Below are 136,252 nucleotides of genomic sequence, written 5' to 3' on the forward strand. Positions count from 1 at the left end.
ACTTCTTCATTCTTTAATAAACAATCACTCATAACTTGTGGGAAATTTTGACATAGACAGGACTATGTCTTGTTTGAACTATGACAACAGAAAGACTTTCTTTGTTATAGCATTCATTTACTCAACAACTGTTTAATTAATAACTATGCTATGCTAAGTATTGTCCATGTCTGTGGATAGACATGTGTGAGCAAAATAGATATCAAACAATCACATTGCAACATTTCCAATGATAAATATCAGCAAGGCTCCTAAACATAGGATGGGGTTAGAGGATAAGAGGATGGGACATAATTGGGGAGCTAGGAAAGGTCTCCCTAAAATTTAATCTGATAATTGAAGATTAGTCAAAGTTAGTGCAAGAAAGAGAGTGGATGTGGTGGTAGCTGGTGAAGAGATGTGTATGGAGGGGGAGATAGGGTCTGTAGCATACAGAATTAGGGGAGAGCAGTGAGAGATGAGATCAAAGTAATGGGCAGGGTTCAGAACCAGAGGGCCCTGTGGGCTCCAGTAAGAGTTTTAAATTTTATTCTAAGAGTAATGTGGCAGGGTTGGGGAATCACAAGGGTGATATAATGTGATATATTTTCAAAAATCATTCTGGCCCTAGCTGGTTTGGCTCAGTAGAGCATCAGCTTGTGGACCAGAGAGTCCCAGGTTTGATTCCGGTCAAGGGTACATGCCCGGGTTGCAGGATCCATTCCCAGTAGGGAATGTGCAGGAGGCATTTTTTAAAAAGATGTTAGCTTTATCTTCATGTTTTGTCACTATTGGGAGATTAATCATCTAAAAAGCAAAACATTACATGTAAAGTCATAGACTATATTGCAAGTCTACATTGGCATGTTCACTTATAACAACATCCTTCATGAGTTCTATGGCCTCATTTGAAATAACTTTTTGTTTCTCTCTGTTTGTATTTGTTATCTTTCTGGTTGCTTGTATCTGGTTCCATAAAGTTTGTAGCATTTAGGACAGTGACCCATACTTTATATCCTTTAGTAGAATTCTTCTTCATTCTTTAATAAACAATCACTCATAACTTGTGGGAAATTTTGACATAGACAGGACTATGTCTTGTTTGAACTATGACAACAGAAAGACTTTCTTTGGTATAGCATTCATTTACTCAACAACTGTTTAATTAATAACTATGCTATGCTAAGTATTGTCCATGTCTGTGGATAGACATGTGTGAGCAAAATAGATATCAAACAATCACATTGCAACATTTCCAATGATAAATATTAGCAAGGGTCCTAAACATAGGATGGGGTTAGAGGATAAGAGGATGGGACATAATTGGGGAGCTAGGAAAGGTCTCCCTAAAATTTAATCTGATAATTGAAGATTAGTCAAAGTTAGTGCAAGAAAGAGAGTGGATGTGGTGGTAGCTGGTGAAGAGATAGATGTGTATGGAGGGGGAGATAGGGTCTGTAGCATACAGAATTAGGGGAGAGCAGTGAGAGATGAGATCAAAGTAATGGGCAGGGTTCAGAACCAGAGGGCCCTGTGGGCTCCAGTAAGAGTTTTAAATTTTATTCTAAGAGTAATGTGGCAGGGTTGGGGAATCACAAGGGTGATATAATGTGATATATTTTCAAAAATCATTCTGGCCCTAGCTGGTTTGGCTCAGTAGAGCATCAGCTGGTGGACCAGAGAGTCCCAGGTTTGATTCCGGTCAAGGGTACATGCCCGGGTTGCAGGATCCATTCCCAGTAGGGAATGTGCAGGAGGCATTTTTTAAAAAGATGTTAGCTTTATCTTCATGTTTTGTCACTATTGGGAGATTAATCATCTAAAAAGCAAAACATTACATGTAAAGTCATAGACTATATTGCAAGTCTACATTGGCATGTTCACTTATAACAACATCCTTCATGAGTTCTATGGCCTCATTTGAAATAACTTTTTGTTTCTCTCTGTTTGTATTTGTCATCTTTCTGGTGGCTTGTATCTGGTTCCATAAAGTTTGTAGCATTTAGGACAGTGACCCATACTTTATATCCTTTAGTAGAATTCTTCTTCATTCTTTAATAAACAATCACTCATAACTTGTGGGAAATTTTGACATAGACAGGACTATGTCTTGTTTGAACTATGACAACAGAAAGACTTTCTTTGGTATAGCATTCATTTACTCAACAACTGTTTAATTAATAACTATGCTATGCTAAGTATTGTCCATGTCTGTGGATAGACATGTGTGAGCAAAATAGATATCAAACAATCACATTGCAACATTTCCAATGATAAATATCAGCAAGGGTCCTAAACATAGGATGGGGTTAGAGGATAAGAGGATGGGACATAATTGGGGAGCTAGGAAAGGTCTCCCTAAAATTTAATCTGATAATTGAAGATTAGTCAAAGTTACTGCAAGAAAGAGAGTGGATGTGGTGGTAGCTGGTGAAGAGATAGATGTGTATGGAGGGGGAGATAGGGTCTGTAGCATACAGAATTAGGGGAGAGCAGTGGGAGATGAGATCAAAGTAATGGGCAGGGTTCAGAACCAGAGGGCCCTGTGGGCTCCAGTAAGAGTTTTAAATTTTATTCTAAGAGTAATGTGGCAGGGTTGGGGAATCACAAGGGTGATATAATGTGATATATTTTCAAAAATCATTCTGGCCCTAGCTGGTTTGGCTCAGTAGAGCATCAGCTTGTGGACCAGAGAGTCCCAGGTTTGATTCCGGTCAAGGGTACATGCCCGGGTTGCAGGATCCATTCCCAGTAGGGAATGTGCAGGAGGCATTTTTTAAAAAGATGTTAGCTTTATCTTCATGTTTTGTCACTATTGGGAGATTAATCATCTAAAAAGCAAAACATTACATGTAAAGTCATAGACTATATTGCAAGTCTACATTGGCATGTTCACTTATAACAACATCCTTCATGAGTTCTATGGCCTCATTTGAAATAACTTTTTGTTTCTCTCTGTTTGTATTTGTCATCTTTCTGGTGGCTTGTATCTGGTTCCATAAAGTTTGTAGCATTTAGGACAGTGACCCATACTTTATATCCTTTAGTAGAATTCTTCTTCATTCTTTAATAAACAATCACTCATAACTTGTGGGAAATTTTGACATAGACAGGACTATGTCTTGTTTGAACTATGACAACAGAAAGACTTTCTTTGGTATAGCATTCATTTACTCAACAACTGTTTAATTAATAACTATGCTATGCTAAGTATTGTCCATGTCTGTGGATAGACATGTGTGAGCAAAATAGATATCAAACAATCACATTGCAACATTTCCAATGATAAATATCAGCAAGGGTCCTAAACATAGGATGGGGTTAGAGGATAAGAGGATGGGACATAATTGGGGAGCTAGGAAAGGTCTCCCTAAAATTTAATCTGATAATTGAAGATTAGTCAAAGTTACTGCAAGAAAGAGAGTGGATGTGGTGGTAGCTGGTGAAGAGATAGATGTGTATGGAGGGGGAGATAGGGTCTGTAGCATACAGAATTAGGGGAGAGCAGTGGGAGATGAGATCAAAGTAATGGGCAGGGTTCAGAACCAGAGGGCCCTGTGGGCTCCAGTAAGAGTTTTAAATTTTATTCTAAGAGTAATGTGGCAGGGTTGGGGAATCACAAGGGTGATATAATGTGATATATTTTCAAAAATCATTCTGGCCCTAGCTGGTTTGGCTCAGTAGAGCATCAGCTGGTGGACCAGAGAGTCCCAGGTTTGATTCCGGTCAAGGGTACATGCCCGGGTTGCAGGATCCATTCCCAGTAGGGAATGTGCAGGAGGCATTTTTTAAAAAGATGTTAGCTTTATCTTCATGTTTTGTCACTATTGGGAGATTAATCATCTAAAAAGCAAAACATTACATGTAAAGTCATAGACTATATTGCAAGTCTACATTGGCATGTTCACTTATAACAACATCCTTCATGAGTTCTATGGCCTCATTTGAAATAACTTTTTGTTTCTCTCTGTTTGTATTTGTTATCTTTCTGGTTGCTTGTATCTGGTTCCATAAAGTTTGTAGCATTTAGGACAGTGACCCATACTTTATATCCTTTAGTAGAATTCTTCTTCATTCTTTAATAAACAATCACTCATAACTTGTGGGAAATTTTGACATAGGCAGGACTATGTCTTGTTTGAACTATGACAACAGAAAGACTTTCTTTGGTATAGCATTCATTTACTCAACAACTGTTTAATTAATAACTATGCTATGCTAAGTATTGTCCATGTCTGTGGATAGACATGTGTGAGCAAAATAGATATCAAACAATCACATTGCAACATTTCCAATGATAAATATCAGCAAGGCTCCTAAACATAGGATGGGGTTAGAGGATAAGAGGATGGGACATAATTGGGGAGCTAGGAAAGGTCTCCCTAAAATTTAATCTGGTAATTGAAGATTAGTCAAAGTTAGTGCAAGAAAGAGAGTGGATGTGGTGGTAGCTGGTGAAGAGATGTGTATGGAGGGGGAGATAGGGTCTGTAGCATACAGAATTAGGGGAGAGCAGTGAGAGATGAGATCAAAGTAATGGGCAGGGTTCAGAACCAGAGGGCCCTGTGGGCTCCAGTAAGAGTTTTAAATTTTATTCTAAGAGTAATGTGGCAGGGTTGGGGAATCACAAGGGTGATATAATGTGATATATTTTCAAAAATCATTCTGGCCCTAGCTGGTTTGGCTCAGTAGAGCATCAGCTGGTGGACCAGAGAGTCCCAGGTTTGATTCCGGTCAAGGGTACATGCCCGGGTTGCAGGATCCATTCCCAGTAGGGAATGTGCAGGAGGCATTTTTTAAAAAGATGTTAGCTTTATCTTCATGTTTTGTCACTATTGGGAGATTAATCATCTAAAAAGCAAAACATTACATGTAAAGTCATAGACTATATTGCAAGTCTACATTGGCATGTTCACTTATAACAACATCCTTCATGAGTTCTATGGCCTCATTTGAAATAACTTTTTGTTTCTCTCTGTTTGTATTTGTTATCTTTCTGGTTGCTTGTATCTGGTTCCATAAAGTTTGTAGCATTTAGGACAGTGACCCATACTTTATATCCTTTAGTAGAATTCTTCTTCATTCTTTAATAAACAATCACTCATAACTTGTGGGAAATTTTGACATAGACAGGACTATGTCTTGTTTGAACTATGACAACAGAAAGACTTTCTTTGGTATAGCATTCATTTACTCAACAACTGTTTAATTAATAACTATGCTATGCTAAGTATTGTCCATGTCTGTGGATAGACATGTGTGAGCAAAATAGATATCAAACAATCACATTGCAACATTTCCAATGATAAATATCAGCAAGGCTCCTAAACATAGGATGGGGTTAGAGGATAAGAGGATGGGACATAATTGGGGAGCTAGGAAAGGTCTCCCTAAAATTTAATCTGGTAATTGAAGATTAGTCAAAGTTAGTGCAAGAAAGAGAGTGGATGTGGTGGTAGCTGGTGAAGAGATGTGTATGGAGGGGGAGATAGGGTCTGTAGCATACAGAATTAGGGGAGAGCAGTGAGAGATGAGATCAAAGTAATGGGCAGGGTTCAGAACCAGAGGGCCCTGTGGGCTCCAGTAAGAGTTTTAAATTTTATTCTAAGAGTAATGTGGCAGGGTTGGGGAATCACAAGGGTGATATAATGTGATATATTTTCAAAAATCATTCTGGCCCTAGCTGGTTTGGCTCAGTAGAGCATCAGCTGGTGGACCAGAGAGTCCCAGGTTTGATTCCGGTCAAGGGTACATGCCCGGGTTGCAGGATCCATTCCCAGTAGGGAATGTGCAGGAGGCATTTTTTAAAAAGATGTTAGCTTTATCTTCATGTTTTGTCACTATTGGGAGATTAATCATCTAAAAAGCAAAACATTACATGTAAAGTCATAGACTATATTGCAAGTCTACATTGGCATGTTCACTTATAACAACATCCTTCATGAGTTCTATGGCCTCATTTGAAATAACTTTTTGTTTCTCTCTGTTTGTATTTGTCATCTTTCTGGTGGCTTGTATCTGGTTCCATAAAGTTTGTAGCATTTAGGACAGTGACCCATACTTTATATCCTTTAGTAGAATTCTTCTTCATTCTTTAATAAACAATCACTCATAACTTGTGGGAAATTTTGACATAGACAGGACTATGTCTTGTTTGAACTATGACAACAGAAAGACTTTCTTTGGTATAGCATTCATTTACTCAACAACTGTTTAATTAATAACTATGCTATGCTAAGTATTGTCCATGTCTGTGGATAGACATGTGTGAGCAAAATAGATATCAAACAATCACATTGCAACATTTCCAATGATAAATATCAGCAAGGGTCCTAAACATAGGATGGGGTTAGAGGATAAGAGGATGGGACATAATTGGGGAGCTAGGAAAGGTCTCCCTAAAATTTAATCTGCTAATTGAAGATTAGTCAAAGTTAGTGCAAGAAAGAGAGTGGATGTGGTGGTAGCTGGTGAAGAGATGTGTATGGAGGGGGAGATAGGGTCTGTAGCATACAGAATTAGGGGAGAGCAGTGGGAGATGAGATCAAAGTAATGGGCAGGGTTCAGAACCAGAGGGCCCTGTGGGCTCCAGTAAGAGTTTTAAATTTTATTCTAAGAGTAATGTGGCAGGGTTGGGGAATCACAAGGGTGATATAATGTGATATATTTTCAAAAATCATTCTGGCCCTAGCTGGTTTGGCTCAGTAGAGCATCAGCTGGTGGACCAGAGAGTCCCAGGTTTGATTCCAGTCAAGGGTACATGCCCGGGTTGCAGGATCGATTCCCAGTAGGGAATGTGCCGGAGGCAGCCAATGATTCTCTCTCATCATTGATGTTTCTATCTCTCTCTCTCCCTCTCCCTTCCTCTCTGAGATCAATAAAACATTTTTTTAAATTTTTTAATTAAAAAAATATCACTCTGGCTACTCTGAAGAAGAGATTATAAGGGAGCATGAGCAGAGAGAGAGAGAGAAAAAAAAAAAAGACCTGTAAGAAGACTGTAGTCCAAGCCAGATATTACGGTGGACTTAATTGATGGCATGGCAGTGGAAATAGACATAAACATATTTGTGATATATTTTGGAGGTAAATCAACAAGACTTTTTGAGATAAAACGAATCTGGGAAGAAGAAAGATTCAAGATTACTGTTAAGTTTCTTGTGGAGATAGACAGCCTCTATAATGGCCCCCAATTTTCCCTACCTCCTTACCATACCCTTGTGTAACTTCCTTCCACATCGTAATAGGGTGGTCTGTGTCATCAAAAAACAAGGCAGTAGTGATGACATGTGATTTCCAAGGTGAGGTCATAAAAGACATTTTATGGGAGCTTCTGCCTTGCTCCCTCCCTCTTGGATCACTTGCTCTTGAGTAAGCAGCCCTATGAAGAGGCCCATGTGGCAGGAAACTGAGGCTTCCTGCCAATAGCCATTGAGGAACTAAGGCTTCTTGCTAATATCCATGTGAAGGGACAGCTCAGAAGTGAGACTTCTAGGCCTAGTCAAGCATTCAAATGATTGTAGCACAGCCAACATCTTGATTGCAACCTCATGAGAGACCTCAAGTCAGAACCACCCAACTAAGCTGCTCCTGAACTTCTTACCCACAGAAACAGGAAGACAACTAATTGTTCTTTTAAACCACTAAATTTTGTGGTGATTTGTTACACAACAAAAGATAAATAATGCATTTGCTTAAGCAACGGGGGTAATATCTACTAACCTGCTAAAGACTATGTAAGGAATAGATTTGTGAGGAAAGATCAAGAATTAGTTTTAGCCGAAACCGGTTTGGCTCAGTAGATAGAGCGTCGGCCTGCGGACTGAAGGGTCCCAGGTTCGATTCCGGTCAAGGGCATGTACCTTGGTTGTGGGCACATCCCCAGTAGGGGGTGTGCAAGAGGCAGCTTATCGATGTTTCTCTCTCATCGATGTTTCTAACTCCCTATCCCTCTCTCTTCCTCTCTGTAAAAAAAAAAAAAAAAAATCAATAAAAAAAATATATATTAAAAAAAATTTATTTAAAAAAAAAAGAATTAGTTTTACACTAATTCTATGGTCATTGAACAGGTGCAAATTGACAAGGTCTCTTCTGTATTCTTTGAAATATTCTAGAGTTGATGCCATGTAGAAAGCAGAATAAATAAATATGAAATCAGGAATGTGATTTGAGCTAGTGTTATAAAATTGGGAATAAGTTTATAGGTGATTATTTCAACATAAGAATAGATGTGATCACCAAGAAAAGGTTTGATATATTAAGAAAGAAGGGGATCCAGAAACCCAAATATCTATGTGTCTGTATATTTGCACCTCTTTTGCACCCTTTAGTCCATCTGACCCCCTCTTATTTCAGCCACTGTTATGCTGACTGGTGTCATGCACTCTTCTATGGTCATTGAACAGGTGCAAATTGACAAGGTCTCTTCTGAGCCCTACAGCTTCTAATCAACACTGGGATTTCTGTGCTGTGCTTCCCAGGACACTCTCATTTACCACTCTGCACTCATGCAAGTGTAACCTGAAAGTCAAGAACAGTCATTGCCCATGGAAACACTAATAGGAGGTCAAGAGATGATGGATCGGTGCATCTGCTTTTCATCCCCACCAGACAGTTCTGAGAAGCATTTCATTAGGTTCCTCAAAAGATCCTGCAGGATTCAGGACTAATTTCCCAAAGTGATGTCAACACATTTTTGCTTTTTTTTTTTTTTTTTCTTATTGTTTTCTCCTCTCTCAACCTTGCTTTTTAGGATCACTGCCCAAAAAAGTTTCTGTCTGCAAGCTTCTCTCCTTTCTGGGACATTCAGGCTAAGATGGCCTGGTAGAAACTGACCAGGTGAGCTAGGTCAGTAGATGTGAAGGGAAAGCCAAAGTAGTAGGGGGAAAACAGAAAATCAGTGTCACAAACGCCCAGAGAAAAAATGGAGGGTGTCGACTATGCTGAATTATAGAGGACCAGTCAAATGAAGAAAGTTGCAAACACTTCATGTTTTATCCAATTTTCACATCATCTGACATTCACATCAGTCTTCTGAGGTAGGCAAGACAGATGTTATTTTTCTCAAAGTCCAGGTAAGAACACATCCAGAAAAGTAAGTGATGGTCCAGGCTTATGTGTTAAGGAGCCACATGCTCTGACTCTAGTTCATTTGCTTCACAAACCATTGCTTATCCCATGGCTGTCAGAAATCAACTTCCCTGGGTATGATTAAACTCCATTGTTTATAAGAATTTAATTGCAGACACATGTTGGCAATATATAAATAGTTTAAATTCTAGGAATTCTCTGAGAAATTTTACATTGTAGAAAACTGCAGATTTTTTAAAGGGACCTAATTCTGATAAAATAATCGTATAGTGATATAAACTACAACTATTTTACAGCTACTAAAAAGTCACCTAATAAAAATTGTAGGAATGCAAAAGGAAACACCTCCATATTCTTACCAAGGACTGAGGCCACCTCAACCTGGGAATTACTTTCAACAGTTCCTTTTTTTGAGAAAATCTCTAGGCTAAGTAAATCAGTGGAATAAATGGAAAATTTAAATTATAGTTGTTCACATAATTGTGAAGATTTGAGGGTGCCCAGTGAATGACACTCCTTTTCCCTGTCTGAGTTCTCAACAATTGCCTAAATTCTGAATATGTGAATGAGGAGTCAGTCAGTTAGGGATTAAAATGCCAGTTTTGTGCAATAGCTAAATCAGAGGTAGTGACTTAGATATGCAGCCCATGGCTTATTTTTTTTTTAACCATTCATGTCCCACATCCTGAATCCATGCCTTGTGAAAATATAGATCCATAATACCTAGTTTTGCTGCACTAGGCTGTGCAGATAGGAAAGAAACGAGAGGAAATCCCCAATATGTACAGCTTTTTAATAGACTTGCATTCCCGATTCAGAAATGTTGACATAGATGCCACACAGCAATCAAAGGGAGGAAGGGACAAGGAGCAGAGTGGCAGCAGGGAGAAAAGATGGCGTGGAGAACACATAGCCTCTATAGGAAGAATAATTTGAATGCACACAATTGCACACATGGAAACTCGTACCTGGGGCCTAACCAGCAGGCTGAGGGTCCTGAACTTTGCTTCCTTTATGTCAATAAATATTACCTGGACATGCTTACATCCAATACAGAAGCTTGCAAGTCCACAAAACACATCAGCTCAAAAGAACCATGTTTGTAAAACTCTTCTTTTGGACAAACAGTTCTGATATTCCAAAGCATACACTGATTTAATCCCTGCTAAACTTTTATTTATTCGAACAATCACTTTTTAAAATATATTTTTATTGATTTCAGGAAGGAAGGAAGAGGGAGGGAGAGAGATAGAAACATCAATGATGAGAGAGAATCATTGATTGGCTGCCTCCTGCACGCCCCCCACTGGGGAACAAGCCCACAGCCCGGGCATGTGCCCTGAGCGAGGATCTAACTGTGACCTCCTGGTTCATAGGTTAACGCTCAACCACTGAGCCACACCGGTCAGGCAATAACTTCTTTTAAAAATAAGCTGTCTTTTACCTGATTTTAGAAACTACCCAGCCCTGGCCAGTGTGGCTCAGTGGAATGAGCATCGTCCCATGCATCAAAAGGTCACGACTTCCATTCCTGGTCAGGGCACTTGCCTGGGTTGCAGGCTCAAGCCCCAGTAGGGGTGTGTAGGAGGCAGCTGATTTGATGTTTCTCTCTCGTGGATGTTTCTCTTTCTCCCTCTCCCTTCGCCTCTCTAAAATCAATAAAAACATATTTTAAAATAGAAAGAAACGGCCCAGTTTTCCTTGCAACGATTACCATTAAAAGAGACAGGGGTGGATGAAAATACCTGGGAAATATCAGAATAAATAACTGAAAGAAAGAAAACGATGGGGAAAAGTCCACTTTTCCCCTTTCATAATCAATTGTAAAGCCATTGGTGCTTGGAGAGGCTCTGTTGCTTTATCCATGCAATGAAACAAGCCAAGCAAAATATTTTTTTCTATAGAATTTACAGTGTGTCCCTTCAATTTCATGAGAAATTCCAACTCCAAAGAATACATGCTAGTGATTATCATCTTTGAGAGTAATTACATATTCAAGCTCCCCAGATTACTAATAACAACACTTGCCATATGCTTGATAGTTTTACCTTTCCTTTCTCTGGCTACATTCTAAGGCAACCTACGTAGACGGAGAAGATTATTTTAGTTAAAAGTCGAGAAGACCCGTGCTTGGATGTCTAAATACAATTGAGAAAAAATGTCAGGGTTAAATCTCCAAAAGAGTAAAAAATGTGATTATTGTTGAGAATCTGCTCCTGGGGCATTTTCCTGTCTTTTGAATTTCATCACTCAGAAATATAATCCAGGTATTTCTAGTTTGCCATAGTTTATTGATAAAAAAAAAAAAGGACTTCATATATCTGTGTTTATTAACCACATTGTGTTTAAACAAAAAACTTTCCACATACATATGCAACCGAAGAGTTGTTTTATGCTGATGATGGTTGATGTGTGTTGCTTTTACTATCCTGAGAGCTGTTTTCCAGTGAGTTTCTGACAGAGGGAAGCTATGCCTGTTGGGGTTTTACAACTGCTAGATCGTCTAATTGATAATTAGGAGTCAAAGGTGATGAGCAAGAGTGTTTTACTTAAACCATTTTGAAGAAAACTTAGTGTATAAACTTAGCAATCCTTCCTGAGTGTCTAGCCTAACAGCTCGATTTTAATGCAGGTTCGGTGCAGAGTGGTTGGTAACTGAGGGCCAACGGAAGGCCTGGTTCTGTCCTTTGTGGTGGGTGTGCCCTGGGATCATGACATGATGTAGGTAACGGGGCTCTGTATTGATGGGGCTCACAATTCCTGCTTTCTGAAGACTGACTTACTCTGCATTTTCTCAGTATGCATGCACAAAGGTTCAATCTGAGCTCTGCTGATAGGATATTATTTTCTAATTTGCTCTGGCTTCAAATCAAAAATTCTATTCACTTCCACCAGGTCCCCTACATTTGGCTCAGTTCTGAAGGAGATCTGAAAACCCTTTCAAACATAGTCCATGATTTAAAAATATATATAAAATCCAGTTTGGGGGGGGGGGGGGACTCCTATTCTACATCAATGGAGCAGAGATGTATATATTTTATTGATGTTAATATTAATTGCTTAAAATTACTGAGCAGTTTTTATGGATTCTGTGCTAAGTGCTTTACATACTGTATCTCATTTAATCTTCATAGCAACCCTTGGAGATAGGTTTAATTATTATTATGCCCTTAGGAACAATCTGCCCAAGGTCATTCTACTAATAAACATAAGCAAAGACCTGAACCTAAGCTTCCCTGACTCCTCTGCCCACACCCTCAGCTACTGGGGGATAGAGACTGGCAGGGGTAAGACAGAGGTGCTAGGGTCCTGGGGGAGCAAAACCAAAGGAGATTTCATGTCCAAGATTTAAAGTCAAAGCCCATCATTCAGCTGGGGAGGCAAGGTCAGGGCCAGACCAATGTGAATCGAGGCACAGTTCTGAACTATTTTGGTTAAAAAGCCTTACCTTCTGCGGAGGCAATCCTAAGACTGTCAGAGGAGTGAGTTGGCCCTTGAATGTATGAAGAGGAGGGAGAGAGAAGCCAGGAGCAGTCAGGGTCTGACACACTGAGCCTCTCTCCTCGGGATCCCAGGTTATGGAAGCAAGGGACCTGTGCTATCCTGAGTTTATCTCCACGAGAACCTAATAGGCTGAGTGTTCACTCAGTGAGTGAAATAGAGGGTTGTCATAATCCTGGGTGGCAAGCATTTAAGATCATACTATTTCTCAAATGTGAGGTGGCAAAAAATATATTCTACAAAAAATAAAATAAAATAAAATAAAATAAAATAAAATAAAATAAAATAAAAGCTTTTCATATATGGTGTGAGCATCTAATCTAATCTAATAATAGACAAATATGCAAATTGACCGCACCTTCGCTACACCTAAGCCACGCCCACCAGCCAAGCCACGCCCACCAACCAATCAGGACGAATATGCAAATTACCCCAACAAAGATGGCGGCTAAGTTGCATATCAAGACAGCGTCGAAAGGAGGGGAGGGGAGGAGAAGGGAGGAGCAAAGTCAGGGCCGGGGGCGAACGGAAACGCAGGTGGGCTGGAGGAGAAGGCGGGGCGGGCAACAAGGGCGGGGCGGAGGCGGGGCCGGGGGCGAACGGAAACTCGGAAACGCGGGCGGGCTGGAGGAGAAGGCGGGGCGGGCGACAATGGCGGAGCAAAGGGAAACGCGGGCGGGCTGGAGGAGAAGGTGAGGTGGGGGACAAGGGAGGAACGGAGGCGGGGTAGAGTGCAGCAGGAAATCCTATTGCAGGATTTTTCCTGCAACGGGAAAGCTAGTTTTACCATAATTGAGGGTGTTTCGGGAGAGGAGATAGCTTTACAAGGCCCAGTACCGTGAACCACCTTCTTAAACGGCTCTGGATGGAACTGCACGGGGAGGTCACAGGTCTGGGAGCCCAGTGCCTCTTTCTTTATCCTCACTGACCTGAGCACATCACAACCTTGCCGTCCTATCTCTTATACTGCATCAGAGGCATTGCAATGGCCAGAGGATTAAATGCTGTTTATGTCACAATCTCCTCTCTTCTCTCTAAACTTTCCTTTAGAAAGCTATAGCTGGTTCTTCAAAGTAACATTCCCATTGCTCTGAGGTTTGCATGTATTATATAATGCAGAATTAGTAAGGTCATTTAAGCTAATGTATTTAATCCACTAATCCAAGTGATGCTCCTCTGAGCATGCTCAGGGTTTGAGAAGCTATTTGTTCACTGCAAAGGATTATTCCTCACGTCCTGTGCTTGCTTATAGACTGTGCTTCAGAGACGCCGAGGCAGGTGGAGCTCGTGGGGTAAGCCTACCTGAATGCCAGAAAGACCGGGAGCTCCGGAGTGAAAGGTGCTTCTCTGTGGGTGGCACCAGCAGCGGGAGCCCTTTCATTAGACACAGCCAGACCTACTGCTGCATTCTAGAAAGCAGTGGAGGAGAAAGAGAGAGGCGCAGCCTGAGACGCAAGGGGCACGCAGGCCATTCCTAGCCTACTGACTCAATATTTGACTGGGGACCAGTGGCTTAACTGTGCTCAGATTCCTCAAACCTAAAGTCAGATGAAAATAGCAATTACCATGTTGTAGTGCCTTAGGCATTCTGTCTAATAAATTAGTCTATTTCTGACCTAGAGGGGTGAAGTGACTTGTCCAAGGTCAAAGGTTCCTTCGTGCCCAGGCAGGACGGGTTCTCAGGAGTCCTGTCTGACACCCGGGGTCTTGTTCACTGTGCTGTCACCACTGCACTGCTACCAGCCCTGGTTCTTCGAAAAAGGTTTAAAGCAGTTTAAGTTTGCTTTTGCTGAGTATTTAGCTCAGCGTTTCACGAAGATGCAGACCGATGTTTCTTTTTAAGGCAAATGTCAAAAATATATAAATATGCTGCTTCAGGCTTGCAAGTTAGCTTCATAAACTTGAGCTTCATCCTTGTTTAGAAGCTGACTCAGCCTGGATTTTATTCAAACTCCTGTTCTAGCTCAAAAGAAAAATGGCTCCCCAACATTAGCCTCTTAATGCTGTGTTTCATGCTGGCCAAAAGGTCCTGGGATTTCAAAGAGCCATTCAGCCCCGAAGCAGAGAAAAGTGCCCTGAATATACAAAAGCTCACAGTCAAGTTCCCAAAGGCCATTCGTCCACTTGTTTGCAAATCTCTTTCTAAGTCCCAGTTGCCTAAAATAGGTTAAAGCGTGTAGCCATTGTTGTATTTCCACCAAATAGGATTGTGAATCTTTAGTATCTTTAAAAGATAGAGGATCTAGTGCTGATATAGGATCTAGTGAGCACCATTTTTCAAGAGTCTAGTGTTGACTTTACTGGTGGTCTGTGGAAGCTTACTCCTTCTCCTGGTAATCTTCACAAGTTGGCGGAGGGATGGCCACTTTGCTATCTACACTGGCTGCCTTGCCCCTTACCTTGATGTTGTGTCGAATTCAATCAGCAGCACTCTCAACATGCTTAGTCTTTCAGTCCTTGAACCCAATGGCTGGCCATTCTTGAATTAATATTAGGCTCATAGGCACTTGCCATTGATATTGGCCCTTTGGTTACAAGCTTCAAGTTTTCCATTTTTTCTCTGTCATGAATACAATTAGTTGCATCTACGCCCCACTTCTTCCTGCTAACTCCTTGGCATACACTTCCTCCACAACAGAACCCTAATAATCCCCAGGTATTCACAGCTGTCCTGCAGCCAAGTGTCTTCCAGGAAGCCAACACTCATCAAATATGGGACTGATGACTATATTCAAATTCTCCAGTTGCTGTGACTGATTCAGAACAGGTGATTCCAGCCCACAGCCTGGGAGCACCCCCAGCTGAGAACCAGGCATGGTAGAGCAGAGCCAGCATACCTGTGCCTGGCCTGAATTCTGGACACACCAAATTCTACAAAATAATGAAAGCTTGTTTAAGCTGCTAACTTTAAGCTAATTTATTATGTAGCAATAGTAAATGGAACAGAGGAAATGGCTTCCCTGTCTTTGAGTAATTCCTCGTGGAGGATAAACCTCACAGGTCCACCTTAGAATCGGGGAGCAAAGAAGACTTATGTCCATCTCCAGGGTGGAGCCCAGGAAGATAAAAGTCCCCAGTGAAGAAACACTGTACTGTGTCCAGGCACAAAGGGTCAGGCATAGTCTCATAGAACCACCCTGTTCTCAATGGCACACATTCCCTAGAGTGACCCCTACATCCCCTAAGTGCATGGCAGGAAGAGAGAGAACTGCAGACCTTTTCAGAGCCTATGGATGTGCCCAACAGAGGCTTGGAGACTTCCATACTCGGTCAGCCCTGCAAAGCCTGTCTATAACTCTGAAGTAAAGAGGTAGCCCTAAAATAACTGATCAATTTTTGTTACCCCTGTAGAATGGAGGTGTAAGACAGAAAATATGTTGAATTATATTAGAATTAAGTATAATGATTAATAAAATAAGTATAGTAAAATTATAAGTAAAATAAAGAAAACAGCCGGCCAGGAGTGGGTCAGTGGTTGAACATCGACCTATGAACCAGGAGGTCACAGTTTGATTCCTGGTCAGGGTGCATGCCCAGGTTGGGGGCTCAATTCCCAGTGTGGGGCAATGCAGGAGGCAGCTGATCAATGATTCTCTCTCATCATTGATGTTTCTCTCTCTCTCTCTCTCTCTCTTTCTTTCCCTTCCTCTCTGAAATCAATAAAAATATAAAGAAAACAATCTTTCTTGCACTCGCAAGCGTGTGCACTGAAATTCATTCTTCCTCCTGTGCCAGCGGGTATCACCTTCACCTTATTGTTCCACCAAAAGTCTACTAGTAATTCCAGTTAGTCTTCCAGTGTCACCAATTGTGGTTTAATTACCAGTAGTATGAATTCCCTGATGAAGTACATTCAATGTTCCAACATGTTCAATGTAAATTCTAACTCCTTGGCATGCACTTTCAGCACCACCTAGCCCTGCTTACATGTGCAGCCCATCTCCTTATACTTTCTACACAATCCCCAGTAAACTTTTCTCTGCTCCCACACGGGCCTTGCTCATCCTGACTTTCATGCTTTCTCCTGGGCTGTTATTTCCCTTTTCTGGACCATCCTTCCTCCTTTCCCACAACCACACCATGTGCTCCTGGTGCTCCTAACAAAATTCCACTCCTTTAGAAAGAGACATTTTTGCCATTATGCCCAGGGCAAGCAGAGTTAACTATTCCCTTTTAGTGTCCCTATAGCGTTGTTTCTAACACTTCTCAGTGTTGTGATTATTTATTTATATGCCTCTGTCTTAGAATGCTGAGTTCCTTAAGAGCAATTCATTCATCAAGTGTGGTGTGGGGATTGTTAAAATACTAGCTCCCAATGAGTCATGCCTCTCGCTACCCGTGACCTCACATAGTTCTCCCACACTGACTCTAAGCCGGGCTATACGACTTGTTTGGGGCAGTAGAATACTAGTAAATGCCTTTGAAGCAGAGCCTTTCCTCTGGAAGTCCAGGTTAGCATGCTAGAAATACAGCTCAGCAAACAGCCAGCACCAACTGCCAGACGTGTGTGAGAGACCATTTGATACCAGCCAGCTTCCACCTGACTTACAAACTGACCATGACCCCATGAGTGAGCCTAGTCAGAGCCTTGAGAAGAGATGAGCCATCCCAGCTGAGCCATGTCCCAGTTACCGACACAGGGTGGTTTTTGTCTTAAGCCACTAAGTTTGGGTGTTCTTTATTTTTTTTTTAATATATATTTTTTATTGATTTTTACAGAGAGGAAGGGAGAGGGATAGAGAGTTAGAAACATCGATGAGAGAGAAACATCGATCAGCTGCCTCTTGCACACCCCCTACTGGGGATGTGCCCGCAACCAAGGTACATGCCTTTGACCGGAATCGAACCCGGGACCCTTGAGTCCACAGGCCGACACTCTATCCACTGAGCCAAACCGGTTTGGGTGTTCTTTATTATACAGCGAAACTGATACCGTGACTAACTGCTTTAACAAACAGAGCATCTTGTCCAGCTGGCATGGCTCAGTGGTTGAGCATCGACCTATGAACCAAGAGGTCATGGTTCGATTCCCAGTCAGGGCACATACCCGGGTTGCAGGCTCAGTCCCCAGTGTGGGGCATGCATGAGGCAGCCAATCAATGATTCTCTCTCATCATTGATGTTTCTAACTCTCTCTCTCTCTCTCTCCCTTCCTCTCTGAAATCAATAAAAATATATTTTTTAAAAAACAGAGCATCTTAGTAACTTCACGCAATGACATTTATTTCTTGTTTGAGTCACAGTTCAACATAGGTTGATGGTGCTGGAAGGACTCTCAGTTCTACACAGCCATTCAGGAACCCAGGCCCCTGTCTTCTTGAGTTTCCTCTCTCTTCTAGGTTCCTTGAGTCCCCTTTATTTATGTCACAGCTGGGAAAGAGAGGAAAGAGACATACATGAGAGGGATTGATGGGGCAGGTCTAAAAGAGGTACATAACACTGCCACTGTTATTCTGTTGGCCAGAACATGGGAAAGAAGACTGGGAAATGCAGTCTAGTTGTGTGCCCCACAAAGAGAAGAGAACACAAAGATTGGGAAAGATTCATGGGCACTGCCACAGGCAGAAGTGTGTGTTTCCCAGTGTCTAGCACCATACCTGGCTTATTATAGATACTTCATAAGTACTTGTGGAGCGAATGAGTGAGTGAAATATTCCTTGATGCTGCAGTGCCTCATGTAGGATAAGATCTGAGAATTCTGCATGAAGGAACATTTGTGTCCTCCACGTGCATCTTCTCCCAAGTCTTCGAAGCACTAATTTTATCATAGAGACGCACCAATGTAGGAACCAAGGCAAGAAATGGATGTTGATGCTTTACTCTGGCTGGTTCCTAATACTGAGATAATGGCATATAGCTTTTTTCTTATTCTGAAATTTGTTAAGACTATAAAATTTAAAAGAACAAATTGAAAGTATACTTAAAGTGGTGCCTGAGTCTCCAAGTCTTTACACGTGTGTGGGCATAAACACATATGTATTGTATCATTAGTATAAGTACTATTCAACCAAGTTACCAGTTACCAAATTTAAGCACTTCCACATGAAATATGTTAAAAGTAAGTAATATACTAGTAGTAGAAAATTTATACAACATAATTTTCACTGCAATGTATGATACCAAGTAAGCACACTGAATTGAAAAGCAAAAAAGACTTGTGTTCTAGCTCTAGCCAGTTTGGCTCAGTGATAGAGCATCATCCTGTGGACCAGAGGGTCCCGGGTTCAATTTCAGTCAAGGGCATGTACTTTGGTTTCAGGCTCCTCCCCGGCCTGGGCCCTGGTCAGGGCTGTGCAGGAGGCAACCAATCAATGTGTTTCTCTCACATCGATGTTTCTCTCTGTCTTTCCCTCTCTCTTCCACTCTCCCTGAAAATCAATGGAAAAATATCCTTGGGTGAGGATTAACAAAAACAAAACAATAAAAAAAAGACTTGGGTTCTAGTCTTCATTCTGTTATTAATCATTTAAATTTCTCTGGATTTAATTCCTTTAATTCCCTACCAGCTATAAAATTTTAGAATTCTCTAATTCTCTATCATAACATATACGTTAGAGCAGTGGTCGGCAAACTCATTAGTCAACAGAGCGGCAAACCTCGGCTCGCGAGCCGCATGTGACTCGCAAGCCGCAGTTTGCCGACCACTGCGTTAGAGGTATCTTTTATTTTTCTCTACCCACTAATCAAATCAAATCAATATAGCTCAAGCTTCTTTAATTAAACTCCAAAAAATTGACCCTATTTAACCTGAGAAATGGGAATGTGAGTCATCATACTGTAAGGTATAATCTCCAAACATCAAGCATTCAGGTAGAGAAGACTACTTTGGCTCTAGGCAGCATTTAACAGATCATTAGGACAGCTACTCAGCTATGGGGTTAGAAATGGGATAACAGGTGGCCTTTCTTTGCTACCTAATATCATCTTCATTGTTTGTCAGTTGCAATTCATTAATGAGTTTCAAGACATGATCTCTCCAAGCATTCTATTTTGAAATCCGTATGAGAGTGTTTGAGTCCCTTGTTTTCACCTGGGCCTGACAAAATATTGTTAGATCGTCCAGTCCACTCCCCGGAGCTTTAGAGACACAAATAGCCAAGTAGGAAGGTTTTAATGAAGAAGAGGGACAGGAATCTGCCTTGCAAGTCAGGTCCCTGAAGGGCCCTCAAGGAGCAGAGGAAGATCCTGGACACCAAAACAATGGTGCCAGGACCCCCGTGCTCCTGGCCATGCCATCCTTCAAGGAAAGTTAAACAGTAAGGACCATTGCAGCAAGCGGGGAGACCACACAGATCCCAGGAAAATCAGCTGGGCAAGTGGAGGGCTGAATGTGGAGACAATGTTAGGAAGAAGGCCATGTGGAATAAACCAAAAAGAAACAAGAAGTGGTACAAAGTATGAGTGGGATTGGTTAGACTCATTCATGGATGCAACTTGTCATTAGTGCATAGCCTAGACATTTTGTCTTCAGCATTGCCCTTAAAATTGCTTTAGGGTGTACTATCTCAGCTTCATTTTAGACCATACCTATGAATTCAGTGAAAGGAAAGCAACCCAGTTAATTCAGATGAAAGAATAATTTACAGCATGGATATGTGATTTGTGTGAAGTCTTGCCTTTGGTTGGTTAGTTTGATGTTAGAGACAGTAAAAATTCCTAGAAGCATTGTGATTAGGAACTGTTTTGTTGATACTGGTTTCCTCGCTACTCAGTTCCTTTTAAAAAGAACTCTACAGAACAGATTGACAGGACATTGTTCCCCTGTAATTCTCTGGTTCTTTAACAGAGTCAGGGTAAATTTGAAGGGAAGAAATGCAAACCAGCTTGAGGCAGCACTGCCCAATTTGATCAAAACGAAATGCAAGCATCGTGGGTTCGAGTTTGGTGGTCCAAAACACTGGAATGTTTCAAAGACATCTAAAATGCAATGCCAGTGTTGTTTTATTTGGTTTGGGGTTTGCTATCCCTTTATGTTAAGCTTGAGTTTGGAAAAATTGCACAAAAGACTCACTGTCTGTTTTCATGGATGCCTACATGCTAAGTAGCCAGTATTACTGATAAAGAAAAACATCAAATATACATGAATGAAGCCTCCACTCGTCTGCCTCATGAACTTAGAGGAAGCTGAGGATGAATCACATCTGACCTTTATTTAGCATCCTACCTCACAGTGGTGATTCTTTTAGAGCAACCAGATGCTGGGCTCCAGAACTGCACACAAAACAGATGTTCACCTGGATCCTCCTCGGTAACCCATGTGACACCTGTGTTGAGTCCTTTGTGCATCTTTGAGGCTGGACCAAGGTTTGAATTGAATTCCATCCAGACCTTAAGAAAGATCCAGGAACCACGAGCTGTCTTTCAGCCCTGGAGAAATGTCACACAATCATCCAGTTTTGGAGAAAGGGGAGTTAAGTTCAGAATCCACAGCTGCGAATTATACCTTTGTGATTCGGCAAAACATATTCTGATATTCTATTTTAAAATGTTTTGTTTGGTTTGTTTAGCCCAGATAGCAAAATACAGTCTTGTCAGTCAAGGCAGACTTCAAGCTGCCTGGGCCCGTTAGAAACGTTTCATTAATAACATGTGTTTACCATTGAGAGAGCTAGACTTCGTGTGCTAAGATTTTGTTTGTCAGTCATTCATTGGAACCCCACTGTTAATAGCATACAATGGTTTGTGGTTATGCCACAATTTAACCCAGGTTTAAAAATACAAACTAGAGCCCTGGTGGTCTAGAAGGAACAGGGAGTGAGTGAAGGTATTGGCTCAACCTGCTTTGTGGGCTGGTGGCTTGGAATGCTTTACAAACTAATCAAATTTATTGACTATGATCCTGAGGGGGGAAACAATCCCATCCTGGGGTGTGCATCCTGGTTTGACTGCAGTTTGGTGAGGTTCTGAATGTCTGAAGGGGGAAACAAGGCAACTATTTGGCATTCCTTTCCCCAAAGACAAATTAGAAACAGATATCACGGAATATGAGATTTCTTTTCAACAGTCCAATAACAGAAAGAGATTTTCCTCTATAGTTTTAATTCTACTGTACGGTAAGGATAAGCAAACAGAATTAATATCGCGCTATGCTAAACAGGCAATACAAATTCTATTAATTCAATAGTGTGGGCAGCAACGGTTCTAAATGCAACACATGAAAAAGAATTGATTCTGAAGGTAAAAAAATGATTCTTTTTACCTTCACAGGGCTGTCTGAAGGTTAGCTGGGATTGAAGACTGCAAGCTACATATGCACTTACAGCAAGTACATAGCCTTATAAAATTTACCTTTTGCTCAGGCCTGTGTGAAATGTTCATTTAAAATACGAAACATTGCTATCTACAGTAATAGATAGAAAATGCCTTTGTGTTCAATAAGCCACCTCAGTTATGCAGAAGGGTACTGAACCATAAATGGTTGCTAGATGCCGTGTTTATGAAATCTCATAGTCATGGAAATAACACCAGGACCCTAAACATTTGTGAAATCTTATATCACATGTGCTTAAAACCAATTTTCCAGTTGCTTACAATGTATGCATTTAAAAATATGCGTATTTCAAAATGAAACAAGATCACATTTAGAGAAAATTTAACCCATAAAGAAATTATGGTAGGCTGGCTTAAGTTATCTCTACACATTCCTAGAAGAGAGATCTGGTACTTTAAGACTTTTTTAATGGTTCCAGTTTGTTTTCCTTTCTTTCTATTCCATTTTTAAAGAAAAAAATCCTATCTAGAGAGAAACATTTACTGAGAAAAGGTTCATTTTCCAAGTTCTAAGTAGTTAGAAAATGAAGAATAAGAGACAACATTTGTTAAACTCACACTTTATATTTTCAAAGGTTCAAGGTGACCTTCAGTTAGTCCACCAGCATAAACTGGGCATGTGCTACATGTGCAGCAATCTGCTAAGCACAGAAGCAGCCATAAAGGTGAATAAACTGCTTCTACCTTTGAGGAGTTGATGATTTAGCAAAATGCCCAGCTGGTGTGGCTCAGCAGTTGAGTGTCAACCCATGAACCAGGAGGTCACAGTTCGATTCCTGGTCAGGGGCACATGCCTGGGTTGTGGGCTGGATCCCCAGAAGTGGGTGTGCAGGAGGCAGACAATCAATGATTTTCTCTCATCATTGATGTTTCTATCTCTATCTCCCTCTCCCTTCCTCTCTAAAATCTTTTTTTTTTAATTTTAATGCACAAACATTTAAGGGTTCATAAACAAATTGTATAACGTCTGAGGAGTAATGTTTCAATCTCTTATTTCTACTCATCTGTACTTCTTGGAGGTGTTTCCGGTGACAGTTTTGCTTGTTTATTCATTTTAACTAGGGCTTTGTGCTCAACAAAGATTTCTGCAATTAACTCTGATGAAAACATAAAAGGGGCACAAAAGTACTTAGGATAACTGGGAACAGGATAGGGAACAGGACAGGCAGCACGCATAGACAATGAGCCTGAGGCCTGCTCAAGGCGAAAAACAGCTGAACAAGCCTTGACATTCAAACTGAAGGAGAATTTCTAGAAATTGTGTCCTCTGCTTAAACCCTGACCAGATCATGATGCAGTCAGCTTTTATCCTAACTCCTAGTTGGTCCACTAAACTGCATTTTTAGGTTGTAAAATGTTTAATAATATGATAAGAATTTATTTTGTTTTATGAGGGAAATACTCATTTCACCAAATCACTTTAAAGCCAAGATTTTTTTTAAAAAAAACTATGCCGTATTTATAAGATTTCACATAGTAAATTCCATTTTCCATGAAATATGTGCATTCATTAATGCTATTGCATAGAGACTGTAATCTGCTTTTTTTGTTGTTGTTGTTTTAACATGAATGTTGGCTATAAACCAATGCTAGGCATTAAAATAATACTATCTCATGTCCTGATTTTCTTTAACTAAAAATATCACTGATTATAGAACCTAACAACTGAGGGCCTGAAAAAAATCTTACAGATACAATTTTGGACTTAACATAGTACCTCTTATTGTGCTATCAAAAACTGAAATTAGTTTTCTGATTTATTATTTTCAGAAGACTAACAGTTTCCTGAAGGAGTCTGTGACTAGTGTCAACTTGACAATGAAAAATGCAGTCTAGTGCTCTTATTGTTCTAACCATCTTTGCTAAGATATTCCCATTGTTTAAATCTTCAGATGGGAATCCTCTGATGGGAATACAGTTTCAAAAATCTGCCCATTTTTCCCAGGACTCCCAGGATGTAGGGGGTGAGGGTGCAACTGCTGCTTTTCCAACATTATGATTGGATACAGCAAGTTGCACAAAGATGTCACGTGACTTCTGGGAGTTAGATACATGGCCCAGTAATGCTAGGAATCCTAACCCCTCTTATATCAATGACATCATACCACCTCTTTTTAAAGCTTAGCGTAATGCTATTGTTGCTTTATAATTTTTTCTAATTAAAATTCAGAACTTCTGTTCATCAAAAAACATTAGAGAAGAAAAGGGCAACCCACAGGGTAGAAATACATATATTCCTACAAAGAATTATTTTCTAGCTAGACTATAAAAAAACTCCTACAAATCAATAGGAAGAATGCAAAAAACTCAGTAGAGAAATAGGTTAAAAGAATTGAACAGGTATTTCATAAAGGAGACTATCCAAATGGCCAATAGACAAATGGAAATATTCTCGTTTATTAGTCATCAAGAAAATGCAAATTAAACCACTATTTAATATCACTAAAAACCCACCAGACTGTCTAAAACAATAAAGACAAAAAAATTCCAAGTATTGGCAAAGATATGAAGCAACTCACATCTTTATACACTGGTGGTAGCACTGTGAACTGGGTACAACCACTTTGTAAAACTGTTTAGTGGTATCACAAATTCTTCTCTAAGTATATATTTTTTTCTCAACAAACATACATACTAAAAAATTTTTTTAAAAGACTTAACTGGAATGTTCATAGCAGTACTATTTGTAATAGCCCCAAACCAAACTGGATACTATCTAGATGTCTATCAGCTGTAGAGTATATAAATAAATCGTGGCATATTTACTCAGTGGAATTTTATACAGCATTGAGAAGGAAGTCTACAAGTACATGCAACAATTGGGTAAATGTTGCCCAAAAAAAATTCAGTGAAAGAAGTGCGACATAATAGTACCTGCTGTAGGATTCCATTTGCATAAATTATAGAAAGAGATAACACTAAACTATGCTGTTAGAAGTCAGGATAGTGTTTTATCTCATGACTGGAAAGGAACATGGAGGGTTTCTGGGGTGCTGGTTATATTTGTTTGTTTTTTATCTGGGTGCTAGTTTCACAGGTCTGTTTTGTTTGTGAAAAATTCATCAGGTGTACACTTAAAATAAATACACAATTGGCGTGGCTCAGTGGTTGAGCATTAACCTATGAACCAGGAGGTCCAGTTCGATTCGTGGGGCAGCATATACCCAGGTTGCAGGCTCAATCCCCACTGTGGGGCATGCAGGAGACAGCCAATCAATGATTCTCTCTCATCATTGATGTTTCTATCTCTCCCTCCTCCCTTCCTCTCTGATATCAATAAAAAATATTTTATTTTTATTTTTTTTAATATATTTTATTGATTTTTTACAGAGAGAAAGGGAGAGGGATAGAGAGTTAGAAACATCGATGAGAGAGATACATCGACCAGCTGCCTCCTGCACATCCCCCACTGGGGACGTGCCCGCAACCAATGTACATGCCCTTGACCGGAATCGAACCTGGGACCTTTCAGTCCGCAGACCGACGCTCTATCCACTGAGCCAAACCGGTTTCAGCCAATAAAAAATATTTTAAATAAATAAATGCCACAATTTAACATCTTAGAGCAATAAGAAGGTTTTTAAAAAAAGCTTTGTCTGTTCAGGTTTATTGCTTAGGAAAACAGTTGTGATATAGCTTTCATACCATCAAAGTAATAATCATGAAAGATGAATTTGATTATAGCCGACAAAATCAAACATATTGATTTCTGGTTCATTTCTTCTTTAACCAGCTTTTTTCTTTGCTTCCTGTTTTCCTTCCTTCCTTCCTTCCTTCCTTCCTTCCTTCCTTCCTTCCTTCCTTCTTTTTTTCCTTCCTTCCTTCTTTCCTTCCTTCCTTCCTTCCTTCCTTCCTTCCTTTTTCCATCCTTCCTTCCTTCCTTCTTTATTTGTTTACTTAGGGAAAGAGAAACATTAAACAAATTTTGTCTAATCCTGGAAAACATTGTACCAACTCTCCTTCATAGAATAATGCAATTAATTAATCATTCATATACTAACTGCTGTTTCAAGCCAGGGGGGAAGTATAGGTTAATGCTTGTGATAAGGGATATGACAAAGAAGCAGAGCTGCAATAGAAATTTTTCTGCGTCTCTACAATTAAGAATACCTTTGTTCCATAAAGAGCCCTTGACATCTTAACACAAGGAATCTACCAAATTAATGCTTTCTTTCTCAATGGGCCTAATTAATCCGCACAAAGATGAGTAATACTTCCTTTCACCGAAAGGCAAGGCATGAGTATCAGAAAATTAATATACTTCTTTTCAAGGTTAATAACAGAAGTAGCAGCAACACAAATTGTGCAGAGCACCTACTACACTGTCATTATAACCTGACAACCAGTTCTGGGGGCCCTGTCGAGGGGGGGCTCCCAAACAGCTGAGTCCAGTGATGTCAATTTCATGGGAAAGCACGCATGTGCCCTTAATTCCTGGAAGCACCAGGCATAATATCATGGAGACTAGAGTCAGTTTGGCCGGATTAGAGATGAAGAGGGGGAGGAGGGACTGACCAGTTGTTCTTAAAGGAGATATGTTTTGTTGTCCACCCATCTATGAACTCTTCCTTTGCAATTCTCGCCATGTCTACACATTTAAGAATTTGATTGGGAGAAGCCAGAAGTTCATGGCTATGAACTACAGTTTGAAGGTTGGACTTCTAAATAGGCCTCCTTCCCATATTGCTCTATCTGTGCTCATTATTCATTCATTATTTTATTTTATTTAATTAAGCTCTGTGGCAGGCTGTTGTACTTTGGAGAATTGTTAGAGAAAGTTGTCATCAGTCGGTTATTCTTTTCTCCTCAGACAAACCTTCATGGTGTGTTCTCCATCTGCCTTTGGCCTTGACCATGGCCAAGGCACTTCTGCATTCGTTGGCACTGAATTGGTTTGATTTAGTACAAACGCGTAGCTAAAAGCCCCACTAGGCTTCCATTGGGACAAAGCTGTCTTAGCACACAAACTAGATTCTAAATAATGTTGTGCGCATTGCTTTACGTGACATTTTGAGAGTACGGTTCCCCCTTCTTGTAGAATGTATTCATCATCACAGTGCATACACATACCCCCAAATTCATCTCTTTGACTTAGTAGTTTGACAGTAATACCCACAAGGCATTTCTCCCTCTCTAGTGAGTCCTCGGCTCCCTAGAGCCGAACTCAGTGCTTTCTCCCTTCAAGGAAGCACCTGGTCACGCTCCGAGTCCAGTTACCACAGATTAGTAAACACTTAACTATTGATTCACACTAGTAGTCACCCACATCCTAGATGCCTGGTTGCAAATTCCTTTTTCACAGTGGCAATAGCTTTATCATATGAGTAGCACTTTAAGAAATGTTTAGGGGGTGAGGGCATGTATGGGAGTGGGGTTGGGGGGCAATGGTAAGATATGTACACATATAATACCTTAATAAAAAAATGAAAAAAAATAAAAGCAATTAAAACACACACAAAAAAAAATATTTATAGAGTTCTTTTGACTAGATTTTATCATCACCCATTCATGTTACTTACTTGGAGTCAAATCAGGTCTTTCCTTTCCCTTGGGCCTACAATTCCTATCTCCAGGTCTCCTGTATCTCAGAAACATTTTAGTAATTTCACTTTTTAAAACACTCACTAATTAAAACACATTGAATTGTAACTTGGGACCTCAGTGAGGCAAACAGAACATTCAAGATTGTTATCATAATGAGTATATTTGGATACTGAAAACTCAAAAGAGCACCAGAACATCTCTCTGCCATCACAGCAGGAACCTGCTCTCTTTATTAAAAAAGGAGGAGGGGGGTAGGAGGCTGTTTTCTAGAGAAGAGCTTATGTTAGCACAGCCTGGGACGCCCTGCCCAGCTGCCTCCCTTCTCCAGGCCCAACAGCACCCCTTGGAGTTCTCCCCCTTGTCTCAGCATCTTGCTTCAAGTCAATCCACGCAAAGATGCTTTCAGGAACATCTGCACTCTCTCATGCGGGAAGACAAGCAGAGCGGATATCCTGCAGAGGAAATGCCAGTAAACATTAAAACACCAGGAAAAGCCTTGGTTGGGGAATCTGCAGACATTCCTCAGGACTAAGGAAGTCCGCACATAGTCCTCAGTCCGTGCAGCAAACTGCCAAAACTCCGTAAAACTTGCTATTGCTTTTTACATCTCCAAATGCCAACCTCTGGTGTGTTGGGGCAGGGCCTAGATTTCATGGCGCAAGTAAAAAATAAACATTTGCATCAACTTTTCATTCCAAAAACACCTTCTGATTCCTCATGGTTCTTGGACTATAGTACAATTGACTAAGAAAGTACTATGCCGTGTACTTAGTATGTATTTAATAAAAAATCAATGGATTTTAGAAGTGTCCTTGGTGATTGTCTAGCCTAGTCACATTGTGCTTTTGATGAAGTAGGCAAACTAAAAAGCAAAAACATCTTAATGGGCATCAATGTAGGAGCCAGCTATTGCATTTGAATTTCTATAAAACACTGACTATGGGAAGTATATTGGAATTACTCAATAAGAAATCAAAGTATAATTTCTTGATCCATAGTTGAAAAGATGTGTCTTTTACGTTGAGGCTGTTTCTATTTAGATTTGTGTAACTATTATATGAAGAGACATTCGAAGAACATATTAAAATAAGATTTAAAGAAAAAGATTCGCAATTTGTTTGGTGGTGTTTTTTTTTTATCTAAGCAGTCGTTTTTCACTCTCAGTTAAAATTAGCACAGAACATTCTTCAGGACAGCCCCTGCATTCCTAACATAATTCCCCAAAGGGCCTTGGTTGGAGGCCCCTGTCCTCATGCTAGAGCATTTTATTCATAATATTACTCAGATTCATAGCTAATTATTTCTTGGGTACAGTGCTCAAATCTTTACACACATTTTCTCATTTAATCCTCACACCAATGCTTCAGGGTATTTATTATTATTTCTAATTTCTAGATAAAGAAATTGAAGCTCATAGTTTGAGCAAGCTGGCCAAAGTCCCAATGTCCAGGGCAATAACAGGCTGGTTTAACTCCAAGGCAAGTTCTCTTCATTTTGATGCTGTTTATTCCCTCCTGGCTCGGTGCCATATCAGATTGACTTATGACCTTCATTCTTCCAATATATCTTTAAAGACTTTGAAAAAACCACTGTACATTAGGGACTTTGATTTATGCAGAAACATCCCCTTAGACTAAGTATTCACTTATTTAACAAATTCCAATTGCTTCCTGCTCACAGGAGAAACCTGTATATATTCTGTACTGTCCTATTTAGTGGCATTTGTCTAATTGTAGATGCCAAAAAAAGTCTTTCAAAATAAACTACATTTTAAAATGATTTTTCATTCCTTTAAGTAATTAGGATCGCATCCCATATTCAGCCATCCACATGGTAGTATTAACACACTCCTGTTTTTCTTCTTTCCTTTCTTTCTCTCGCCCTCTCTAATCCTGCCCTATGCATTTTCTTACCTACTTTTGGAGCCTTTTGATGTTCAGAAGAAGAAAGGTGGTAGTTACTCCAAATAATAAAATTTGTTCTTTGTTAATTATCATATGATTTTTCTTGAGAGGAAATAGATACTCTCCAGTTTGCCTTCAGATTCCATGTCAGTTCTAGGCTCTCTATTTTGTTGCTTCAAGTTTCCCAAAAGAGCTAAGTTGTGTACCAAATACAGGTTAAAAGAATATTAATATTGGCTAATATTTGATTAACACTTCGTAGTGTACAAAACTTTACAAATACTGTCATTTAATCCCACAGCAATTTTCTGTGGAAGAAAACAAATTTGTGCGTCTTTTTAAAGAACCGTTTTTTAAAACACTTTTTAAAAATTGATTTAAGAGAGAGGAAGGGAGAGGGAGAGACAGAAAAAATCAATGATGAGAGAGAATCATAAATAGGCTGCTTCCAACATGCCCCCCACTGGGAATCGAGTCTGGAAACCCGGGCATGTACCCTGACTGGGAATTAAACTGTGACCTCCTGATTCATAGGTCAACACTCAGCCACTGAGCCACACTGGCTAGGCAACAAGCTTGTATTAAACATTTATTTTGAGCTACACATTATGTTAGTGCTTTACATTTAGACTCTCCCTTAATCTTCACAACAGTCCTTCAAAGCACATGTCATTTCCATTTCACAGGTAATTAAGGAAATTAAGGTTTAAAGAGATTGAGCATCCCGTCTAGTATGACACTGCTTTAGGATTCTAGTTGAGACTATTGACTCCCAAAATCCAGTGCCTGCTTCTGCATCTGACATCCAGTCCACTGGGGTGGTTCCCAGCGTCATCCCAAAGAACATGATCAAAGCCGTGGGAGCCTTAGCGACTACATCGATCTCACTCTATGGTAACAATTTTCATCTAGGAGAATAAGAGAAGCTTACACGTTTTTATACACATCACCATTATGTCTCTAAATTCTCTTCTTTAAAGTTTCATCCCTGAACTTCTCAACTATAGACAAGTAAATAAATTCCTTTCTGGCTTTTCCCCAGATGTCCATGGGAAGGTAAAGAGCTGGCGAGGGAATGAGGCCTCTTGTTTCCAGATATATGAAGTTTTTATTCCATTCCAAAATGTTTCTCAAGCCCCTGGGTAACTCAACAGTATCAAGGTCAATGTGCATCACTGTTCAGAATCTGCTAATGACATAGTATAACATAAATTTGATGTATTTTTTTAATAGAAGGACGTTTCACTTTGCAGATTTAGACAAAGGAGGATGGGTAAGTGAAGTGTCACAGAAGAGATAAATGGTACCTGGGTGGGATGAATTTTAAAATCTCTTAAGAAAATAGATTTTTCTTGCTTAATACTCTCTACGACAGATTTTATAAACAACACATAACTGATTCTATTTTTGTGTCAAATTATAATTTCATACACATACACACATGCATATATGTGTGTGGTTGTGTATATGTACTTCATTATTAAATGAAATTACCTTTATGATAATAAGAAAAATAGTCCCATATATCTGAAGCATAATTAGAATGAAATAAAGTTAATGAGTGTTTGATATGTGGGTCTGAATCACTTTATAAATAAATACAAATGCAAACCCAAGTTTCTAGTAGACTTTGGAATACACAGTCTTTAAAATTCCATAAAAGAGCCAACTTTCAGATATAAGATCTCCAATATTAGAATTCCTATATAAATATTTCCTTTAAATTAACAACTATTTGGTGGCAATAGTTTTTAGGTCATTGCCGGAAGCCAATTCCAGCATGTCATAATTACAAGAGTTTCATCAAAGGTTGATGAAACTTGGGGGCTCAACAAGGGCTGAGTCACATATGTAATCACCTATTGGAATGGCTGGAAAGGCACTTCCCCCAGACCTGAATAGGATGATTGTTTGCTGCCAGACAGCTCAGGGCATCTCAATCTACATGTTATTGCCTCCTGTTGGCCAAACACCTGAACAGCTGTAGGCTATTCCCCAATCTGACAATGCTTCTGTAAGAAACACTACCCTTTGAAGTGTATATCTCCACCTTGCCTTAGGACAAATCGTGTTAATAAAGAGCAGGGGTCCTGAGACAAGGGGACAAAAAAATGAAGAACTAAGAACTTGGAATTTTAGCTCCTTTAGCTGAAGCTCCTCTGACCTCCAATGCCTTTCAAAATTATCTTTCATCTTTGGACTCTTATTTAATCTACGCATAACCTTTCTCCAGATTGCTGAACCCTTCTTAATGCTGGGACAAGAACCCCGGCAGGTCATAATTTACAACAACCTGTAGTTTAGCATTTAACTAAACTTTTCACACAACAGCCTGTTTCCCAATGTCTCTCGTATGATACAGAGGGAAATGTGACTTTTATTTACAACTTAATAAATAACTCAATGATGTGAAGTGATTTTAAGTACAGCAATGTGCTACTTTAAACAAAGTAGTGAAAACATATAACTAACTGTATCTAGCTGTTTTCATTTCTTTTAAGGTTTAGATTTCCTTTGCCTACCTATCTGATTTAACTTAAAAAAACACACAACTCTATGGAAAGTGGGAACCTTGAATACTTCAAAGTTAACCAAGGTCAAAGTCAAATACAGTCCACTGAATAAGGAGCAAGTCCAAATGCAAAACGTGTCACATTGATATTGGCTTGAAATTTTAGTTTATGGCTTGTACCCAAGCCTTGACCTTGGATTTGTCAGGTATCTAAGCACCGGGAATTGTTATGGAAAAGGATGATTTGCTTCTTTTCTTCCGAAGACAGATTCAAACACAAACTCAGCTACATGGCCAGGTAACTTACTATCTATTGGTATTTGAAACATTGAAAAAATGAGTCTACTCACCTCTTGTGTCTTTGCCCATTGCATTTGACCTAACAAACGACACCGTCCACACGCTGTATCTTGTTTAATTATAGCAACCTCATCTTATAACATAAATTCACCTCCCTAAAGCGTGAGCATTGAAATTATTATAAATGTCTTTCTCTGCTTGATGAACTCTTTCGAGTGGGATCATTTCTTTGAATATTTGCAGGATTCCAGTCTAGTTTTTTAATCTTCCCTGCCTCTCCATAATTTTAGGGTCCGGGATCTCGGCTTATATTGAATTTTAAAAATGCAGAATTATTATTCACATGCGAAAAGGTAGTGTGGCCTGTTATTCAGAAGATGCAATGGGTGTTCTTGAATGTTCTGCTTCATTGAAGCCCTCATACACCACACATGTTACCAGGAAAGGCACGGCGTTTTTTCCTTGAAATGGTCCATGCTGTTTCATTTGACACGGTGTGTGCTGCTGCTGGGTGTTCTGTGGTTCTGTCTCAACAACATCGCTCAGAACTCACATTCACCGGGTATCGGCCAATAAGGCTCTTTGGTATCAGAGGAGGAAATAAATCACATTCTCCAGGAACACCCATCTGTTTTGAATAGTCCCATAGATAGATGGCTGCCTGTTCCAGGGAATATTTAATGTTAGAAAAAAAACTAGTCCAAACAGTTTACTCCCCTTAAGACTAAGCAGCAAGCAGTCTTCCCGTAACTGCTTTAAAACTGCCTAACAGGAGTGGCCAGAAACATCCCTCTGTAACTCAAAGACCATAGAAAAAATTACTAATAATTTTTATGACTTTGGTGACCTCTAGTGATCAAAACCGAGAACAAACTTACCACATTTTTATTTTGTTTTGTTTTTCTAGAAGAATCTTCCGAAGTCAGAAATTACAGACTTGTTTAGGTAATTTTCTACCCAGCTTCTAAATGACTGTAGTTGAATTATCTTATTAATAAACAGCAATGTAGTATCATAGTAGAATATTTAATAAGCAAAAGAAGGACAAAATATCATTATTGGAGAGTATATTCTTTCTGGACTTGTTTCCATGCACTTACAAACAGGTGCCCAACATGACAAAAAGTATTTCTCTGCAAAAAGATCATCCAGGACATTCATTTTGCAACTTGTATTTTTAATAGTATATTAAACTAATATACTATTTTTGCAACTTGTACTTTTTAACTGTATATTGTGAATATCTTTTCATGTCCTTCTACCATATTATTTTAACTGGCCATTTACTATTACATTATAGTTTATTTTAAACATTTCTCTGTCATTGGCTATTGAGGTTGTTTTTATTTTTTTTTTATTATCCTTGGAGCTACGTCTTTAAGCCCTTCCAGTATCATGGCATTAAGATAAAGTCTTAGAAATAAAATTTCAGGTTCAAAAAAAGATGCACAACAGTTTGGTTTTCAATACATAGTGTCAAATTTCCGAGTAATTCTGGAAGAGAGAGATGTTCACCTAGACACATGTATAGTGTCGTCCAAAGGGAGCATGTGGTAAGCTGGGAGCTCTGTGACACGCTGTGCACACAGCCACCCCACAGTGGCCTGTGGCTGAAGAGGGAACCAAGGATAATAAAAATGCGGTGCGCGAGCTGCATGCTAGCCCTTGTCCATTAATTCCAGCTTATGGCGCTTGGAAAAAATAAATTTGTAGAGAGCTATCAGAGCCCAAGGAGCTCTGTTTTGTAAGCACATGTTGATATATGGTTGCCCCATCAGCAGCTAGTGCTAATCCTTCATAAAGTATCCATTCACTAGCTATCTGCTGAAGGTCGTATATGGAGAGTTTTTGTTGAAGACAATTTTATGTTTATGGCTTTTGCATTCACAAGAAAAATACGCAGTTCTCTTTTTCTTCTTTTTATAAGATAAATAATGCTCAGGTAAAATTTGCAATGTAGGAATAAGCAGGGCCATCTGTTTTCGCAGTTATCAAAGTAAGGGTAGCACATTCTGAAATGCTTTCCGACTGTATACATTCATTTCCTGGCTATGCTGCTTTCTGAGTTCACACTGTCAAACAGATGTCCTGTATTCAGCAACCACTCTGCACACTCAGCCCCCTCCCAGGAAGATGCATGAAATTAATGCTGGCTATCATGAGACTGTGTCATTTTTAAAAATTATGTCCACATATCCTTTGTTTCTTAATACCAAATACAGAAAGTAAAAGCAGTCATCTTTTGGGTTTATTAAAACTGAGGAAGGATGGAAGGGATGAGTGACATGAGCTAAATAGATTGAAAGAGCCTGGCCGTCGTGGTTCAGTGGTTGAGCGCTGACCTATGAACCAGGAGGTCATGGTTCGATTCCAGGTCAGAGCACATACCCTGGTTGCGGGCTCCATCCCCAGTAGGGGGCATGCAGGAGTCAGCCAATTAATGATTCTCTCTCATCATTGATGTTCTCTCTCTCTCTCTCTCTCTCTCTCTCCTCTCTCTCTCTCTGAAATCAATAAAAATATATCTTTAAAAAAAAAAAAGATTGAAAGACACTGCAATGCAAGCCTGCCAGGTCTTTGCAGTTGGGGCATCGTTGGTGATGTTGAAGAATGGGTTACAAGGTTCAGACCCTTGCCCTGGCTCTCAAGTCCCACTCTCAAGGCACTGCCTGCCTCCCAATAGCTCCAAACAGACACTGTGGCATTTCCCCAAAGTGAAGTGCCTAAAGCAGAAGCACGGCCTCCAGAAAGAGAGGGGCTGCCCAGTCTGGCTCCTTCGCCTTCCCCCAGCACAAAGACCCAGATGCCACAAAGATACCCATGCTCGGGTTAAAAGATGCAGGCTGAGGCTGTGCCTCCTGGTCCTCGGGTGTGGCATCAACTCAGACGGTGAATCCCGGGCTACTTCTCTCTGCTGTGTGCCTTCCATTGTGTTAGGTAGGATTATGTGGTTGCAAGCAAAATGAATCAATGCTAGCTAATGGGAGCCAAAAAAAAAAAAATGAATAAATAAATATATAAATCTATAGTATTAAAAGCATGATGTGCTAATTAGACCGGACGTCCTTCCAGACCACCTTCCAGACAAAGCCGGGGCTGCAAGGGAAGGCCGGGTCCCAGGTGCCAGAGGGAAGCCAGTGCCAGCAGCCGGGGGAAGGAAGGCCTTCTCTTGCACGAATGTCATGCATCGGGCCTCTAGTAAATAAATAAAGTAGCTTGAGTAGTCCAGGAAAAGGGTTTTAAAGGACTGTCTCTCCAGGGGCTGGTTAAGAAGAACCAGCTTAAACCATGTTCTGTGTTTGAGTCGCTCCACAAGAAATACCTTGTGGTGTATGCATGGGTATCTCTTCAAACCTGCTCACCCAGAGCAAAGACTGTATAGAGAACCAAAGTCATATTTCTTTACTAAATGAGACATTTATGTTGTACTTCCGTGTTCTCCCCAGATAAATAATGACGTCCACTAGGTGTCTCTTTTTAAGAAATAACTTTTAAGTTATGTCTAGGTTCTCATTTTTTACTAGCTATGGCATTTTACAGTATCATTATAATACAGGGTGTCCCCCAAAAAAATGTATACACACTTTAACAGCTGATAGCTCAATTTTGAAAATGAAATGTATTTTGATAAACACTGCCTTTATAATTATTCAAAGAGTGTGTATACTTTTGGGGGGACACCTTGTATATAAAATTTAAACAAATAAATCCCTCAGTTTTCTAGAAGTATTACATTCCAGAACCCTTGTTTACCTTGTCAGGGCATAGTATTTCTTGCATATTCTTTTAAACTCTATCTCGCATCAGTCACAACTTTGTATTAAAGGCGGTGCATTAGGAACATCACCATAAGGCTCCTTTAGTGAATCACACCAGCTAATAGAATGTGAGTCTAGTAACAGAGAAATTAACTGGGTATTTGAAAATGCCTTCTTCCATCATTTTTTATTCTGAGAGCTTCTGTCCTATAAAGACGGACATCAAAATTTTCCAGTAATGTCTTGCATTCCCCTCTACGCTCAGGATCTGTGTGGAATGCCCAATAAAAAGGATGCCAGCCTTCTGTGCTGTCACATTCTATGGGGGAAAAAACAACCCTGGTGATTTGGCTGAACCACATAAATGAGAAACAGATTTGTGCAATGTAAGTTAGTTCCAAGCCACAGAAGGCCAGCACCATCCTTTAGCATATTTTTTAAGGCTAAAGGGGTAATTGAATCCCTTCTCCACTAGACAGATAGGAAAAAAAAAAAAAAAACCAGCAGGGTCAGTCTGGAAGAGACAGTGAGGCTCACATCTCACTTACGGAGTGTCGTGGCAGGACCAAGGGGCATATTGGATTGTGCTAAGCATCCCCACATGATTAGCCATGCACAAAAGGGCCCTTTAGTCATTTGATGCCAAATGATTTGCAATGACTTGAGGGAGCGCAGTCACCACACACTCCGCTCCTGTCGTGGAGACTTGTAAAGCTGCCTGTCTTGGTCCCCGGCCAGTTGAGCTCAGCCTCGGTCTTCGCTTCATGCTGTTAATGATCCCCTAATTAGACACATCAAGGCCCGTCCTCATTAAGACTCTTTTGGTTACAAGTATCCCAAACCCACTTCAAAATCGCTTCATAGAACAGGAGATTTAATGAAAAGGCACTGGGGTACCTCATGGACTCCGGGCGTCAGAAAGGGTGGGAACCCAGGCAGTTCCATGGAGCTCAGGAAAGTTTTGTTGAGATTCACCCAAGAACTCCATCATTAGTAGAGTTTAACTTCTAGTTCCCCATCATCTGTATTTCTCAATAAAACATTCCCCAGAGGGGAATCAGATGGGCTCAAGTTGTATCAGGTATCTATGTAGGAGCTACTCGGTCATGGTCAAAATTAATGGTCACATAATATATGTCTACTGTGGGCCACCTCTGAAAAGGAGAGAGAGACTCCAAGAAAAGGGGTGAATTGCAGGCAAAAGGTATCTTTTATAAGGCGCCAGATGGATGCTTCAGGAACCTACAACTCAGTTGAGACAATAGACCTGGGTCTCCTCTGCGTCTCCAGTTCCCAGGGTGAGGCTAGACATATTCCGGGGCTTGTCCATCAAGCTTGAAGACACTATTGACTTGCCCTTGTCTCCTGTCCATCACTATCTCCTGTGTACAGGCTCACTATCTCCAGTCCAGATACCTCTTCTAAGTGCCGAGTTCAATCGTGCATCTTCCTACTTTACCTCTCCACTGGAATCTTCCAGAGAAATCTCAAATTTAACAAATCCTAGTGAAACTCGTGATCTTCAACAGCATTAGAAGTTAGAGTAGTGGTTACCTCTATGCAGGATGGGTATTGACTGGGAAGGAGCAAGCAAGAAATTATTGGCAGTGTTAAAAATGTTCTACATATTGATCTGACTGGTGGTAACACACATACACGTGTGTATGTATGTATGTGGTGTGTGCAACTGACTCATCAAGTTGCACACTTAAAATCTGTGTACAGCCCTAACCGGTTTGGCTCAGTGGATAGAGCGTCATCCTGTGGACTCAAGGGTCCCAGATTCGATTCCGGTCAAGGGCATATACCTTGGTTGCGTGCACATCGCCAGTGGGAGGTGTGCAGGAGGCAGCTGATCGATGTTTCTGGCTCTCTGTTCCTCTCCCTTCCTCTCTGTAAAAAATCAATAAAATATATTTTTTAAAAAATAAAAATAAAATAAAATCTGTGTACATTACATCTCAATAAAAAATAAATATAAGAAATTACTATACATTAGTCCCTTATCTTTTACTGATAATCTATCTAAATTGGATTTGCAAACCCAATGCAGAAAGGAGCCAGACAGAAAGTATAAATGAACGTGGCCAATTATATTATTGTTCTCAATTATTCACTGCCCTTCCCATAAGTGCTCTCTCTATTCTCACCATGGCCATATGACTTGCAGGACTTCCCTTTGGAGGAAGTAGACTTCTTTGTCCCATTGATGTCAGCTTGGCCCATGATTTGCTTTGGCCAATAGAACGTGAACAAACACAACATATACCATGTGTGAGCAGAAGCATGAAGCCTTTGCTCCATGTGACCATTTTTCTTTTCCCTCTGCAGCAAGAACAGCAACTTCCAAACGAGGGCTGCTCCTTCATTCAGGACCCCAAAACCTATATCCACCACAGACAATGTCATTTAAGCACGAAACAAACCAAAGTTGCTGTAAGACACTGAGGTTTTTAGGTTTTAGGAGAGTTAACATAATCTCAGCTGGCTGCTGCAGACGTCAGGTGGAGGATTTAGCTTATTCGAGAAAGCCCCAAGGGACAGCCGGTCTTCAGCTCCAGTGATCGTCATTACGTGGGAATCCAAGCTCTCTTCACAGGTCTTCGTATTGTTTAAGAAGGACTAGATTTCAATTAAAGCCCCTCCTGATTTTTAATTACTATATACTTTTTTAAAATATTGGCAAGTAAGTAAACATGTTTTTAAAAACCACTTGGGACAAAATTATGGTGATCCTGAACATGTGTTTCAGTAAGAATATAAAGAAGATGGAGGAAATGCCTGAAGCAGAAACCTGTCATCTGATGTGTATTTTTTTTTTTCTGTTGTATTTTCAGGTCTCACAGTTTTCCTTCCGTTATGCAGATACGCCGCTAGAGGTCACTGTAGAGTTCTGCATCCACACCCTGTGTGTAACGTGTCTGATCTCCAACTTCTACACCGAGAACCCTACAGGTTTTGAATAAATTAAGCCTGAAACATCGCTGGAAGCAGAAATGGCAAAACTAAAGTTGTCTTACTTTGGGAACATCATGAGAAGACAGGGTTCTTTGGAAGAAACAATAATGCCCTGAAAAACAGAAAGCAGCAGGAAGAGGAAGACCAAATATGAGATGGATTGACTCCACAAAAGAAGGCGTAGGTGAGTGAGTCTACAGGAGCTGGGCAGGGCTGTTGAGACAGGACATGGTGAACATCACTTATCATGAAGTTGCCAGGAGTTGGAGCCGACTCAACAGCACGTAACACCAACAATCAGGTCAAAATGTCTGCCTGAGGGAAACTCCAAACCCATATCCGACCCCAGGTCAGTACCCGCTTCCCACATTAGTAGATCTGACTAGTCCTTCTAGGTGACCAAGAGCAAAGAACCCATTCCTTTCCTGTGGTCTCACGTTCATGTAGGTGACTACCAAGTCATCTGGTTGCCAGCACTGATGACAAGTTGCTAACTGCTCCTCAGCCTCTGTAGGGCATTCTGCCTGATGCTGAAATAGACCAAGGAAAAGGACCATGCAGGATAATAAGTGAACTAGTGCACGTGCCTGCTACCGGAGTCCCAGGAATGATTAGTGAAGGATTCTGTAGGAAAGCAGGGGGTCACGTGAAGAATGTGTTCGCAGAGTCCAGTCACTCCAGGCTGAAGAAGGCATTAAAGCTGGATTCTAGGCTGATTTTCCTTTTCTCCTTCCTGCCTTAGCAAGAGACCTCCATACTGGCGTAACCTGGCACTAAGATATGACATAGATCCGCCTCTGCTCCCCTCCCAAGACTGCCTACAAGAAGTAAATTTCCTCTGTATTGAAATATTCATTGGTCATTTATTGACTTGACAAATATTTATTGTTAACTGTGCCCCAAGCACCGGTGGCTAAATGAGATAGTCACAGGCAGGGCATGCCCACTTAGAACTTACAGTCCAGTGGGGGCACAAAGATGATTGCAATGCAGCGCGACAAGTGCTATGATAAGGGAAGAACAGGGTACAATATGAGCACAGAGCAGGGCTCCCTAATGAAGACTTAGGAAGTCAGGGAAGGCCTCCTGAGGAAATGTTATTAAATTGAGACCCTAAGCAGAATGGAAGTAGGCCATATAAGAAGGGAATAAGAGTGTTTCAGGCAGAGATAGCACAACCCAAAAGAAAAAAGAATCAGATAGGTTTTTATTTTTATATAGACAGTTTTGTATTTTGCTGCTTTCCACTTACCTATTTTATCCTGAGTCACCATATCATTAATTATTATTGAAAAGATGATTTTTTAAAAAATATTTTTATTGATTTCAGAGAGGAAGGGATAGAGAGAGAGAGATAGAAACATCAGTGATGAGAGAGAATCATCAATCGGCTGCCTCCTGCACACCTACTGGGGATCGAGCCCGCAACCCAGGCATGTGCCCTTGACCAAGAATCAAACCCAGGACCCTTCACTCCACAGGCCGATGCTCTATCCACTGAGCCAAACCAGCTAGGGCAAAAACGTGATTTTAACCACTGCCTAATAGTCCATTGGGAGGATAGTGACTATTAGGCAGTGGTTAAAATTTTCAAAGGGAAATAACATTTTTAAGGCTCATGCTAATTGCTCTCCCCTTATCAATATAAAATCATGTAAAATGATTATATTCATATCCACAAAATCTCCTTCATTTTGCTGTCTGTTGAGAACAATTTCTGAACCCAACTGATATCCACCCACAATAATACTGAATTTAAGCAAGGTGTTGGTTTACAAAATATTGATTCAATTTAACTATTTGTAGATTTTGCTGCACTGTTTTACATAAATTGTCAGGGTCCTAAGAGGGGCTCAAGGCTTCTGGGGCTTTAAGATCCTCGCACTCTCCCTCAGAGTCCCTGTGTTCCTCAGTCTTAATCTCCCCCAAGTCTGCATCTCAGCTCCCCATCTCCTCCTCAGCCTCAGGCACCCCTCTTAGGATGTTAGTTGATATTTACCTCCATCCTTCCCCCAGTAAATGATATTTTAGTCTGTGACTCAATTTCCGAAGTTGCAAACATCATTTCATAATTTTTTAAAGCCATATTTTGGGGTAAAACTGTAACTATGGCATATTTGACAACTCTCACAAACACTCTTACAGGAAGTAAGACAATTTAGGTGAAGGATCCACTCCCCTTCTTTTGAGCTGTTTCAGATCTAATTCCTGTTGCTTTTGTTCTGTCGGCCTTTAAAATTGATCTTCCTCAGCTGGCCCTACCCCTCATTGTCACCCTCTTTGCAACAAGAGCTTTGGTTTGCCTGTTTGTTCTTGGTGCTGAGCATTTGAATTTATTGTCTGGGCGTTCACCTACCCTTGCCCGGTGGGGCATGTTTCAGAGAGAAAGTCTCACTGGTTGTGCACCTCTTTGGGCAGCTGTTCAGTTCAAACTCTCTTTTGAATCAGAGATTTCCTGTGTCTCCTGTATTCTTCCGTTGCTGTGTGACCTGTCATGAGTTTGAGAGTTTGTTCAAACCTCAGAGCACTCAAATAATCACTGAAGTTCTCAAACGCATTTATTCCGCAGGTGAGTCTCTTTCCTCCTGGCACCCAAGAATCTCCACATTAAAAATGTACAGGTTCCTAACTCCCTAATGGTCCCCACAGCCTGCTGGTGTCCCGGCCTCAGGCCTCCACAGTCCAGTTCTTATCTGTCCAATGGGGCAGCTCCTAACCCCTACTACCTTGCAATGCCCACTTAATTTCTGTAAAGTAAAATTAACATGGAGCAGCCAGTTCCTTGAAGTGGAGATTTTACTTAACACTTTAATAATCCCAGTTAAGCCGATATCCACGCATCTTTATTGACAGGCGTTTAACCACTTTGCATAATTTAAAATGCCACCCCAGCCTATCAGCAAGGCGGGCGGGAAGGTGGGCCTGGCAGATAACAGCGTGCAGGCTGGGGCTGGAGGCTGACACTCCACCGGCCCAGCTGCTCCTCTTGCCCTGACTTCTGTGAGCCAGCTCATGATCTCAGGATGTACGAAAAAATACTAATTGCATTACTATTGTCAGGTAAGTGGAATTTTTTTTTTAGCCGAAGGCAGTTATATTGGGTATAAAGTTATAGGTTAAAATGTAAACTATCCTACTTTAGTTCTATCTTATTCAAATGGATAAATAAATGAGTACCATCTCAGACCTGAGTTTGCTGGAGGGATTTTATTGGGACTTGGTTGTCAAAGTGGAGGAAATAGCACGAGGGAGCCAGCAACCGTAGCCGGGTCACCGTTTTCCAGTGTGAGAGGCATGCTTTCATTCTCAGCCTCCCTAGAGTAAAAGTATTCTATCAACTAGTATGAGAACTATTTCTGTGCAAATAAATTAGTTGCTTTGTTTATGTTTTCATGAGGTGAACTTCTAAATCAAAGAGTCATTAGTGAGGGCAAGGATAGATACATGGTCCTCAATTTTTAACAAGTTTCCCAGAACATTATCATCTCCTCCTCCTCCTCCTGTCAGAAAGGTGCAAGCCACACGCATGAACTCAGAAACCATAGGGGTCATTCTGTGGGTCCATTACTGAGGTGTGAGGCGGGGAAAAGAAATAACAACTGTCTTTGCTTAGGTGTTACTCGGTTTGGGGACACAACTAAATCAATTTATTAAAATAAAGAAATAATGTAAGGGTATTCTTACGTCATATTAAATTATCATTACTTTTGGCCTCTTCCTGAGAATGTTATGGTGATCATCTCGAAAGGCAGTGTTTGTGTGTTAGAAATACCAGCGCCCAGCACGGAGAGAAGGAGAAGCAGTAATTTGAAGTGTATTTAGCCCGACAGACATTTCTCTAACTCAAGTCAGAGCAAGTAGCAGGAGGCTCTGGGGAACCCTGTGGGAGGCAGGGAAGAGAGCCAGCATTTGCTAAGGGACTTCAGGGGGGGAAATAGTGCAACAGTTAAAGTGCTGGCATGAGAGACAGAGAGAACTGGGTTCAAATTTGGTTCCACATCTGAAAGGTTGGGGAACAGCGAAAGTCAAATTGCTTACCTCTCTTTGTTTCAACACCCTCATCTATGAAATGTAGACAGTGTTGGTATCTGCTCCATAGTAATCACGTGAGGACTTTGAGAAAGTAATCAATGTACTTCCTTCAGTGCCTAGCACATAACAAAGCACTAAATAAGTATGTAAGAATGATAATAATTAATGACTAGGAAACAAACCTGGATATGTAATGGTGATTTTGGAGAAGAGGAAAATTACAGGAAAACCAAAGACTAATGAAGCTGCTCCAAATTTTTTTAAGAAGCAAAGTATGAAAACATTCCTCTTGAAAAAAATAAATGGAGGGTACAGGGTGTGATATTTAAATATATTCAAATATTTGTAGAGTTTTACAAGAAGAGAGAAGAGGTCTTTTTTGTGTTGTCCCAGAGGGCCAGGTAGGGCCACTCAATCAAAGCAGACACTACCCTTTCCTTTGAGTGGTGTCCAATATCTGGAAAAACTGTATGCATCTTTGAGCTGCCCCAAATTTGGGGAGGATGCCTGGAAAAGAAATAAAGTCTTCGTGTCTACAACTGCTCCAACAGACAGTGGATTAATGCCTTAAATGATACTTCACGGGAGGTCAGCGAGGCCACATGACTCTGAAGGCTCCCTTGGCCTTCAAGGCTAGTGCTCTTACCATCTTTGCATCTTCCGAAGCCCTCCGCGGAAAGTCTCTTACTGTGACTATTTTACAGAATCATAGACAGGTATGGGAACAGCCCCCCTTGACTCTAGTTGAAGAGGAAACCTGGAAAATGTGAGGAAGGGTATAAACATCATGGGCAAGGGAAAAAGAAATGATGGTTTTGCTTTCTCCAGTAATCTTAAGGCTAAGGCCAGTGTTTCTAACCTCAAATATCAATCATCTGCCTCGTGGAGAGTAAGTTTTTTGCAAATGCTTTTCTTTCCAATCATTCCCTCATTTGTCCATTCAGTAGTTCTATGTCAGGTGCCCAACACTGAGGCCAGAGTAGTAAGACGAATGAGCTCCTCCCAGGAAGGGTACATTCAGTGAGGGGGTCGTGGGAAACAGTGGGAAAGTCCACAGACAATTAACAGAACAAGTAACCTGTTAAAATAACTGACCAAAAAAAAATAAATAAATAAATGAGACAAAGAAAATCAAACCAGGGAAGGTGATAAGCATAACGCAGAGGCTGCTTTGGAAATGGGCAGCAGGAAGTTTTTCTCTAGGAGGTGGCATTTGTGCTGAGAGTTGTACAGTGAGAAAAAGCCAACGTTGCAAAATCTGGGGGAAGGGCAGTGAAAGGTAGAGGGCAGAAGCTCTGAGATGGGAGAGAACTCAGTGTGTTCTAGGAAAGGCAAAGCGTTTGAAAATCAGCTTCCCACGCTAAGAATTTGAGAATACAGTATTATATCACTTCAACTAGGACCGTGGTCGGCAAACTGCGGCTCGCGAGCCACATGCGGCTCTTTGGCCCTTTGAGTGTGGCTCTTCCACAAAATACCATGGCCTGGGCGAGTCTATTTTGAAGAAGTGGCGTTAGAAGAAGTTTAAGTTTAAAAAATTTGGCTCTCAAAAGAAATTTCAATCGTTGTACTGTTGATATTTGGCTCTGTTGACTAATGAGTTTGCCGACCACTGAACTAGGAAATTATATCACAAACCAGCACCCTCTAAAGTTTCCTGATTTTGCTTTAAAAATCATGCAACATTTGAATTCTAGGTCATAATATACTGATTTAATTGGAAAATCCAAAGGGACAGGTATTATCACGCCTGTATTATTCGTTGGCGTAGCCCCAGAAAGCTAGCCCAGCTCATGACCTGTAGTAGAATATTGGTTGAATCAGCAAGGAAGGAAGTAGAGGGAGGGAAGAGAAGGCAAAAAGAGAATATTGTTTTCATTTGTTTACGCAAAAGGAGAACTCGTGTAGGTAGACAGTGCTCACCTGTGCGTCTTATGACATACACCTGCAGGCGCACCAGTGTGAACAGCATGTGCTTGGAATGACATAAAGAAACGAGGCAGCTCTTTTTCTCCAGCGACCCCAGAAAAGAGCCTCTCTGACCACTTAATTCTTAAAGGAGAGAGTTCTAAGTTGGGTCTCAGGGACCACAAGACTTTATACATTTCTTAAAATTAAAACTTGGGTCTTCATTTTTGTATCCCACACATTGCTAGGCACACAGAAGGCACTCAGTAAATAACAGTGGCACAAATGACAAATAACCAGAACTTTGCTGCGGACTACTTTAACTGTGCAAAATCAATGAGCCCCCCTGGGCCTCAGTCTCCTTGTGTCTCTGAAATAAAGTACAGGAGAGATGGCATCTAAAATCCTTTTCATCGCTAAACTTCAATGAGTCCTCAAAGGTCAGCCTGAGATGACTGGAGTGTGGTTCTCAAATCTATACATTGCTTTAACTTGGTGTGAAATTTGGGTTTTGGGAAAGAAATAGGCACTCGACTGTGAATTCTTTGAAGGAGGAATCCTAAGAGAGGGAAAAGAATGGATGGTATCTTGAAATTAACTTATACTGATTTTAAATTGCAAACTTAGCATAGTTGTGATAAATTTCTTTCTAGTTTGGTTTCTAGAGGATTATTGAAAACATCTATGAACCTATATGAGAAGCACATTTTAAGTAATTTTCCCAACTTGTCGTTATAGGTTATATTTTTACATCAACTGCCACCTCTACAACTCCTACGGAGACCATTGTTGAAGATCCAACAGGTGGGTAATAGATTTCCCAAGTTTTAATTTTAAACCTACAAGTGGGTAATAAATTTCCAGCCTTTATCATCATATCCATACATTTAATAAGTACCTATCTGTGTAGTTTCTCATGATAAATGAACTAAACTAAAACTAAAGAAAAAATACTGAAAAGAAACATCCCAGGGTTATCTCTGGGTGTGGGGAATATTTTTTTCTGCTTTTTAATACTTTCTAAATTTTCTGCCAAGAGAATCATAATTTGTAATCAGGAAAAGTTTAAAATATTTTTACAAGTGGACTGAACAAATACAATCTCTGCTTTCTAAGAGGTCTCCTTCTTACAAAGAATGCCAACAAACATTAGTGGATGAAAACCAAGAGACCAGCATTCATTTCATCACAGTTTGCTACTACTCGAACACTTGGTTATGGTGTATGCTGAAACTGATTTCAGGGATTTGGTAGAGAAAAGAGCAACAAGTGATGGTAAACATGTGATAACCCATCATTAATAAATATCCCATCTTGTGTGTTTTTTTTATATGGCTTGTTCCTGATATGATTCCCCAAGTCCCCAAAGACCATGCTTCAGTAGCTAAGAGTATCGGAAAAGTGGCCACATGTAGAACCTTTGGTCACTTCATTCACTGGGAGACTTCCATCACATCGTGGGAGTCAGTCAGTGTTCAAGCCTATCCTTCTCTCAGAAAAGTAAATGAGCTCAAAAGCATTGTAAGCCCCAAAGCATTAAACTTTGTGCTAGTTCTTCTCTCAGAATCCCCAGGGCACAGAGTAGGAGGAGGGGTCTGACCCTCATGGCCTGGAGGACCTGGTCCCCTTGACATTTTAGCTCAGACTCCAACTCAGCAGTTTGCTTTGAAGGTCCAAAGCAAAAGGGTCTGAGTTTCTCTCCACTGAGGCATGCCTAAATCCACAGAGGTGTTCTTAAATGTAATCAATGAATTAGGTAGAACAAGAAAAACAAATGCTCTTGCCTCGGGGAAGAGAAGTCTAGATCCCTGGTAGTAAATGAGAAGGAGTCAAATTAAAGGTGGTCTGCTGAGCTTCTTCCAGTCCAATCTGAAAGGAGACCTCTTGCCCTAGCTGGTTTGACTCAGTGGATAGAACTTCGGCCTGAGGACTGAAGGGTCCCGGGGGTCAAATCTAGTCAAGGGCACCTGCCTGGGTTGCAAGCTCAATCCCCAGTAGGGGGCAGCCGATCAATGATTCTCTCTCATCATTGATGTTTCTATTTCTCTCTCCCTCTCCCTTCCTCTCTGAAATCAATAAAAATATATTTTTTAAAAGTTTAATATGAAGCATGAACAGCCTATGTAATCAAAAGCATGACAGAGGTTAAGTAAACCAGGGTTTATGCATCAAATGTAACATTAATGAAGCCATTAAAATGTTTTACAAGTGTTTTCCCTAATATGGACAAAAATGCTCTTTGAATGAGGAAAAGGCAGGTTTCAGAATATTACACAGAGTAATTTTTAAGTATATATTTATAAACATATCTAGAAAAAGTATCTGAAAGATTTGCGCAAAAATGTCAACAGTGCAGATTTCTGGAGAGCAGAGAGGGGGATGAATTGTTATCCTCTCCTGGGGAAGGAAGTAAAAAATGTTGGTTAAGGATGAGGACTCTACAGTCAAACCTCCTGAATTTGCATCTAGCTTCACTGCCCACTGACTGTATTTTTAAATTTTGTGAATCTCTGTTTTCCTGTCTGTGCAATGGGGATAATACCTACTCCATATTGAAGTTATCAGGATAAAATGAAATAATCTATGTAAAGGGCTTGTCATGGTGCCTGGTACATAGAAAATATTCACTAAAAACTATTAACATCATCAAATTCTCATTTTTCCTTAATGAAGATGTGAAAACAAAATATATGCCATGACCCTCTCTTTACGTTTGGTTTTTTGGAAGTACAGAACTCCTTTTCTCTGTCACTGGATAAATGTTTATATCACTGGATTCACAGTGCCTAAGGACATGGGTGGTACAAAGGTAAAGTGAAAAATCTGTAATTGGAATGAAAAATGCCATAAGTTACGGTAACAGGAGGTTAAGAGTACAAAGGCCAAATGTGACCAATAAAGAGCTCTTCTTTCTTTTTCTTTTTCTTTTTCTTTTTCTTTTAGTATATTTTTATTTATTTCAGAGGGGAAGGGAGAGGGAGAGAGATAGAAACAATGATGAGAGAGAATCATTGGTCAGCTACCTCCTGCATGCCCCCTACTGAGCATCAAGGCTGCAACCCAGCCATGTGCCCTGACAGAGAAACGAACCATGACCTCCTGGTTCATAGGTCAACGCTCAACCACTGAGCCATGCTGGCTGGGTCAGGAACACTTTTTTAAGTTTGTTTCCTTTCTTTAGGAATGTCTGTTAATCCTATTAGCTTCTCTTCATATGAATGTATTTTTATTCTTTAATATGTTGAAATGATGATTCATATAAATGAACATTATAATATTGCACTACTTCCATCCTGGCATAAACCACTAGGCTATTGTAGAATATTCTTTTAATATTGTACTGCATTTAATATTTGTGTTAAGATCTTTATATCTATATTTGTGATACATAAATTTTTCTGCAGTTTATTTGTGTGTATATATAGTACATATGCATTGGCTACCAAAAAGCTAAATAAATTATTGCCCATTTTATTTTTAAAAATTTATAAATCACTACTACATGGGATATTTTAAGCATGGAAGATATTTTGAAGAAGTAGCCATCTATTCCAATTATAGTAGAAGAGATGTTTGAAAAAAAAAAAAAGAATAAGTGAAAAAACCCTAGCCAATTTGGCTCAATGGATAGAATTGATGACTGAAGATTTGATTCTGGTCAAGGGCATGTACCTTGGCTGAAGTTCTTGGGCCCTGGTCAGGGTGCGTGCAGGAGGCAACCAATCAATGTGTCTCTCTCACATTGATGTTTCTCTCTGTCTCTCCCTCTCCCTTCTACTCTCTCTAAAAAAAAATCAATGAAAAAATATCCTTGGGTGAGGATTAATCAAATAATAATAATAACAATAGAATAGGTAAAAATATATTTTCTATGTGTATACATGAATATGATATACTATATTACTGTATTTCTTTCCCCAATATTTTTATTTGGAAATATTTTAAACCCATGGAAAAAAGTCAACAAAGACTAGGTTCAAATGTTATCACACCAAACACTTAATCTCTTAGAAAGTTCAATTGTTCTACATTTTAAGTGGCTATTTTAGCTTAATAAAACCCTTCCAAAAATGCAAACTGAATGACAGCAGACAGATGGACATATGATTCTATTATCACATCTTGACCTAGCCTGACTTTTTCAGCCTTTGGTTCAACAGCAAAACTGAATGTTTCCCTTAAAATATTACTTCACAGCAATAGCCTTCTCCAAACACTTTCTGGAACAGGCAAGATCCCCATTCACACATGCATTTGGTATAACACAGTACGGTTCAGCAGAAAAAAGCATTGATTAAAAATCAGCGGATGCGAGTTTTTGCCCCAGGTTTTACCTGTGGCAAAACCCCAGGTTTTAACTGTGCAGAACTTCAACAAATAAATTTATCTATCAGGTTTCACGGTCATCACAATGCCCAAAACTATAACACTCAAAACATTTAGGTTTCTGACTTGGAAACTATTTAAGGCAAATATTTCATAGGCAGGGTGTATCCTTGTAAGAGTTTGCTTTTGCAAGATAACACTTTTATCAACTGCAAGTCAGGAGGGAACCAAAACCACGCCAGCTGCTGCGTGAGCTGACTTATCACTCTGTGACAGGAGCCCAGCTACTGGAAGTTTTGGCACAGAGCAAAACTGCAGGGTACTCGCCCAACATTGCCTCTTACTGTTGTTCTTTCTAATAACATTCCACGTTAGAAGTGCCCCCTGCTGGGGAAAGCCGGGTGGTTTAATGGGTAGAGCATAGAGCAGAATGTTGGGAGGCTAGCCTTCTAGTCCCAATTGTATTCCTTGTGTTCTGGGCCCACAAGTTGCCCAACCTCCTGGGTGCAAGAGGAGCAGTGACAGGGCCCTCCCCCAACACACAGACCTCGCAGGCTGGTAGAGTGTTGCAGAGCAACTGCGAGGTCAGGGCGGTGAAGATGAGAGGAAAGAGGTGAATGTTTTGAAACAATTTAAATGTTATGCAAATGTAAACTGTAAACCATGCACATTTGGAATATTTCCTATTCTGGGTGGTATAGTCATTCATGCCTCCTTTCGTTCATTCATTCATTCCACCCTTCTCAAACTTAAAATTTTGGCATTCAGTTCGGGTCACAAATATGTACTTTGTACAAAGCACCATAGCAAATGGCATTTTAGTGTCTAGGGAATGAAAAAAGATTTTTAAACTAGGGGTCTTAGGCCTCGCCAAATCTTCCCTTCTATCTTATTTTACACTAATTTTCCATGTGAACATTAAACTCTTGTCAACCTGAGAGGTTTGCCTACCTTTGCCTGCACACTGCCCCCTGGCCTCCGCATGAATGCACACGTCCTCTCCTTTCTCCCTGTTAGCCCATGCCCTTTCTTTACCTCAATTCCCCCTCCTCCGCATTTCCACTTAAAACTCTACCCTCCCTTCAAGGTCCAGCCAGTGCTTCATTGCAAACAGGATAGAGTAAGTTCGCCCGAGCCCAGAGCAGCTGAGGAGATATGCAGTGCTGTCCCACAGCCCACCTGCTGCTGGGTAGCCAGATGCTGCACACATCTCCCAGCATACTGCAAGGTCAACATACCTCTCTTGGAGAGAGAGGTGGCATTTTTCAGGTATAGAATGGATGTGTTCTTGTTAGAAGAGGTGAAGGGAGTAAGAAAACGACCCACATGTCAATAGTGCTAGGGCAGAAAACAGTTTCTCTTAGTAGCAAGAGGACACTGAGGGCTAAGAGATGTGATGTAAATAGCACAATAAATTGGTGTGAAAAATCATCAAAATGAAAACTACCTAATTATTATTAAAATTCTAGAACCTCTCAAGAAATTTACTTGTCTTGTTTTGTGTACAACGCACCCCAGTGTTCACCAATCGGTAAGCTAAAACATCAAAGGAATCTTGCTGACAAGATCTCAATCAGGCAGAGATCTGGGAGGTGGGAATAACATTGGGAGTCGGCAGAATTAGGTCTTGGTTTCTGTCCTTACCAGTTGTGTTAACCTGAGCTAATCATTTAATTTTGATGATATCAAATTTCTTATTTGTATGGTAAGGAAGTTGGATTTAAAGTTCCTAGTGTCCTTGTAATGTAAAACATAAAAGTGCATTGTGAATAAAATAGGACAATATTTAAATTGACCTGTAATCTGAAAACAATGCAAACAGACAGTGAAAGCTGATCTAGCTACAGAAAGCTATGGGCTCGGAGCGAGAGAGAGAGAGAGAGAGAGAGAGAGAGAGAGAGAGAGAGAGAGAGGAAGAGGGAGAGGGAGAGGGAGAGGGAGAGGGAGAGGAGAAGAGGAAGGATTAGGCAAACCACACCTGTTGTTTAATGGTTACAAGTTTACTTGGATCTTTTCTACCAAGTAGACCCAACTAAAGAGTCCATTGTAAAAAAGCCCTGTTTAAAATCCACTTATTCAAGAGAAATTTCACAACTTTGCATAACTATACCCACAGATGTCTATTAGCTGATTAGGGCCTGAGAAACCTGGGAGGCCCAGATAGACGTGAGGGCTCTGGCTATGAAAAGCAGTGTTAGAACACTCTTGGTGGTTGCTGGGGGTACGTATTGTGGAATTTTCATTTCCTTACCTTGACATTTGAAAGCAGCTTAAGTCCCTGAGGATGTAGAAAGAAAGAAAAGAAGTGCGGGTAGGGAACCTTAGAACTGATTTACCTCCTATGAGGCCAGAGAAAATTGAATTTAAAGGCTTTGTTTTAATTTTTACTGAGGAAATAGGACTGTTTCTGGAGAAATGGAGTGAGGGAGGCACGGAACATAGACAATTTCCCCAAGTTATGTAAAATGCTATGCATGTGGGAGAGACGTGGGATAAATTTGTCTTTTGTGATATGCTCTGTGCTCTATGCCATCACCTCATTCTTAATGCCTTTCTCAATTGTCTATTTTATACAGCTAAGCCTCACTTAGAGACCGAATTACCAGTTGACCCTACTCCTGCTCATCCAAGACTAATCATTCCTAGAGATCCTCCCAGCACAACAGGTAGGTTTGTCCATATTTTTAAATAGTCGCCCTGGAGTCATTGTTATGACAAAACACTATTTCACGGGACCTGTCGGTGCGAGGAAACTGTGACAAAGTCTAAGAAACGGAAGCTAATAAATAGACACAATCCCTATACTTCCAAAGGGCCTCACTTCTGGAATATCTCACAGAAACAATATTTGGGTTAAAGGCATGAAGCAATCCAGCAAAAGCACGTGAAGGATGCATGTGACTGTGAAACGGGGCCACATGGAGGTAGCACAGATGCGGTGGAGAGGAGGGATGTGGTGAATCCGGGTGCGGCTCGGCTACCCGGGCTGCTGACCCTGGGAGACTCTTCCCCAAGGGGTCTCTGTCCCCTAAATTTTTAAATGGGGCCCATCATAGTTATCTCGTGGTGTTTCTCTAAAGATGAAGATGTGTGTTAAATTGCTTCGCTTGGAGTCTGACACATTAGAAGTGCCTCATCACTATCACTATAAGCCAAGCTGGGTGCTGAGATAAGGGTGGTCTGGCGGCATCCACTCTCTGGTGATTTCTCTGGGGAGAAGATGATTTGACAAGAGCAGGTTAAATGAAAGAGGGTCCTTGTAGATGGGGTCAAAGCAGGACACTCCAGATTTAAAATAAGGCCCCAAAGAGGACTTAAAGTGGCTACGGGATCATTGGCTAATAGAATCATTGAGAAAATATACCAAGATAAATGGAAGCAACACATTTTAACAAAGACCAAGAGAGGAAAATTATGCTAAGTGCTTGGAACTAATTATTGGGCTTCTGAGTCCAATTAAACAACCCAGTTTTCAAACTGAAGTCAATGTGGTGGTGTCAAATCAGAAAGCATTTAAAGGCCAACCGCAGACACACACACTTCCTGCCGTGAATCCTATAAACAACAGGGAGCGCGGTGGGCATTGTGCTAAGAGTTTTCATGAACTACCTGATTTGATCCTTGTAGGAACCCAAAGAGATAGGTATTACCGTCTTCATTTGCTCAAGAGGAAACTAAAGCACAAAGAGATTACATAACAGATCCAAGGCCGCCCAGCTAGTGAGAGGCTGAAACCCCATCTGTTCTTCTCCATTGCTCATCCACCAGTCACAGCTGTACCTGCCACAGAGGAGAAGACAAGCCCCAGTAAACCTTTATAAATGACTGCTCCAGAATGAGCGGACATGACCGAGACCTGGACGATGTGGAGTGGTACAGTGCAACACACTGAGTGGCCAGATTATTATGATCTGTGAACGCACAATAATCACAGATTATTATGATCTGTGAACGCACAATAATCACAGATTATTATGATCTGTGAACGCACAATAATCTGGCCACTCAGTGTGTAGATATAGATATAGATATAGATATAGATATAGATATAGATATAGATATAGATATAGATATAGATATTAGAGGCCCAGTGCACGAAACTCATGCACAAGGGGGGGGGGGGGAGTGTCCCTCAGCCCAGCCTAACCCTCTCCAATCTGGGACCCCTCGAGGGATGTCCGACTGCCTGTATAGGCCCAATCCCAGTAGGATCGGGCCTAAACGAGCAGTCGGACATCCCTCTCACAATCCAGGACTGCTGGCTCCCAACTGCTCACCTGCCTGCCTTCCTGATTGCCCCTAACCGCTTCTGCCTGCCAGCCTGATCACCCCCTAACCAGTTCCCTGCCAACCTGATTGATGCCTAACTGCTCCCCTGCCAGCCTGATTGACCTTAACTGCCCTCCCCTGCTGGCCTGGTCACCCCTAACTTCCCTTACAGGCCTGGTCCCCCCCAACTGCCCTTCCCTACAGGCCCAGTCGCCCCCAACTTCCCTCCCTTGCTGGCCTGATCACCCCTAACTGCCCCCCTCCCTGCAGGCTTGATCACCCCCAACTGCCCTCCCTTGCAGGCCTGGTCCCTCCCAACTGCCCTCCCCTGTTGACCATCTTGTGGTGGCCATATTGTGTCCACATGCGGGCAGCCATCTTTGACCACATGGGGGCAGCCATCTTGTGTGTTGGAGTGACAGTCAATTTGCATATTACTCTTTTATTATATAGGCTAGAGGCCTGGTGCATGGGTGGGGTCCAGCTAGTTTGCTCTGAAGGTTGTCCCGGATCAGGGTGGGGGTTCTCTTGGGGCATGAGGCAGCCTGGGCGAGGGGCCTGTGGTGGTTTGCAGGCTGGCCACACCCCCGACGACCCAAGTGGAGACCCTGGTATCTGGAATTTATTTATTTTCTATAATTGAAACTTTGTAGCCTTGAGCAGAGGCCAAGGCAGCCCAGGCTGGGTGGGAAGCTTGGCTTCCTCCATCACTGGGGGCAACCCAAGCCTCCTGCTCTCTCCAGCTCCATGGCTGCCACTATTTTTGTTGGGATTTATTTATCTTCTATAATTGAAACTTTTTAGCCTTGAGTGGAGGCCAGGGCAGGCCAGGGCAGGAAGCTTGGCTTCCTCCATTGCCAGGAAAACCCAAGCCTCCTGCTCCCTCCGTGGCTGCAGCCATCTTGGTTGGATTAATTTGCATACTCACTTCTAATTGCCTGGTGGGCCTGGCTGGTGGGCGTAGCAGAGGTATGGTCAATTTGCATGTTTCTCTTTTATTAGTGTAGCTATTAGAGGCCCGGTGAATTAATCATGGGTGGGGTCCGGCCAGCCTGACCAGGGGGAGGGGACATGGGCGGTTGGCCAGCCTGCCTGCTGGTCGAACACCTGGTCGAGGGGACAACTTGCATATTAGCCTTTTATTATATAGGATTATATAGGATATAAACTGAGTGGCCAGATTATTATGATCTCTGAATGCATAATAATCTGGCCACTCAGTGTATGTTATCCTACCTTATAATAGAGAAATATGCAAATTGACCGCACCTCCGCTATGCCCATAATTGGGCCTGCGAGAGGCTGGGGGCGGGACTCCGGGTGGCCTATCCGGCCGTTGAGAAGTCCAAGATGGCGGCGCCCAATCCTCTTAGTTCCGGGGGTCCCGGGAGGCGATCGTCACCCTGGGGGGGCGTGTCCAGGCCAAGCCGGGCGCTCCCTGGGGTCCCGGGCGGCAATCGCCACCCTTGGGGGCGTGTCCGGGCCGAGCCGGGCGCTCCCGGGGGTCCCGGGCGGCGATCGCCACCCAGGGAGGCGTTCCCGGGCCGAGCTGGGAGTCCCCGGCGGCGATCGCCACCCAGGGGGGGTATGTCCAGGCCAAGCCGGGCGCTCCCTGGGGTCCCGGGCGGCAATCGCCACCCGGGGGGGCGTGGCAGGACTCACCCAGCCGCTCCCAGGGTCCCTGGGAACATTGCAGGAATGTGGTTGCTGAGACCCAGACCAGGCCTCTGGCCACAGATTCATAGCTTTGGGGAGACCTAGGGCAGGGATCTGCCTCATCTGCAGAGAGACAGAGGTTCTGCAGTGCCCCCAAGATGTGGGTGGGCCCAGCCAGGGATCAAGGGGCATGGAAGGACTCCTGGCAGAGGGGCAAGGACCCTCACTCCTGAGGCGGGGGTTGAGGGGTGGAGCCACCTCAGTGAAGGGGTGCTGCACTGCAGGGTACTGGACTGACTGACGTGATTCAGAGAAGCTCCCAGTGCTAATGGGCCTCGCTCAGGCGGCCTTCACACTTCAGAGGCAGTGACTACTGCTCCTGCCTTCACCCAAAAGCAAGCTTGCTACACCCTGCCCCACAGCAGAGCATGCCTAGGCAGTGAGTGGGAAGCCTTCCACCTGCTTCGGAGAAGGGGAGACAGTAAAGAATGGGGGGAGAGGAAAGAATGTGGAGCATCCGCAATGAAGAGGTGCTTGAGAAAGAGGCTCGGAAGCCTGACTGGAAGGTTTGTTCTGTTTGCTGGGCCGCTGCCCCTTAGGAAGCGCAAAGAGCATGGCTCTGAGGGCTTCCTGTGTGCTCTGAGGGCTTCCTGAGTCAAGTTCCATAGCCAACTGGAATTGGCCTCAGTTTCCTGGTCTGTAAAATGGATGAAGCGTGTCCCAGTGCCTTCACTGAGCTTTGATGGCCAATTGAGATACTATATAAAGAAAATGAGGGAAGAAGTGAGAAAGAAAAGGAAGGACAAAAAAACACAAAAGAAAGATTGAAAGTAACCTGTAAACCCATTGTCACTTACATAGGGAATATAGTCAGTAGTGTTGTAATGATGGTATGATGCCAGGTGGGTACTAGAAATATCGGGGAACACTTTGTAAAGTATATGATTGTCTAACCACTATTCTGTAACTAATATAAAACCTGAAACCAATACAAAATAATGTTGAATGTAAAGAAATGAAAATTGGAGTGAAATTTTTATAAATTTCAAAGTTTAAATAAAAGCTGTAAAGGAAGGAAGGGGAGAATAAAAAGTGTTTTTCATTTTGCCACTTCATTAAAAAGACAGTTATCTTTATGTGGTGCTTTTATACTTTTCTAAGTCATTATCTCATTTTAATTTCCGGGCAACTTAAAGACAAGATAAGTATTCCCTCCACTATTCAAAGAAAGGAAATCTTGGTGTCTGGTCCTAATGATTCAATCGTCAAGCCCTTATTGTAAAGCAGGGTTAGTAAAATTTTCTGTGCAGGGTCATATCTATACTAATAAAAGCCTTGGGGGTGATCAGGCCAGCAGGGGAGGGTATTTGGGGGCAATCAGGCCCGCAGAGGAGCAGTTAGGGGTCAATCAGGCCAGCAAGGAAGCAGTTAGGGGGCAATCAGGCAGGTAGGTGAGCAGTTAGGAGCCAGCAGTCCCGGATTGTGAGAAGGATGTCCAACTGCAGGATGTCCAATCCTGCAGTTGGACATCTCCCGAGAGGTCCCATATTAGAGAGGGTGCAAGCTGGGCTGAGGGACACCTTCCCCAGTGCACGAATTTCGTGCACCGGGCCTCTAGTTGGTAATAACTAAATGCAGGAAAATCATGTGGTTGTAGTAGAAAGAGGGCTTCGTGACATAAAATGGTACTTGGAGACAGCAGAAAAAGAAATGTAAACTGTGGACTGATAAGGGGGAGGTAACTGGCGAAGCATTGGGGCAACTGTACTGGGAACCTCTGCAGACAAAGCATTTAGGGGGATGTTGACAAAAGCTCAGAGGAGACACAACAGGGGTTTGGATTCAACTAGTGGGTGTGGCATAAATCTGGAAAATTGATAGCAATGTGACCTCTTTTGGGTCCGAGTGAAGTCCATGTGGGGTGATAGCTCAATGCATCTCCTTTCTGTTCACCGTTTTTATATTTAAAATAAATTTTTTTAGTGTTTTATTTTTACATTCTTTTTTTTTTTTTTTACAGAGAGGAAGGGAGAGGGATAGAGAGTTAGAAACATCGATGATGAGAGAGAAACATCGATCAGCTGCCTCCTGCACACTCCCCACTGGGGTTGTGCCCGCAACCAAGGTACATGCCCTTGACCGTAATCGAACCTGGGACCCTTCAGTCCGCAGGCCGACGATCTATCCACTGAGCCAAACCGGTTTTGGCTTTACATTCTTTTTATCCTCACCCGAAGACATGTTTTTATTGATTTGAGAGAGAAAACATGAATCAGTTGCCTCTCGTTCAAGTCCCATATGGGAATGACACCTGTCACCTTTTGGCTTATGGGACGACACTCCAACCAACTGAGCCAGCTGGCCAGGGCTATTTTTACTTTTTATTTTTAATGCACTATTTCTTGTGGAAATCAATAGATAGTTCTTTCAATATTTTGTAATACCCTACACTTCAGTCAATAAGACCGCTTGCTAATTTCTGACCTTGAAAGCTTGTTGGGTAGTTGAAAGTAGATATGGAATTATTAGTAGTAAGACAGTGTCTCATAAGTTTTAGCAGCTGTTAAAATTTGAACAATAGCTTACTAACATAATTTTTAAAAAAGAAACGCACTAAGTAATCTAATTCCAAAATGGTATTTTTTAGACATGGTAACTTATGCTTTCTGATTTATTTTAAAATTTTGTCTTTTTAGGAAGAGAAAAACAAATTGAGCATATGTTCTCAGAACCAGGTATGTTAATATTTACATGTACTAACAATCTTTCCAGTTTAATTATGTATTGCTAGTTCCAAATGCCTAAAAAAAATAAGAAGCATCAAATTTAAAAACAAAAGCATATGTTATTAATTTTAATCACACAATATTGTAAAGTCAAACAAAATATTCTCTTTTTAAAAGTAAAATAGGCATTTCTTATTTTCTTAAACATTTTGGAAATAGCAATACATAACGATAATATTTTTTCTATTTTTATATGTTTTTTTATTTATTTCAGAGAGGAAGGGAGAGGGAGAGAATCATTGATCGGCTGCCTCATGCATGCCCCCTACTGGGGATTGAGCTCACAACCCAGGCATATGCCCTTGACCAGAATCAAACCCGGGACCTTTCAATCCCCAGGCCGACTGACACTCTATCCACTGAGCAAACTGGCTAGGGCAACAATAATTTTTCTTTTAAGTTAGACTTTTTTAGCTTTCTAACCACTGTAGTTACTAGAGAAAAGTCTCTTAAGAGCTTATAAAACAATTGAACTTCTCTTATCCCTACCATGAAGAAAGCAAAGAGTTTTAAGTCATCTCATTAATTGACCCCTTATCAAGAATAAATACAGACCATTCATGTCTCAATCTCTATTCATTTTTGGCCCTATGCTACCACTTTGGGGCTGTCTTCCAAACCCTCTATACCTGGGGACTGTCACTTTCTCCCTTAGGTGCTGCTGTAGATCTGACATTAGTCATTTATGTGCTGATTTACTAGTCTGCATTTCTGAGCTGCCCTTCACGCTTGACCTGTGTCCAAACCACACACACACACACACACACACACACACACACACACACACACACAATTAATTGTGGAACTGAATCACTATTGCATTAAAGCTAAGTGGACAGAAAAGCTGGGCTTTTACTTTGTTTTCTTTTAATCAATAATAAGACTTTCAAGTGTAAATTAGCCAAATAAGCCATTTACCTATATGTTTTGCCTTCTATTTACTTAATTTGGAATCTCTACAAATATGCTATGAATATGTGAGAGTACCACTAACGTAAACTTTGTTTCCTTCCCAGCATGTAAGATTTGAAAAAATCTTTTTAGTGAGTATATTATAGAGTATGCATAGGGATAATGTAGAAGGACCAGAAGCTTAGAATCTAGGTGACCTGAATTATGGTCACGTGCCTTCTCACTAGTTGTCTCACCTAGGATAAGTAACTTAAACTCACTGGGCTTCTTTTCTTCATTTGCAAACGGCTTATACCAGTTCCCTTCCAAAGTTCTGATTCTATGATCTGTCAATACCCCTTTCTATGTCCAGACATTATTTTCTCTCATCACTTTGAGCCTATGAAACACTTCATGGTTTTTCCCATATCGGGGCAGAACATCCACACAGCTGCCATCCATGGTCGCCTGTGAGGCCTGTGAAGAACCCTGGATTTGGAGTAGGAACCTGGGGTCTTGGTTCTGTCAGATGTGTGACCTTCGACAAAAGACTTTACTATCCACAGGTTCAGTTTCTCACATGGTTACTTTGGAAAACCTTGTTTTTTAAAAAATAAAATATATTAACATTCTGTCTTATTTTTTATTTTATTTTATTGCTTAAAGTATTGCTTAAAGAGTAGTACATATGTCTCTTTTTTTTCCCCATTGACCTTCCCCAGGCTGTCTTATTTTTTAAAAGATAAAATATATTAGTGTTTCTTTCATTGATATGTGGTCATTTATGTCACAGTTTTGTAATTTTCTGCTCTCTTTTTCTCCCATAGTGATAATAGTCATTATTTTGGGGGTGATGGCTGGTATCATTGGAACTATACTCCTTTTTGCTTATCTTATTGGCAAACTAACTAAGGTGAGAATTTAGTTTGGTTTTTGTTTTGTTTTCAATCCTTACCTGAGGAGGCTATTGGGGTTTTTTGGTTTATTGGTTTTAGAGAGGAGAGGGAGACAGAGAGGAAGGAGAGAGAAATACCGACGTGAGAAGCAAACATCGGTTGGCCACCTCCCAAAGGCCCGACTGGGGATCGAACACACAACATACCAGTTGATTTGGAGCATTGTCCAGTACAACAAAAGGGGGATTCCCAGTCAGGGCACGTACCAGGTTTCAGGTTCAATCCCCAGTCGGGACACCTGTGGGAGGTGGCTGATCAATGCTCTCTCTCTCTCTCTCTCTCTCTCTGGTCTCTCTATCTCTCTCACTCTTCCTCTCTGTATAATCAATTTTTTAAATAAATAAAAACATTTTAAAAGGCTTGTTTAATGGGGTAACAACACTGCAATGGGGAAGCTATAGCAAGATTGATGGTAAATCTACACTAAATTCCTTTGCCCTTTTCTTTTTCTAACTACTTCTTTTATGTGACTTAATCACCTAAAGTTATGCCTTATTGTCATTACTCCATGTAAATGGACCTTCTCTAAATAACACTTTCTTAACAAAAGTAAATTAATGGAGTGTTTGACTAATATGAGTGAAGACTTGAATACAGGCAGTCTTCTCTTGTCTGCAGAATAAATATTAAAGAGATTTTCTTCTTGTGTTTGAGCATATATGACAAAGTACATTTTTGTCTTCTCTAAGTTGATGATCTAAAGTCTGAAAAAGTCAATGAAATGCCTAATTGACAAAATTCAGAGAAAATCTTCTACAAGAGTATAGTAGAATTGAGTCATGGTCAGTATGTCTAAGAGATTTTTATCTCTATAAAAAATTACATTTTAGCTTTTTATTATAGCAGGGAAACAAGACAGTCAATGTTTGAAGTAATAATTCAGCTATGGAAATGACAAATAGTATTTTACTATTTAGAAGTACAAATACAAGTTTATAAAAGTTCATACGTATCTATGAAATAATGACCTTTCTAAAAAGAAGAAGAAAAAGCACTCTACAAAGTGATTTACAAAGAGAACTTTAGCTAAAAAAAAATTTTCATCTGAGATCTTTTTCTTTATAGTGTCTTAAGTTTAGAAAATTTTGACATTAATATTTTTCTGCCTTTTACTTATAGAAACGTTCACTTAATGTGCAATCCACATTCTCACATGACACAGAGGCTCCTTTAAGTTCTGTAGAAACAGGAAATCCAGGTTGGTGTTACTATTCTTATTGCCTATTGCCTTTTGCCTTTGGGGAAGGAAAATAAATTAATGAATTATGTCTTTCTGATTTGGGAAGGGTGTGCCCAACTGGAATTCATTTATATTCTACTAGAGGCCTGGTGCACGAAATTTGTGCACAGGAGGGGGAAGGTTGTCCCTCAGCCCGGCCTGTGTCCTCTTGCAATCCAGGACCACTCGGATAGGATCCCTAGGCATGGCCGGGGATCAGGGCCTATCCTTCTCCCAGCTGCCAGCAGCTAGCCCCACCCCCACCACTGCCACTGCTTGCCATCTGTGCGGCACTTCCCACCCCCCCCCCCCCAACTGGTCACCTCCCTCTGCGGGCGACAGGCATGGGGTGAGATCGCTTGGCTGGCCTGGGCCACCCTCTGCGGGGCAATCGCTGGCTGCCCCTGCACACCCGCCACAGCATCGCTGGTCGGTGGCATGGGCCTCCCTCTGTGGGGCAATCGATTGTGGGGCCCCCAGATCAATGGCTCCACAGAGAGAGGCCCACCCACCCGGCCGGGGCTCCACGATCCATCACTGTGCAGAGGGTGGCCTGAGCCTCCCTCTTTGGGGTGATCATGGAGCCACCTCTCGCCCCCAGTCGATTGCCCCAGTCGATAGCCAGCCAGTGGCCTGGGCTTCCCTCTGCAGAGTGATCAATCACGGAGCCTCAGCTGGGTGGTCAGGGCCTTCCTCTGCTGGGTGATAGGCTGTGGAGAGAGAAAGAGAGAGAGAGAGAGAGAAGAAAGAGAGAGAAACATTGATGTGTGAGAGAGACATCAATTGGTTGCCTTCCAAACAGGCCCCTACCGGGGCTGGGGAACCTGCAACCGAGCATGCCCTTAACCGGAAATCAAACCCTTGAGCATTCAGTCCAATGCTCTAACTACTGAGCAAGACTGGACAGAGCAATTCATAAGAGCTTAGCACTGGCTGCTGTCTCGAATATTTATTAAAATACCAAGTCGGTTTCATGTATTTCATTCATAGTGGCCTCTTAGATAACCTTACTAATTAAATATCTAGTGCCTATTAAACTTTGCCTGAAGCATAAACCCAAGTGGCATCTATTTTGGGAGATGTCCACCAAGATCAAGTCTCTGTGGAATGGGCTTCAGCGCTCAAAGAAAAGGATCTGATTCTGCATCGATGGAAGGTTTTCCTATGATTATCATACATCATGGCAGAACCAAGGTCCTGTAAGTGTTCAGCTTCTAGTTTTAACCCTGGACCAAGCCCCTACCTTCAAAGGACTAGCTAGGTTTTCTAGACTTTGGGAATCATAAAAATAAAAAATAAAAATGTTTTTTATTGACTTCAGAGAGAAAGAGATAGAAACAGCAATGATGAGAGAGAATTGTTGATTGGCTGCCTCCTGTACACCTTCCATCGGGGATCAAACCCGAAACCTGAGCATGTACCCTGACCAGGAATCGAACTGCAACCTCCTGGTTCATAGGTTGATGCTCTGCCACTGAGCCACACCAGCCAGGCTCACCTTAACTTTCTGAAGTTACACATATGTAATTCAACTCACTTATCACTTACTGCCTTCCCACTATATTCTGCCCCTGCACAAGTTCTATGTTAGTTTCTCATCTCTGTAGAAACTAGGAGCAGAGCAATTGTGTTTGTTTCTTACCTAAAGCATTTCGAATAAATTTTCTAAGAAATTCTGTATCTTTGCACATAACTCTAGTAAATCTAGTCTGAAAGGAAATTTCTTTCATTTCCCAACAATTATATGTAAGAACAACACTGTAAGAATGTAGAATTCTGAAATTTATTTTATGAATTAATTTTCTGCTGTATTTAAATATAACTATGTCGTATACTATTGTTTTTTTCCCCTTTATAATTCTTCTACAGAAATATAATCAATGAGAATCTGCTCACCGAGTCAAATTTTGGAAGAACTAAGAGACATGAGACTTCAGTCAAGTGAAAAGTTAACATGTAAACTGGACACGCTAATAAATTGTATATATTCCTAAATTGTACAATTTCAGGATGAAAATTTCATCATAATGAGCCCTTTGACTCAATGATGGAAAATGCCTGTACTTGTTAATATTTCAAAATGAAGAACAAATAGTTTCTTTCAAGTAGTTGCTTTTGTGTGTTAACATAATTTTTATAGTTAATTGATTTGGAATTCTCTTCTATTGTATTTTAATAATTGTGCTATCAAATGAAAGGCTTGTAATATTATAGGTAAAAGCTAAGTTCTTTTTGCATTCTAAACATCTGAATCTATTTTCATTTTAAATAAAATCCTATAATTTCCTTCATTACTGAATAAGCAAGATATGCTAATACACTAGTGGTGATGATATTTTTAGTCACAATAATAAAGTGTGTACTTGGAAATAAATGCCTTGCATACATACAGACATATAGACATACAGACACGTGTGCATAGGCATAGGCATAGACATAGATATATAAAATCACACTTACATTCATCCTTTAATGCATAAATCAATACAAAAAGTTTTTCCCATTTAAAAAAAGTGAAACGTTACATATATATATAAACGGCTCATTTAAATTTTTCTGATGTTACAGCGTAAACCTCTCCAGGCCACTCTATGATGCATTCATTGTGTTCCGCTGGAAGAGTTACTAGTACTTATGTAAATGGTCAGAGAATCTTGAGAAAGAAAAGAATTAATGACTTCTCCTTGCAAAAGAAACTTAACTCTGTAAATGCAACAAGATGTGTGAACTTGACATGCAGGTGAATATTTTAATAGGTTGCTGTTGCATTCTTTTTTAGTGTTCTCAGTTAAATTCTTTAATCCATCCAGTCCTAGGTTTTTTTATTAAGAAGGTTTTGAAACTTGTTTTAAATAATTTAAAAGAAATTTCTAGATATGAGACTAAGGCTTTGTGCCTATACAGCTGTCACTCATTTATAGTGAAACATAAATAGCAGTATAAAAACAAAGAAGTACTTTCCTGTGATATTCTACTTCCACATTAGTAAAAATCCATGTGGCTTTCCATTGCTGTGCGATAATAAGTGAGGAATATTATGTACATATCTGGCCTGCCGACTTAAATTTATTTTTTAATAAATTAAAAAAATTTAATCTTAACCTGCTTGTATGTTCAGAGAATGTTCTTATACTAAGTTCTTAAAATAAAGAATTAAAAACAGCACAATTCTGTTGGTATATATTTTTTAAGTAGTTTTAACAGTATTATTGGGTATATCTAATCACATGGATGACCCAAGCACCAAGACAATGTACTTTTTAAAATGTACGTTTTTCGCCCTAACTGGTTTGGCTCAGTGGATAGAGCGTTCGCCTGCTGACTAAAGGGTCCCAGGTTCGGTTCTGGTCAAGGGCCCTTGGTTGTAGGCACATCCCCAGAAGGGGTTGTACAGGAGGCAGCTGATCGATGTTTCTAACTCTCTATACCTCTCCCTTCTTCTCTGGAAAAAATCAATAAAATAAATAAATAAATAAATAAATAAATAAATAAATAATAAAATGTACATTTTTCAATAAAAATAAAATGTTGAACCTAAAGAGAATATGAGACTTAACCTTGTCTCTGGAGTAACTTACAAGTCAAAAACAATAGGATTCTAGTGACTGTGCCATCTAAACCAGAGCAAGAGAATTCAGAGAATGATTAAAGCAAAAATTGTTTCAACTTCCTTGAACTTTTTCAGTTAATTTCTGTGTACTTCTATCTACAGACTTCTCACATTTGAATTTAAAGTTTGTGGGAAGAGCCCAGCCGGTTTAGCGCAGTGTAGCCTCGACCCATGAACTAAGAGGTCACTGGTTCAGTTCACCATTAAGGCACATGTCTGGGTTGCAGGCTTGATCCCCAGTGTAGGGCATGTTGGAGGTATAATGGATGTTTCTATATCTCTATTCCTCTCTTTTTTCTATCTCTAAAATCAATAGAAACATAATTTTTTAAAAAGAATATTAAAAATAAAATAAAGTTTGTGGGAAGAAATGACCTTTACTCTCTTAATATTTTATAATTAAACTAAAGGCCCGGTGCACGAAATTCGTGCATGGGTGTGGGGGTGTGTATCCCTCAGCCCAGCCTGAACCCTCTCCAATCTGGGACACCTCGAGGGATGTCCGACTGCCCGTTTAGGCCCAATCCAGATCGGGCCTAAACGGGCAGTCGGACATCCCTTTCACAATCCAGGATTGCTGGCTCCCAACCGCTCGTCTGCCTGCCTGCCTGATTGCCCTTAACCGTTTCTGCCTGCCAGCCTGATCACCCCCTAACCACTCCCCTGCCAGCCTGATCGATGCCTAACTGCTCCCCTTCTGGCCCAATTGCCCCCAACTGCCCTCCTCTGCCAGCCTGGTCACCCCTAACTGCCCTCCCCTGCTGGCCTAGTCACCCCTAACTGTCCTCCCATGCAGGCCTGGTTGCCCCAACTGCCTTCTCCTGCAGGCCTGGTTGCCCCCAATTGCCCTCCTCTGAAGGCCTGGTCCCCCCCAACAGCCCTCCTCTGCCAGCCCAGTCACCCCTAACTGCCCTCCCCCCCCTCCCCCCGCAGGCCTGATCTCCCACAACTGCTCTCCCCTGCTGGCCATCTTTGACCACATGGGGGTGGCCATCTTATGTGTTGGGGTGATGGTCAATTTGCATATTACCCTTTTATTATATAGGATTAGCATTAGATTATAGTAAAGAAATCCGATGGATAAAGCTAACATGATCCCATGACAGGTTCATGCTGAATTTCTTAAAATGTGGGACGGGAGTGGAGGATAGGAGTGAAGCTGATTAGAAAATTTTATCCTTCAGACCTGGGTGTCTGCTTGTGTGTGAGCAAAAGGTCTAAACTAGGGAGAAAATGAAGGGGGGAAAGTGAGAGACACTGTGAAGGGAGGCTATGGGAAGCCAAGGAAGGACCTGGGAAAAGGGGTATTTTAGTGATATTAATATACAGTAACTGAGTAAGAGCCTTCCGGTTTATTCTAGAATCATTTATGCAAACATCAATATAAAATCTCATCCATATCATGCACATACCTGTACCATTGGTGTTACCTAACAGTGACACCTGAGGATATTAATAGGGTCTACCCAGCTTTTGACAGGGAAGCAAGAGAAGAACCAGTTCCATAGAATACATTTTAAAGGACACAGGAGACATAACTAAAGTTACTTTTCATTGTATCCTATGAGTCTTGTTCACTCAACATAAAACCACTAGAGGCCCAGTGCATGAAATTTGTGCACTCAGCCGAAACCGGTTTGGCTCAGTGGATAGAGCGTCAGCCTGCGGACTGAAAGGTCCCAGGTTCAATTCTGGTCAAGGGCATGTACCTTGGTTGCGGGCACATCCCCAGTAGGGGTTGTGCAGGAGGCAGCTGATCATTGTTTCTCTCTCATCGATGTTTCTGACTCTCTATCTCTCTCCCTTCCTCTCTGTAAAAAAATCAATAAAATATATTTTTTTAAAAAGAAAAAGAAATTTGTGCACTCTGTGGGGGTGGGGGGTCCCTCAGCCTGGCCTGTGCCCTCTCACATTCTGGGAGCCCTCGGGGGATGTCCTTAGCACAGTCGAAACATCCTTAGCACTGCCGCAGAGGCGGGAGAGGCTCCAGCCACCGCCACTGCAGGGCTTCTGGCTGAGCAGCGCTCCCCCTATGGGAGTGCACTGACCACCAGGGGACAGCTCTTGTGTTGAGCGTCTGCCCCCTGGTGGTCAGTGCACATCATAGTGACCGATCATTCAGCTATTCCAGTGGTCGGCAAACTCATTAGTCAACAGAGCCAAATATCAACAGTACAACGATTGAAATTTCTTTTGAGAGCCAAAATTTTTAAACTTAAACTTCTTCTAACGCCACTTCTTCAAAATAGACTCGCCCAGGCCATGGTATTTTGTGAAAGAGCCACACTCAGGGGGCCAAAGAGTCGCATGTGGCTCGCGAGCCACAGTTTGCCGACCACAGAGCTATTCAGTCGATTTGCATATTAGCCTTTATTATATAAGATTAGACTGATAGAACTATTAATATAGTAAAAACATCTCTTAATGAAAACAGACAAGAGATTCCCAAAGTGCAGGGAAAGGTCGAGGGAAGCATGAAAGAACAAGCTAAGAATGCTTCCGCCTCCAGACCTACTATCTCTTCCTGCCCTGGGTGAGTCTGAGTGTTTGTTATAATCATCAGACCTCACAGAGCCCACAGGCTCTAGGAGACAAAAACAAAACACAAAAAACCATGTCAAAGAGTCACATGCCATAACTTTGATACAAGGAAGTGTGATGAGATAAAATCAGTTGGAATTCTATTCATTTTTCTACTTTCGAAAGAACCTTTCAAAGTGCAAAGCCTAGTGCACAGAGGACAATGAACACTTCTACATTCTGGGCAGGAGTCTTCACAGTTCTCGTCTATCAGATTCTCTCGTTTCTATGAACCAATGACTGATGTGTGTTTCTGCTGAACTCCCCAAATCTGTAAGTTTCCCAAGTCTGTACTCCAAGTGGTTACTATTAATTCTCAGAACTGTCATGAGAGATGAAATCCAATATTATTTCTGATTTAAAATACAAGCAGCAGGGATGAGGGTGCCGCCGTTGGTCACGTGACCTTCTTTTTCATTTTTGCTAAAAGAAAACTTAAGGCAAGAATAGCACTTTTGGTAGTAGACATTGACAGTCCCTTCAGGATAAGTAACCTATTTATTTTAAAAAAAAATGAAACCTTGAGAGAGAAATGCTGTCATCTATTTCAATGACTTGTATAATATTTCATAATTTTATTAGGAAATTCTAGGAAAACCCTATATTTCAGCATCCAATATATTGGCTGCTTTTGACAAAATCTGGGTAATGTTTCCTTTAGGTCTTTATGAGTTTTTTCATTCTTCTGAAACATTTGCAATCACTAATTTTGCATCTGAAAATAAGAAAGCATGGATGCCAAACTCATGAACACACTTTATCTGATCGGACTTCCCTTACATCAACATGACATCAGACTTACATATTTTCTTTCAGGTTCAATGACCTATGATTGTGTAATAGTGGTTCCAGTTCGAAATTTAGGTGATTCTTCCACTTGCAACATTGAGAAGGTGTTTCTGTGGTAGGCAGTTAGACAGACTTGAGCAGAGCAAAAACCACGGGCCAGTTTATTCAAGGTCCCCAGGACAGAAAGTCCTGGACACAGCGGGCAGAACTGGTAGAGCAAGTGAAGATAAGTATTGTTTTTTGATGTGTGTTTTTTTAATATATAGTTTATTGATTTCAGAGAAGAAGGGAAAGAGAGAGAGAGATAGAAACATCAATGTGAGAGAATTATTGATCGGCTGCCTCCTGCATGCCCCCTATTGGGGATGGAGCTCTCAACCTGGGCATTGTGCCCTTGACTGGAATCTAACCCGGGATCCTTCAGTCCAGTCAGACTCTCTAGCCACTGAGCCAAACCAGCCAGGGCTTTTGGTGTGTTTTTTAATTTATTCATTTGTTGTTGTTGTTGCTAATCCTCACTTGAGGATAATTTTCTATTGATTTTTAGAGAGAATAGAAGGGAGGAGGAGAGACAGAGAGACACATCGATTTGTTGCCTCCCACATGAGTCTGACCAGAGCTGGGGATCTAGCCTGCAACCAAGGCATGTGCCCTTGATAGAAATTGAACCCAGGATCCTTCAGTCCACAGGCTGACTCTCTATCCACTGAGCCAAACCGGCTAGGGTGAGATAAGTATTGTTAATCAGGACCTCACCCCAAGGCACCCTTTCCTCCCCTAGATTGTCTCAGGTTTTGTCGGCCAGATTCTCCCCCTGACCTTTTCTCCCCTGGCATATTCTCCTTCCTCTTAGACCCTCCTTCTCCATGCCTCCCACCTGAATTCCATACAAGGACAGATGACAGGACAGGCCCTGATAGGTCAGCACCAAGAAGAAAGCAGTTAACCCCCTTCCAAGGGTATAAAAGGACCCCTAGCTTACACCCCAGGGCAGCTCTTTGAGCTGCCTGCCCACTGGAGACTTCCTTTCTAGGATTGAGTGTTGTCCCATGCACCAAGAGGTCACTGGTTCAATTCCTAGTCAGGGCACATGCCTGGGTTGGGAGCTCGATTCCTAGTAGGGACATGCAGGAGGCAGCTGATCAATGATTATCATCAGTGATTTCTATCTCCTCTCTCCTTCTCCTTCTTCTCTCTATAAAATCAATAAAAACATATTTTAAAAAGAATTTTATGCTTTAGTCAGGGAGAAACTAATGGAGAAACTGATTACTTTTTAATAATACTAAGGTTTAAAAGCTAATACCAAATATCTCAGGCCATCTTCTAGGATAGAGCATAGCCAAAGGCTCTAGTTAGAACACTTAACAATGTGGATATTGATGCTCCATTAGCCTCAAACCACAAGGAGGCGCTGCCTCCAGTGAACCAGCCAGGACCTGATGGTTTCAGCCAGGCTTCTGCTGCCCTCTTCCAAGTTTATATCCCACAACTTACATTTAAATGTATCATATATATATATAATTTTATTGATTTCAGAGAGGAAGGAAGAGGGAAAGGGAGAGAGAGATAGAAACATCTAGGGATCGAGCCCACAACTGGGCATGTGACCTGACCAGGACTCAAACTATAACCTCCTGGTTCATAGGTCGATGCTCAACCACTGAGCCACTCTGGCTGGGCAGATTTATAAATTTGAGAGTAGGAAAAAGCAAGTCATGATCAAAAATTCTGTAACAGTCCATTTAAAGGAAAATGATAACCAACAGGTATATTGAGGTGTGCTAACAATGGGCACCTCAAACTTCTGTGTGACTGAAGAATTCATTACCTGAAAGCTTAGGACATGAATTGTGGGGTCCCACCCACAGATCCTGATGCAGTAGATTGGAGCATGATGTGAGAATTTGTATTTTTACAAGCTTTTGGTGCTATCTCTGCTGCTGGTCCTCGGGCACACCCTGGAGTAACACTGCTCTAATATAACCGAGGTGTAGTTGAGAGAGCCTAGGGACTTGGGCCTGGGGAATGGAAAATACTGGTGGCCAGGAAGCCAAGTTAAGACCAGGTTGTCAGAAGGAACCACGGCTAAGCTGACCACAAGAATGTCACCCACCCTGCCCTCCTTACTGAAAAACGCAGAGGTAGCTGATTTTATCTCCCTTTCTGTCTGCTTCCTTGCAGATGTTGAAACCACTGGCCCGCATGTGAAGTTGATCAAGGTATGACCGCTACATGACCTTCAGAGGGTGGTGGTCATGAGTAGTTGGCCATCTTCCCTCCACAGTGCAGGCACAAACATAGTTACCAGGCAAGACAGCTGGAAAAGGAAGTCACTGGGCACTGGGATGGAAATTCCACAATTTCTGACTTTTTCAGAAAGCCCACCTCTGTGCTCAAGCCCGCTTTGTCCCCAGTTTATAAAAGCAGCCAAGCAGAGCCAGCCGCCAAGCCAGCACAGCGGACCTTCCTTTCCTCTGTGCTCCCTCCTTTGTGCTGGAGCATAAGCCTAATAAAATCTGTTTGGCAATTTCTCTGGGGCTTCTCCTCCATTTTCATCTTGGGGAACCCAAGAACCCCAAAGCCAGGTAGCATAGTGACTTCAATACTACCAGCAGCAGGTTCCCAAATAACGGTTGCTATAACACTGTGCATGAAAAGGGGCCACATGCTCACCTGATAAGCTCAGGGAAGGCCTGCGTGGTGGCCTTGCCTACTCAGAGACCTAAAGTAATCACAAAGGATGGTCTGAAATTAAAGCTTTTTAACTAAAAGCAGTTTATGGCAGGTAGCCATGTCCTAGGCTAGAATCTTCCATGACGAAAGTCAGTCTTTACCTTGACCGACCTTGTCTATGGTCTTTTGCACCTAAGATAACATACCTTGGAATGTCAGGGAATCTCCTTTTTCCAGACCCCTCAGGGCACCACCAATGCACTACGGCAGACTCCATAAATCCTCCCAGTTATTGTTATCATGTTAATTGTTGACTGTTAACTATCCTGTACCTGTCTATGTAAAAGATGTTTGTGTCTATCATTTTACTTTTCTTAAATATGTTTTTTAAAATTGATTTTTAGAGAGAGAGAGAGAGAGACATTGATAGGTTGCCTCCCGTATGCTCCCCCACCGGGGATTGAGCCCTTAACCCAAGACCTTTCAGTGCAAAGGACGACGCTCATCTAACTGAGACACACCAGCCAGGGTCATTTTACTTTTCTTCCAATTCCGGAGGTTTTCCAATTCCCACCTTCCTAATCTATCACCAGTGGATTTCATGTAAACCACTTGAGTCTTCTCTTTTGATTATAATAGTGAAAATTGAGAGTGGGGAAGGACTTGTAATGAGAATAGAGCCACAGTTATCTAATAAATTATTCACCTTACTAACTATAGATAAGAAGTTTTCTTACAGACCCTGGGAAACTGGAGGATAAAACAGGCCTACAAAAGATAAGACACCTCAGAGCCCAGATGGGTCCATTACTCAGAAAAGAAATACATTTTGAGAACAGATCATGGACAGGAAACACTTTGATTTGGTTGCTGCACCTGGACCCTGACCCCCTCCAGGAGTTTTTCTCAGGAACGATGACCATTCTCCAGTCCCAGGAACGAGCTGAGCTGTTTGTAACATCATAGATTAGCCACCTTGTTATCAGAGTTTGAGCTTCTGCCGGCCGGACTGCAGACTCTACCCTCGCCTTTCCATGTTACATTTGTAGTTTGCAGCTGTGCGTAGCTATCTTCTCCCTCATTCTATATAATAAGAGAGGAATATGCTAATTATCCGTTTCACCTTGAGGCATAATGAACAACCGAATAACGACCAGATCACAGAGCTACAGGAGGGGGAGGTGGGAAGGGTGCGGGGGGGAGCTCCAGGAGGGCGGGGCAGCGAGCTACATCGAGAGCTACCAGCGGCAGTGGGCAGGTGGCCAGCTGAGGCAAGTGGCAACAAGCTACTCACGCACAAATTCGTGTGCAGGGCTATACCATGTATATAACCAGCCAACTGGCAAGGGAGGTCAGAGCAGATTTTTGTGGGTGACCAACTGCTCTCCCATACTTCTGGCAGTATTGGAATAAACGCTCATATATGATTCAATGCTGTCTCTGCTTAATTGGCTCAAGTGGTGACAGGCAGCCCAGACCCTTTGGTTGTCTGGTTACAAAATTGCCGTTCTTTGGAGCATTATCTCAATACATTAAGATTTTGCTTCCCGGCAATAATAGTCGACAGTTTGGCTCAAATAAACTCACAAAAATTCTTTAAAGGTTTGAATGTTTCTTGTGTTGACAATGTTGAAGGGATGCCTTAGGACGTGATGGAAACCTTTTGAGCTTGGTGTGTCAAACTTCACCAAAAAACTGAGCGTAACTCGAGGAGAGTGTCACTTTGAGGAAAAAACATTATTTCGCGATATTTATAGTTTAAATAACATAAATGTATAATTGTTATATATAATTGTATTTAACAAACCAAAAACTAAATATTTAACTTACCTGCTTAGTGACTTCTTTGTTCATCCGTCAGTCGGTTTCTTTTGTTGGTCTTGATATTATTTAGCTTGTGTGGGGTGCCGTGAACTAAGGTAAGTGAGGGGGAGGGAGGATTCTTTAACTAACCTGCCTATTAGTGACTTTTTTGTTGCTGAATTTCATAGGCTAAATCTTCAATTGAAGGTTGGTATTTTGTACACTTCAGGCCCAAGCAAGCGCTACTAACTTCATCTGTCAATCTGTTTCTTTTGTTGGTTTTGATATTATTTAACGCTGAGAATAAGGCCTCACCAAAGTATGTAGAGGGAAAAATTGTGAGTAAAGCCATTTCTGTATTTTTCAGGGTGCTAAAAGTGTCTGGTAGTCGGTTCCAGGCACTCCAAATTTCCTGTTCGTAGTGGCACTCTTCTTGATTCTCCAAGCAGCACCTTTCCAGATTCTCAAGCTTTGACCTCAAGTCAACAAACACCTGAGCCCATATACTGTCTTAAAATTCTGCAAGTTGCATCTCCAAATCATCAATTTGCTAGTTAGGCTAGTTAACCCCTAATTGCCTGCAGGCCTAACAAGGAAACCATTGGAAACCATTTAATTACAAACTACTGTAGACTACTACATCAGAATACTTAATTATTTTCATGGTCTGTTCTAGTCTTCTAAATGGACTAAATCTATCACTAAACTGGTCAAGTAACGAGTCTAAAACATGCTGGTACTTCATAAGCAAGAGTTCCACTTCATTTTGTACAGCTGCACTGGCCTTCTCAAAATACTTTGTTACTCGAGGAAAATACTTATAAGTTTTAGTTTCTACATCTCGCTTGAAAATTTTAACTTTACTTTCAAAAGCTTTTATGTATCCAAACATAATGTCAATACTTTTGCCAAAATCTTGTAACTTTAAGTTCCGTTCATTAATATGAACAGAGAGATCTGTAAAAAACATCAGGGTATTGACCCACTTATCATCATTAAGCTAAGGAAAGTTTCCCAGATCCTTATTGTCAAGAAATACCTTAATTTCTTCAAAGCACTCCACAAAGCGCTCAAGAACTTTGCCTCAGCTCAGCCATCTTACATTACTGTACATCAGCAGTCCACTGTAGGTGGAATCAACCTCCAATAAAAGTGCCAAAAATTCTCACTTGTGAAGGGGGCGAGCAGCTATTAAATTAACTATCTTTGTAACAACTGACATTAAGTTGTTTAAGTAGGTGAATCCTGCCTTGGCACATAAAGCCTCCTGATGGATAATACAATGAAAAGGCACAATCGGATGTCCAATAGCTTCTGTAAACAATTTGACAAATCCGACTTTTTCCCCCACCATATTTGGTGCCCCATCTGTCGTCACTGACACAACTTTAGAGATATCAATGCTTAGGTCACGAAATGTTTGAATAACAACCTTACATATTTTGTTTCCTGATTTACTTGTTGACACTGATACTAACTTTATCAACTCTTCTCTCATTGTGAGACCATCAGAATATCGACCAATAATGGCCAACTGAGCATGTGATGTGACATCAGTAGTTTGATCAAGAGAGATCGAAAAATATTTACACTTCCTTATGTCTCCCTTTAATTGATGTTGTACATTTGTGTTCAGTCTCATTATTCGGTCTTTTATGATATTTCTACTGAGTGGTAACTCAGATATTCTCTTAATAATTGCATCTTTATTCTGCATATCGTGAAATAGAACTGGTGCACATCTTAGGAGAGTTTCTTTAATAAATTCTCCCTCACTGAGCGCTTTTCCATGCTGAGCTATAGAGTGAGCAATGCTCAAACTTGCAGATGTTAAATTTGTAGAGCCTTTCATAAATTTAAGGATGGAATTAGATTGGCTCTTATAAAGGTGTAGCTGCCTGGAAATGTATTCCTTCCTTTCATCCTCACTTTTTTCCAAGAGCTGGGAATGATTAGTTTCAAAATGTCTATTTATATTCCACATTCTGCTTACTACCGTTTCAGTACATAGAACACAAAATGATCTGCCATTTTTTTCTATAAAGCCATACATTTCGGTCCATGTCTCTTGAAAGGGTCAGCCACTGCTACTACCACTTCCTTTACTTAACCTTAGTTTTTTATTTTTTGGGTTCTCCATCAGGGGGCAGTGACAGAAGATAGAATTATAGATAGCTTGTTAGGCCTGCAGGCAATTAGGGGTTAACTAGCCTAACTAATCACAAAATGATGCATATAACTGTCTTTTAGGAAAGGGCAGAGTTAATAAGCAGAAATAGGGGTTAATAAGGATGCACAACAGTAATAGTGGTGAAATGGAGTCTGCACTATGGAGCAAGATGGTGTTCCTTATGTGACTTAAAATGGCTGCCGCTATTTCTAATGGCGGGAAACGGCACCCATAGCACGCCACAAACCCTCGCCTCTCCCAGCCTCCCCCTCACTTATCTCAGTAATGATGGATTAGAAATCCGTGACACCCCAGAACAGTAGATAATGGTTGCTGTGGTTAACTGTTATTTGGTTACTGGTAATGGCAGGGCCCCCAGAGATGCATCCCCCACTGCGTTCCGCTGCTCCCTGCTCTGCCAGCGGAAGTGAGGGCAAAGATCCCAGCTTAACCGGAAGTCCCAGAACTAGACACTCTGTGCTGGACTTCTGTTGTTTTGGCCTACAGACCTCCAGCACAGAGTGTCTAATAGGGGAGGATGAAACATTTGCGACTACTCCAAGACTCTAGTCACAAATGTTTCATCCTCCGGAGCAGCAAATGTTTCATCCTCGGCATGCGGCTGCCTCAGCGGCCGAGTGTCATCAGAAATGGCTATGCGTGTCTAGGTTCACCATCACTGCCTTAGGAACTTAACTCTTGTTTTTATCAATTAGCAGATGGTAAAATTGGTTTTATATAAGTCGAAGAACCTATCCATGAAGTTAAGGGAGGACTTAAAACTCACCATGTTAGGGGCAAAAATAGAACATTGGGGATTAGCTATGGTAATGGGAAATATTAATCATGCCCTCTTAACCATGATTATCTTGTTCTGGTTAAAGAAAGGACTCTCTAACCTGGCTGGGAGTTGTATGCCCCCGGGGACCTGGGAATCAACCTTGGAATGTGGTCCATTCTCATTTAAGAACTGCCTATTATCATGGAAAGATTAACAAGCTGGTTGACCGAACAATGGGGTCCCACCCGAATCTGCATTGCATATTTCCCCATGCCTCTAATCCCTACTTCCCCATGTAATCTTTGTCTTATGCTATATAAACCGCTGGTTTATGAGGTTGCTGAGCAGATTTTTGTGGATGACCTGCTGCTCTCCCATACTGCCGGCAGTATTGGAATAAACGCTCATATATGATTCAACACTGTCTCTGCTGATTTGGCTCAAGTGATGACAGGCAGTCCGTACCCATTGGTTATCCAGTTTCAACCAGAGTAACTCCTGGTAAGCTATCTGCATATCCAATATTCAAGATAAAAACATTTTCTCTGAAATACTATAGAATAATCTTCCTAACCCTACTCTTAAAATAAAATCCATGTTACCGGGAGGTCATCTTAATCTGAAGATATGTTAAAATAGCTGTTAAAGTTTAATTTTACTTTGCTTTGGCAAAATGTTTTAAAACAGTGCTTTTCACATTTTTTGATGCATATGAAGCACCTTTGAGGATCTTATTAAAATGCAGATTCTAATTCAGCAGTTCTGGGAGGAGACCTTAGATTCTGCTTTTCTAACTTGATTCCAGGTGAAGGTTTTGAGCTTATAGCTGAAGGCCTGGAGTTTACTGTGATCTCAATTTTCAAACTTCATCAGGCTTAGGGGAACAGGTTTTTCAAGAAAAACATGCAGGGCTCAGTGACTCGAGACAGCAGAAAGAAAGTGGTCTCAGGCAAGAGTAAGAGACCTGCGTGTCCAAGGTGAGGACATTAGAATGTTTCTGTTGGGAACGGCACAAGGTGTTAGACTGGTGGGGTCAGACCAGACCTGGGTTCAGCAACCTCGGTACTTGAGTTCTGGTTAGGAAAGAATTCAGAGCCAAGACTCAAACGATAAGAGAACATTTATTTAGAAAATCACAGAGATGGAAGAAGTACGTGGTGGAAAAAAATGGGTTTAGGAAACAAGTTACAAAGGCAAAAGAAGGGCCCTTATAGTTTAGAAGTGAGAAAGGTAAAGGTGATGAGCCTGGGGAGATGGGGAAGGGAGGAGGAAGGGAAAAGATGTGGGCTCCCAGGAGGAAGAGTGAGCTATGTCCCCTTTCCTAAGGGTTTTAAGGGTGGAGTTTTTCAGGGAGGTCACTGGCGAAGATCTCAATAGAATAGCCAGAAGCTGAAATACAACTGAGGCCTACCTAGATGTTATCTCTAGGGATGAAAGGTCAGGGGGTCATGATCAGCAATGTGAAAGGTAGGATGGTCCAAAAGGCAAGACCAGCGATGTGCTAGGGGAGGAAAGGTCACCCTGGGGATGACGTCCTATCCTGCAATTGTCCATTGCTAGGCACATAGGGCTTTTCACTCTGGTGATCTTTTGTACCTGGCCAATCGTCCTTGCCTCTGCTCATGTCTAACTGCCTACCACCACACTTATGCTGTTGAGGTTCACCAGTGATGGGTGACTGTCTATCCTTGAGCAGATTCTCAACCTTGGCTGCATAAATCTGAATGTGGGGCCTATGCACTGTTTTGGATAGATACATTGAAATAGGTTACATCATTATTATATTTAAAAGAGCTGCCTGCCCTTTTCTTTAAAATGGCAATAGGAATGTGTTCTATGCCTGGAGCAAGTGCAATATTTTGAACTTGATTCAACTTCCTCATACTTTTTCAACTTGGGATTGTTACTGGAAAGGGGACCTGGTCCTGAACGGGTCTGCCTAGGGCCAGCGGGTAGTGTGTGAGTTCTAGACCTCGTGCAGGAATGATTACACAAGTCCAAGAGAATTTTAGAGGACGTTTATTAAAGCTGGAGGCAGTGAAACAAGGAAGGGCTGGGGAAACGAGCCTAGGCTAGGCTGCTTTGGCTCACTAAGAAGTCAGGAAAAAGGGGGCCTTGCGAACAGGTTCAAGTGGTTTGCCGGGGATGACCTGCCACTGCCCATTGCTGTCCTGGTTGCAAGCCTCCTGGGGTCCCTTAGAATTGAGGAGATGTGTGCCTGTGGGCGGGGGGGGGGGGGGGGAGGGGGGATTGGGGAGAAGGCTCCAGTGTGCTCCTGGCAGGAAGTGAGGGGGGTGCTTTGTTTTGAGGGGTTTTAAAAGGTGGGTGTTTAGGGGGGATTTCAATAGAATATTCACCACCTTTATGCTTATCTACCAAAATGAGGTTTATTCTCTTAACTTCCATCTGTCCTTGGGTAGGGTTGGCAAATGGCACTAACTAGATTTCTGCTGTCTCCCTGAGTAGGGTGATTTAAGCTAATATTTACCCTCACTTACTCTTACATGCCCCTGGTTTAGGGAAGAGAGGATTTACTAGATGGCTGCAAACTGCTTGGCATCTAGATTTTCTAGATGGCTGCAAACTGCTGTTTAACGATCTGTCTCAGTTTCCCTATTCTGCTTATCTTGGCTTACTAGCCTGTCTCAAGATTGTTCACTAAACTAACCTTTTTAAAAAAAGATATGTTTTTATTGATTTTAGAGAGAGGGAGAGGGAGAAACATCAATGATGAGAGAGAATCATTGATCGGCTGCCTTCTGCATGCCTCCTACAGGGAATTGAGCCCGCAACCCACGCATGTATCCTGACTGGGAATTGAACTGTGAACTCCTGGTTCATGGATCGATGCTCAACCACTGAGCCACACTGGCTGGGCTGAATTAACATTTTTAAGATTACATAAACACAATATTATAAAGCATAATTCTATTTGAGAAAAGTATTTAAAACATACCAACAAATTGGTAGGCTAATTAGCAAAAGTGTTAAGTACTAAAATATTGACCAGTTTATTTTTTGCTATGATATATCTACCACATGTAACAAGATATTGTATCTCCTTTAAGGAAGACCAACATTTAGAGGTGCATATAAATGCAATTACCCTAAATTAGGACTGTTTCATTCAGATTTCTGAGGTAAATTAATATAACTTTAAATACGTTGTAATAAGCATAAGTAAGCACTGCTATAAGATTAGGCACACTTTACCTACTATATGTTAAGCACCCTAAATAAATAAATTTGCTATTGGAAATGTTGGCAGCAGTGAGAACGGCGCCAGGTATTAGACAGGGGGATCAGATGGGACCTCAGTTCAGAACCTCAGTACTTGAATTCTGCCTAGGAAAGAATTCAGAGTCAAGACTCAAACAAACTATAAGAGGATGTTTATTTAGAAAATCACAGGCAGAGGGCAGTGGGCAGAGGTGAAAGAGAGTATAGGGGAAAAAAGAGAAAAAAGCTGACTAAAATTTAAAAACAAAAAAAAAGTCACAGAAGTAGAATGGAGAAATAGAAGCAGTCTCAGGAAACAAGTTACTGAGGCAAAAGGGGCCTTTGGAGCATAGGAGAGAGAAAGATAAAGTTAAGGTGCCTGGAAGTAGGGGGAACAATGGGGAAGGGAAAGGTTCGGGAACATCCTAAGGGCTTTTAAGGGCAGGGTATTTTAGGGGAGGTCCTAGAGGAGAATCCTATCTAATAAAAGAGTAATATGCAAATTGACCGTACCGCCACTACACCCACAAGCCACGCCACAAATCACACCCACCAGCCAATCAGGAGCGAGTATGCAAATTAAGCCAACCAAGATGGCTATGGCCACAGAGAGAGCAGGAGGGAGGCTTGGGTTGCCCCTGGCGATGGAGGAAGCCAAGCTTTCCAAACACACTAGCTGGCCCAGGCCTCTGCTTAAGGCTACAAAGTTTCAATTATAGAAGATAAATCCCAACAGAAATGGCTACCACCAGAGCGAGCAGAAGGCTTGGCTCCGCTCCAGGCTACAAAGTTTCAATTGTAGAAGATAAATAAATCCCAGATACCAGGGCCTCTGCTTGGGTTGCCAGGGAGCATGGCTGGCCTGCAAACCACCACAGGCCCCTCGCCCAGGATGCCCCACGCCCCAAGGGAACCCCCACCCTGATCCAGGATACCCTTCACAGCAAACTAGCTGGCCCCCACCCATGCACCAGGCCTCTATCCTATCTAATAAGAGTAATATACAGATTGACCATCACTCCAACACACAAGATAGCTGACCCCATGTGGTCAAAGATCCTGCCTGCATGTGGACACAAGATGGCTGGCAAGGGAGGGCAGTTGGGAGGGACCAGGCCCGCAAGGGAGGGCAGTTTTGGGCGATCAGGCCAGCAAGGGAGGGCAGCTGGGAGGGACCAGGCCTACAAGGGAAAGCAGTTGGGGGCAATCAAGCCTGCAGGGGAGGGCAGTTAGGGGTGACCAGGCTGGCAGAGGAGGGAAGTTGGGGGGTGACCAGGCCTGCAGGTAAGGGCAGTTGGGGGGGACCCAGGCCTGCAGGGGAGGGCAGTTAGGGGTGACCAGGCCTTCAGGGAAGGGCAGTTAGGGGTGACCAGGCCCACAGGGGAGGGCAGTTAGGGGCAATCAGGCTGGCAGGGGAGCAGTTAGGAATCAATCAGGCTGGCAGGGGAGTGCTTAGGGGGTGATCAGGCTGACAGGCAGAATCGCTTAGGGGCAATCAGGAAGGCAGGCAGGTGAGCAGTTGGGAGCCTGCAGTCCTGGATTGTGAGTCGGCCATCCCTCGAGGGGTCCCAGATTGGAGAGAGTGCAGGCTGGGCTGAAGGACACCCCCTCCCCCCACAAATTTCATGCACCGGGCCTCTAGTCCTATATAATAAAAGGCTAATATGCAAATTAACCAAACAGCAGACTGACTGATCACTATGATGCACACTGACCATCAGGGGGCAGACGCTGAATGCAAGAGCTGTCCCCTGGTGGTCAGTGCGCTCCCACAGGGGGGAGCGCTGCTCAGCCAGAAGCTGGGCTCATGGCTGGCGAGTGCAGTGGCAGTGGCAGGAACCTCTCCCACCTCTGTGGCAGTGCTAAGGATGTCTAACTGCAGGCTTAGGCCTGCTCCTGGACTGCAACTGCAAAAGGGCACAGGCCAGGCTGAGAGGGGCCACCCCCGCATACCTCAGTGCACCAATTTCATGCACTGGGCCTCTAGTCTCAATATAATATTCATTAGCTTTCCAGATGTGTCCTTTGGGGTGGGGGGGTGGGGGTGATTATTCAATGCAGCTGGTCCTGAGGTAGCCTGTGTTGTTGCTTGTCTGGTTTTGCTGCTTTCCTGGGCCTGGAGCTGACACACAACTGAGGCCTAGATGTATTTGATGCAGTCTGAACCTCAATGTCCTGGAGGCTTAATGCTTAAAGGCTATTCCCCAGCTCCCTTGTTTGTTCCCCCTCTAAGGGGATCTAACCCAGGACTAGGAACATGAGAGTTGGAAAAGCAGGGAAGAATTCAAAACACATGACCAGCGCTATGAAATGTCAAGGGATCAAAACTGTATGACAAAAGATGTATTAGGGAAGGGAAGGTTACCCTGGGGGTGAGGTCCTTGATTTCCCAGTTTTGCCCGTTGCTAGGCACCTGCAGCTTTCCATGCTGATAACCTTTTGTACCTTGCCTTTCCTCCTTGCTCTGATCTTGTCTGCCTACCACAGAAAAATCTCCATTATCTTTTTTTCAAGGTTTTAATGTTAATATTTAAAATACTAACGTTGAAAATAATGATTGTTTTATCAGTTTTATCTGGATCTCAATAAAATATAATCTTCCTAACAATATAGACATAGCCTTACTCAATTATTAAATGAAACATTCAGGATAACAAACTACTGTAACCCTGTTCACCTATGTAAACACCAGCTTCTTCTAGGTTGGCCTCAGGCACCATTCTACGTTTAAAGCTTCTTCTTCCTCAATGGAAATTGAAAAAAAAATTGGAAATATACTTTCAACTTTTAGTCTATCTTCCTCTTTAAATCATGGTCTTAGCCATGCTTCCTTCAACAATATAAATAAGAAACATGGCTTTACTTTATTCTAGGTAAATACGCAGTAGCAATAGCCAAATTGATTTGCGAAACACCAGTCTCACAAATTAGCTAAACTGATATACTAAATTTGAGTATTGTTTCTTCCCCACTTTTTTCAAGTGTTTCCCTTTATTTTGTATTTGAGCCCCCATGTTCTTAGGGGCTGGCACTATATACTTGATTCATTTTGCATTTCTGTCTATTCTCCCACCCCCACCCAGCTTTAGACCACTTCTCTTCCTTTAGAAAACATCACTTGTGTATCCCCTGTAACATTTCCTTAGGCTTATATTTTTCCTACTATTTCTTCCAAAATGAGGTCACCACTCTTAGTAGCTCCTTCCATGAAAAAGAGGAAGCTTTCCTCAAATTTTGCATACATTAAATCTGTAATTATTATTTTAAGAATCCAAGGTAGTATAGAAATCACTTTGGGGGGAGCACAAAGTAAATTCAAATTACTCTACATTTGCCATAAACATTGTTTTGTTCAACACACAGAAATTTTAAAGGAAGAAGTAAAGGGAAAAGATAATGTCCTAAGGAAGTAAGTGAATAAAAATCAACTGAGAAAAGAAAGATAAAGGAATGGAAAGAAAAGACCATTAAGGATTATAAAAGTTATATTTATTCACGATGCTACATTTATTGCATTCCCTTAGAAAAATGGAGAACTGTTTATGTACCCAATTTGTACATATAAAACTTTATACAAATTATGTGTAGCACATAAAGGCTTCTGGTACAGCTAAAATCCTGACACTACAATTTGGGTAATCCTGCTGTAGGGTCTCCAGTTTATCAAGTCTGTCCATAGAAAATTAAAAACTGGAATTACAGTCAGTCTTGCTGCTCAAATGTAGAAATTATTTTAAAATATAATAAAATAAAATTTTCAATTCTCTAAAACTCAAAAAAGGTAAACTGGAAGAGGATACATTTTGTTACCAATTTCAGTTTAACAGCTTGACAAATTCACAACCTTATTTTGAATGGGAAAATAATCACCTTAGTTTTGACATTATCTTTCTAAGTTGTGGCTGCTTTAGAAGGTAATTTGTCAAAATTTCACCAAACAATTAAAAAAAATAATATTCCTCTTATAAAATGGTACAATAACACTTTAAGGAACCAGAAGATACTAAATGTCTTTGGCTATACAACTAAAAGGCCATTTCCCAAAAGAATGGGGCATATTCACCTCACAACCAATTATAGAAACAGAAAGCAGAACAGAAATATGCATAGAATATAATGATAATTTTTCTTGCCTTTTTCTCCTATTCTACCCATATAATAAGCAAGGAGAATGTAATTTATACAATCTTTCCAGATGAGACTAAATAGCACTACAAAGATGATACCCAAATTTCTGCAAAGGCAAAGTGGATTAAAATAATTACAGAAGTGAAAACTGAAGGACAAATGTCATTTGCAACTTTTTTTTGTTTGCTTTTTTTAAGCCCTATGAGTATAGAAACTATAGCTGGTAAACAAATAGGCACAATCTTCACATATGGAACTATAATAGAAAAATAAATCAAATGAAACATTTATTAATAAATGAAGCCTATTTTATTATTTCAAGTGTTAATGATAAAAAAAATTTCAGCACAGCTGTTGCATTTAAAAAAGTGAAACTACATACTATATTTCTAGCTCAGTAAACAGATGAACCTGATGTCTTTGAATGACATAACAATTGAGCATTGTACAGTACATCTTATGAAGACCCGTAAATTAAAGAACTACTGGTTTAAAGTTAGTGATTATGAAACAAATGTGTATTCATAGTTTCAGCTTCTTTTTTCTTCCTCGACCATCAGGTGCTCCATCCATTTTACGTTTCTGTGTCTAAAACAAACAGAAGGATTACTTTTCATCACAAGACTAATGTTAATGTGAAGTGTATTGACAGACACATCATAGCACTTTACTAATAACTGCTACATAGTAATAGGTATTAGATGCTCTTATCCAGAATCTTATCTACTAATTTTACAAATAAAAAATTTTTAATGCTAATAATGAAAGAAATACACAAGCAGGTAAATCAATACACCAAATATCTAAAATGCCCTCTTACCAAAAAAATAGCAGTAATAAAAAGTATTCTGTGAGATTACATATATATCAGATATTATCCAGAAACATTTATTTATTCATGATTTTATAAACTATTAAATAACAAGATGGCTTCTTTACCTTAAAAGTTTTGCTTTAACATTGCTAAGATATCAATCATTAGGATAAAAAATCAAGTTAATAGTGAAATTGAAAAGACACTGCTTTCCTAATATTTTTTTTAAAAGTTAATGGAAATGTCTTTATTAACTTTTAATATCAGAAAAATAAAACGCTTATAATTCTCTTTACAGCAAATATATAATATCAGTGCTTTAGCCATCTTAAATTAATCCTAATATTTCTTTAAATACTCTAAATTATAACTTGTATTCCCCAAGGTCAAGGGTACACTCCTGGCATTCATACTTTCCAGATTTCAACAAATCCCCCATATTTATGAACTATCATCATAATGTAATTTCCCCCACAATGCAATCAAGTTTAATTTATACTTTAAGTGACCCAAGGCTATATAATTTACCAAAACCAAAACAAAGGAACCTTAACATCAATGATAGCCAAGTAGTGTGCAAATTCTTAAAAAGAAAAAAGTTAAGTGCTCAAATCTATATATATAAAAGGCTAATACGCAGCTTCCCCATTGGAGTTCAACCTGGAGTTCTATCGTTCACTATGACGTGTGCTGACCACCAGGGGGCGGCATGGAATGAAGGGATGCCCCAGCCAGCAGCTGGCAGCCAGAAGGCCCCAATTGGCCCTCATCATCTGCCAGGCCTAGGGACCCTACCCATGCATCAATTTTATGCATTGGGCCTCTAGTATTTACATATTTGTGACTACTTACTGAAGGCTTTGGTCCTCTTTTCTTTTTCTCTGCCTTCTCCTTTTCTTCTAGTTCCATGTTTTCTCTTTCAATCAAGGTTATTAAGGTGTTACACCTCCTTTGGAGCTCCTGAGTTGCAAACATAAATTTACATGGTATTTGTATTTTTCATTTATACGTTTCATGATTATAGTTAAAGTATGTTTTAATAGAGTAATATAAAATCACTTACACACTCACAATAAATATAAGGATAAAAATGTGTTTGTAAATATTTTTATTTCATTATTTAAAGCCATACTACTATGATTCTTCATAAACCCTTCATTCACTTAAGAATTAACAGTGAAAATGAATTATCTCATAATATATGCAACACCGCTACTAAGAGTCTATGTCTGAGAACTGTCATTTATATCCAAACTTAGGTAACAGTGTGCATTTTTTTTTTAATTTTTAAAATATATACTTTGATTTCAGAAAGGAAGGGAGAGAGAGAGAGAAACATCAATGGTGAGAATCATTGATCAGCCACCTCTTGCACATCCCCTACCAGGGATTGAGCCAGCAACCCAGGCATGTGCTCTTGACTGGAATCGAACCCAGAACCCTTCAGTCAACAGGCCAGTGTTCTATCCACTGAGCCAAACCAGCGAGGGTGATGGTGTGCATATTTGAGGATCAAAAAATCAACTAGAGCCCTAGCCGGTTTGGCTCAGTGGATAGTGTCGGCCTGTGGACTGAAGGGTCCCGGGCACTGAGACACCTATGCCAGGATGTGTTACAGATGTGCTACAGTATGAATTCTCTTGGCTCTTAGGAAAGGATTACACCTCAACTGTTTATCATAAAGGGCTATACATATTATTAATTTTTATGTGTGCCTTAACATAAAACATGATAGAAAGTTAATACACAGTTTCAGACCATGGCATTGTAATGGTAAATCAATGTGGCCCTATGTCTTGTTTTACTCAGCCAAAACCGTGCTTCCTTATGAACTATATAAATGGTTCCTTCTTGAAAGGTTATAAGGTAGAGCCGTTAGCAACTGAATCTATATCCTGTAAGTACATTTATAATGCATTTGTACCTCAGGATTTCCCAAATTAGGGTTTCACAAAACAGCAGCCCCTCTGTATGTTTACTGGGGGGGAAAAATTCTTCGGTTGACAAACATGAAAAGATTGCACACTATCCCACATCTTAAAGAGTGATAGTACATTTTAAATATACTGAAGGAAATCGTATTATAAATAAGATGTTTAAACTTCGTTTATCCCAATCTTTCCCAAACTTAAAACTATACAACCTCTGGGCATTATCATCAAAGTACAGAACACAATAAAGTTAAAAGTCTAAAATATGTAAGAAAAAGACCAATTCATCAAAGCTAAACTTTTCTGAATTCTAATTTTAAGTGATTAGAAACAGAACTTCCAACAGAAACAGCCAGATACTGGGAATAAAAACAAAACCTAGCATTAAATCAGTACAAAAGAGTATTTCACTACATTAAGCTATTTTTTTTTAATATATATTTTATTGATTTTTTACAGAGAGAAAGGGAGAGGGATAGAGACTTAGAAATATCGATGAGAGAAACATCGATCAGCTGCCTCCTGCACACCTCCTACCGGGGATGTACCCGCAACCAAGGTACATGCCCTTGACCGGAATCGAACCTGGGACCTTCCAGTCCGCAGGCCGATGCTCTATCCACTGAGCCAAACCGGTTAGGGCACATAAAGCTATTTTAAAATAACGCATATTCGGTTTTCTAGGAGCAGATGTCATCTACAAAACCAAAGTCAGAACAGTGCAAATTTTTTTTTAATATATTTTATTTATTTTTTATAGAGAGGAAGGGAGAGGGACAGAGAGTTAGAAACAGCGATGAGAGAGAAACATCGATCAGCTGCCTCCTGCACACCCCCTACTGGGGATGTGCCCGCAACCAAGGTACATACATGCCCTTGACCAGAATCGAACCTGGGACCCTTGAGTCCGCAGGCCAACGCTCTATCCACTGAGCCAAACCAGTTAGGGCAGAACAGTGCAAATTTTAAACTGTAATAATCACATTCAGAAGTTGAAACTGACAGTGACATTTCTTCCTACTTAGAACATGATTACAATAAATATCAAAAGTTAGTCCTGCCCTAGCCGGTTTGGATTAGTGGATAGAGCTCGGCCTGTGGACTGAAAGGTCCTAGGTTGGATTCTGGTCAAGGGCACTTGGTTTCGGGCTTGATCCCTATCCCCTTTCAATCTGAGCCATAATCATTGACAGGAGGCAGCCAATCAATGATTCTCTCATCAATGATGTTTCTTCTCTCTTTCCCTCTCCGAAATCAATAAAAATACATTTTAAAAAATAATTTTTTTAAAAAGTTAGTCCTATCAATATATAATGATGTTAAAAGATATATAATAGTAAAGGATAGGACCAATAAACGTAAGTTACTGATGATACTGGGTTTTTAACTGATTTAACCTAGGATACCAACAATATTTTAACAAAATTTACCTCAAAGATGCAGAACCACAATTTTCTCTTACTAAGACAAGAACTTATCTTAGTTAGAGAATAGTAACCGTTGGCACATTACACAAGACCCAAGCACTCACCATTGCAGTTCTGGATTTAAGAAACCAGTCAAATCTGAACTGAGGAGAGTTGCGAATACACTGTCGCAGTTCATCATAAACATTTTCTTTGTCGAATCCAAGCTTATGAAGCATGCAGATCAGAAAACGATCCTCTTCTTCAGTATAGTTTTTTCCTTTGTTAGTACCATATGATATTCTCAACTGATGAAAAGGTGCTTTGTACCGTCCAATCTAGCAAAGTCAGATTTTACATTATATGAAATCTAAATCCTATGTAATCTGTATTTCAAACTCAGCTTTAGTAGCTATACTGTATTTCAAATCAGAATTTTCTACCCATAACACCTCAATTGCATTATATCCTTTGTCCTAAAACAATTTTAGTCTTTACTGTTTTAAAGAGAAACAGACTGATACTACATAGGAAAGAGCTGATTGCCTCTGACCAGATACACCAACTGAAATCTGAGGTAAATTCAGTTTTAACATTTGAATGTTTTTCTCTGAAGAAAACTTTTATTTTAAATCATCACTCTTTTCTTTAAAAGTTACTTTAATTTTCATACAGATAGAGGAGTTACTACCACATTTATTAATGTGCAAAGTACCTTTGTATCTAGTGCTTTTTTGATACTAATTCTTCTTTGAATTCTTGCCTCTCCCCTTTCAATCTGAGCCATAATTTTTTCTATGTCCTGGAGCTCATTGCATCTTTCCCAAAATACAGCTGTAAAAGAATAAAAGTTGGACGGATGAGATGGGTGGGAGGGAGAGAAATATAACTTGTTAGTATAAATGCTTTTATTTTATTTGCTAAGAAATGTTTCCAGTTCACACATATAATACTGGAAAGTAAATAGGTATTTATAATTTCTCAGTTTCCTTAACTGTAAAAATAAAGAGATAAATTGGATAATTTAAATATCTCCCAACTCTTCAATTTCTGCTACTCTGAAATTCTAAGCAGACTCATCACAGCCCAACTACACATACTCACTTGACAATCCAACTGACTTTAGGAAACAGGTGTTTACCACTTGCGAAGTTATGGAGAGAGATAAAGTATAAATGACAGCATACTTTTCAGCAACCTATTCTTACTTTCTTGGCTATAGCTATTTAGCTAGGGTAAAAAAAATAAACAATTGTGTCATTTTAAAAAAGGGAACATTTTCTAACTCAGTTTTTAAGTTGAGGCAAAATTTAGCTTATCAAAACACAGTAATACAGAGTAAGAAAACCTGAACTTTCCAGCAGCTCTCCAAAAGCCTGAGAACATTCTTATACATATTAAAGTAAGAGTTACCTGAATACTCAATAACTTCTTCTGGAGTTTTTCCTTCTACTTCTCTTGCTATATTTTCAATATCATCACGACCCCATTTCTCATTAGCTTTGATAAACTGGTTAAAATCTCTCTTATTCCAATTGGTAAATCCCTTCAAAGCAACAGAAACAATATTTAATCACAGCACAATGAACTTAGAAAAGATGCTATTATATTTTATCAATGCTTGTAAGTATTACAGAAAATATTAATTTTGCTTGTTCATCTTTTTGTTATTAATCCTCACCAGAGGGTATTTTTCCCATTGCTTTTTAGAGAGAATGGGAGGGAGGGGAAGAGAGAAACATCCATGTGAGAGAGACACATTGATTGGTTGCCTCCTGCATGCATACACTGACCAGGCTGGGGATCTAACCTGCAACCCAGGTATGTGCCCTTGACCAGGAATCTAGCCTGTGACACCTTGGTGCCAAGAGTGGATGCTCTAGCCACTCAGCCCCACCCCCGCCTCCACCGCCCCGAACTCGTTTGTGTTTTTTTTTAATTAAATTAAATGTTTTAAATTGGTAACTTTTCATATACACATATATTGCACAAATACCCAATCTAACTGGAAGAGAGGAAGAAATGCTGCATGTAAAGGTGACATTTTCGCTGAGCTCTGACAGATTAGGAGTTTGCCAGGAAGAATGAACATAGCTTAAAGAGCAGACATAAGAAAAGGGAAAATGAAGCTTTAATGTTAGATTAAGGCCAGATTCTGAAAGACTTCTACTGAACTCTAAAGTAAAGGACGATAAGCAAAAAGGTACCAAGCAATCCTATCTAATAAAGACAGGATATGCAAATTGACCGTAACTCCATGACAAAGATGGAGGTGCCCACACACAATAAGGAGGGAATATGTAAATTGATGTGACAAGGCAAGAGGCGGAAGGCGGCTCTGGCCGAAGCAAAGGCAGTCCCAGCAGCCAGGGGAAGGAAGGCCTATTCTTGTACGAATCTTAGTGCATTGGGCCTCTAGTCTATATATATATAAAACCCTAATATTCAAATAGACTGAACAGTGTAACAACCAAACAACTGAATAACCAATCGCTATGACATGCACTGACCACCAGGGGGCACGCATGGAACATGGTGGGCATTGGCAGCAGGTGGCTGAGTGCAGAACATGGCGGGCATCGGCCAAAGCGCAATGGTGGAGCAGGTGAATGGGGGCGCCAGACCAAGGCAGGGCACCAGTCGCTGTCACTGGGGTGAGCCTCTGGTGGTTACTGAAAATTCTTTGCTCCCACGCACTGCAGCAGTTCCACCCAGAGCTTGTATCCGCTGCCAGCGCCAAAGCCGCTGCTTGCACCAAATGCGGGCATCAGGCCTGCTGTCACCTGCAGCCAGCGCCAGAGCTGCCACTTGCACCCAGCGCCAGTCCCGATTGCTTGGCACCATCAGCCAGTGTGAGGGGTGACTGCCAGCCCCAATCGCCCCTGAGGGCTTCTCCACCTCCCCCTGCTCCTGAAGGGTGATTGGGGCAGCAACTGCTGCCTGTACCTACTGACGGTGCCAGTCCTGCTTGCACACAATGCTGGCGCCAGCCCCAACCACTCTGTGCCATCAGTGGGTGCTAGAGGGCACCCATCAGTGCAGGTGCAAGTGGGGCTGGCGCCATCAGTGCGTGGGAGCAGTCGTGGCTGGAGCAGGGCTGCTGGCAGGCAGGGGACTGGGGGCTGCGGCGGGAGGGGCCACAGAGGATGGGCTGAGACCTATCCCTGTGCCCCACCATAGCCTCGCAGCCCACAATTCCTTTCATGGTGCACAAATTTGTGCACTGGGCCCCTAGTGATGTATATCTGACAATTATGACTTAGTAGCAATGTGGAAGATTCACAAGAAAGGAAAGATGAGAACACTAGAAGAAAAGTAATCAAAAGGACACACACTTAACCAAGGGTGGTGCAAATCTATATTCTTCTCAACTACCTTAACTAGTGACAATCAAAATATAGCCTTAATGCATTTGCCCATGTTTTATCATCTCCAATTGCTCCACTTTGAAACAAAACTTATACTCTTTTGTTCAGGAAGTTTTTCTGTATTTTAGTTGCAATTACAGTTTAGTCCTAGGAGCATGTCCATGCAGCGTCCACTTACTCCACTGCCATTTTTAATCCCCAAATCTTGTACTCCTTTGTATACCCCAACACAGTACCTTAGAAAATAGTTATTAAATTTTGTATTGACTGAAGACTGTACCTGTGTTAGAAGCTTCTCTTTTTCTTCTAACTCTTCATCATTAAGGGGTTCAGCTTCATCAATTTTAAGCTGTTCTTCTTTTTGTGCCTGTGCTGCATTTGGTAGGTCAGGATTTCGAGGTACCTAAAAAAAATGTATTTATCTATGTCACCAAATTTTACAAAAAATGTGATGGACTAACTTATATTTATTTACTAGAGATCCGGTGCACACACAAAATTTGTGCACTGGGTGGCAGGGGAGGGTGTCCCTCAGTCCAGCCTGCACCCACTCCAATCTGGGACATCCCTCTCACAATCCTGGACTGCTGGTTCCTAACTGCTCGCCTGCCTGCCTGCCTGATTACCCCTAACCATTTCAGCCTGCCAGCCCGATCACCTCCAACTCCCCTCCCCTGCCAGCCTGATGGCCCCCAACTGTCCTCCCCTGCAAGCCTGATATCACCCCCAAATGCCCTACCCTGCAGGCCTGGTCCCCCACAACGGCCCTCCCTTGCTGGCCTGATCACCCCCAACTACCCTCCTCTTCCGGCCTGATCTAACCCCCAACTGCCCTCCCCTGCAGGCTTGATCTTGCCCCCAACTGCCCTCCTCTGCCGGCCAATTTGGTTCTGACTGGTTGGTTTCTATGCCAGTGAGTGTCAAAAGCTTCACCTCCTTTGGCAGTCATTGGCTCCTCACAGTTGACCCAGATTTGGTTCTGATTGGTCAGTTTCTATGCCAGTCAGGGTCTCTGGGCCTATCAACAGGGCCTGATCAGAAAGGCAGGGCTGATCAGCAGCCCCAGTGGAGGCCTGGAAAGAAATGGAGGCTTGGCTGCTGACCAGGCCCAGAGCTAAAAAGAGGCAAGTGCTGATCAACAGCTGCCACAGAGGCTATGGATCAGACCCTGTTTCTCTTTTTAGGCCTCTCTCTGGGCATGATTCGCAGCTCCCTCAGCAGTCAGTGCTGGGTCACCGTGCCTGCAGCCATAGCAGTCAGTGCAGGGTCTCCACGGCAACCCAGCGCTGAGTGCAGGACTGACTTCTGATTGGTTGAGCCTCCTGGTCATTGTGGATGTGATGGACCCAGCGTTTTTATATATTAGGATTAAGTTAAAAACAAACCCGATTAGTTATGAACAAAGTGTTATTTGTTATTACCTTGTACCCAATTGTTTTTCTGTAATACAGAATTTCTTTTTCCAATAATTCAAATAAACGTGGAGGAAAGAACTGGAAATCCTGAACATTGGGTTGTTTTGGAGGTCGAGGAGCCTTAAAGAAAAAGAAAATTGTATTGTCCATAAAGAATAAACTATTTTGCTTTAAATCTATCTCTAATCATCTTTATTCCATAAACCATGGCAACCAATCTTTTAAGCAAGAGAATTCGTATTTCAATACAACTGAAATAACAATCAAATTTAAATGCAGATTCAAAATCAATTTTCAGAAAACTTTTTAATAATTAAAAACTGACTGAGGCACACCTATAAGAAATCACACAAAATGTAAATTCCCAATTCGGTTTTTTTTGGTAAGAATAAAAGAAGAGCCCAGCCAGTGTGGCTCAGTGGTTGAGCCTTGACCCATGAACCAAGAAGTGAGGGTTCGATTCCCAGTCAGAGCACATGCCTGGGTTGCAGGCTCAGTTCCCAGCAGGCAGCTGATCCATGATTCTCTCCCATCATTGATGCTTCTCTCTCTCTCTCCCTTTCCCTTTCTCTCCGAAAGCAGTAAAAACATATTAAAAAAAGAAGAGGAGAAAAAAATGATTCACATTTCGAATATCTTTCAAAGTTTTTTTGCTCTGTCAACTCACCTTGGGTGCTTTAGGTTCACTCACACGAAGAGCTTCCCTGAAATAGGCATCAACGGCGTAGTTGGCTTTTCTTTCTCGTTTAGGTGGCTCAATCCACTCTGTGAATGCAATCTAGCAGATGAGAAACAATTCAAATCACAAACTTTTATTATATCTAGTTGCATATCTTACAGAAATGCTAGCCACATTGTGTACATCATTTAGACCAGTGGTCATCAACCTTTTGGACCTCATAAACCACCAGTAGACCGCGGACCACCAGTTGGCGACTGGTGATTTAGACTACTGCTTGCAAATGGAAAGACATTCATAAAATTCTGGACTACAAGCTCTATAAGAACAGGGACTGTGATACTTTGTCCAACACTGTAATTAACACATAGGATAATGTCTAGTGAAGAGCACAGGCTATTCAATAAGTATTTTTTTTTTTTTTACCAGATTAATAATTCTGTTCAGTGGGGGGAAAAAGCCACAAAACGTATGCTACAACTCAAATTAGGAGAAAAATGTAGATATATATTTAGCCTAGACAATATTCAGAGGATATTATGTCTAAATGTTAATAAATTTACAACTAACACTGAAAATTCCAAGTTTCAAGTAAAATAAAGCCTTAAAGTCAGCAAAGCCTCTTTCTAAATTACCTTTTGTTTTTCTCTATAATCTTCCCCTTCGAAGTTATAAACACTCGACTCTGTATCCATTGTAAAGTTTCTAAGTGAGCTTTCACCCATCTTGGAGAGTTTTTCATTCATCTCTGCAGTCTAGGGAACAAAAGAAACACCTTTTTAGATTAGGAATTTAAAAAGCAGAACTATGGTCAAAGTGGATTATGCTTTATAGTACATAAAAGCTTTTATGGAAATAACATTATCTAAAATTCACATAATAATTATTTCCTCAGTTTGGGTTTAAAATATTTCACGTATGAAAAACATTATCATTTAATCTATATCTCACCTTCTTTGCACCTCTTTCCAAAATACCATCAATATCCTCATCAGTAATCTCACTTTCCTTTGAAGCAAAAACATGTGTTGCCCCATGTCTAATCATTTGAAGCATTTCATCTTTCCCAATTTTGTTCAGATTCTGATCCACAAGTCTTCCTGGAAAAAAAAATTATGTTGTATGTTAACTGAACTTTATTTTACTGGAAACCTGAAATTTTAAATGTCAGATCTAATACTGTGTGTCATTTGCTTCAAATATCAATCATTTCATATGTCACATATACTTTTCATTTTTATATAAAATTTAAAGCCAAATTTTCAGTTGTAAAGCTTTGAAATGTTTCTAAACCTATTTATGTATTATGTTATGAAGTCTGTTTTATATTCAATAAAATATATTCTTTTATTGGGTGAATAATAGTAATTAGGGATATGTAAAATTGAAATTATTAGCAAGATTTTTTTAAAAAAGTATCAACAGATGAAAACAAGAAGTTTCTGAAAGCAGAAAGATGTTAATACTAAAACTCCCAAATCAGCTTTTTCTATTCAGAATGGTGGAATACAAAAAACCTTCAAATCTCCAAATTTTATATAAGGATCAAAATATACAACATCAATTTCTGAAAACTCCCTAATCTTAAGAACTGAAACTGTTGAAAGTTTATCTTGATCACAGAAAAAAATAAACATCAGAAGAGTAATTAAGCCCTGCCTGAAATCACAGATAGTACCGAATCCTCCATATACTATATTTTTTCCTATACATACAAACCTATGATAAAGTTTAATTTATAAATAAGGCACAGTAAGAAATTAACAATAGCTATTAATAAAGGACTAGAATATAATTATAATAAAAGTTACATGAATGTGGTCTCTCTCTGATAACCAAAACAGCTACCAAGTGACTAACGGGAAGGTAGCCTATACAGCAAGCATGTCAAACGCAAAGGCTAACACAGACCAAATAAATGAGGTATGTGGCCCACGAAGAGTTTGACATGCTTGCTATACAGCATAAATACAGTGGACAAAGAGATCATTCATATCCCAAGTGGGACGGAAGCGGGAGATTTCATTATGCTACATTATGAACAGCACACAATTTAAAAGTTATGAACTTTTTTTCTGGAAATAGCCCTTAAGCATTTTCAGACTGTGGTTGACTGTGGATAACAAAACCACACAAAGCAAAACTGTGGATAAGAGGGAAACTATTTTATCCACAGAGCATTTCTCTTTGGATTAAAACCTATCACACTGCTGTCAAAAATGTCCTTAGGCTTATGGAAACTACTTCGTTGTAAGGGAGCTTTTCAGACATAAAGGTCTTCCGGGGGTTCTCCTATTTTTGATTATGTGCCTAAGTCCACAAGACAGTAGCAGAGGTATGCACCCAATTAACAAAGTTACTGGCACAAAATCTGCCCCAGTAAATAACTTTAAAAAATAAGCCGAAAAACTCAAACAGATTTTCTAAGTCGACTGTAAAGGAATTCATATTAATATAAAACAAACACATTTCATAGGTGAGAATAATTGAGAACAAGAGCCACATGACAGGTGTTTTATAAACACATGGATAACTGTGAAGGGAAAAAAAAAAACCAACTAATCATTACATCACCCATGAGAAACTTCACACTTTATTTAGCAAGTCCCAGAAGTTCCCAGAGATTTTCCTAATTACACACTTCACTCTAATAGTTAATATAGTTCCTGAACCCATGTCTGAGTCACTTCCTAGCTGTATAAAATGGTGGGCAAGTGACTCGCTCCTACCTGATGCCAACCTCAGTCGGGCATAAAGACTAAAGGAGATAACGGATGTAAAGACTGCTTGGCACAAAGCAAGACTCAATGTTAAAACTATTATTAACAAAAACAACTAGAAACAAGCAATCATTTATTGTCTTCAGACGTGTGACCAACATTATGGCTGACATTATGAGACAGCAAAGACATGTGACATTTATATGGAAATTAGAGACTGATTGACAAAACCAAGACACATACATTATCAGTGAACATGTTAACAGTGTACCTCAGTTTTTCAGACAGAAAAAATATGCTCATGATGCATTATGAGAAGGAAAATAACTACTGTCAGTTTAAAGTTATGGAGAATTTTTTTTCCATTTTGGTTCGTAGGTTGACGCTTAACCACTGAGCCACGCCTGTCGGGCTTTTATTTTGGCATTTTACATGTCTCATCATCATCAATAGCTTCGTGAAAACATAAAGCTCTTCCTTAAAAGCTGATCTGCAATAAAAACTTGAAATTTCCTTCAATTCAAAATAAAAACTTCACTTTCCTCTAGTCCTATTTCCATAAATGTTTATTCCACATCTCCCTCTCACTAATTTATAAACTCCTTGAAAGTAAGAACACTGGTCAGTTTCATTCACCAGTGTACTTACTGTCAGCGCTAAGAACAGTGCCTAGCATCTGCTGGGAGCTCAATAAATAGTTGCAGACTAGACAAAGAGTATTAATAATTAGTTTGAGTTTCATTTTTATTTATGTACATTATCCCCCTTAATCCTTAAAAATACTAAATAGTAGTTAACTTTATCCTGATTTATTCGATGAAAAAGCAGGCTCAGATGGTATAAAAGAACTACTAACTGGCAGTCAATATTCAAATATAAACCTTTCAGAGCCCGAATGTATCCCTTAAGCAAAACTAAAGCTTACTATCTCTGGCTGCTAGCTTGAGTCAATAGATGTTTAATAACAAGAATCTCCTTCAAAATCCAGGGGGAAAACATCCATCAATACAACTTGGTAAATTTTTTTAAGGTTCTAAGGCTCACCTTGTTGAATGACTATTGAATCCAGCCTGAGTTTCATCTCAGCACGTTCCACTATTCTTTCTTCTACAGTGTTATCAGTTATAAAGCGGAACACTCTGACGGTCTTGGTTTGTCCAATTCTATGTGCTCGGTCCTAGGCAAATTACCGTATATTTTGAATAAGGTAAAAATTCACATAAATAACATTTGAAAAATGTGTGTATACTAAGAAACAAAATTTAAATATTCAAGCAAAAACTTTTAAAAATTAGTAACAAAAAACTACATTAAAAATAGATTCATAGTATGTTACATTTCTTAAATTCTCAGTTTCTTAGTTTCAATCAAATTAATTGGCTATCTCACAAGGAAAACTTTTAGGAGGTTTGGAACACATCCTAGCTGCTGAATCTGTGAGAACTATCAGATTAATTTTACTAGATTATACTGAAATAAAATACACATAATGTCTCAAGGCAATAAGTAACTATAGTTTCTATGTCTGATAGTTTAAAAATCTTTTTCAAAATGTTTTTCTACCTAAATCAAATATAAATTTTCACTGCTATGAACTCTACAAACAATGTAAAAATCCCAGTCTGGTAAGTTGAACAAACCACATTCCTCTCAAATATCCCCATCTTATTGTTTAATCTTCCCAGCCACCCTTACAAAGAATATAGGATGAAAGTGACTAACACCAGAGATTTAACAACTGGGTCTATGTTCACCAATATCATGGGTCAAGTCTCTAGCAATATCAGTCTTAAGAATTTGTCAAGTTTTCTATTTAATCTACAGATCATAAACTTGTACAAAAAAGAATGATCTTCCTGATCTGGCCAAGGTATTCCCACACATGGGCCTAAATTTTAAGCATCTAATGTGGCAGGAAGTTTGTAGTTCACAAAACCCATTTCCTGTCCTTCTAGAGCACAACTATATGATCGTTTAGCGATCCCCTTGCAGTCAATTATGCTATGTGACTTGTTCTGGCCAAGGAATATTAGGGCACTTTCAGGTCTGACCCATAAAAAATTTCCCTCAGCTCTCTCTCTCTTCCCCCTTCTATCATCAGAATGCAGAGCACAGAGGAGGACTCCAAGGTCCTAAGATATGGCAAAGCTAAAGATGGAAATACAATGGTCCCAGACTTACACTGGTTTGACGATTTTCCAACTTTACAATGGTATGAAAGTAATATTCTCAACAGTAGAAACCAGGTAGGTTAAACTATTATGTTTGGCAGGTTAAATGCATTTTCAACTTACAGTATTTTAAACTTGATGAGATTATGTCCCAAGAACATAATTCCATTGTAAGTCGAAGAGCATGTGTATACTGATATAGATGGAAGAGGAATTGTAAAGTATCACTATAGGAAAATAACATTCTACTTGGTTAAATCACTGGCATTTGTAGATTAGATGGCTCTAACTAAAAAATCTGTAAGTACAAAATAATAAATTTATTTATTTCTTACCATGGCTTGGAGATCTACTTGGGGATTCCAATCTGAATCATACAAAATTACTACATCAGCAGTAGCAAGATTGATGCCAAGACCACCAGCACGTGTGCTTAACATGAAAACAAACTTTGTGCTGTTTGGTTCATTATATGCATTGATGGAATCCTATACACATAAAATAAAAACAAATGTCAGACAATTGTTTTATCTGATACTTATTTTTTATCTCCCCTTCCTGGACTCACTTGTCTCTCATCATGGGGTGTCTGCCCATCCAATCTGCAGTACTCATAATTTCTCCACATGCAGTAATCTTCCAAAATGTCCAATACCCTTGTCATCTGACTGAAGATTAGTACACGTGAACCTATTGAATATAATAGCATATTGTTGTAAAAAAAAACACACACACACAACAAAAAAACCTCTTTTAAAATTTAAAGGTAGCCAATTACTCCTTCATTCTAAGTTACCTACTTGGTTACAAGAAAAACGACACATTATTTATTATCCGAGTCAGTCACTCCTCACATTTTTCCCATTATGACATAAAAAGGGTAACATTTGTACAGCACACCAAGGTAAGTAGAAAAGGGTATATGTGTCTGCCCTGAAAGGTCTTGCCATCCCAAAGGCAGAATCATTACCTTTTAATCAAACATATAGGGTGGGACAAAAGTTGTTGTTAGTGATTGGTTTTTAAATATTCTACATTTCTTTAGGAAATGCCAGAATCATATTTTCGTGTAGTGCTCCTTATTTTAACATTCAAACTTTTAAAAAGTTTTCATTATTTTTTATTTTTTAAACTGATTTTGAGAGAGAGGGGAAGGGAGGAGAGAAACATTGATGTGCGAGTGAAACATCAATTGACTGTTTTTAATAGTCAATATCATATAGTAGTCATCTATTGGTGTAACTGTCATTCTTATCAAAATACAGAGAAAGCCCAGCCAGTGTGGCTCAGCTGTTTGAACATCATGACATGTACCAAGAGGTGGCTGATTTGGTTCCCAGTCAGGGCACATGCCCGGGTTGTGCGTGGAGACAGCTGATGGATGATGTTTCTCTCATAGATGTTTCAATCTCCCCCATCCCTTCCTCTCTCTAAAACCAATAAAAACATATATTAAAAAAAAATAAAAACAAATGGAGAAACCTGACAGGAGACAAGCAGGTACAATATAGACAAAAACAAGTTTTGCCATGAGTTTATAATTGTTAAAGCTGGATCCATACTAAGTTTGCTCTAAATTCATGTAATTTAAATATACCTGTACACATACCATATACTCATTTTGATGTTGTAAGTAAAACTGAATCCATATACACAATATTTAAGTAATTGAAAAACAATACCACAAAAACACCATCACTGTCTACCTGAATATCTAGGAACTGTGAATAGGTAGGGAGATCATTCTTGCATTTTATAACAAAAAGTGGGTATTTCTGGGAAATCATATATAAAATTTGAGAACTCTTCCCCCCAAATCCAGGAAGTATGGTTGCCCTAACTCCTGATACTTTCTAAACAACTCGAACCCTATAATTTGGAAGAAGGTGGAGCTCAGAAAATGAACAGAAGTTTTTAAATATTCTACACTTCAACTTTAGGAAATGCCATCTTTTCATGTAGTTCTCCTTATTTTAACATTTGAATTTTAAAAAAGTTTTCATTACTTCTTTTTTGAAAAACTGATTTTTAGAGAAAGGAAGGGAGGAGAGAAAGAAACATTGATATGAAGTGAAACATTGATCAGCTGCCTCCTGCATGCCACCTACCGGGGATCGAAGTGGCAACCCAAGCATATGTCCTAACCTGGAATCGAACTGAATGACGCCCAACCAACTGAGCCACACCAGCCAGGGCAGGGCTTATTACTTCTTATTATGATACAGGTAACACAGATACCTTGTTCTTTTAGTTTAGGAAGCAGCTTGTCTAGCACTACCATCTTGCCACTGTTGGTGACCAAATGCATATCTGTTGTATAAGGTGGACCAGGCTCCGCTCCATCAAAGAGGTATGGGTGATTACAGCACTTCCTCAACTGCATCAGGATGTTCAGTAACCTCATTTTGTCCATTTTCCCTGCAGAATTCAGAATGTCTATATCCTTCATTAATATCCGAGTATACCTATTGGGAGAAAAATACATTGAGAGGGCTCAAATGTTCCCTGATCAGTTCCTGCCACTTTACACACTAAATCACCTTCCCTACCTCAATAATAATAATAATAATAATAATAATAATAACATCCACAAAAAAAAACCTGTAAAAAACAACCCATTAACTTCTAAAGTGAGGTTAGGAATTTACCATACATAATCTCTTTCTTTTTTCCTGTTTTTCTCTATTGCCCTCAGTGTTCTTATGTCCACACTTGTGCTTTGGGCACTGAGACCCAAAATAGTATAAATTCATCTCCTTGGGATAAATTAAAACAGTATAATATCACATTTTAAAAATAATTAATAAGCGTAACTAACAAACTAAGTTTAAACGTGGTTTCAATTTTCAGTCTTTTCTAAGAGAAGAGTGTAATATCCATTGTAGCTAGTACAACATTTGGGTACGAACACTAATCTGAGGAGGGATGAAGAATCATGAGAGGTAAGACATGATAATGAGCATAGAGGAATACATGATTTAAATATAAATAAAAGTACATGGGAGAGGTCATACAAGCTATAGCCATAGGCCAGATTGTACTAGTAAAAAGCCTTGAATATACACTATTTAGATATTATCCTGCAGGACAGAGCAATCTGTCTAAATAACCTACGCAATCTATGCTTAACAACTCCAATTATGGGGCACAAAATATTATTAAAGGCAGTCCTTGCCATCACAATTCTAATATAGTTTATCAGTATGCTTAGCTAAAAAAGATCTTTCGTCCCTTAGCACTGACTCATGTTTTAGTTCTGTGCTTTAGAGTCATACAAGATAAGCCTAGTACCTTTGCTACCTTATAAAGGCCTTTCAAGTTTTGAGGATATTTAAGGTGGCCTATCTTCTATGATGGTTCTTCACCATTAACACACTCATTTCTTTAAATGACAGCCTTTCATTATGTTTCCCAACTACTCCAGCCCCTTATAAATACTTATCAATATTAAGTACAGAATTGAATATACCTGAGATGTGGTATAACCAGTAAAGAACAGGGTGGCTAATTATTCCCTGCCCTTAAACACTACCACTTATATTACTACTAGAGGCCTGGTGCACAAATTCGTGCACGGATGGGGTCCCTTGGGGTGGCCTGCGGGGATCACCCGAAACCCGCAGTCCAATGCTGCCTGTAGCTCCTACCTGCCGCTCCCGCTCATCCCAGCCCCACTGCACTTGTCGCAGGATTGGGCCCATCAATCCCGATCAGGAGAGGCTCATGCCGCCACAGCAGCGATCGTCAGCCATGAGCCCTGTATCTGGCACCCTCCCGAGGAGCGTGGCCTGTGGGATCAGGCCGAAACCAGCTCCCTGACATCCCCTGAGGGGTCCTGGATTGCGAGAGGCCACAGGCCAGGTCGAGGGATCCCACCAGTGCACAATTGGGGAAGGGGACCATAGGAGGGCTCCAGGGTATGTCCAGCCCATCTCACTCAGTCCCCATTGGCTGGACCCGAGCAGCAAGCTAACCTACCAGTCAGAGCATTGGCCCCCTGGTGGCCAGTGCACGTCATAGCGAGTGGTTGAGCAGCCTTAGCATATCATTAGCATAATACGCTTTGATTAAAAAGTCGACTGGTCACAGGACACTTAGCATATTAGGCTTTTATTTTATTTATAAATATACACACACACACACACACACACGTGTGTGTGTGTGTGTGTGTGTGTGTGTGTGTGTGTGTATATATATATATATATATATATGATGTGCTAAGGTTACAGTATCTTTTTGTGCAGCTAACTCACATTGTTGGTTCAAGCTGAGCTTTCTATCACTCACTCACACACACACAAATTAATACCAAGTTAAAGGTTTCTAGCTTTTTGGATTTCGTACACCCATAAAACTTTGGGGAGGGAGAAGCAGCTTCGAGATTTCATCAGAGACTAGCACCAATCCATGACCCAGAATCTATAACCTACTAAGTTAATTATGTGTCTCATGTCTGTGCAACCAAAGCTTCCTCTTTAAAAAAACTCAAGTAAAGGACTTTATATTGTATCCCTGTTTAATAAACCCCAAGTTTAATTTGAAGATTCATAAACTTCCCATCCTGATTCCATCATCCAATAATTTTAAGAGTTTGCATCATACATTTGATTGGCAAGCCCTGTGTTATATGACCAGAAAACTCTTCATGATGAGTTCAATCCAGCCAACATAAATACCTGGAAGTCATAAATTAGGAAAACAAAATACAAATAAAAATTAGTGAAAAATCAAAAGTGATATCACATACCATTCCCTTTGCATTTTGCTGAGACCCACATAGATTTTTACTTCCTTTTTGGGGGGCAAACTCTTTTCAACATCAGCCTTAATTCGACGAAGGAGGAATGGACGCAAAACCTTTGAAGAATAAAAAACAACAACAGGTGACCTTATCTATAACCAAAGTATTTAATTTCAGGATCTCAAAATTGCCTATTAAGTACATGGAAAAGAAACTTATCTGTTTAAATATCAAGTGAGTTTTAGGACTTCTCCCTTCCATCCAAATATATAATAATTTATTAGTGAGTTCCTGAAGGGTAATATCATTATTTATTCAATATATGTAATGAGTATATCTTGTTATACTGTCATAAATTACTAAAAATAAATGGTGTTTTCAACATTCACTGCATTTCAGGTTAGAACTAGTTACTTGCATACAGATTGTCTAATATTACTTAAGACTTCCCCCAAGGGGTTCCCCGATTGGAGAGGGTGCAGGCTGGGCTGAGGGAACACTTCCCCCCACTCCGCCGCCCCCCCCCCCGCCCCCCTCCCGGTGCATGCACCGGGTCACTAATATGTATATAAAAGAAAGACAAATATCACATGTTGTCTGCCGTTTTGTTTACAATGCATCAGGGAAAACACTTGTAAATTAGTCATTTCAATACCCTGTGTGAAGTCCTACAATGTTAGAATGCCGAGGTTATCAAAGATGGAATACACAGGAGTCTCTTGGCTGGCCTCAGCTCTGGTATTCATAACAGAGGCGACTTAATCAAGGAGTCTTAGGCTAGGTACTAATCAAGAAGGCAGGAAAGGGGATAACAGATGTAACAGGAAAATAAGCAGACAGAAAGACTGGAATTAGCACAATGTTTACAGAAAACTGACACTGGGTTCAGCAATTCTAGCAAATTAAAGCTTGACATAAGAAATGAAATAACTAGAAATGAAATAAGGGGGGATGGCATATATCACCTAGTAAGATACATAAATGCCTAACCATTATGCTGTATACCAATTCAACTGTAATTTAAAAAAATTTTTTAAAGAAGTGAAATAGAAGTTGGAGAAATGTTAGATCATGTAAAGAGGGGTGAGGGGGATTACGTCCCTCTAAGGGAACATATGTAATGCGTACAGACATTTTTGCTTGTCACAAATGGGGGCTTGCTTACTGGTACCTCTGGTAGAAGTGTCAGGATGTCATTACACAGAAAGACAAGCTCCCTCCTCGCCAAAAGAATTATCCCGACTGAAATGTCAATAGAAGCTGATTTTATACTTTGCTTACAAGGTCTGGCTTTATCCTGTTGGCCAGGATTTCTTTATCTGGGGGTCTATTAGATAAATTTTTCTATCTACCAGCTTTCACTTGTAAATCTTCATAGCAAGGAAAATGCTGCTCACAATGCACCATTAGCAATTGCTTATACATAGTCATTGGATTTAAGAACTGAACAGATGGAGCTTTAAGCCTTTCAAGAAGAAACTTGATATAGATTCTTCTACAGAATGTAAACGGCATTAATCTTTGAAAACTTGTCTATGTTAATCTTTATGCAACTCTTCTTTTCCCCCACTGTCCTTTTTTTTTAACCCTAAGGGTTTACTTTTTCCAATTCCTAATCCAGGATTGCATCCCAGGTCCTAACACGAAAACTGCCATATATCTATCACTCCTCCCCCATTGTTAAGATCAAATCATCAAGTAGCAGGATTCAAACAGACCAGATTCTAAAGCCACTATATTTTGTTAACAGAAAAGTAACCCACTAATTTAAATCTCTATCATTATTCCCATTAGAAATGTGCTTTAATCATACTGTAAATACTTACCATGTGAAGCCTCTCAACTAGCTTTTGATCCCCAAGGCAATTGTTTGTATCAAACCAGGAATCAAAGTCCTAGATTAACAAACAAAACATATGCTAAAATCAGAGACAATGTTACAAATATCCTATTATGCTAGCTATAGCCCTGATTTCTGGAACTGTTTAATATTTGAGCCGAAACCGGTTTGGCTCAGTGGATAGAGCGTCGGTCTGCGGACTGAAAGGTCCCAGGTTCGATTCCGGTCAAGGGCATGTACATTGGTTGCGGGCACATCCCCGGTGGGGGTGTGCAGGAGGCAGCTGGTCGATGTATCTCTCTCATCGATGTTTCTAGCTCTCTATCCCTCTCCCTTTCTCTCTGTGAAAAATCAATAAAAAAAATATATTAAAAATAAATAAATAAAATGTTTAAAAAATATATATATATTTGAGTTGTGAACCATAAAAACCATTCAGTTTTAATCCCCTATTTTTCATAGGTGCAATATTGTTAGCAAATAAGGTTATAACTAGTTTGAAAATCATATTTCCAAACATTTAAAAAAAAAACATCAAGATGACAATTTTCAGTGAAAATAGTTGGAAAGCACGTTTTATAAAAATAACTAGAAAATTAACATTCTTGAAATATATCCTGTTTCAGAAAAGCTTAAAAATTAAAATCGCTTTACAGTTTGTTCTCTAAGACCACAAAGACTGTGGTTTGGCAGTTAGAGGATCAGAGCAAGGATGATGGGCCAGGTACAAACGGTCACCAGGGTAAAAGCCCTGAGTGCCTAGCAAAGGGCAATTATAGGGTGGGACCTCATCCCCAGGGTGATCTTTCTTCCCCTAGCATATCCCTGGTCATGGGATTGGCACTCTGACTTTTTCTCCCTAGAGATAATATCTAGGCCTCAGTTGTATTTCAGCTTCAGGCACAGAAAAGCAGCAAAACCAGAGAAGCGACATCATGGCCAAGGATGACCTGAGGAACAGCTGCATTGAATAATGACCCCCTGCCCTGGTGCCTACCCTGAAAGGACAGCCTTGGAAAGCTGCTGAATATTCCTTCTATTGAGCTCTTCCCGTCACCTCCCCTAAAACCCTTAGGAGTGCTGAAAACCCGGCTAATTCTATTACAAGAAAATGCATAACACATTTAAATAAATGCATTATTAGTCCAACCAGAGAACAATTATAAATACTTACATCAGCTGAATTAAAGACATCTGGCAACAAAAAATTAAGAAGTGACCAGAGCTCATGCAAGTTGTTTTGAAGAGGTGTTCCAGTTAGTAATAGTCGATTTGTAGTCTTGAATTCCCTCACTATTTCTGACAACTAAAAGAACCAAGATCATCATTAGTATATTCAGCATGTTGATCACATAATAGCACAAATAATTTTCACATCTAAATATCAAATTACCTTAGATTTTTCATTTTTGATCCTGTGAGCTTCATCTATAACTAAGTACCTCCAATTAAATTTTTTGAAAACAGACTTCTCTTTAATAAGCATTTCATAAGATGTTACACATACATCCCATTCTCCTGGTAATAAAACATCTCTGACAAAAGCAGCCTGTGTAGCAAGACAAAAAAAAAAAAAAAGTCATGCAGAAATAAACTACACATCAAATTTGTTGGTGACTAGTAATCTAAGACACAAAAATGGTGGAAATATTAAAAAGGGCTAGTTATCTATATTATGCAAGCTTCTAGAACCAGCTTTCTTATCACTAAAGTTAACTTCATTAATCAGTTAAGTGTCGAAGCCATTTAGTAAAAAATAACTGACATTACTAATCAGTGCAAAATTCAACAGACTCTTTTTTTTTTTTTTAACTCTTAAAATGTTTTCTTTCTTAGATTCCACTAGGTCCTGAAATTCTTAGGAGACAGGGGGATGGGTCTGACATACAGGGGGATGGGTCTGAAAGACAGTGGACTAAAGGATAGTTTGCAGTAAGCATTTTCATGCTCTCATGTTTATGGAATGTAGTAAGACACTGTTATTACTACCGGTATTCTCATTTTACAAGTAAGGAAAGTAAAGCAAAGAGTAGTTAAACAATTGGGCTCCAAACCATAAAAACCAATTTGGTAACTTAAAATACTCAAAGTATCTATAAAGGGAGAGGAAAAAATCAATAATCATCACTGATAACCAAATAAAGGGAAAACAAAATTAAGTATATAATCTTTCAGTACAGGTTGAGTGAATTTTTAAATCTAAGGTTTGTATTTTTAACAGTATTATTTCCACTTCTTCTTCTAAAAGGATGTGTAAATTGGTAAAACATTTTAACTTTATTCCGATAGCTATCATAACTCACCAAATTACTATAATTAACTTAGTCCATTTTAAAAAATTACTATTTTATGACTATTAACATTATATGCTCCAATCCAAACAACTGACTCCTTACATTTCCAACCACCTCACACACTTATCTTCTTTAAAAAAGAAGAAAATGCTTCTAGAATGAGAATAAAGCCTTTGATTTCATACAATCACCCCCAAAAGCAGGAAAAACTAACTATATTCTCATAGCTCTCTATAATCTATAAATCTTTTCCCCCAATATGATTCTTAACCCCCAAGGCAATACTACATTTGTAAATTACTAATATTTGTAAAGACCAAGTTTATTATGGACCTCTGCTCTTTTATCCCTCCTCTAGCTATTCCCTCTGCACCAAATCTAAATTCAAATTCTTTTAATATCAAAAATACTAGAAACTTACTCTTTGTTCTTTATCTCCTATTAAACAAACAGATCTAAGTGTTGGTACCCATCTCTTGAATTCACTCATCCAGTTGTGTAATGTAGACTTAGGAACCAAAACCATGTGAGGGCCAGGAATGTTTCTATAGTGTTTCATGTATCCAAGAAGAGAAATTGTTTGAAGAGTCTTTCCCAAGCCCTGAAAGATTTCAGAATAACCACAAAGTAATTAAAAACAAGAACAAAAAACAGACTTCCATATTTATACTTTCTGACATATACATTTAAAAGAAGAAAAGCTATGTATTTTTAATAGCTAAAAAATGGCAAAGGCTTGATATGTGTCAAGTTTATGATTGTTATGTCATTTAATCTTTACAAATCTATGAAGGAGGTCACCAAACAGAGCTATGGAAATCCATTTCTTTTGACTCCATACTTTCTCCAAATAATTAAATGTTTTATTACTATAGGTATATGGAAATGTTTTTAAACATTCACTACATAACTAGTAAGTAAACAAGAGATCAAATGTCTTTTTTTTTTTTTTTTTTTTGAGATCAAATGTTTTATGAGACAGAACTGCACCACCTGCCCCCTTGGAAAAAATATTTATTGATGATAAATTAAACATTCAATGACCTCACCTGTTTTCTATAGAAGTGGGGAGAAATGGCAAAATATTACATTACAAAAGTCAACCAAAAGCATGTTTCTCGAAATGTATTTTTTAAATGTACTACTTTCATAGATAATAATAAATAATTCCTCACAACTGAAACATAGATCCCACTTTATGCAACAAAAGCTGCTTGTATCAGTTTGTCGGAGAATTAGTTTGCTAACAGTTCTAGATTGTAATAAAAAGAACTATGTTATACTGTCTTCACTTTTACAAACATAATGGTATAAATTTAAAACTACAAAATAAAACCTTCTAAAAAATTACCAAACACATACCATTTCATCTGCAAGGATACCATTGATTCCATTCTCATACAAAGAAATGAGCCAATTTAATCCCCGGACTTGATAATCTCTCAGTTTACCCCACTTTACATCTAAAAACAAAAGAAAAAACACAATGCACATTTTAAAGACAAGAAATATAGGTAGGCAGTACCCTTCATCTGATACTCAGAGATTTAACTTAAGCCTACAAGTCTTTACTCTTTCTTTACTAGATTTTAGAATGGGAAATTTGAAAGTTCCAATTTTGCAAGTCCCTGGAGGCAGTGGCTGTGCTCTTGAGTGAAGTAGGAATAGATGGATAGGAAAGATAACCAGTTGTAGGAAACATGACTGTAGTAGACACAATACCCACCCCAATCACTCGGTTCCTGCGCTACCCATGTATTTGGTCCTGGAGGCTCTTACTCCTTTTTTAATGTCATCACAAATGTTTCTAACCAAGTGTTTTTACCTTTCATGATGATCCAAATAGAGGTTCTCAGAGGATTTTATTTTCCTAACTAAGGGAAAATAGGAAATAAAGAGACTGCTTTTCCTTTACCTTTTTAAGTTACTTTTTCAATAGTTCCTACAAAGAGATACTATCACCCTGGCTGGGTGGCTCAGCTGTTTGGAATGTCATCTCACACACCAAAATGTTGCAGGTTCAATCCCCGGTCAGGGCACATATGGGAGGCAACTGATCAATGTTTCTCTCTCACATCGATGAAATGTCTTTCTTTCTCCCCCTCCCCCACCTTCCTCTCACTCTAAAATCAATAAACATATCCTCAGGTGAGGATAAAAAAAAAGAAGAGACAATCTCTCTTTCAGGGTTTACTACATATCCCTCCCCTATTACCAAGTACTGTGTGTGTGTGTGTGTGTGTGTGTGTGTGTGTGTATGTGTGTGTGTGTGTATATATACACACACACACACACACATATGTATATATATACATATATATGTGTGTGTGTGTATGTATATATATATATGTATATATACATATATATATATATATATATACACCAATCACCTGATTTTTAAAAAATTAGTACATTCAGTACCCACATCCTCTTTCAAAAAACACTATTTCAGGATGAAAAGCTAACCAATGTTCAATGTAGGAATGTGAGAAAGAAATAACCCAAATAATTCAATTTCCTCCTCCCTTGTACCATACAACTGTCTCTGGCCCCTAGCTTCATGAAAAGAAATGAAAACTGGGTACTCTATAAACCCCTGTTAAAAAGTGAAAGTACACACTACATAAAAAAAAGAAAGAAATTCAGCAATTTATTTTATTGATTTTTTACAGAGAAGAATGGAGAGAGAAACATGGATGAGAGAGAAACATCAATCAGCTGCCTCCTGCACACCCCCTACTGGGGATGTGCCAGCAACCAAGGTACATGCCTTGACCAGAATTGAACCTGGGACCCTTGAGTCTGCAGGGCGATGCTCTATCCACTGAGGCAAACCAGTTAGGGCTGAATTTCTAACCAGATCTTGTCTTGCCTCAAGTTCAATTTCCAAAGAATTCAAGTTAACAGCAATAAAAAAACAAATTCAAACAGCATGTCCTATATTGACCTATATATATATTTATATGAAAACTAGAGGCCCAGTGCACTGATGGGGGTTGTTCCTCAGCGCAGCCTGTACCCTCTCCAATATGGGACCCCTCAAGGGATGTCCGACTGCCCGTTTAGGCCCGATCCCGGCAACGGGCAGTCGGACATCCCTCTCACAATCTAGGACTGCTGGCTCCCAACTGCTTGCCTGCCTGCCTTCCTGATTGCCCCTAACCGCTTCTGCCTGCCAGCCTGATCACCCCCTAACCACTCCCCTGACAGCCTGTATGCCCCCAACTTCCCTCCTCTGCCGGCCTGGTCACCCCTAACTGCCCTCTCCTGCAGGGTTGATCACCTCCAACTGCCCTCCCTTGCAGGCCTGGTCCTTCTCAACTGCCCTCCCTTGCAGGCCGGGTGCCTCCCAACTGCCCTCTCCTGCTGGCCATCTTGTGGTGGCCATCCTGTGTCCACATGGGGGAAGGATCTTTGACCACATGGGGGCAGCTATATTGTGTGTTGCAGTGATGATCAATCTGCATATTACTCTTTTATTAGATAGGATAGAGGCCTGGTGCATGGGTGGGGGCCAGCTGGTTTGCCCTGAAGGGTGTCCCGGATCAGGTGGGGGTTTTCCCTTGGGGCGTGGGGCGGCCTGAGCGAGGGGCCTGTGGTGGTTTGCAGGCCGGCCACGCCCCCTGGCAATCCAAGCGGAGGCCCTGGTGTCTGGAATTTATTTTCCTTCTACAATTGAAACTTTGTAGCCTGGAGCAGAGTCAAGCCTGGGGCTCCCTCCGAGGCCGGCAGCCATTTCTGTTGGGGTTATAATTGAAACTTTGTTGCCTTAAGCGGTTGGGCCCGGCCAGGGTGTGCAGAAAGCTTTGCTTCCCCTGTTGCCGGTGGCAACCCTGGCCTGCTCTCTCAAGCTCCATTCTGCCGCCATTTGTTTGAATTTGTTTACCTTCTATAATTGAAACTTTGTAGCTTGAGTGGAGGCTTAGGCCTGGCCAGGGCAGGTGGAAAGCTTGGCTTCCTCTGTTACCTAGGAAACCTTGCTCTCTGTGGCTGTAGCCATCTTGGTTTGGGTTAATTTGCATGCTCGCTCTGATTGGATGGTGGGTGTGGCTTGTTGGAGGTATGGTCAATTTGCATATTTGTCTATTATTAGGTAGGATACTTATAAAATTATTATTTTTTTGCTACAACTACTGTGATCATTCAAACAAGACAAAGGAAGGCAGGGGGAGGAGGGAATATTAGGCAAATGGAAGTTTCTACGCCACTGAACAAATCAAGATTATAAACCAGTAAAATTTAAAAGCTGGTTAACTGTGTTTTCTTTTGGAAAACCATTAATAACTTATTTCAGAAAAAAATTTAAAACAAATCAATACAAAACCAAAAGACGAATAAGCAAAGGTCTTCAAGTGCCTTCTTTTACATGTTAGTTTTCTTATCTGGGACAATTATAAGGCAAAAACTATTTCTAGTGTTACGTATTCATTCAGGCAACAATTAACACAATGGCATTTTATGCCCCTTTGATATTAGCACCTCTATCACAATATACTGTCATTTCCATTAAAAAAAAAAATCTGAAGTTTATTTCACGAGTAAATTTCAAAAGACTACTAAACATTCCCTTTATTAATTATAGCCAAGAAAAACCAAAACATTAACCAAAGAATGTCTCAAAAGGGGCTTTTTCGCCCTAGCCAGCCTAATCTATGTGTCTCTCACATCGATGTTTCTCTCTTCCCCCTCCTTTCCACTCTCTCTAAAAATCAATGGAAACATATTCTGGGGTGAGAATTAACAAAACAAAAAGGGGGGGAGGGGTCCTAAAAATCAAGTAATTAAGTTCGTGATACATACATGAAGGAGAGTCTTCAAATCGAGTACAAACATTAGTTGCTTTGGAGCTTTCTGTTAATAGTTCTTCATCCTCCTCTTGCTCGGTTCTACGGTGTCGATAGCTGTTAAGTTTAAAATAAAACCAAGTGTTATGAGTTTTGGCTGTAATTTTAACTAGCTGCAACTATTTCAACGTTAACAATTAAGTTGACTGACCAAGACCCCGTAACAGTAATTAAGAATAGTATTTAAGTGAACAATAGAAATATTTAGTAAATTTAAACTGTAAATGTTTTACACGGTTTTCTAAAATATGGAATTGTTAAAACGAAGTAGTACCTTGAGTTAACCAGAACCGATAAACTTAAATGTAATAATTTATTTTCAAGGAAATATGCAGTCAGTTAAACCTCATAATTTGTATTTCAAAGTTACCTTTTCATGTATTTTTGTCAGAAAAAAATAGTTCGAGAAATCACATTTTTAAAACTATAATTTTCACCAAAAGCTGTAGAATATGTAGAATAGACACATAGAAGCTTAAGCAATGACTCTTAACCACAGATTCATCAGAATTCCTCAAAGCTTTTTGAATGCACAACCCCAGATTCAATATCCCAAGAGTCAGATAGATCCCTTTTCAAACTAATCTTAAGTCATAATATTGCCAGATTTCTTAAGCCCTAAGGGCTTAAGAAATTAAGTAAATTTTAGGTTAGCAAAACTAGTTACTCCCCAATTCTGAAGCATACAATTTTATACCTTTATACTTCCAAATGTTTTCACTTAAATTAGAAAATAGCAGATTATGCCCCTATTATGACCTCTAAATCTAATTTATAGCTTAATTTCTACCAAGGGAAGAGAAGAAATCTATTAACTTAAGTGCCCTTTCCCTAATAACCCTAACAAGTAGACCAAGGTAAATAATTTTATATTTACTACAGAATATCTAGATCTCATCTTAATATAAGTGTTTTTCATGACACCATATTGACTACCCTATTACATATCCACTATAGTTCATATTTCTAGAGGATGAGACCGATGCCATTTAACCAGCTGCAAACTTAAGTCTGAAACAATTTAAACACATCTGAAGTATAAAGTTCTCTCTTACGAAGTTTTATAAGTATTAAAACAATAGCATTCTGGTTATATACAATGGATAAGGAACAAAATATATTGGAGGAGTGGAAAATCCAGATAAAATTAGGTCTTATGCTTATGGTTTCTGATGATAATCCCTTCAAAACAGAGATCATACTTCCCATATTTCTGTAAATTGTGTAGTAAGTTTAAGATGGTTGATAACAGTTTGTAATTTCCTCTTTTAGATAATCTTGAGTATTTTCATTCCTTACTTATCACATTTCATTTTTCATACAACCATCTCGAGAGCTGAGACTGCCCTATATCTATTAATTATTACTAAACATCTTAGTTATCCAACTAGCACAAAAATTCTACGGCAGAATTATTAAATTCAACATAAAAGAGTTATTTCACACTTTGAACAATACCTTGACACATCAATTATGTAAAGACAACTAAGCATGTAACAAAAATTTTAAACCAATTGCTGTGGCAAAAATCATAATATTCCACAGACCGGCAGAAACTTAACCTCTGCATTTGTTTCCTCACCAAAAAATGGCATAAAATTTGAATTCCCTACTCAATATAGTTGTTGCAATCCTCAAACTATATAATGCTATAAAAAATAAGGCATTATAAAGGTATTTTTATTTATTTATACATGTATGACTACATCCTTCCCAAACCAATGGGGGCCAAATAAATAACAGAACTACAACAATTTTTTAAATGAAATGATTTTAAGCTTCTAATAAAGATTATAAAAAATAAGTCTGAGTCCAACTATGAAGTATAAACCATTACTCACTCGCCAACTGATAGCAAATTCTGTTTCTCATCCTTTTTCATTCGTGGGCGCCCTGGTTTCATCTTCAAAGGTGAGGTTGGAGTCTTCTGAGCAGCAGGCTGAATGAAATGTGCAAACAGCTCTGTCTGCTTTAATAAATACTCAAATCTATTTGCTCTGTCAGTTTGCTGAAAAAAATGTTAAGACCCATTTTGTCAGAATATTAATATAACTTCAGAAATCAAAGTTTTAACATGTCTCCATACAATGAACACAGCAATAAAAAGGAACAAACTACTGATACATGCAACAACATAGATTCGTTTCAGAAGCTTTATGCTATATAAAAGAAACCAATCACATATGACTATACATACTGTATGACTCTACTTTTATAAAATTCTAACTAATGACAGAACGAAGATCTGAAGTAGCAAGGGGAAGAGAGCAGGAGCAAACTTTTTTGAGATGATGGAACTGTTTTACATCATAATTGTAGTAGTGGTTAAATGACTACAAATGTGTGCCAAAACTTACTGAATTAAGAACTTAAAATTGTTGTGTAAAATTATACTTCAACAGAGCTGACCAAAAATAGCAAATGCAAAATTAAAAGACATAACGTAATGTAAGTGAATTTATTCAGACGTGGAGAAAAAAGCATTCGTCATTCATCAGTTCCAGTGATGGCGAACCTATCACACGCGGAGGATGAAACATTTATGTTAAACTATAAATATCGCGAAATAATGTTTTTTTCCTCAAAGTGACACACTACCCGAGTTATGCTCAGTTTTTTGGTGAAGTGTGACACACCAAGCTCAAAAGGTTGCCCATCAGTGAGTTAGGCTGTGCCAATTTTAACACGTTAAGTGCCCAGTCACCAGTAACTGACACTATACTTTCTGTCAGAAGACAAAACAGGCTGGGCACTTACAGTGTTAAAAAGGTATCAAGCATAGAAAACACCTATTAAGTTAATTAATTATCCATGAACCCAATGCAGTTCTTAATACTATTTCTTCCTTTCATATCTAACATCTGTCACTTTCAACAGTCCCTAGTGTCACACTGAGAATGAAAGAATTTGAACAGAAAAATTTAAGATCCTTGAAATCAAGTTTTTATAAAAATAAACAATGAAATCTGGAGTCAGTAGGCAACAGACCCTTTATAGACACACTAGTATTCTGGTTTTAAAAAGGGGATATAGGCAAATAAGATACAAGAGCCCTAGCAGGTTTGGCTCAGTGGATGTAGCGTCCGCCTGTGGACTGAAGGGTCCCGGGTTCAATTCCTGTCAAGGGCACATGGCCAGGTTGTGGGCTCGATCCCCATTAGGGGGCATGCAGGAGGCAACTGATCAATGATTCTCTCTTATCACTGATCTTTCTATATATCTCCCTCTCCCTTCCTTCTCTGAAATCAATAAAAACACATTTTTTAAAAATAAAAATAAATAAAAAGGGGAAACAAGAGCAACAGAGAAACCAGTTTTTTTTTTTAATATCAGTTTTACAATGAATTACAAAGACATTTTACCTAGCAAGCAAACACCAGAGGCATCCATATACCACTGCGTTGTAAAAGCTATGTAATTTTTAAAAAATCACACCAATATAAAAACTGAAGGCCAATTTCCTATCAGCAAGGCACATGGTGAGAATGTTTCGTTAAGTAAAAAAATGACAGTCTTCTTAATTCATATACAATCGAAGAAAAGCCAAGAACATGCAACTAGAAGATACTGGGTCTGAAAAAAAAGACTATTCAATTATGGTAATTGTTTGGAATCAAGAGAAATATGCTCTGGAAATAAATTTAGATAGGTTAAAACCTAGCCATTTTAAGGTAAAAACTATTCTATATTATTCAAATCACTGAATAAGTATTCTTCACTTCTTTCGCATATCATCTTAAGTAGCTGTTCAATTCAACAAATACTTTTGTGTGTCTATCAGAAAAGGTACTTTGTCTCTTTATTAAGTTTTCATTATAGTCTAATATCAAAACCAAACATAAAAGGTAAATTATGTTAACACTATCAGAAGGTATTAAATGCTCAGAGGTAAAATGGTTGGAGGCATTTGGGCTACAAATAAATACGGCAGATGAAAACCAATGATAAGAATCAAAAATGTCTAGAAAGAAATGTTCAGAAAGTAATGAAGAAAAGTCAAGTAAATAGGATAGCAGCAAAGAAAAAAGGGTCTCTCAAGGCAAGTAAAAATTTCTGAGGCATGGTCAATAATGTCAAAGTCAAGTGAGATCAGGGAGAATGAAACTAAAATTAAGCTACAGAATTTGCAATTAGAATCACTAACACGGCGTTAATAGCAGAATCTAAATTGTGACAGTTAAAGGAATGAATGGAAAAAGTAGAGCTGGCAACTATCTCTTTTTCTTTAAATAAGTTTGACAACAAATAAAGGAGATGGGACAGATACAAGTATACACACATTTAAATTTAAAGCTTTTTGTAAGTTCTGGTTAAGTGACATACAATAAAAGTTTCCTAGAGAATATGAAATGTGAGCTGGGTCTTTCAAGGATTCAATTATATCATGTCCTCTTTTGTAAAGATCCCATGCATACTGAATGCTATGAGCAAGGAGCTTATATTATTCTATTTAATAACAATTTCTCTGGTCTTTAACTCATGTCACTGATGCTAAATTTTAAAATAAAGGGGTTTTAACACAATCCATATAATTACATAGTATTATGTGAATTCATGTAAGACTTCTGTATTTGCTCTATATAGGCAAATAAGATACAAGTTACAGAATCCCACGTTATACATTTCAATTGGCTATCTATGCCTAAATTATAAAAATAGAACAGAAGTTGGGTATAGTTAATCACCTAATAAAAAGTTATTATTATAGACTCCATTCATATAACTTAGAACATACCATTTTTTCTTCATAGGTTGGATCTGGTTCTTGGATTTCTTTTTGCTTTCCAGGAGATGTATCATCAAATACTTCCTGGTAAGAGGAGAAAATCATGGATTGTTTTTCAAGAATAGTCAACACACCATTATTAGACTGATTTTTTCCTGAAACACATTTTAAGTAATATATTCTTGTCCAAACTTCCTAGATAATTAAATGGCTATCACTAACCTTATAGGAAACCTTGATGAGATGAAACACCAAAATGATACAACCTATATATTAACCCACAAATGTAAACAGCATGGCTACTGACAAAAATAAAACAAATATTATTATCGACTACATTCTAGAACAAAATTATCTTCAGCAAATCTGTTTCTTTTTCTAATAAAAAATTATGAAATCAATAATTAAACAGTATAAAAAGTGAAGAAAATGTTTCCTTTTACAATTCTCAAACATCTCCCATCCTGAACAATTCCTTCTCAACTTGCCAACCCTTTCATGCTTATACCTGAATGACCAGTCACACCTCTCTCAGGCAAAAAAAAAAAAAAAAAAAGGAGAGAATTCGCAAGTATGTGTCAGTTTATTGCTGTGAATATTTGTGTGTTTTTGGCTTTTGTTGCTGCTTATTAAATTTTCATTTTAACTGTACATTTCTTTTGTTAAATTTTCAATTACATTTCATGTCCTTTTTGTTTTAAAGTGTTATTTATAGATCAAACAGTACAGTAGACATGTGCTGTATTTAAGAAAGGTTACAAAAGAGAATTATTTGGGGGTCTGGAATGGATTAATTCAATTTACATTATTTCTAACTAGTGGCCCAGTGCACGAAATTCATGCACATTAAAAAGGACTTAATTAGAGAATGCCCTTTCTCTATAATAGAAGTGTCAGAGATGAAAGAAAATTAGTAAAATGTGTATGAAAATCTCCCTCCTGTCAGAGTATGGGGTGCTCCATGGAACCTAGAGTCAAGTCCCTGCCCACTACCTGCACACGCTTCGAAAACACAGGAGACCCAGACCTGGCCAGCCCCCCCAATTGGGTGAGACCCAGACCCGGCCGGCCCCACCCCGTCAAGCCCCTCTGGGTGAGAAGCACAACCTTAGGTCCCCAACCCGGCACTGGGCAGGGGGCGCAGTCTCAGGTCCCCCATCAAGTCCCACCGGGCGGGGGGTGTGGCCTGAGGTCCCCTGGCCTGGCGCCGGGGTGAGGGGCATGGCCTGAGGTCCCCCAACAAGCCCCACCGGGAAAGGGGCATGGCCTGAGGTCCCCTGTCAAGCCCCACAGGGTGGGGAGCACGGCCTGAGATCTCTCGCCCTGGCCAGGCGCCATGCAGCCTCAGGTCCCTGCTGTTTGGTCGTGATGTTACAGCATCCCAGCTAATTTGCATATTCCTCTATTATATAGATAGATGGGGAAAAAATGCTTGTTTTCGAACACCCTTCTGAAACGAATTAAGTTCAAGAAACAAGGTTCCACTGTAATCACAAAATTGCAGTATCAGCAATGCTACTATACAAATGTACACCTAGGAAGTGGTATTATTTAGTCACCCTGATTTCCATCTTTCAAAATATTGCAAAAAAATTTTCATGCTGCCTAAGTTGAATACAGTCTGATTCCTAAATTGGTAATAAATGAGCTCTTCTTGTAAATGTATTCATCCTGATATTAAAAATGCCACAAACCACATAAAAAACAATACAGTAGTAACTTCTACACTGCAAAGTTCCAATCATCTATTTAACCCTTTGCACTCACTTGCTTTTTTCTCGATTCCTTTATTCTAATGCTAACCTTGTCGAGTGACACTCGACATCCAAGTGCAAAAGGTTAAAAAACAACACAAGCCCAAACCGGTTTGGCTCAGTGGGTAGAGCGTCGGCCTGGGGACTGAAGGGTCCCAGGTTCGATTCCGGTCAAGGGCATGTACCTTGGTTGCGGGCACATCCCCAGTAGGGGGTGTGCAGGAGGCTGCTGATGGATGTTTCTCTCTCATCGATGTTTCTCTCTATCCCTCTCCTTTCCTCTCTGTAAAAAATCAATAAAATATATTAAAAAACAACAACAACACAAGGCCCAGCCCGTGTTGCTCAATGGTTGAGCATCCACCTATGAACCACAATTGAATTCCGGGTCAGAGCACAAGCCCCAGTTGTGGGCTCAATCCCCAGCAGGCGCCGTGCAATAGACAGTCGATAGATGTGATGTTTCTCATAGATGTTCTCCCTCCCCTCTCTCTCTAAAACTCAATAAAAGCATATTTAAAAATAAAAATAAAAAAAATATTTCTGGGAAAGTCAGCTTTGTCAGAAAAAAAAACCCAACAACCTGCTTTATATTCTACATTCAAAAATGAAAAGGGCATTAAATATTTTTTCAACTGTGAAACATTATTGTCAGGAATTATAACAAAGTTATGCTCAAACCTGTTTTTTACCAGTAAACCTCAATGATTTCTAAATTCAGTTAAAAAAAAAAATACTGAAGGTACATTTATTTTAAAAGACACACAAAAATCACACTATACTATGAAAAAAACAATTAGTGAAAGACTAATAAAAGATAAAATTAGTAATATTCCTATACTGAGAAGTTAGAAATAACTAAGTCATTCTTCGGTAAATAAAATTAACTATCTTTATTAAAAGAATATGACAGGACACATGTTGGAAAAGGTTTAGTTTCAGAGCCAGACCAAGGTTCTATGACAGGTTCTACTTTCCCATTGGGCAAAGAAAAAAAACACTGACTTTATATGGTAGTTGTTATCGGATCAATATTCATACTAACTTTAACTCAACTTTAAAAACAGCAACTGAACAAAATATTTAGTTTAGGCTCTAAATTACTATTTTCTGATGTTTAAATAAGGTCTCTAGTGAGACATTGGTTATTCCAAAATTTGAATGACAGATCCTCTTGAGAAGCTAATGAAGACTATGAACATCACTTTGTAAAGAATTGCTCATTTAGACAGACACTATTTTCAGGGTCACAGATTTTCAACCCCCCTTAAGCCATGGAGCAGATTAAACAGCCCTGGTAATCCAAAAGAACCATTTAAAAACCTTAAGGGGGGAAAAAGGCATCAGTAAATAAGAATTTGAGGCAAATCTCAAATCACTGAAAACTACAGAATATCAGGTGTCCTATTCCATTAAAACTTACCAAACCACTAAAAGTTCTTTTTAAAGTAACACAGCCCTAGCCAGTCTGACTTAGTGGATAGAGCGTCCGCCTGTGGACCAAAGGGTTCGGGTTTGCTTAGGGCACGCAACCCGGTTGCAGGCTCTGCCCTGGCCTGGGCCCCGGTCAGGGCGCGTGCAGGAGACAACCAATCCATGTGTTTCTCTTCCTCTCTCTCTAAAAATCAAAGGAAAAATATCCTGGGTGAGGATTAACAAAACAAACCAACAAAAACTAGTAACACAATGTTCCTTCACCCCAAACTGGACCGTTGGTGACCAAATGAACTATTGCGCCGAATGCTTCAATGGTAAATCGCGCTACCGGCTCCTTACTGTGTCAACTCTGCATCAAGGTTCATTTTAAGAGCAGCATTACCTTCCTTCTGTCTATCCCAGGATGGAAAAATCCCAGAAATCTTTGGGCTTAAAGCCTAAACACATAGAAGGCCAAGAATAAAATTTGGAAGAAGCACTTTGTTCCCAGACATCGCAAAACCTTGGAGCACACCCAAGAGACCCGCCTGGCGCTCCCTAATCTTTCCATCCCTCTCCCCCTAACCCCCCTCTCCCCCGGAGGACTCTCCCCATCCCCGGGCCAACACCAACCCAGAAGACAGGCTCAGCAAGCTGTACCAATCCCTCGCCCCCCACCCCACCCCCAACCCGCCCAAAAAAGGCTAAGGCCCCAAAGGAGGAACTGAGCTGGATTGAAAGCCAACCAACCGACCCTGACCTACTAATTCATTCCCCCACCCATCCACTCCCCCCTCACATTAGACTGGGGGGGTCCAAGACAGCTGCCACTGCTGGGTCGTTTCCCTCCCTAAGGGAACAGTGCCTGGGAGGGGCCCCCAGTCCCTTCACCAGGGCAGCTGCGCCTCGCTCATCCCCACTGCGCACCCGGCCCTCCAGCTCTCGCCATTGTTTTCTCCCCAGAACAGATCCCGCCCCCGCAAGAACCGGGATTAGGAGAAGGAGGCCCAAATCCGACGATGCGCAGCGTTTAAAGGCACCGCTCCCCCCCCCCACCCCTCCTCTATCCCTCACTTCGAAGGGGACGCTCTCTCGCCCTTCCCCCCAAGTTTAGTGAAACTAAAGCCTCGATTCCGAGATGGGGAGGGAACTGTGGGAGTCTGGGGCCAACAAACGGGAAGGTCCCTCTCCGCCTCAGTAACCAAGAACATCTGTTTCACAAGAGTCTTCGAAGATTTGGCAAGGTTCGCCAAACAAAAAAATGTGAAGTGCCAAAAAAGCCACCGTCAACCCGAAAGGTTAAGCACAGGAGGTGAAAGCATCATTTCAGGTCCAAAGGCCTGAGGCCGAGTTTGGGTGCAGAGGGGTCCGATCACTGAAACGCGCGCAGGGAACCAGCTCCTTCTTTCCCACGGCGCCCCCTCCCCGGGCCACACACACTCACCTCCATCTCCGAGTCCGCGGGGCCGGGGCCGGCGCCGGCCGCGGAGGGAGCCGCCGGGGCCGCGTTGCCCTCGGGGCCGCCTTTGTTGCTGTTACCGCTCCCGCTGCTAGCGGCCGAAGCTGCGGGCTTGGAAGGCGCGCTCTCGGGAGGCGGGGGTGGCGGAGGCTCGGCCGCGGACGACATGATGTTCCGTCTGCGTCACCCGCAGCCGCTGGGGGCCAGGCGCCGCAGGGATGAGGAGGCCTAGGCCTGGGTGGCGACGTCGCAAAGGACTGCCGGGAGGGACAAGCCGGCTACCCGAAGGCCCCGTGCGCCGGGAGCCGCGGGGAACCTGAGCCGAGCACCACTCTCGCCGTCCTCCGCTTCCGCCGGGCTGAGGTTCGGCCGCTGCTTACCTCACGGCGGGAATCACGTCGACGGGTGTGGGCGGGGCCACCGGGTCACTGAGGTCAGGAAAGGCGGGCTGGTTTACGGGAGGGTGGGGAGTTGAGGAAAAGGGAAAAGAAAGCCAAAGAAAGACCGAGGCGAGGAAACAGACTCGCCGCTTCGTCTCCTTTGGTCGATATCATCGATCTCGCCGGGATCCAGAACACTTACCTACGCCACTGACTTTCAACCCTCGCGAGATTGATAGTTGGCGAAGTGACTGGGTTTCGAATGCGCATGCGCGTTCTCCATGCCTCCCTCGTGGCCACGCCCCCTCCGGGGTGAGTGGGCGGGGCCTCGATGCGGAGCGTGGTGGCTTAGGTTTAGGTTTGTGTGCTGGATCCGTGGACTGGACGCGAGCGCAGGCTTACACGTGTTCTTAACCGCCCAGTGTCTTCCGCCGCGGTGTCTTCTTGTCCCCGCGTCGCTCGCTGAGAACTTGCCCAGCTTTTGAGCCGCCTAATGAAACTTGGATGACTGCGCTGGCCTTCACCCTTATACTGCCTCCTCCTACCCGTGTGACGTCACGGCGTGACGACATTATGGTTATCCCAAGTGACGGTTCAGTTTTTTGTTGTGGAGGAAAAAGTACCTATTAGTGTGATTTTTTTATTTTTAGTTTTCACGTTATTTATGTCAGTCATATCTAAATACATTCTATTTCCCCTCGATACACACTTAGATGATATTTCCTCTTAATTGATAAGCTAAAAGTAAGCAAATTAAGTGCAGGCTACCTTAAGTGCATGAATAACCAATAGATAAGGCAGTGAGGCCATGGGTCGTATCTTTTCCTCAACCATCAAATATTAAATAAAAATTTACATTGTTCTCAAGAAGTGTTAACAGATAATCAGCATTAATTATTTGCACAGTCTTAGGCGCCTTCAACACATTCTAAGGACCTTGTGCATCCTAGATTCCAGTGCAGACTTCAGAACTTATTACCTGAGTGAATGCAGATGTTATATAACTTATTTGAAATCAGTTTTCTCATCTTTTTATTATTACAAGCATACCTCAAATATATTGTGGGTTCAGTCCAGAGAGCCACCATAGATTGATTATTGCAATAAAATGAGTCACACAAATTTTTGGGTTTCCCAGTGCATATAAAAGTTATGTTTACAGTGTGCTGTAGTCTATTAAGTCTGCAATAATACTATGTCTAAAAAATAATTTACATGCCTTAATTGTGAAATACTTTTTTGTTAAAAAAAAAATGCTAACCATCATCTGAGCCTTAAGCAAGTCATGATCTTTTTACCAGCAGAGGGTCTAGCCTCAATGGTGATGGCTGTTAACTGGTCAGAGGGGTGGCACTGAAGGTTGGGGTGGCTCTGGCAATTTCTTAAAATAAGCCATCAATGAAGTTTGCCCATCAACTGACTCTTCCTTTCAGGAATGATTGCATGTGGTGCTTTTTTATAACATTTTACCCACAGTAGAACTTTTTTCAAAGAACTTTCCATCTTCTCAAACCTTGCTGCTGTTTTATCAACTAAGTTTATGTAATAGTCATGTAATATTCATTATTATAAATGTAATAATAGTGAAAAGTGAAATACTGTGAGAAATACCAAACTGTGACACAGAGGCCTGAAGTGAGTAAATGTTGGGAAAAATGGCACTGAAAAACTTGCTCCACACAGGCTTGCCACAAACTCTTAATTAAAAATAAAAACCCTGCAGTATCTGTAAAGCACAATAAAGTGAAGTGCAATAAACATATGCCTGTATATTATCCCAACTTTATGTTGGATAATATTATTATAATAATGTCATAAGAATTAAATAAGATAGCGCATGTAGGATGTTTACTATGGCACCCAACATATAGTGAGCTCTGGACTCTAGTGTTAAATATTCTTGTCATGAAGAATCGTAAGCATAAAGGTTAGAGAGTAGTTGGAGGAAGGGGAATCTAATGGTTTTTTAATAAGGAGGAAGGGTAAAGGGGAATAGTGTCAAGACAACACTACCAGGGATTAGTATTTTAAGCATGATCTCAGAAATAGAATGTTACAATGTAAAACCATGTTAGTGTTCTATCTCAAATATGCAAATACTTATGTTTATACCTAGAATTCCTTTTGTTAGATTTAGTGTGCTAGAACAAACAGCATGTGCTGTACTGAACAAGTACAAATGGGGAGGGTGGGAAGAGATATTGCCAGAGGACAAAAGATGCCAAAGAGCCAGGACTGTCTCAGCATTTTGTCCTTGAATGGTAACAGAAAGGAGTGAAGTTAATCAAGGACAGAGTAGGAATGCTGGGCCTCTCTTCATTGCATGCTTATTTTATTTTGTGAAAGCCTAGGAAAATAAAGATTGGCTATTACATTGCAACAGTAAAACAGTATTGATTTGCATCTAAGAATGGGAATGTCCAACACTGGATAGCGATGATCACATCTATGTATCTTTTTCAGAATTCTTCTAGGTAGGTTATTTGCCATGTAAGGGGATTTCAATTAAAGAAAAACATCATTTTCTTAATAAATAAGTAAGGCTTAAATAATTCCCTTCATAATTGGTCACCAACTGACATCAGTGGACGAGTTAGTATCTGTTGAATGTGTGTGTGTGTGTGTGTGTGTATACACACACACACACACACATATATATATATATATATATATATATATATATATCACTTAGTGTTGCCTTTCCTTACTCTTTATAACTTAAAAGTTCAAGTTCTCTGTGCATTTCCTTCCTGCTTTTTAAAAACATTTTCTTCTTTAGTTCTTAGACTAACTACTCCTAGGAACCCAAATACGATCCGAAGTTAAATTTTAACTATCACCAACTCTGAAATATTTTCAAAAGAACTAACCATAGCCAAAGCTATGATTAAGAAATTTGGGTTTGCCTTTGTTCAACTGATTGAAATTAAGAAGATGCAAAAGATATACCTCAAACCTTATTCAAAAGAAAGCAGGAGTGGCTACATCATTATCAGATAAAGTAGACTTCAGAGCAAAGAAAATTAAAAAGAGGAACATTCTATAGTGATGAAAGTGTCAATCCACCCAGAAAACATAAAATTTCAAAATGTGTATGCACCAAAAAACAGAGCTGCAAAATATGTGAAGCAAAAACTGGCAGCCCAGCTGGTGTTGCTCAGTTATTGAGCCTCGACCTAGGAACCAGGAGGTCTTGGTTCCATTTCCAGGCAGGGCACATGCCTGGGTTGTGGACTCAGTCCCCAGTGTGAGGTGCGCAGGAAGCAGCTGATCAATGATTCTCACTCATCATTGATGTTTCTATCTCTCCCTCTTCCTTCCTCTATGAAATCAGTAAAAATATATTTTAAAAAACCTGACAGACTGAAATAGGAAACAACAAATCTACAATTATAGGTGAAAACTACAGCATCTCTCAGTAATTGGTAGAATAACTAGGCAGAAATTCAGCAAGGATGTATAAGAACTCACCAACCAACACCAACCAACAGAATCTAATTGGCATTTATAGAACACTCCACAAAACAATAGAAGGATATATGTTCTTTTGAAGAATCCACCAAAAATATACCAAGATAGACCATAAAACAAACCTAAACAAATATAAAAGAATTAAAATAATACAGTGTGTCCTTCAACCACAGTTGAATCTAACTAGAAATTAATAACTAAAAGTTGCAAGAAATGTCTTAAAACTAAATAAGACACTTCTAAATAATCTATGGGTCAAAGAGGAGGTCTCAAGACAAAAGTACATTGAACTCAATGGAAATGCAATATATTAAAATGTATGAAACAAAACTAAAACAGTGCTCAGAGGGAAATTATAGCACTAAATACTTACATTTAAAAAAAGGGGTGGAGGCCCTAGCCGGTTTGGCTCAGTGGATGGAGCATCGGCCTGCGAACTGAAGGGTCCCTGGTTCCTTGCCGGTCAAGGGCACGTGCCTAGGTTGTGGGCTCAATCCCCAGTGGGGGACTTGCAGGAGGCAGCCGATCCATGATTCTCATCATGGATGTTTCTATCTCTCTCTCCCTCTCCCTTCCTCTCTGAAATCAATAAAAAAATATTTTTTAAAAAAAGGGGTGGAGGAATCATCTCCAATCTAAGCTTTCATCTCAGAAGCCTAGAAAAAGAAGAACAATAAACCTAAAGTAAGCAGAAGGAAGGAAATAATAAAGGTAAGAGTTGAGATCAATGAAATTGAAAACAAATGAACATAGAAAAAAATAAAATAAAATAGAGAACTAGCTCTTTGAAAAGATAAAATTGACAAATTTCTGGGAAAACTGACAAAGAAAAGACACAAATCACCAATATTAAAATGAAACAAATCTATCACTACAGAACCTGAAAACATTGAAAGGATAAAGGAATACTACAAACAATAATTTGACAAATGAAATAGACCATTTCCTTGAAAAATACAAACCACCATAACTCAAACAATATAATATAGATCATTTTAATAGCTCTATAACTACTTAGGAAGTTAAATTCATCACTTAAAAACTCCCCCCAAAAAAATCCCTAGGCCCAGGTGGTTTCACAGGAGAATTCTACCAAGTATTTCTGCACAATTCTACATCAATTATATACAATCTCCTCTAGAAAATAGAAGAGGTTACTATTCCCAATTCATTTTATAAAGCTACTATAATCCTGATATCAAACCAAACAAAGATACTATAAAAATTGGCAGATCAATATTCTTGAAAAATATAGATGCAAAATTCTTAAAGTATTATCAAATACAACTACACAGTATGTGAAAAGAATTATGCACCTTTATCAAATAGGATTTATTCCAGAGATGCAAGACTGATTCAATATTTGAAAATCAACTTTACTTGCCATGTTAACAGGTTAGAGAAGAAAACACATGATTTTATTAATTGATGTAGAAGAAGTATTTGGTAAAAAACAATTTTAAATATATTATTATTGATTTCAGAGAGGGATAGAGAGCTAGAAACATCAATGATGAGAGAGAATTATTGATCAGCTGCCTCTTGCCCGCCCCCTACTGGGGATCAAGCCTGCAACCTGGACATATGCCCTGGCTGGGAATCGAACTGTGACCTCCTGGTTCATAGGTGGATGCTCAACTACAGCCACACCAGTCAGGTGCCCTACATTATTCTTAATGAGACTACTTTTTCCCTAAGGTCAGAAACAGGCAAGGATTCTGCTCATGCCACTGATATTCAATACAGTGCAGAAAGAAAAAACTCATTTGTAGATGGCATGCTTATTTACCTAGAAAATTCCAAGAAATCTCTTTGGTCTTGCAACTGAGTTCTGCAAGGTTTCAGGATATACAAGATAAACATTGAAAAATCAACTGTATTTCTTAAAACCAGCAATAAACATGTGGATTCAATGAAAAATAGGCTTTTCAACAAGTGGTCCTAGAGAAACATATGTGTAAACAAACAAACAAAAACCTTGCTAAGTCTCATGCTTTGTACAAAAAGCAACTCAAAATTAATAATAGATTTAATATAAAACAGAAAACTATAAAACTTTTAGAAGAAAAAAGAGATACAATGCTAAGGATCTAGGGCTAGATAATAGAATTGACCTTTGACACACAAAAAACATGATTACGGAAAAAATTGGTAAACAATATCACAAAATTAAAATTATTTTCTCTGTGAGAGACTGTAAAGAAGGCAAAGAAACAAACTATAGAGTGGGAGAAAATGCTTACAAAATATCAGAGAAAGGATGAGTATCTAGAACATAAAAAATTCAACAGGAAAAACAGTCTACTTAGAATGTGGGGAAAAGAAATAGACATTTCACTGAAGAATATATACAGACTAGAGGCCCGTTGCAGGAAGATTCCTGCAAGAATAGGGCTTCCTCGGGCCTATTCCTGCAAGAATAGGGCTTCCTGCAGCCTGAGCAAAGCAGAGAAGGGTCTGTTAGTGAATGTGCTTATTTTGCCACTTTGAGACACCTTATTAAGGATATGTACAGCTGTAGAAATTATTTGTATTCATGAGCTTTGCTAATCTGCTCCCTTCGCCGCCGCTTCGCTCCCTTCTGCAGTGCTTGGCTTCCTGCTACACTGTCTTCCATCTTCCCTCTGCGCCTGTGTATGCAAATTAACCACCATCTTTGTTGGGTCAATTTGCATGCTTGCTCCTGATTGGCTGGTGGGGGTAGCGGAGGGATGGTCAATTTGCATGTTTCTCTTTTATTAATGTAGATAGAAAATAACACATGAAAAAATGTGTAACTTCATTAGTCATAAAAGAAATGCAAATTAAAACCACAATGAGATATATCACTTTATACCTAACAGAATGACTAAAATAGAAAATAATGACAACACCAAATGCTGGTGAGGATACAGAGAAACTAAATCACTCATACATTGCTAATGGAGATGTGGTGCAAAGGAATTTGTATACCAAAAATCCCTGAGAGTCCTAGCTGGTTTGGCACAGTGGATGGAGCGTCAGCCTGGGGACTGAACGGTCCCGGGTTTGATTCTGGTCAAGGGCACATGCCAGGGTTGTGGCTCGATCCACAGTGTGGGGAGGCAGCTAATCAATGATTCTTTCTCATCATTGATATTTCTCTCTCTCTCTCTCTCTCTCTCTCTCTCTCTCTCTCTCTCTCTCTTCTCCTTTCCTCTCTGAAATCAATAAAAATATATTTAAAAAAAAAACACACAAAACCCTGAGAATGGCTGCTTTAGGGAAAAAAATAGTATTCTTCCTGAAAAGCAAAAGCACACACAGAGTTGTATTTTTCTGAAACTGTTGCTCCTAAGTATGGTCTCAATCATTTGTATTAATAGTAACTTTTAACCAAAGGAACTTGATTTCACAGAACACTAGAGGGTGGATAATTATGAACTGTCATGCACTGGCATTTTTTCAGATTAGCAAAGCTCATGAATACACATAATTTCTACAGCTGTACACATCCTTAATAAGGTGTCTCAAAGTGGCAAATTAAGCACATTCACTAACAGACCCAAAGAAATAACCTCTTTGTAGCATTTAGAATACAAAACAAAAGCATATAAACTGAAAATTATATTTATTAATCAATGTTTCAGTGACATTTCTTACTTAGAAATGACTTAGGCATGCACTGACTTTCTGGGAATTAATTTAATGTAAGTCCAAAATTACCTAAAGAAATGATCAAGTTAGCACATGTCATAAAATGTAACTACTATTGAAAATCAGAATAATGATTCAATTTATTTAAACACTAACTTATGCCCTAGCTCGTTTGGTTCAGTGGATGGAGTGTCGGCTTGCAGACCAAACGGTTCTGGGATCGATTCCGGTCCAGGGCATGTACCTTGGTTGCAGGCTCTTCCTCAGCCCGGGCTCATGCAGGAGGCAACCAGTCAATGTGTTTATGGTTCTCTCTGCCTTTCCCTCTCTCTTCCACCCTCCCTAAAAATCAGTGGGAAAATATCCTCAGGTGAGGATTAACAAAAATAAATAAATAAACAAACACTAATTTATATTTTTTATAATCTTAAACATTAACTGGCAGTAATATTAGCTTATTTGATCAATAAACCAATATAAATTTATGAAGAACATTCCCAACTAGAATAGAATATAGGCTTGCATTATGGTTAAAACTGATAAGCCAGAGAAGACATAGTTTTATTAAAACAAATATTAATCTATTCGTGTTTGCCAAAGATTCACTAAATTTTGTGAACTTGGCTTCTTAAAACATTACTTGTTAATTTTGTTAAGAATGCTTTTATCTCCCTTTAGATTCTAGCACACTTGAAGTTTTACAAGTTCGTTCATTTCTGGGAATTTTAGGAACTTTCAGCCCAGGCAGGTGTTTATTTACCCCTATCAGCCAATCAGAACAGGACCCTTTCAAACTATATACTGTGGAGAAGTGTCTATTCAGGCCCTTTGTCCATTTTTAAATTGGATTGTTTGTCTTCCTCTTGATGAGTTATATGAGTTCTTTATATATTTTAGAAATTAACCCATTATCAGATTATCACTGAGGAATATGTTCTCCCATGCAATGGGTTCCTTTGCAGAGGACTTTTAGCTGGCCAAGGGACATAAGAAAAAATGCTCAAGGTCACTAATCAGACAAATACAAATTAAAACTACAATGAGGTATCAATCACCTCACACTTGCCAGAATGGTTACCATCAACAAATCAATAAACGACAAGTGCTGGCGAGGCTGTGGAGAAAAGGGAACCCTAGCAGTACACCGCTGGTGAGAGTGCAGATTGGTGCAGCCACTGTGGAGAACAGTATGGAATTTCTTCAAAAAATTAAAAATGGAATTGCCCTTGATTCAGTGATCCTACTTCTGGGTACATATCCAAAGAAACCTGAGACACCAATCAGAAAGAATGTATGCACCCCTCTGTTCATAGCAGCATTATTTACAATAGCTAAGATCTGGAAACAGCCAAGTGCCCATCAGTAGATGGGTGGATTAAAAAAAGCTGTGGTACATTTATACAATGGAATACTCTGCAGTTGTAAAAAAAGAGAAGGATCTTTTACCCTTTGAGACATCATGATGGACCAGGAGATTATTATGTTAAGTGATATAAACCAGTCAGAGAAAGGCAAATAGCACATAATCTCACACGTGGAACAAAATAAACTGACAAACAAGCCCTGACTGGTTTGGCTCAGTGGATAGAGCATCTGCCTGTGGACTCAAGGGTCCCGGGTTCGATTCCAGTCAACGGCATGTACCTTGGTTGTGGGCACATCCCCAGTGGGGGGTGTGCAGGAGGCAGCTGATTGATGTTTCTCTCTCATCTCATCGATGTTTCTAACTCTCTATCCCTCTCCCTTCCTCTCTGTAAAAATCAATAAAATATTAAAATAAATAAAAATAAATAAACTGACAAACAAAATCGGTCCATGGACATGGAAGCATGAAACACACTGATGTATTTCAGAGGGATGGGGGTTAAGGGGTGGGTGGGGAGAGATTAACTAAAGGATGTATATGCATATATGCATAGTCCATGGGCACAGACAATAGTGAGGTGAAGGCCTGGGGTGAGGTGGGAACCGGGTGGAGTGCAGCAAATGGGGAGAAAGTAGGGGACATTTGTAATACTCTCAACAATAAAAACAAATTTAAAAAAAAAACCCTGTATAATCTATCAATCACATCCTGAAATGGAAACACCTTATACACTGACACAGTGAATAGTAAAGGTCTTTCTGCATTACATACATAGAGAACACTTATAGTTTCAATTTTAAAATTTCAGTCACAGGTCAAGCAAGCATAAAGACAACAACACAATAAATCTCCAGTCCAGATATAAGGAACTATTCTTCTTTCCAGTGGGAAGATAATTCTTTTTATTTATTTTTAAAAATATATATTTTATTTATTTTTTACAGAGAGGAAGGTAAAGGGATAGAGAGCTAGAAACATCGATCAGCTGCCTCCTGCACACCCCCCACTGGGGACGTGCCCACAACCAAGATACATGCCCTTGACTAGAATCGAACCTGGGACCTTTCAGTCCGCAGGCCGACGCTCTATCCACTGAGCCAAACAGGTTTCGGCAAGAGAATTCTTAATTTTATTAATAGTAACAAGAATTAAGTAAATTCTGCCAATTGTTTTTGTTTTGTTTTGTGAATTGACCTGATTCTGCAAGACCTAGGTGGACACTTGGTGGGGGATGGCTAGAGCAGATGGAATTCAGAAACTGAGAGAAGCTAGTGTGCTGTCAGAACTGCTCAGGAAGGTATAAAAGTCAGAAAGGAAATTAACATCATCCAGAATGTTGGAAGGAATGGAGAAGAGGTAACGAGGGATGGTGAGCTGTGGGGGAGTGAGAGGGAGTGACCACTGAATGAGAACAGGTGACCAGGAGTGACTGGATTATAGTGACAAGAAGGGTGGCACCTGAAGCTCCCAAATCCCCAGGGTTTGGGGAGGAGAAAGGAGAACTCATTTGAAGCAGTGTTGCAGAAGAAGGGGATTCACTTCCTCCTCCCAGGGCCTGGAGTATGACAGGAAATAGCTCCACATGAAAGAATTGGGGAAGTGGTATCCTCAGGGGAGCCCACATTCCATCAAGGCAAATTTGGCATAAAGACAAAATAAAGTGTGCAGAGAACCAGACGAAAGGTTTGGGAAAGGGAAAGGGGTGGGAGACTGGCAGCGGACAGGACGGTCATTTTTGGAGTTGGTGAACTGGAGTGGTAGATGACAGGACTTCAGGTGAAGGTTGGGGTGACTGGGGATGTTAGGAGCCCTCGGGTGCAGTGGCTGCCACTGTGTTTGCAGTGTTGTTGGTGATGGGCAAAGTGACGTCCTGAGTAGGACAATTCCTCCCTCCTGTTATAAGCCTTTGAGTTATTCAGTTCAGAAGGCTTCTCTCTTTGCAACTGTAAAAGGAAAACAATTGCATGTTTGTGGCAGTATTATTTATAATAGCAAGAGTGGAAATGTCTACCAACTTACAAAATGTGGTGCATCCCTACAGTGGAATATTATCCCATATAATAAAAACCTAATATGCAAATAGACCTAATGGCAGAATGACCAGTCGCTATGATGCGCACTGACCACCAGGGGGCAGATGTTCAATGCAGGAGCTGCCCCCTGGTGGTCAGTGTGCTCCCCAGGAAGCCGGGCTCATGGCTGGCGAGCACAGCAGTGGTGGCGGGAGCCTCGCCTACCTCCCTCCGCAGCAGTGGGACATCCCCCGAGGAGTCCCGGACTGGGAGAGGGTGCAGGCTGGGCTGAGGGACCCCCCCACCCTTAGTGCACGAATGTCGTGCACTGGATCTCCAGTTCTATTATAAAAAAGAATGAAATACTGAAACATGCTACAACACAAATGAATCTGCACACATTAAGCTAAGTGAAAAGAAGAAAGTCACAAACGATAAAACCTCATATTATATGATTCCATTTATATTAAATTTCTAGAAAAGGGAAATCTATAGAGACAAAAGTAGACTGTAATTTCATGAAAGAATATTCATATAAATTTATCCCACTTTTTTTTGCCAGGATTTACAAACTTGCAGATTCAGTTTTATACACAAGAGGGCGATGTCCACCAAATAACAAATTTGTTCACAGCTGCTGGAAATATGCAAATATAATCTCAGGGGGGAAAGTGTAAAGAACAATTGACATTGCCCTAGCTGGTTTGGCTCAGTGGATAGAGCGTCAGCCTGAGGACGAAAGGTTCCCAGGTTTGATTCTGGTCATGTACCTCTGCTGCAGGCTCCTCCCCTGCCCGGGCCCTGGAGGAGGCAACCATTCAATGTACATCGATGTTTCTCTTTCCCTCTCCTTTCCACTTTCTCTAAAAATCAATGGGAAAATATCCTCAGGTGAGGATTAAAACACACACACACACACACACACACACACACGAAATTGACATTTACAAATCTATATATATGATTTTGCTTATGAATGCACACGATCTGGAAGGACAGATAACATGGGCATGGATGAGAGGGATACTTTTTGTTATGTAATATTTTGTGCTTTTTATGTTTTGAGAAATGTGATTGTATTTATTCAAAATGTTATGTAGAAAAAACACACCTTATAATGAAATTTATTTTGTGCTTAGACTAATGTAAAATTGATAAGAGGGATGTGGAAAACATATACAAAATGTAAAGAGATTATTCAAAAATGGTTACCAATGCATACTACTAGTTTTTAAAAAACATATTATAATGAGCTCAAGGACTTCCCCATGTATTATTATTATTATTATTGATTTCAGAGAGAAAGGGAGAGGGAGAGAGAGAAACATCAATGATGAGAGAGAATCATCAATCGGCTGCCTCCTACATACCCGCTACTGGGAATCAAGTCTGCAACCCGGACATGTGCCCTGACTGGGAATCGAACCGTGACCTCCTTGTTCATGGGTTGACGCTCAACCACTGAGACATGCCAGCTGGGCTTTACATCTTTGGTTTTTATAAACAGTGTTACCATGGACATTCTTGTGTATGTCTCTTTGTACACACAAGCATGCATATCAGCTGGGCCAATCCACAGGAATATAATTATTGGGCCATAGGGTATGCATATGTGCAACTTTCATAAAAAATTAGTCAAAGTAGTTGTATCAGTTTGAACTCCCACTAGCATTGTATGAAAATACCTGTTGTCAACGCTTGTATTGGCACTCTTTTTAATTTTAATCACTTTGGTGGATGTACAGTATTGATTTTAATTTGCATTTCACTATTATAAGGAATATGGAATCATTTCATATATGAGCCTTTTAAATGGATTTTTGGTGAAAATTCTGTTCATTTCTGTCTCTTTTCCTTTTTGGATTACTGCATTTTAAAAATTGATCTATAGTAGTTCTAAATATATTTATGTTACAATAGGCCTTTGTCAGTTAAATGGGTTGCAGATATAACCCAGAATGTTTCGATTTGGCTCTCTTAATGGTGTCTATTGATGAATAGATATTCTTAATTCTATATAATCCAATCAAATCTATCAATCATTTCTTTTTTGACTCATTCTTTTTTTGGTACTCTTTAAGAAATCTCCCCTTACTCCAAATCATGATAAAATTATCCTATATTAGTTGTGTTCTTTGCCTTCCACAATGTCTACAAGTTACAGGGAATTGACATTTGTTTATGATGTGAGCTAGAAGTCAATGTTCTCTTATTTATTTACTAGAGGCCTGGTGCACGAAATTCATGCACGGTGTGTGTGTGTGTGTGTGTGTGTGTGTGTGTGTGTCCCTCAGCCCAGCCTGCACCCTCTCCAATCTGGGATCCCTCTCACAATCCAGGACTGCTGGCTCCCAACTGCTCACCTGCCTGCCAGCCTGATCACCCCCTAACCACTCCCCTGCCAGCCTGATTGATGCCTAACTGCTTCCTCTGCCAGCCTGTTTGCCCCTAACTACCCTCCCCTGAAGGCCTGATCCCCCCCCCCAACTGCTCTCCCCTGCAGGCCTGAGTCCCCCCAAACTGTCCTTCCCTGCAGGCCAGGTTGCCCCCAACTTCCCTCCCTTTCTGGCCTGATCACCCACAACTGCCCTCCCTTGCAGACCTGGTCCCTCCCAACTGCCCTCCCCTGCCAGCCATCTTGTGGCGGCCATCTTGTGTCCACATGGAGGCAGTCATCTTTGACCACATGGGGGCAGCCATCTTGTGTGTTGGAGTGACAGACAATTTGCACATTATTCTTTTATTAGATAGGATTAGATAGGATAGAGGCCTGGTGCACAGGTGGGGGCCGGCTGGTTTGCCCTGAAGGGTGTCCCAGATCAGGGTGGGGTTCCCTTTGGGCGTGGGGCGGCCTGAGTGAGGGGCCTGTGGTGGTTTGCAGGCTGGCCATGCCCTCCGGCAACCCAAGTGGAGGCCCTGGTATCTGGGATTTACTTATCTTCTATAATTGAAACTATAGCCTTCAGCGGAGCCAAGCCTCCTGCTGCCATTTTTGTTGGGATTTATTTATCTTCTATAATTGAAACTTTGTAGCCTTGAGTGTAGGCCTGGGCTGGCCAGGGCAGCAGGGAAGCTGAGCTTCCTCCATTGCTGGGGAAACCCAAGCCTCCTGCAGCTTTGTGGCTGTGGCCATGTTGGTTGGGTTAATTTGCATACCAACTCCTGATTGGCTGGTGGGCGTGGCTTGTGCATGCGTCAGAGGTATGGTCAATTTGCATATTACTCTTTTGTTAGATTGGATACTTAGTCAGACTAAAACCAATTATCTCTACACCCTGACAATTGAGTTTTCATCCTATCAAGGCTATGATGTCTACCATATTCATTTATACCATCGTTTTTCATCTCATAGCTTTCAGCATTTCAAATTATATGAAGATTTACATATATCAGATGCTATAGACAGTAATTCTTCTCCTGGTATATATGTCTATGTATCTACTTGTTTTGGTCAGATGTACATCTCTGTCATGGACCTGATTGCCTATCTGACAATGGAGGATAAGACCTATCAGAATGACCCAAAGATAGGAGGAATATGAAGGAGGGCCCACCTCACTGTTTCTAAAATTCTAATTTACTCAAAATACTAATACCAGTACTTTTAATGGGCTAAATGAAGAGGCACTAAAAGTGCCTCTTTTAAAATGGGAGCATTTTAATAAAATACAGATTTCACTAAATGGGAAATCAAAAGCTTCCCACTAGTAGGAAAAAAAAATCATGTTCCAGTGGCATGCCCCCCACTGGGGATCAAACCTGCAACCTGGGCATGTGCCCTTGACCAGAATCAAACTTGGGACCCTTCAGTCCACAGGCCGACGTTCAATCCACTTAGCCAAACCAGCTAGGGTGAGTGGTCCAGTTTAAATGCATCTATGAAGATTGTGACTTCCATTAATTAAATATGAAGCACCTAGAACAAATTCTGACTTATGATCTTAATGCACAAGTATATGAGTATTTTTATATCAAATTAAATTTAGTCAATGATTAAATACAATGCTCTATATTCACACACACACACACACACACATACACACACTCCTAGTATCTTTATGGAATTCTCTAAAATGCTCACAGTAGCTTATATGGTACTGATAGAAATAAAGATGAAGATATATAAACCAGAATGTAAACCAAAACCATCTTTTATAGCTTACTACGCAATACACTCTGTGGGTTAAATAGCTTACAGTATTGAAGTTTGAATTTTGAAAACAGAACTGTGTTTTGGTATTAAAATCTGTATGAAATTTTAGTTTTTCAAAATAAGAAATAAAAGGTAGACAACATCAAACATGTAAGAGATAAAAGACATCTGACTTACAACTGTCACATGATTAAACTAGTGGTTTTCAACCAAAGCCTGGCCCAAACTCAGCTTCCTGGAGGTGATCAGGGGTATTAAAATGATTTGACTCAATTTTTTTTTTTAAGTACACTAGAGGCCCAGTGTATGAAATTTGTGCACGGGTAGAGTTCCTAGGCCTGGCCAGTGATCAGGGTCAATCAGGTCTTTCCAGTTGCTAGCTGGGGCCTTCCTTTGTTCCATGCCACCCCCTGGTGGTCAGCACACATCATAGTGAGTAATTGGACTCCCAAGGGGACACTTTGCATATAAGCCTTTTATATATACACCGTATTTTCCGGTGTATAAGACAACTGGGCGTATAAGACAACCCCAAACTTTTCCAGTTAAAATATAGAGTTTGGGATATATCACCCTATAAGATGACACTGGCGTATAAGACGACCCCCGACTTTTGAGGAGATTTTCCTGGGTTAAAAAGTCGTCTTATATGCCAGAAAATACGGTATACACACACACACACACACACACACACACACACACACACACACACATACATATATATACATACACACACACACACACACACACACACATATATATATATTTTAAAATGTAATAAAAATGTACATCCTAATCTGTTACATACCCTACTGGAGACTGCTTATGTATTAACTTCCCCTTCCAGGATAATTTATTTTGGTATCAACCTTGGAATACACCTTTAAGAACATCCAGATACGTGTGCTTAAAACCTGTTGTTATTTGCACTTACATACATTTGTGTGAATCAAAATGTTCTTGACAGCATGCAAATAAAACAAGGGATAGAAACTGATGAAGCTTTTCACCAGCTATCGATAACCCCAATTTCATATCAGTGTTATTCAGAAATGGACTAAA

General features: G+C 40.3%; 1 protein-coding gene across 2 annotated transcripts; it reads right to left on the reverse strand.

The window, feature by feature from the left end:
* Positions 1-81,959: 81,959 nt before the first annotated feature.
* Positions 81,960-120,633, reverse strand: SMARCA5 (SWI/SNF related, matrix associated, actin dependent regulator of chromatin, subfamily a, member 5). Of its 2 annotated transcripts, XM_008143840.3 has the most exons (24): positions 120,179-120,623; positions 115,574-115,648; positions 112,680-112,846; positions 110,795-110,895; positions 107,357-107,457; positions 106,416-106,595; positions 105,094-105,249; positions 104,875-105,006; positions 103,687-103,755; positions 101,867-101,976; positions 99,358-99,584; positions 97,688-97,809; positions 97,455-97,607; positions 95,993-96,125; positions 93,180-93,328; positions 92,864-92,983; positions 92,217-92,327; positions 91,556-91,669; positions 90,415-90,537; positions 88,180-88,312; positions 87,482-87,600; positions 86,892-87,104; positions 84,282-84,389; positions 81,960-83,203 (listed from the first exon to the last, which is right to left on the reverse strand). In XM_008143840.3, exons 1-24 carry the CDS (start codon positions 120,359-120,361, stop codon positions 83,138-83,140), a joined length of 3,165 nt encoding a protein of 1,054 aa, XP_008142062.2. In that variant the 5' UTR covers positions 120,362-120,623; the 3' UTR covers positions 81,960-83,137. The 2 variants fall into 2 exon arrangements, with proteins under 2 accessions (XP_008142062.2, XP_028006987.2); XM_028151186.2 differs by lacking the exon at positions 86,892-87,104 and having other exon boundaries at positions 120,179-120,633.
* Positions 120,634-136,252: the final 15,619 nt, after the last annotated feature.

Source organism: Eptesicus fuscus, chromosome 6 (genome assembly GCF_027574615.1).
Source record: "Eptesicus fuscus isolate TK198812 chromosome 6, DD_ASM_mEF_20220401, whole genome shotgun sequence".
In the NCBI taxonomy this organism is placed as follows: Eukaryota; Metazoa; Chordata; class Mammalia; order Chiroptera; family Vespertilionidae; genus Eptesicus; species Eptesicus fuscus.

What these genes read in the sequence shown, in the direction of transcription:
- SMARCA5 (XM_008143840.3), bottom strand. Translation starts at nt 120,361, where the DNA reads ATGTCGTCCGCGGCCGAGCCTCCGCCACCCCCGCCTCCCGAGAGCGCG. An exon ending in AGCAAAATGCAAAGGGAATG is followed by an intron (nt 99,585 to 101,866) that starts GTATGTGATATC and finishes TTCTCCCAATAG; the next exon opens with GTATACTCGGATATTAATGA. An exon ending in AAAGAGGACCAAAGCCTTCA is followed by an intron (nt 83,204 to 84,281) that starts GTAAGTAGTCAC and finishes TGTTTGTTTTAG; the next exon opens with ACACAGAAACGTAAAATGGA.